The sequence below is a fragment of the Agelaius phoeniceus genome, chromosome 8 (assembly GCF_051311805.1).
Source record: "Agelaius phoeniceus isolate bAgePho1 chromosome 8, bAgePho1.hap1, whole genome shotgun sequence".
Classification (NCBI taxonomy): domain Eukaryota; kingdom Metazoa; phylum Chordata; class Aves; order Passeriformes; family Icteridae; genus Agelaius; species Agelaius phoeniceus.
Window position 1 is genome coordinate 16,340,421 of NC_135272.1, and position 141,401 is coordinate 16,481,821.

A 141,401-nucleotide genomic window follows, 5' to 3' on the forward strand; every position below is an offset into this window, starting at 1 on the left:
ACAGGGAGCAGGAGATGTGAGTACAGCTGTGTGCAGGCAGCAAGGAGGCTGCCAGTGAAACTGGAGCATGCTTGGACAGGTGCTGATTAGTATTTCTCCCCAAATGATGATGAAAGTGTGGCTGTGCTTTGTGTGGGGAATGAAGAGAGGGATGTGCCGGGGCTGCCATGTCTGCAGTCATCACAGGTGCTGCTGGTGAGTCCCTCCCCACAGGTGTACCTCATAGGGAAGGGGGATCATCACCCCAGTTGCAGCTCAGTACCAATTTTATCCTGCCCATTTGTCAGCTCTTTCTAGGTAGCTGCCAGGTGGGAGTGGAGAAGTGGGATTATTTCCACACTCCCCCTTAAAATGGTGTATTAAAAATTGCTGTTCTGTGCAAGTGGGGAGAGTCCTCCCAGCACTGCTCTGCTGCTGGCTCAAAGGAAGCATGGCTGGGAGCTGGGCTGTGCTCCTGTCAGCCTCTGTATCCAGGAGACAGCACGGATCCTGTGCCTCACCTCCAAACTCCTCGTAAGCAACTTGTAGCAGGCTTCTCTAGTTTACAGGAGCAAAGGATTAGTGAGCAGAAGGCCACCAGATTATGGCAGTAGAGTAAAAATTAGTAAGTAAAAATTTGCTGATGTTTGGGGCAGAGTTCCTCAATCTATTGCTGGTTTGCTTTGTACTGATTAATTTTTCATGTAGAAGAAAAGAGCTGAGAAGGAAGATATAATTTCCATATAGTGTTTTGCTCTATAAAGCAAAAGCATTGAAGAATGGTGAGAGCATCAATTGTGTTGGTAAATAACATGATTAGCATTGTAATTGCTGCCCTTCTGTGGACATAAAGAAATTGTGCAAAGAGATCATGATTTTACTGCAAAGATACAATAGTGCTGCTTCTTTTAAGAATTGTCACCATGTGGGCATTCCTTGTGATTTAGGACAGCTCCTCCGTCTCTCCTGGCCGGGGAGGAGAAGTGGGACCGTGCTGTCCCTCGGCCGGCGGGGGAGGGACTCCTGAGCGTCCGAGGGTGCTCCCAGCGCACTGCCTTTGTGCAGCCGCGCAGCACAGAGCAGGTTTTACATGGCTGAATGCATTGTAAACTCTGTCACTTCAGGGTATCGCCCACTTAAACAACATCCTCATCATTTTTCTTAGGAAATGATCTGAGACAAAATATTGAATTATTTAGAGTACCGCTGGGAGAGGGAATTGATTCCTTGCTGTATCAGAGAGAAATAGCTGCTCTTTTGAGGCTTGATCCAAAGCCTGGAGAAGTCAATGAGAATCTTTCCATTGATTTCAATAGGCTTTAGATCATGCTCTTATTCACTCATCAGCTATTTCTCTTTAGTTTGAACAAAACAATGCAGCCTTTCCTTGCAAGATACTTAGCTTGCTGTACCTAAAGGAAATACATTCTGTCCTGTTCTGCTGAATATAAAAATCACTTATGGCCTGCCAATAAGTAAGTAGCAAACAGCTTCTTAACACTGCTGAAACTTAAATTTATCCCCTATGCATTTAGAATTTTTCTAACATGTGCACAGCTACTTGCATATGTACATTTTAAACTCAATATGTGATCTTGTGATAACGTTTTCTTTCTTTGCAATTAATTCCTCTTGTTTGGAATCAGAAGAAGCAGCCTACTTTTTCTCTTTCCAGGCTTTCAGATGTGTTTCAGCCTCTTTGCTACCAAAGGAAAAACTGGAGTAGGCTTTCATTAGTTTCCACTTTCTATCCTGTTCCTGGGAAAGTCAAAATGCAGCATCTCTGTTGGACAGCGCTGAAATTTTCCATTTTGACACCAAGTCTGAAAGGAGCAGCCAAACTAGGCAGGGCTTCTGCAGCTGCCAGCAGCTTTTCCAGTAGCCTCTTTAAAACAGAGATGCAAAAGTTATTTTCTTGAATGTCTGGCTTACACCATCTCTTTTCTTGTGCCATGCATATTTAATCAAAATTTAGCCACATGCAAAAACCACCATTCCTAAGTGTGCTTTCAGAAGGGAGCCTGAGAACAGATCCACAGTCCAATCTCAGTTTACCATGTATATAAAATTACTCACAAATAGACCTAATACAAAATATAATAGGAAAATAAATAACAGTGAGGGCCACACTTAACTTTTGAGCTCTTAGGTTGTGCTGCAGCCAGGAGCAGGGTGGATTCCTTGTTCCACGGGCAGTGTGCCTGCTTCTGAGTGCAGGCAGCAGAACACACCTGAGAGCTCTTCTGAGGTTGAAGGAAATCCAGCATAGGGTGCAATTAGGAGAAGGTGACAGCCCTGAGTTGAGGCTCAGCCTGAAGGGATGGCTGAGGGCAGGGTGCAGCTTGGGCACCCCCAGGGCAAGCCTGAACCTGGGGAGGGAGCCAGAAACGCCAGCCAGCCTGGGCTCCACAGCAAGAAGCACAGCTTACAGAATTAACTTCTATTCTTCAGGAGAGCAATGTTTTCACTTTAATAATTTAATGTTTTCAGTAGGTTTTTCTTCTTATCTTGAAGGAAGTATTTTCAGCTATATAATTGTTCCCTCATCCAGAGGGACTCTAAACAGCAGAGTTTTAGAATGCCCAACAATGTTATTCAGAAAATGGGTTGTATCAAATTGTAAACATTTCAAAACATAAAGAAATCATGAAAGCGAGATGAGGTTATCACAGCAGGGACAGAGACAGTGTGTTAAAGCACCACCTGCGAAAACTCCTGCTTTTGGGAGCTATCTCCACAGTCAAAGGCTGGTGAAGAATTACGGACCTTTTAAGGATAAAAAATTGAAAATATTGTTGATATTGCCTTATGATGCCTACCTATATGTAGATTAATGGGAAGACTGGATTGGGTTGAGGTTATTTTTGTTTTTAAGATGTGTGAAGTGCAAGTTGAAAGAAGAGAAGCAGAGGGTAGTTTCAGAAAAATGCCAGCCAATTTTCATAACCAGAGGGCTTCTGTCAGGGAATAAGAAAAATAATAACTTATAAAAAATTATGTAGTTTTATAAATATTTAATAATACCAAAATATCAGTCAGAATTGATCACAGAATTGGTAACAGGAGCACATTTAAGTCTTGGTACAAGTTCTACTGAAGGTAATCTGATTGCTTGCACTGATTTTTCAGGGAGGGATGAGAGCAATGGAGATATTGCCAAAGATTTTGGGAAAGAAACCAAGATATTTCAGTTAGCAGTCCTTCCAGTTTGGCAGTCACAGGGCAAGGCATGGAGGCTGTAGTACTGAGAACTGTTGCTGAGAAATTCTAAGAGCCATTTTGGGGGAATTTATCAGCTCCTTTTGTCAGTGAACTTCATCTCTCTGCTGAGAGCTAGCAGAGAGCCTGTTTTGTATTTCAACGTTTCTGATGCTGCAGAGAGTGGACCATAGCCTGTTAGTATGATATAAGCATGTTGACAGCTTTATCAACAAGAAGGGAAAGAAATTAATCCTCTTTGGATAGGATAATCTTTGAAACCCTAAACTTGCCAGGATGTGATTATTTATCAAGAATCAAGAAAGATATAAACTGTTAAATGGCACCGTAATATTAAAAATATTTCATGTTCAATGATTTCAATGAAAAAATCTGAACCAAACACATTTATTTAAAAAAAAATTCTCCAGCATTTTGGATGATGGTTATTTCTGTTACGTCTTTAAATCTGGAACTTACTGTCAGGAAGCGTTGTCATTTTTGTAGCTGCTCAAATCTGCTTTCTCTTTAAGTAGGTGATAGTTTAGCAGATAAAAAAAAGAGTTTCTTTCCAAGAGCGGGAACAGGAGCAGCTGTGGCAAGAGAGAGTGCTGGGTTTATTTTCCTACTCCATTCCTGCATAAGCAGTCTCTTTCCCCTTGCTGCTTTCCTTGCACTGCAGTAGAGAAAGCAGAACAGCTTTCAAAACAAGCTAACAAACCTGGTCTCCAAAGCAGGCTGCCTTTATTCTGAGACTTATTTTCTACTAATTAATTAATTGTCTTCTATTAAGAATTTTCTGTCCATGCCGGTGACTAAAGTTTGCAGTATTTGAATGAACCGCTCTACACAGATACACAGGCAGACTGAATTTAGAGCAAAAATAGCTTTGTCATAAAACTGAATTTACTATTTCCTTGAAATATGAGAGTAAGAAGAAGATTACCAGACCAAAAATTTGGAGATGTGTGTCTGAGTGTGTGGATAACTAGTAAGAGTCCAACTGAATTTCCTGGGTGTCACCAGGGCTGGCTGGAGCTGAGCCAGCCTGGCGCTACGGCTGTGCTGAGATCTCTCTGGATGAGAGCTCGCAGGATGGGAAGCACTTGGGTATCTTAACAGCATAAAGCCAGAGCTCTGATTTGTTTGCTTGTAAAATTTCCCCTTCAAACAGAAAAAGTTCAGAGCATTCAGTGGAGCTAAAAATCTGTCAGTGACTGATATTTTTGTAAATATAGAAAGAAATGAAAGATAATATTATACTCAGAGATGTCTCATCACTTTTTTCTTTCTTTCTTTCTTTCTTCGACTGTATTATAAACTTCAGCAAAACTGTGATTAGCCCTGGTTGTTTGCATATCTTGACAGCTATAGATATGTACTTTGTTATCCATTTGTCAGCTTAAAACATTAAATAAATGAGCTGAAAATGGGCTATTTATTTTACTACTCCCTATTATATATTTATACTTAGTAAATTGGAAAGCTATCTGGGTTTTTTTTACTTGTGTTTTTAGGAAAGTGTTCCTCCCAGGACTTGTAGAAATTAACTTTTTGGTTAACATTTCAATTTTAGATGGAAATGTTAATCAAACTAGGGAAACCGACAGTAATTTTGACAGGGATGAAATTACTTTTAGTTCTTTCCTTCCTGTATAAGGTTAAATCTTATTCTCATTTAGATTAAAGATGTAAATCCCCCCATATGAAAACAAACCATATTGATTTTGGCATTTGGGGGGTTTTGGAATTTTTGCCTATAGGAAAGAAATTATATGGGGAAGGTTTAAAAATCCCTTGTTGAATAAATGCTTCACAATTAACAGCTGTAATTTTGCCTCTGAACAATGGCTAGAATTCTGCATTATGATGGTTGATTATAAGAAAAATTTTTGCTCAATCATCTGTTTCCTTTTATTGTCTTATATGCAGTTATTTTCATTAGACTCTACAATTAATGAATTTGCTGAGTTGAAATTCCTTGGTCTTGGGAAATATTTCATAATTACAAACATTCATGTATCCGTCCTCCTATTTTTGGCATGTTCAGCTTAAAAATGTTCCTTATTATTTGTTGATGAATAATATTCAGATTTGGTTGGGCCAACACTGCTGACTTAGACCCACTGCCATTTTCAAAAATATGACTCTGAATTTTTTGCTGCTGGAGTCCATTTCTGGAAGGAGACCTAGATCATTAGCTGACGGGAAATGGCATAGTTACATTGAAAACAATTTTCACTAATTGATTATCTGGCTGATTCAATTTACAGTCTTGGCTCCCACTTGGACCAGATGCAATATTATCTCTCAGTATAACTCATGGTTAAATTTTACTGAAACTATATCCCTATGAAATTTCTATCTGTGCAACAGACTTAGTATTTATCTATCTATCTTGTTAAAATCTAAAATAAATTGGGGCAATCCCATCCCACATTCAGGAAAATGTCCTATTTTCGGTCTCCATGCCAACTCTCTGGAGAAGTGTCTACTATTTTGTACCATCATTATGAGTACAATCTCTTGTTACAGATAATAAACCTGCTCTCCTTTATATCGCCCTAGTCTATTCATTTAAAAATTGTTTCATTTTTACTACACTAATGTTATTCTCACCAGCTTGGCAACCCTGGGATAATAGCATAAATCAGTGAATTATTATTTTTGTTTAAGGCATTTCTAATTTTTAATTAAAAAGAAAAGTCAGACTCTTGCTGATCACCTACAGGATTGTGACTCTCCATGGTTACCTGTCACTCAAAGAGATCTAGCTCTGAGGAATGCTAATTAGCACTGTTAAAGCACTGGTAATTGAACTGTGGAGACAGCCTGCAGAAGGAGGCTGTTTGCATTCAGCACTGCTTTGCCATTTAAATGGACGAGTACAGTCATGAAGGTACGGTGGATAAAAGCGAAAAAAGCACTCAGGCTGTAATTTTTCATTTTGACTTCAAAGTTGTTTACCAAAGTGTTTCCTAGAAACGAGTGCCCGCACCAAAAAAGTGTCAGGCGTAGCAACTTCGCTGACAACCTACGCCTAAAAAGTGCACAATGCCCTTCATCTCCAGCTTCCCTTGGTGCCTGCAGCAGCTGCTTGGAGCACTGGAGCTCGAGATGCTGCCTGGGATGACCCACGCTGCTCCCCACTCAGTGCTGCCATGCCAGGCCAAAGATTAAATATTAAGGAAGCAAAAAATTGAAAACAAGCCACAGAAAAACCCTGAAGGAAATCAGCATTCCCACTGAGGTTGATGACTTTTCCAGATATTTCTTTGACTTCCAGGCCTGTGATATCCACATGTCCTACAGTAAGACACCTTCATGGGGTTTTCAGAGGCTTGCTGAGGTGAGGCAGAATGTCTCTTGGCACAGTAGAAGTGAAACTCAAGGGCAGGCTGACTGTCTGGCACCTTCAGATGGGCTTGATTTTTCTCTAAAGGTAAATACTCAGCATCTCCTGAATATCTAATGCTTTTCTTAAAAGCACCCCAGAAGTGAAGTAGCCATGTCGTGCTGATCTTTGTCATCTCTTTGCTTGTGTGATCTCTGTTTCTTTTTCTGTTGTACAGCCTAATGCCTCAAACTTCTTCCCATGCCTTCAAAGAGTTTAGTTTAGCAAATATGAACAAACTCATTCAAAAGTATGAAGCTGTACAGTGCAACGCTTACATGAGTCATGCATTTAGATGCTTTGGGAATGCTGATTTTAAAATGTGTCATTCTGCTAATAGAATCACAGAGTGATTCAGTGTGCTGGAAGGGGTCTACAGGGATCATCAGAGTCCACCTCCTGGCCCTGCAGAAGGCAACCCCAAGAATCACATCATGTGCCTGGAAGTGTGGTCCACATGGATGAAATCCAATTTTTTCTGTTTGTCAGGTAAGGGTGTGCACATTATAATATCTGCAAGGTCATGAACTGGTCATTTGATAATGTGAAGTGAGTATTTGCAGCATATGACAGTTATGCTTTAATAAGCTATGAATATTTCAGAGACACAATAACTTAAGTATTTCAGGATACTTTTGAGTAAAAGAGCAAAGATATGATAAGGCAGGAAGTTTCCAGGTGTTATCAACCCTGATGACTTAAATTTGAAATCCCTTTGCTCTTGAGTGGAAGACCTCATCTATACTCAATCTCAGTGATTCAAATCTCAGTGACTTCAGGATTTCACAGAGACATTTCAGACATTTCAGTGAAACTGTCCAATGGAAAGCATGCAAATGCTACCTTTATGTATCCCCACCTTTGCTTTTATTTATCAAAAACTGTTCCTGTGTGAGGTGTTCCTAGTGTTTTTCATTTTAGTAGCTTTGTGGAAAGTAGTATGGATGCACATCTTCCATGTTATGAGGAAACAAAAAGGTTGATATTTTCATGTTCATGTGCTGGCACATTCACCATGTTTTTTTCTCACTGGTGTTTCACAGGACACGTCATCTCTTTTAGCTGCTAACTGAGGCCTGTGCCAGCTGGGTGGAGAAGGACATACATACCTTTTCACACGATTTACACTTTGCTATTCCAAGATACTAGGGAAAAATTCACATCCCAAGGTGTTCTCAGGAGTATAATGGCAAATCACTGGCTTTTAATCTGAATCATCTCGGGTTGTTGCCTTGGGAGAACTGTCTTTTTTCACTTATTTGCAGGTTGGGTCTGAAGGGGGTACTGTCTTCCTCTTGCTTATGTCAAGCTGTTATCTGCTTAGAAATTTCTCATGACTTTTTCAAACACTTCTTCCATGCCAGGACCCCAGTGAAATGTGGGCAGGGCGCAGTGTGTGTTGAATACAGGGCACTGTACAGGGTCCAGAGCCCAGTGAAGGGCACAGCTGAGCTTTTGACTGGTCATTTTGCAGCCTGGCATGGTTCCCCCAGTGGTGATGCCAGGCTGAGCATCCCCACTGTGGAACTCTCTACCAGGAATGCCTCAGGGGGCCATGGAGCTTTGCTGCTTCTCACCATGACTGGGCACCTGCTGGAGCCTCTGGCAGCTGTGGCCACATCCCTGTGTGCTGGCAGGCACCTGAAAATCAGAAGGAAGATTGCCCCTCGCTCCCACCTGTCAGCTAAGCCAGCAAAGAAAATCACTCTCAGAAAAGAATGTTCTGACTTAGCTGCCCCAAAGAAGGGCTTTTCCCTCATTTTGATGGTCCAGGCATCCAGCCCTCAAATAAATGACATTATCTATCCCCTAATTTTGAAAGCCTCCTAGTTAGGGCATAGGTTGGTGCCTATGAAGACCATATAGAGCCTTGACTGGGAACAGGTCTGACAAAGGAATGAGAGATGCTGTGTCAGGGTCTCCAGAGGCATATGGGCTCCCAAGGGCCAGTGCTTGGCTGGCAGGTGCTGCTGTCTCTGCAGCACTTCATGGTCTGGACCTGTGACACAGCACAGCTCTTGGGTTGTGGTGAGATGTGGTTTTTTAGACTAGACCAACACTGACCTATTAGCAAACAGACTTCAAGGTCATTGCCATCAGAGAGTGACCTACTGCATGTCCCAGTCATTTTAGCAGGGTGAGCTAATGTAGAAAGACTGATTTTTGGAGATCTGTGATGGCACATGCCTCACTGCAGGTCACCACATGCATCTCTGCAGCACTGAAGGTAAAATTCTATGTTGAAACAAAGAACTTCTTCCTCTGTGGCTTGAAGGTAAGAGTATTGTATCAAATGTGGTTTTGCACTTCCTCATCCATTTCCAGAGAATTACACCGGTTAGACTAACACAAAGGGCTTGAGTTTTGAGCTCAGATAGTTTCTAAGTTTGCAAACCATTTGCAACTGTCAGCATCAGGTGCATTGAGGAGAGGAGCCATAATTCTGTGGGGAATGTGGTAACGTGGAATGCTGCAGCAATAGCTATCCTGTTTATTTTAATCAGTGTTAAGAAGAAAAAATTTGAAATAGAAAAATTAGTGACTATTAAATTGGCATTTTGCCTCTACTGATTTGCCAGAAAAAATATTGGTTCTACTAACAAACCCAAAGGCAAAAAGAACAGGTGACTTACCTGTTGTCACTCAGCAGGTGAAAAACAGAGATGAGACACTTGTTTCCTAAACCTATGCCCAGTCCATTAGCTCAAGCTTCCTGAAATGTAGGCTGTTAACAGAGACAGATAATGGGAGCAAGAAAAAATCTGATGATTCATTATTTGTATCTGCCTAATCTTTTCCAGGGCAGAAAAGCCTTTTGCTCCTTAGGACTCGTCTGCAAAGGGATATTTGTTGTTATGATTTTGGCAGTGTAATAATTATATTGCATTCAAAGCAACTTAGTCTGAACTGCAGATAGTACTTCAGTACTAAGAGTTGCAGTAGTGTGACTGTAGCAGGTTAGTGCCCTGTTACAGGCAGGATAATTGCCTCAGTAAATCTCCCCCATGTTGACAGACCTTTAGACAAGCACAGTATTTCTCATAAGTGGCCACATCTCAGACCACCGACTTGCCCCCAGTGCCAGTGACACTGACAGTTGATTTTTGAGCAGTGGTTTATGCAGACACCCCTAAAGCAGCACGTGGCTGAATTTCACACCCACGGCGTGGTGTATGGTTGGGTGCCTTGCTTTGGGAACTGGGCAAAGCAAATGCATACAATGTGCTCCATAGGACAAACCAGTACAAAGGCACAGCTCTTTTGCACCAACAGTGATTTTCCAGTACTTTTTGCACCAGGTGAAAGGTTGCAGTGTGTCCGTTTTATTTGAATGCACAGAGGATGCTGGAGGCTGGATCCTCTGCTTCTGTAAGTAGACATTGCTCCGTTCTCTTTGGTGCCTTTGTGTTATGCTGTCACCTGATAACATTTGGTTGAATTCTCTGGCAAAAATCTATAAAAGCCTTCTACTTTTGCAAGTGAACACTAAGTAACTGTACCAGTTCAAAAATAGCTTAATATGAGCACTAAGAACCCTTTCTCCGCTAATCACAAACAAACCTGAGTTTAGTTACGTGTATATTTATATTCTCTTATCAGTGGAGTTTTTGGGAACAGCGGTGTTTGAGATGAGCTGGGCTGAATGTCTGTGCTGGCACCCTTAGCTGCCTGGCACCCAGTGCTGTCCAGGGCCCTGTGTCACATCCTGCCAGGCTCCAGAGAGCCGTGTGCCTCAGTGCTGGGATGGTTATTGCCCAATGTGCCGGCCTGATGGAACTTGTTATCCTCTTCAAATGGAGTCTACTCCAGCAGGGAGAAGGAAGGTGCAGTATTCAAAGCTGCTGTGTCCCTCAAACTATTGCTTTTTGGGGTGTTCATGTGATGGAACAAGTGGTCCCTTGCTGGAGGCACAAGTGGATGATTGCTGGAGGCTGCTGGGCAGCTGGAGTTCATGGTGATGTGCTGGAGGATGCAGCTGCAGCCAGAGTGCTGCTCACCATCGACTGCTGTGCTCTGCTGAGGCAGGGACACCAGCCCCAGCCCCCTGGGCTTCTGTCCCCCAGGAGCTCCCCTACAGCCTTGTTCCCTACCAAAGTCAGCAGGCAGAAATGTGTGACTTGAGCAGGTACTGGCCCATGCAAAGCCACTCAGTGCTAGAATATTTGCATTTTGTTGTTTGGTGCTGTTAGAGCAGATATTACCATCACCTTTATTACTGAAAAATTTAGCCATTTGATTTGAATATCACATTTCCTCTTCTGATTGTTAAGCCATTCCTAAAATAGACTTGGAAACCAATTTGCAGTTTTGTCCCTGGAGCTCTTACACCGCTTGTGGGACAAAGGGCTTTGTGTCAAAGAGATATCTACCTCCAGCACCAGGCTCAAAGAAAAAATGATAATAAAACACTTTAAGGAATGCATTTCACAGTTTATCCTTGGTGTGAATTGTTTCTTACACTGTGAACTTTTTGGACCGTAGGGCTGAGAATTTTCCTTCAAGTCTGTCATGGTTTACAACCAATAAAGATCTCAGAGCAGACATGGCAAAGCTTCTGCTCTGAACTCCAGAGAACGTGGAAATGGGACTCTAATGAGTCCGTCTGTCCTGTGACAGCTTTCCCAGCAAAACAACAAACTGGCCATGCTCTGGTTGAGGACTGGAAACCCTGAGGGGGTACTAATATGGCATGTACTCACTTCCTGATTAACCATACCTGCTGAAAAAGCTTTTTTGTTCTTGGGATCTTATGAATTGCTCCAGTCTGAAGGATTATATTACAGAGCAGTTCATCAGTATGGCATTTCCTGGAACATATTTAAAGAAATATGGTGCAAGTGCATATATTGGCCTAAAGTCTTCAACCTTCCTGTAAATGAAATATTACCAAACCCAGAAAACAACCCCTGCAAAGAAAAAAAGCCCCAAACCATTAAGGGTCTCTGAGGTGTCTAAAACTAGGTGTGGACTAGGTCATAAAGTGCATTTCGTTAGTATGATACTTTCAGCTTGCTTCTGAAATCAGTTCAAATTGCTGTTATACAGCTTTATGTTTCTGGGTTACTGCTGACATTAGCTCAGTGTTCCATTCGAGGACTTAGATGCTTCTTTGCAATGAAATGCAGAATTTTGGCAGGTTGTCCACAGCTCTGTGATTGCACATTTTTAAGGTGTCCATGCTTCTCAGGTTGAATTCAGTAGACTCTGGTATTAATCTGAGGGAGAACTCCTATGGTTTTGTGAATATATTTCAACCCTCTGGCTGTTCCACAGTCTGGATACGTTTGGAGGATTGTTGTATAACTAGCAGGTAGATATGAAGCCTTCTGAGGCTGGTGGGATTTGTTTTCATCACCTTCTGTGGATGTCTCTGCTGCCAGGTGACTTCTTTCCTCCTGTGCCTTGTGCAGCCCTGCAAGAGGAGGTGCAGTAAAGCAAGGGCAGCTGCAGAGGTGAAGGAGTGTGGGTTGGGAAGGGCTCTGGAGGGACTGTGTGTTTTGGAGTACAGAATGTACGCAGAGAACTTAAAAAGATTTTCAGACTTTATTTATAAATCAAAATATGTAAGTAAGCGCTTGAGAGAAGGTCCAGCAAGCAAAGAGCTGTTCACAAAGAAATATCTGTGATAATTTTAAACTAAGGGAATAGAAGAGGGTTGTGGGTTTGGTGTGGTTGCTTATCACCAGAGATAGTGGCTAAATTGCAATACAATCTGATTGATGCAGCCTAGTTTTCTTCATGTGAAATATTAATGAAAATTCATGCTTACCATGTTTATATTTGTCAGATAAAATTCTCCCAGAACTACTTAGCTGCACTTCTAAGGGCTGAGCAGCAGTGCTTACAGTGAAAATACTGCTTGGGGCTCCAGACAGGTCATTGCAGCTCTCTAATATTATAGAAGCTGTCTAAACAACAAGCAGCTGCAGGTACAGGAAAACTGGCAGTATCAGCAGTTCAGAAAGCCATGGAGTGGTGCTAAAGGCATGTTCCTCTCTGCTGAGGTGTGGTGGTGGCAGCAGGGGGGTGCCAGCCTCACGATTCTCCCACAGGGAGCAGAAGCTGTGTGGAGGGACACGTGCTCTGGAGGTCTTGAAAATGTGTTTCAGTCACTAGCCTAATTACAGCCTTTCTGGCTAAACAGAATCCCCAGTGATATCCTACTAGTGACACAAATGATGTTAATTTTCCAAAGCCATGCCAGAGAGTTTAGCTTTCTCCTTTTAAGCAGCTAGTTTTAAAAGAATTGTATCCAACTTGAAGCTGGGAGCAAATTGCATAGAAAACCTGTTTTGGTGAGGAGAAAAGTATAAGGGAAACAGTCCCTTATTGATAATGAATGAAGTAAATGTGAATGAATGAAATAAATTATTTAATACTGCTGCTGATCACTTTTTCCTTGCAACTGCATTGTGTAACATCAGCTCCCTGTTTGTTTGAGCAGAGCAGCAGCTGCAGCTGGTGTATTTCAGGCTGACTCCCAAGCAGGTGGTGGCTCCTGTTTTGTAACTTTCTCTTCTGTTTTAAGCAGGCACAGGATGCTGTTTTAGTGAAGATGTTGAGCATGGCGTGCAGACTCTTTGGCACCAATTGAAGACCATTTTTTGTACTGGTGGGGGTTAGAGGCCTCATGTTTCAACTAAGACCCCACAATCCTTGATATCATGCAAACATAAGTGTCTTCTACATGGGCACAGCCCTGTGACCATGGAAAGCATCAGAGGAACCTCCTTGCCTTCTACTCAGAGGTTTGGCAATGGGACATTGACAACAGGCTTGTGCCAGTTGTCTGTGGCCTTTCCTGTCCCAATGTTTTGAAAGTAAGTAAATAATGAGGAGGAGCAGGAGGATGGATTCATACCTGAATGAATTCATACCTGAAACTCTTTGGAAACTGGGGCACAGAGAGACTGCCTACAAATACAGTTAGTCTTCTAATATTAAATAATTACTATTGTCACTTCCATTTTACAGGCAGGAGATGGAGAAGCTTTGTAAAAATTCAAGCTTACCATTGCAGTGTTCCTCACAGAGCTGAGGCCAGATCACAAGTCCTCTGAGTGTTGTACCAAGCTGAGGGATGGTCTGAAGAGGCAGGGAGGTAGTGGCAGCACACCATCAGAAGAGGCATACAGAGCTGTACAGTGAGCAGTGCCCATCATCCCTATGCATTATTAAATCAAAAGGAGCCAGGAACTTCACAAACATACAGACAGCCAAAACCATTGCTCCACAGAAGTAAATGTTTTTTATTCAATATAAGGAAACAATAAGTTACTGTAATTGTATCTGGAACTTATTTACTAAGACTTTGAAATGTTGTTGTTCACTCTTGCACAGTCATTGTGCCGTTCTCAGCACAAATCTGCGCAAGGCAATATCAATCAAGGGTTAAGTTTTGACTCAGACCAGGAGGTTGTCTTCATGTCTGAAGCAAAGGTGTCTTCCCTCTGGCCTGGGAGGATATGGTAGCTATCAGGCTGCTACAGAGCAGACCTCTAGCTTTTCCTTTTTCCCCACAGTTCTTTCCCTGTCTGTGGAAAACTTAGCTTTACCCTGGCACTAAGCCTGGAACTGTGGTTGTGTCTCTCAGGTGACAATCCAAAATCTCTCATTACTCTCCTCCCAGCCAAAATATCTGCCATGGGTCCATGTAAGCACAGAAGAGCATGAAGAGCATCTGGAGGAAAAGATGCTCACGTGCAGAGGGCTCTGTCGTGGTGGTTTGGGTGCACTGTTGAAAGGGCAGTTGTGGGTTCAGGGTGCCTCCTGTCCTTTGGAAGAACAGAGTTATTACCAAGTGTGTAAGTGGCCTACACAATCTCCTTTGATTTATAGCAAGCAATTATTTTCCTTTCTTTTTACCACTTGGAAATGAGCTACACTAGTACAGCAGAAGGGCAGGCGAGAGTTACGCTGTTTACAGAAATAAAAAGTTAAAAAGAGTTGAATTCCAAGCAATTCTACTGTTCTTTTCCAGTCCAGTTTTTAGACTGGAAACTGGCTGAAAAGTGACTGTGCAGCTGGACACGAGGTTGTATGGCCCATGATTTTTAGAAGAGCCACAAGCGATTTTGCAGGTTTTCCATCAGAGAGTTGGTACAGACGGCAAGACTTCCACAGGGATTTGCTCCAGGTCTTCCCCTGTGCCTCTTGCAGGTGTCATGGGGAAGCCTGGAATAGCTGAGCCTCGGGGATGATTTAATTCCTTGCTTCTGCCCTGTCATTTAATCTCCATTGTTCTGCCTTTTCCCTGTGAATATGGCTTCTGACAGTATGTTTGCTGCCTTCTCCATCAAGATCACTTGTGCCTTGCTCTGGGGACAAGTGACATAAAGCCCTTCTTGCTCAACAAGCGAGGCCCCTTGTGCTGCCATTACAGAGCTCTGACTGAATGCAAAACCCAAGCTGGTATTGCTCATACTTAATCAATTGTGTCACTGCTGAGGTATTGGTAATTCCTGAGTTGTGCTTGCTAGGCAGGCTGGGAAAATAGTAAGGAATGGTCAGGAAGAAAAAATCACTTTGCAACAACCAGACGTTCAGAGTCTGAAGTGGCAAAAATTTATGGCATCTGCTCCTTGGGCCTGAGACAAGATGACTCCATGCAGTGCAAGGTAAGCTTTCTTTTTACTTTTGTGCTGCTTTCCTCTCTAAATTTCAACATCAGAGTTTTCACTTCAGTGCCATGGTTGAAACTGTTGATTGAATGCTCTCTTCTGTTGGGAAAATTTCTGGTTTTTGCATGGTAGGACTGTTGCTTCTCAGAGCAACACTTCTTTACTGAACATTTTAATTATTGCTTATTGAGAACAGGATAAATGGAGCTTGAAGTCCATAGCACTAAAGCTATCCACAGAGAGTCTAACTGTGCCTGTTAGTGTGCTTAGATGATGTCAGCAGCATACCATTTACCTAACCCATAAATGTCACTGATGTGATTTGTGCTGCTGAAGAAGATTTGGGGAGAAATTCTAACACACAGCGAAAGAAAGAAACCTTTAAGGAACAGATGGACAGGCAGGATTTTCACACTCACTGTTCATATGTAAGAGCACAGAGAAGCCCATATTTACAGCAGCAGATTTCTGCTGGGGGTGAGTACACCTTGCACATCCTTTGGCACCTGTGCCAAGGAACCACCTTCCCATGGCACGCCGTGCCCACAGCAAAGCCCTGTGCGAGCCTGGTGGGCCTGAAGAGGTGCCAGGTGGGTGCCAGCTCCATGCCTGCCAAAAGAGTTGTCCTGCCAGCAGGGGTAGGGATGGCATGGCTGGGCCAGGGGAAAGGCAGACACCCAGACACACCAAACTGCTCCTTGGAGCAGGGCTTGCTCCCTGCCTCTGCTGGAGCTGTGGGCTCATCCTGTGCTTCTTCAGGGATGTAGGGCACTGGTGAGGGACATGTGGAAGCTGCCTCTACCAGCCTTTGAATTCCAAGTAGAAATTTTGCTGTTTGAGTGGAAGAAAAAAGTCTTGCAAACTCTTGTGCCCTGCCTGTTCTCAGCCTGTGGTTCCCTGGGTGGGCTCTGGACCCCTGTGACTCTGAACCTGTGCTGCAGCAGCATCTGCAACTCTGCCTGCAGCTTCTCCTCTGAGCTCCCTGCTGTGCTGCTCCTGGGTGCCCCTTCCAGCCCAGGGGAGGCCTTCTACTCCAGAGGTGCTGTTCAGAGCAAGGGGAAGTCAGAAGGAAAGTTGGGATATTTTTGATTTTTTTATTTTTTACAGTCTCACAGTCAGCCATGAGACAATGTAGGTCAGTGACAGGGCAAGGCTGGGGACATGATAGGTGTAGCTGCTCTTTGTGCATCAGGGTGTCACACAGCATGTTCCACAGCCCGTTTTATTTTTGGAGGGGTGGCGTGAGGGGAAAGTTACACCCTCTGAATTTAATTCCTGATTTATGTGTGTCAAGTTGGGTATATGTTTTTTTCCTTCTGTTTTCCCCCCTCCTTTTAGGGAATAAATTTATATTTCTTTCTGGTCTCCATCCTGTTTGACGAATTCATGGTGCCATCTGCTGATTAGAGATGGAATTAGCACTGGTCGGGGATAGCATTCTGCACTGCAATTCAAAATATAATTTAATTGTGATTAAACAACAATTTTAAACATGGAAAGCACATGATACATGGACTTTCTTTTCCTCACCAGAAAAGCTCAGCACCTCTAAATTGGCTTGACTGCATTGGCATATATTCCTGTCTCTGGTGGAGCTGGAACAAGATCTGTAGCTCTGAAATGTCATTCCAAAAGAAAAGCACAGTGGAGGCTGAAGGATTTCTCCTTGCCCCTGTGATCAGAGCATTTGTATACTTCTGCCCCTGCTCTCCCCCTCAGATTGCTTTCAAAAACATTTGAGCTTTTTGGAAAAAGGGAAAATGATGTTTTTTTCCCTTTAAAAAACCCCTCAAAAAACCAGCAGTAACAAAACCCAGCAGATCAAAATGTATGCTTTGAATTTGTTTGTGAAGCAGACAAATTGTTTCCCCCTTTATCTGAAATCAGCAATATTACACACTATGATTACATGGGCAAATCTGCAACTTACAAATCCCCAACAAACAAACCACCAGTGAGCGAGGAAAAATTGATCTTGTCTTTACATAGGTTATTTCTAAATTTCAGATTTCCAAAAAACCCCAAACCTCTTGACTGGGAAACAAATAAATAATTTGCCGGTTCTACTGATGGTACATGAACAGGGATGAGCTTTGCTCCTGCAGATCTCTCCTCCAGCTGTCTCATGCTATTATTGTCTTTCCTGAGCTGACTGCTCCTTCTCTCCCAAGCTATCTATTTCTCCTGAAGCAGCTGGCTCTTCAGGAGTTTTTTCCTGTCCCTGGGCAGATGCACAGCATCACCAACCTAAGAGTCTGGCAGTCAACCTGGAAAACAGGGTATGGGGCTAGAGTTGGAGATCCAGGACACCTCCGTCCCCAGATGGCTGTTGTCTTTTGACAGGCTCTCTATGAAGAGTGAGCAATAGAAAATGTGTGGGAATCAAGGGGAAACATCTTTAAAAAATATAAGTACTTCACTGAAAGCAGAAGAGCTGAGAGGCTTAATTGGGATACTTTTGGTTTTGCTTTTGAAGTATCTGGTTATTTTTCCTTTAGAAGAAAACATAAAATGCATTCAAAATGGCAAACATTTTCCACATAGGCTTTTAAAGCACAGCCCCCTTTCTGTCCTTTTTCTGTAAGCACAGTGATTGCTCATAATAGCTTGCCTGTGTTCCTAAGGTTAATAGATAAAATAGATAAGAGATAATAGTGTTCCATGTAGCAGTGCTTTAGGGAATACTGTGAATATTGAGGTAATTGGGGAAGTCTGTAACGGGGAATGGAGGGTCACTGAAGAGAAGTCAAGGTAAGATTAGAAAAGCTGAGCTGCAGATCTCGGGAATACTTGATAAAGGTCAGAACTAGAGGCCACCAGATCACTTTCTCTTGAAATACAGAGTCAAATGAAAAAAGGAGAGGGTAGGACTAGAGCAGCACCCATTATTTCTGACATCTAATTATTGTATACATATTGTTATTTTAATAGGATTAGCCAGCAGTAAAGGTAAAGCAGAAGTCCCTTCCCTTTATATACCTGAGAGATTAGTCTGCCTACCAGCAGTGCAGTGGCATGCTTAGAGATGGGCATAAAAGATGATGGATTGGTTAAGAAATAACTTTGATGGTTTCCTTATCTCTTTGTACAATTAGGTTCAACTTTGAACAAGCTGTTAATGGCAGGTGGTAGTGAGCCAGCTACAAGTTAAGAACAGGCTTGAATTATGTTATAAATGGACAGCCAGTATTTACATGAAGAATGTTTGGAATTTGGAGGGTCATTATTTTTAATCCAAGTCAGACCTGTTAAATTAAAGTCTTTCAGTAAAAACAATGCAAATGGGATTTTTTTATAATGGGCCTTTTTAATCCCACCCTAGGGATAAACACATGGAATATTTTTTGCTTTCTAGTAAGTGTAAGTGGGACAAGTTAGAATTACCTATGGCTTCTCAGTTTAAAATGTTCCTCAGTCATTCTGGTGTATCAAACCCCATACAAACTTTGTTGTTTTAATGGGAATAATTTGTGTTTGATGACTCCTGAGTACCACAGCCGTGGAGCAGGACTGCAGTGAGGGTGGGACTTGGAGCTGAGGTCAGAAGGGTGGATGGTTTGTGTCTTCAGGAGTTGGTAGCACAACGTGGCAAAAGATGAATGGGGAAGTCGGAAAACAAAGAAACTGAGATGCTGTTGGGTAGTAGCTTCAAAACAGAATTTGTTTTAGGGTTGCCATGCTCTTTTTGTAGGATTACTAGGAGTGTAGAGAAGGAAAATGAATCAATGTGATGTGTGTCTATGATGAATTCCTGTTAGAGAAGGAGAAAGCATGAAGATAATTATTTGGAAAAATAATTAGAGGATATTGGAAACTGGATGCATAACTTAAGTGGAAATTAAGGAGATTATGGTGGGAATAAATTAGGGTACACATTAGACATAAAGAAAAGCAGATTGCACTTTGTGTGAGAAAAATATTGGCCTGATGAAAGTGATAAGCCAGGAAAGTTTTGGAGTGCCTTATGTTTTTGGGTTTTTTCACTCTTCGCAGTGGTACTAGTGGCTGTGCCAAAGAGACTAACCAAAAAATCATTACTACAGCATGCCTGCACTCCCTTGGTGAGATACATATGCTTAATTTGAGCAGAGATCCTGTGAAAGGCAGATGAAATCTGTGTACAGGATTATGAAGAGATGACTTCAAGTTTTTCAGTTATGTCAGCAGTGTGATCTTTGTAAATAAGCCTTCTCTGCCTCATTTTACTAGAACAAATACACAAAAAATATAGGGTACCCCATTGGTGTGTGACAGCCCCCACTGTGCACAGGAGCTGGATATTGCACATCTAGCAATTTCCTTAGGGCAGTAGCCTGAGGCTTTAAGTCAAGAACTGGACCTCCTACAAACCCATGCTGTTGGAGTGTGCCTCCTCTCGTTTATAGGTCTGTGTTTACATTGCTCTTCCAGTTCCCAGCTCTTCCATAGACACGCTGAAGTCTGAACACCAGGAGTAGCCTGTAAGGTCAGCAAATGCCTCTGTAGGTGCCACTGATGTTCTTTTCTCCTCAAACATTTGTAAGCACTGCAATGCCAGCTCCTGGGCTGACTCCTGCCCTCGGCTGCTGCTGGTGCTGTGCATGCTTCAGTCTTACACGAGCTGCTGAAAGGAAGCAGGGCACTGAAACACAAACTCAGACAGGCTTGTTAGGTTACATGCACCTTCACACTGATCTTCACCTTACATGGACCTGAATTTACAAGGCAAAGGAATAGTTAAAAGACTTGGAGCCAGTTGCAGAGGAGTGAGAAAACAAAGAGGCTCGTTAAACTTTATGTCTGCAAGTCAACTGTAAACTGCATAGTGCCATTTTTGTTAATGCTTTGAATTTTAATTGCATGCTGTCTTAACTAGTACACATTTAATCTTACCTTTTCCACATGGAAACAGAGAATGAATCTCAAATTTAATTTAAAAGCTGCACAAGATTTTGAGGAATTCTGGCATCCATATTAGTATGTAGGATACAAGTTTGCTCTCCATTTCAAGGAGAAGAAAGATATTTTCACTCTGAAGTACATCAGGGACTTGATTTTACTATCCACAAAGCAATTAATAGTATATTAGTATATATGACTACATTCAGTGTTTGCTGACAAGTCCACATGCTTCTGTGTACAACATATTTTCTTCTGAATACAACATCCCTCTTAACCACCAAAGAGTATAAATATTGGTCTTAGTGCTTGAACAAGTCACATGTCAAACAAGTGAATCATTCCTAAACACCATGCTTTACTGTGGAATTGCTGAATTTCTGTGCAGATCAAAGCTGTGACAAATTTTCATGTTTCACTGAACATGGCTGTTCCATTTGTTCTGTTCAAGCAAACTTGGTCCAGAGAGTATTGCAGTGTGTTTCAGAATGAGTCCTCTTCATTAAAGCTATTTACATTGAAACCCATAGAGCTGCACAATTTTAAGCTTGAGCTGATTGAAAAAGTTTTCATGGAAAGTTCTCTCAGAAAGTACCAGTTTTCCTGAGAGGCACTCCCACTTTGAAATTCTCTTTAGTTCTCTGGTGTACCCTGCAGCCTGTGTCATTGACAGTGGGCTATTTTGGGCAGCAGAGAGCCTGCACACAGACCTGGCACAAACTGTGACCATGCACTCATCCTTCTTGTGCCTTCTTAGGCTGGTGTCCCCCTCCATCACAAGGTGTTTTTCTTACTGAATCTAGTTTCAGACAGGAACAATAGCATCAGCAGAGCAGCAGACATGCTGGGACATTGTGCAACAGCACAGAAAGTGCCTGAGATGGATGCAGAGCTCCCAGATTTTCACAAAACTGTGTTGATTGCTACCCTGTTGGTATCACCTGACTTACAGAGATTCCCAGCAGCTGACAGTCAAGCCTTTGTTGGTTTTTTCACAATAGTTCTACATAAACAAAAGTTTGAAAGGGATATTTCCAGGTCTAAAATCCCTTATGGTGAATATTGGCTCTTTTAGGCAGTGATTAAGTGGAAACTGGTGAATCACTCGGGCTTGAATTTGCCACAAAAAAGTAGAAAAGTAGTTTTTGTTTATTTTTCCAAGGTAGGTAAATACTTACGTTCAGAAAGAGAAACTGAATAATGAAAATTGAACTTGAACTTCTTGAGTATGAAGGATACATATGGGACGTATATATTTGCTCATATAGATAAATATATCAGTGAAAATTGTAGAAGTTAGTAGGAATTGGAAATGGTGTACTTATGGAAGCGGGCGAGGATTCTCCAAACTCTTTACCTTGGAGTAAGTTATTATCTCAATGTCGCTTTTGTGGGTGACTCCAAAGGATGTGGAAGAAAAATAGTTTAAAAACAGGAGAAAAGTGCTGAATGCTAATTTGCTTACTCCAGAGCTGAATGGAAAAGGCATTAGGGAAAATACTCTGAATGGATTTGGCAGCCTGTGCCATAAGAAACATTACCCATAGCACATGCAGACACAGCAGTTAAATGTTAAGAGGAAGCAATACTTTGGTTTTTTCCTTGAAATTCATCTTAGTAGATATGTTGTTAAGAAGTGTAAATCTATTATAAGACACAATTATTTCATTTATTAAACAATCTTTGCTGCTGCTAACAGCTGGGAAACCATGTGTAAGAGGTAAAACATATCCTCCTGATGCTTGGGGAGCCAGGTGTTTGCAAAGTCAAGGCTGTGCGTTCATGGACTGGCAGAAACAGCAGTGTTGGTGTGAGGTGCAGGGCAGCCACCCTTGGAGAAGAGACATGGATCAGAATTCATGGCAGGAGCAATTCTGAGTACCCACATGCCCCGGCAGTCTGTCCTTGCTACTACATCTCACTTCTGCACTTGGAGCTGCTTCCACACTTCACCTTGATTCCATTTAAAACACAGGTATGAGTCATCTTGCTGCCAGCAATGGGATTGCTCATTTCCTGTGAGTAAGTCTGCAGGGAAACGACACTAACACAAAATGCTAGATTTACTTGCCAAAGACACACATGGGTAGATTACAGTTATGTTAGATATCTGTTTTTATCTACCCGTCTCTTTTGTACCTTAAATCAGTGCCACGGGATTGTTAAATAAATATTTACATGAAATACATAGAGAAGTTTATACAAATTAGGTTATATTGACATTGATGATCTGTTTTATATTAATATTTATGCTCTTTGGTTACAGGTGAATTATAAATACTGTGTTTCTTAAAGCAAGGTTTATTTAACAGCAAGTTTTGAGGTAATTTTCCTGGCATATTTTGTGGAAAGCTTGTTTTTAGAGCACAACTCTACTCAAAAATCCTGTATTTCCAAAAGCGATATGGAAATTTGGTAGCATATTGGAGTCTGATGTCCCTGGAAATAAATCAGATCTGGGGCCAGAGGAACTTCCAGGAATCACCCAGGGTCAGGTAGTTCAGTTGTGGCATATCTTTCATAAAAGCAATGAGAAATCTCAGTAAGTTAATAAGCTTGCAAGTCATCAGATTTTCCACATGCAGTCATGTAGTGCAAATGCAATAGAGTGTATTAATAGTACTCCAATGTCACATTTTCCAAGTGTTTTGTAGTAATACTGGTTGGGTCATGTACTTCTAACAAGCATTAATGTTCCTTGGGGAAGACTCAGAGTATAAGTGCCTTATAATACCATAAAATGTGGAATAATCAAATCTGTGAAGGACAGGCCACAGTGAAGCTGACAGGAATACATGATGCTTGTGTATTGTGGAACAGACATTCCCTCTATTTCAATGAGGATCTGGAGGAAATTATGTTGAAGAATATGTATTGTATACACGAAGCAGAATGTAATTTTACATAATGCTTAAGTTTCCTACTTAATCAACATGTGGTTGTGGGGGGCTTCCAGAATAGAAAAGACCTGCAATTGCTGCTGTTACCCCAAAATCTTTGACCAGTGTCCTTTGCTCCCCTTGTGTTTATTTTCAATAGCACCTGACTCTGCACTGAGATGTTGGACAGTCAGAGCCAGAGTTTGAAGAAGGTGATGATGAGATGCCACATGGGTACCATTCCCAAGAGTTAGTCTTTTGGTGAGGACATCCTAGAATACGAGCCTGACTTGTGGTTGAGACTGAAGAAGAATTGTGTCTTGACAACATTTGATTAGTCTGTTATTTTGAGAAAAAACCAAATCCATAGTTGAAAGATGCATCCAGTTAAGAGAAGTTCCAGGTGAACATAATGCATTTCCATTGATGGACCACAGGGGCAAGGTTGATTCTCCTTTTGTAAGAACTGTTACTGTTCACATGTCTTTAATTGATGGCACTATTACCTGCCTGTCAGTATAGCCAACAGCCAGGGCCACTGCAAATGATGGAAGGTATAGCTTAATAGCCTAACAATGTCTTCAAATTTCAGCCCCAGACTCAGTCTGATGTCTGACCCTGCCCAAATTTGTACCCAAAGTTTGATCCTGTCCCCTGCTGCAGGGATGCCCAATATATCCTTACACATAGACATCTTCCCTGCTTTGTCTGCAGTTAAGGATGCTTCTGGGCAAGGCTGTGTGTGAAAGTATGGATCTGCAGGTTCACATCTCCTGTGACTGTATGTCATGGCAGTCTGTTGTCACCTGCCCTGTGGTGGTTCCTGAGCTCTGCAACAGCAGAGCATCCTGTCCCAACTTAGAGGGAAACATTCCTCACAGCCCTGGAGCTACAAAATCTTTTAAGTCAGGGACTGAAATATTTTGTTCTGTTAAAACTTCATACACACACACACATATACCCTACATAGATTTACAAGAACAACTTATGTTTTACAGATTGCATGAACTTCCAAGTATATTTTAATATGGAAAAATTTCAGTTAATATCATAATCCATGTAATGGATTAACATCTGGTTCTGATTTCCCAAACCTCGGCTTCCAAACTCTTCAGAAATTAATGGGAAAGTCAGTAGACAACTTCAGCACAGAGTGTAGTATTAATTCTTCATGTCTGTTTCATTTTACTTTATTTAGACTTGAAAGATATTCTGTCTTACTGGCATGAGTTCAGAGATCTGCCCTCATCACCCATGAATGGGAACCACATCACTACATCCTCATATATTATAACTCAAAGGAGAATTTTGAGGGAGAACAGCCAGAGAAATTCAGCCCAATCCACATCATGAGCTGTATGAAACAGTTCTTGTACTTTCCACTGGTATGACTCTTTGTTGTTATTTATGACCTAGTTGTTAATTAAGATACTTGAGATACTTGAATCAGCAGATTTAGAATTTATTGATTAATACAGGTCTTCATTTCCAGACAGAAAGAGCCTTATTAACCCCTGTCTTGTGAGCCAGTGAAGAATTGGGCCAATCTAGGAAACTCAGGTTTGTTGTTTCAATCCTAATATGACACACTATGGGAGTTTTGCAGCTGATTTCAATGGTAATTATGAAACAAAAGAGGAAGGTTTACATATGTGTGGCTTTCTGTGTCTTAAAATCTGTTTGTGTTGTGACATGTGAGATACTGCCATTTTATTTGGCAACTGCACTGGTGCATACTAGGTAATACAGTGTCAAGGCACTATGAGGACTGGGGGCTCCAGTGGGTCTGGGAATATCCCCCGGAGATGAAAGGGCATTTGTAATCATCCCTGATAGGTGACTGCTAATTCAGAGTAACCATTTTTACCTTTCTGTTATGTATTAAAAAAAATTGAAATTAACCATCCTGTTTTTCCTTTTGCATGGAACAATTATTTTCCATTATCATGAGTATGTAATTGTCACATGCAAGGTATTTTGTGCCCTTATAAACTCAGCGTGTGCTTTCTTGGCACCCCAATATTCCATTGCTGCAGCTGGTAATTTACACTCTTCATTTAATATAATCTTGCCAAATTATATGAAGTCTAGTTTGACCCTTACCTCTGTGCATCTAAAAGTGATGGTATGACCAATTTTTTTTATGTCCAGAAGTAGGACTGAATGTTGAGGAGAGTAAATGCTCAGAGTGCTAAATGCTCTCCGATTTGTATCTCGAGACCAAAGACCTAATCTTATGAAATTAATCATAATCATGTTCAAAAAAGTTTCATAACCAAGACTCAGTACCTCAGGTATGCAGGTGATAACAAGGACACAGGCAGGTCATGGCTGTGAGTGCAGGGCAGAGGATATTTAAATAAGAGATGTGTCCCTGGCCATTAGGACCAGAAAACTACAAACAGCCTTGAAGGGTTTGCAAGAGAAGCACTTGGTGAGAGAGGACAGATTTTTGGCAAGAACAAGGGAGAGAGGGATTGTCATAAAAAGAAGCAGGGTAACCAGGAAGAGAAACCTTTATTTCATGTAACTTGGGTTGCTGCCTAACCAGGCTGTGGCAATTCTGCTCTCACCATAGTGGGGCGGGGGTGTTTTATCCCATGCAGCTGCCAATGGGAGCTCCATTGCTTCATACAGTTCTGCAGCTGAACCTGCAACATTTCTGTATGTTTAGAAGTGATAGCTGGAGGCAAGGGTGCTGAGGTAGCCCAGAGGGAACAGAATAGTCTGAGCACACTGCAGTGAGACCCTGTGAGGTGTTAGTGTCCACCTTGGTGACTCTTTAGAGCACTGCACTGGGGCTGCAGCCATGACCCAAGCTGGAGGTATGTGCCCCTGGGCTGTGAGACAGCCCTGACTGTCCCCAGCTGTGCAGGAAGGTGCCTGCATTGGGTCCTGCACATGGGCTGGCACTGCAGTGCCTTCATCCTCTCAGTAAATCAAAACCTATCACACATTGATTCAAAGCACTCCTAAATAAATGAGCCATTCAGCTGGTGTCAATAGGATTTCTAGTTTCTTTCCCATTCCTCAGCATCCTTGGGTCCCCAGAGAATATAATCAAGCACAGGAGACTGTAACAATCAGGGCTTGGAGATTATGTGGTATCCAGGCACAGCCTTGAGGAGCTGTGTTTGCTGACATTAGGTTGACTACAGCTTTACGGTCATTTTACACATGACAGCACGTCAACTGTGTAAACCTTGCTGGAACAGGAGATTGCCTATGACTAGCTGCTGTGAAATGGAAATGATTTCTCTGTCTCTACATGGACTGAAAATCATGGCTGCTGTTTGCTAGTCATTGCCATTTCTCAAGCTTCTAATTTGGTGTAATTTTGTAGTGGAGACAAGGCATTAAAGGAGCTCACAGTGCAGGTGTGTGTCAGATCCCCACTTCATCAGTGACTCCCATCAGTGCCTCCCATCAGACTGAATGGGCTTCACCTTGAGAGCACAGATCATATTGTATTTTCACAACTTCAGTAGAATTTATTCCAAGGGAAATCTGTGCTCCTGCACAGAAAAGTATTACCCAAGGTCGCTTAGGGTAACAGAAATGAGCTGTAGCTGATGTGATTTCTGGTGGACAACCTGTGGATTCAGGATTTGGCATAACTGGTGTAGAGTTTGAGCCCGTGGGTTCCTGTGCTTTCAGGGTAACTGTATGGAAATAATACATGTGCTAGCCTGCCCCTTGCACCATAGCAATTTTGTAAATAATGATTATGCCTGTTCTCATTTTTCAGATTTAACAAAGCTATATAAAGTTTGTGGTGTAGTTAAATTTTAGTATAATAATTTAAGTATGGATTTAAGCATAGTTTTGTACAAGTTAACTACATTTTGCTTTAAGCTAGCATAGAAAAATTGAAAATGCTTTGACCTATTATTTTTGACCAAAATCAAATGTTCCTGTATGGTCCATAGCCTGACCACTCCATGTGTCAGAAGAAAAACAGAAATGTTCCATTTTTGTTTTTTGGGATATTCTATTTCACATGACTTGAAGTGCAGTAAAGATTAGGATAAACAGACTTTATGCAACATAATATCCAAGTACAGAACATTTTATAAGACAAAAGGAACAAGACTCCCACTGAAAACCTGCTGGTGTCAAATAATCATTTATTTTGCTGTTGTTGACTTGTCCCTGCCTAAATGACAGGGGCTTAGCCACAGGAAACAATATTCCAACAAATGCTTGTGAAACCCTGTATAATTCTTGTCACATCAAAAGCCTGTGTGAAATTGTGTGCTTTTGGCTTCAGTGCTCTTTTTTTCTCACACATACAGAAACAATACATGAGAAAGTATTTATACTTATCAAGAAGGAAGGCTACTTTGCTTTGCAAACACAGCACATCAATGAATCTTAAACTGCAGGTCTGAAGTTTGGGTGAACTTCAGGGCTGATGTCAAATATTGTGCTCAAGAGTTTTTTCATCATGCTCTCCATGTTCCTGTGGTAGCTGCTTGTGAGGTTTCGGATGGCTTCTGTTGTTTGCTCTTCTATTTTGGCAGAGAGGTTACCTTGGGAGCCCATTACCTGAAAAGCAGAAGACCTCTAAGCAAAATGAGAGGCTCTATATAACCATGTTTATTGTACTTTTCTTCATCATGTAGCACAAGCATAACACAAACACATCTTAGTGCTTCTGAACAGTGACGGTTTGATCTGGGTTCAACTGGAGGCATAAAAACAGGATTAAAGGCAACTCTCATATGCTCATTAGCAATGGGAATCTCCCTATGTAATGAAAGTTTCCAAGCTCGCTGTGGGAAAAACATTGTGTATGTTTTGTCTTTTATATGGCTCATTTTAATTTGTTTTCTATTTTAATGACTAGGCAGCTAAGTTCTATCACTGTGTGCCTTCATCTGGCCTCACTGAGAGTGCCTGTGAGTGCAGCTAAGGACCAAACATGGAAAAGCCTTCCTGAAAATGCATAATTACAGTTTCAGAGTACTTGAAATGTCTTCAGCAGTTAGTGATGTATAACCCTCAACAGGCCTCAGACAAGGTCTTTTAATGTTACATTTTCTTATCTGGCGAAATACCAGACAGCTTCTGGCACACTTAATATCAGGACATTCGCTTAGAATTTAATTGACTCTGGACTCACTGAACATTTTAGCAAGGTTATGTTATAAACAGATGCACACGTTCCAAATCTGTGACTTTGCTCCCTCCTCCCCCACTGCCCCAACATCCCTTGAATTCTTCCCTTATGGAAAAGTCCTTCAGATACCAGCAGAGAAATTGATTTCCAGCTAAAGAATTCCATGTGGAGAGAAGAAGACATTTCTGCATGCTGGCAGAGTAAGAAAGGAGTAAGTAACATATTGTTCTTGTTCCTGCCATGGTTCTCCGGGGTGGACTAGCAGGTGGAGCTTAACTGTGGTATATTAGTGGGGTACCTAGAGCATGACCAGAAACAAGGGAGGGGTCATTGACTCTATTTTCCATGTGGTTTCAGCCGAAATTAGCCCTTAAAAGAAGGAAAAGCATCTTTAGCATAGGCCACCTTCCCTGTTCTGTTTATCAGTACCTAGCAACGTAGGAAGACATTTGTCCATAATCCACATGTAAACCATTTTTCAGTTTGGAAGAAATGTAGGTTGTAGACATAATAATAAGTATTGGGAAAGGATTATAGTTTTCTATAATATCTATTTTTAGCTGACATTTTATTATAACTTTTAGACAAGTTGCAAGGGTTGCGTGTGGGAAAGGTTGTACAGCTTAGACCAGATTTATGGAACTGAATTTTTCCACTGGGGAAGTAACTTTCTAGAGATCCCAGATGGTTGCATGTTATCCAGCGACTAAATACTTCTGAAAAGCCTCAAGAAAAGTATTATAATTTTAAGAAGAGCCTCTGCAGATCCGCTCTCTCGGCTCATGCTAATATTGTCATTTGAGATAGTAAACTCTTACACTTCTATGTGTTTTACCTCTCTTCTTCAGCTTCTGAATTTGAGGACTTTTTCTTGCAGAATGCAGGCAATGCTCTGCTTGGTTTATGATTTTTGCTGACCTTGAAGGTTTTCCCCTTATTTTTCCCATACAGGTTTTATGCTAGTGTAATTTCAAAGCTGCTAAAATATTACATTGGCAATTTCAAAGCTGCTAAAATATTACATTGGCTCAGAAGCCACAAGAAAATTCAGAACTAGGCTGCACATCTCCAGAGTTAGGTGATCTCAATGAATGAAAAAGCAAAATTGGTTTGAGATCCAGGCAAAAAATTTCACATGTTTTGAAAAAAGATTTTGCATATTGTCATTTTAACCTCGATCTTTATTTTGTTGTTGTTGTTGTTCTTAATTCTGGATAGATATGAAGCCTCTCATAGTATGAGAAAATTTCTGGCTGTTTGGATACAAGAGATGCAAAGTAGGAGGAAGGATGGCATTAGAGGAGACTGTGACAGAGAATTAAAAATCCTGGGGTCCAAATACCCTAGAAAGTAAACTGAACCAGGCATCAGAGCTCCCCCTTCACTGGAGCTCCTGGCTGCCTCCAGACACAGGTTAATAATGATGGCATTTGTCTGGGAAGGTGAATGTTCAACATAATGGGGTCAGGGAATGTGGAGGAGGACTGCAAGGATCTTGTACAACATGCTGTCATTTGAGGAGCAATATGTGCTCTGTCCTGCTCGTGTGAAACCTTCCGTCAACAAATAGTGGCCTTTCCCTGCAGCTTTAATTTGGTTGTGGTGAAAAAAATGGAGTTCACAAAAAAGCAACATCTTTACTCTTCTGCTATCAAGACCTAAAACGAGAGCTCTGGCTTTGCTGAAAAGGTGAACAAATGTTAGAGGTATTTATACTTTATTTTGGTGTCAATAAACAACAGAAACTGTACACTTTAGACATTTTTATCTGGCCTGCCTGTGTGACAGTGTGTCTGGGGGTTGGCAGGGTATGATACCAATACTTCGTGTATATAGATGTTCCTAAGGGTTGTGATCCCTGCCAGAAAATGTTTTATGTGAAGTGTGACTGAAATGACAGGTTGGTGAAACAGATTTTGTTTGACCTCTTTGGCTTTTTTTTTTTGCTTTTTGTGTCTGCTTTTGCACAAAACTTTCCTTGTCATTACATGATACAACCTGGGGGGAAAAAAACAAGACCAAGAATGTAGGAGGAAGGTTGCTTGGTGAAAAGAGAATGGTTTGTGAATTTCATGGAAATACTAGAGAAAAATGCAAGATGCCATAAATGTATAAAATGGCTTTATTCAGATAGGAAAATATTGAGTCAGACCACTTTTACTATAGAAACAGTGAAAACCTCTAAAGTTTTGGTGACTTCAATTGACAAGGGATGCAGTATTATATGTAATAAAAAGAGACAGCTGAAGTGGAACAGAAATGGAAAGAAACATTTTAAACTTTTGTTTTTACTGACACAGCTATGTTACTGAATCCTCCAGTTTCAGGACAGGAACTAGGTCTGTCTGTGGTTATAGAAAAAGGACCCAAAAGTATTTTTCCTTAAGGGACATATGTCTTCAAAGCATAAACATGAACCAAATATGGAATCTGGACCATTTTAGTGGTGAATGTCCACAATTTCTTCTACAAATGCATTCAAAGCCTGTGAAAAAGTCCAAATGAAGCATATAGACACTGCAGATGACACCCCTGTGTTTAATCAGTATGGCCACACTGGTTTGCAGGAGTCTCCAGGTAATACTCTTGGAAGCAATTTAGTTTACCATTGAGCAGTTTGGTAAGACAAAAGAACACACACAGGTTTCTCACTTACATTTGTTTCCTTGTTTCTAAATTCCTTCTCCCTCTGTAGTCTGTAGTGGTCTATCTCAGCTGTGGCTTCTTCCTTGGCCTGCTTCAGCCTTTTACCCTTTCCTAGAGGGGCAAGAAAGGGGCATTAATTTCATACCTTCCCTGTATCCCCAAAGATGAATCTCTCCAAATCAGAGATCTTTTAGCTGCCATAGTAGAACACTGACTTTGCAGAAAGTCTTGTCCATTGGATTTATTTGCACAAGAATGGTCAGAAGAGACAGTGATTTATTTAGAATACTTTGTGACTGCTAGCCAGTCATGTAAGTGCCCCTCTTCTGAGACCAAATTCCTGTGCAGAAGCACACATCAAGTAAAGAACTTGGTTTGCTGACAACAGAAGTCTTTCTGCAAGTAGACATCTTCCTGCAACACAAATGCATTTTTTTCTAATCACAGCTTGGTGTTTAAATAAATATCTATCTTTTCTTCATCAACAATAGTAGCAGCCAGATAACAGATTTTAGTTGTCACGGATGGGAAAAGACGTTATTCTGTAAGATTTCCTGTATTGATTGGTTGCCAGAATCCCTTCATCCCACACCAACTGGATTCTGCTTAGAGCTGGCAGATATCCAAAACAATGCAAGATGTCTTAACCACTACCAAACTGAGTTGCAACTTTCAAGCTTTGTCCTTTCTTACCCAAGCCTTTTCTACTAACCTTTGTTAAATGCAGAGGTGGGTGACAAGGAGAAGAAGGTCAATTCTTTGCCAGTGCACAGAAACCATGAAAGGGATTAAATTTTTTTTTTCTTTTTATTTTAAACAAGAAGGAGATCTGTAAGGTGACATTTCAGGGTGTAGTGGAAACTAGAGCCTTCTTCCTCACCAGGCTTGCTTACATACCTAAGTTTGTTTGCTGTGAATAGTTTGTTTTAGGTAAAACACTATGGGCTTGTCAAATCAAGAGCATGTAAGTCACTGCAGGACTGGGCATAAGATCCTTCCTGGATCTAGTAGGGTTGTCATGTAAAGAACAAGAGTAAATGGTTTGATGGAAATGTGATGTTTAAGGTTCTACATGAAGGAGCTGGCAAGCTTGTCATAAAAGCTCTGTGGGCTTCTCTGTCATTTATAAAGTCAGTAAAGTTGCATGGAGCTAGGGAGCTCCTCAGGATGCTGCACTACTTTGTGAGGAAACAGTAATTTTCTAACTGTACACCTCTTGCATGAAACGTTGGTATGCTATACTTGATACCTGGGCTGGTGCTGATTTTGGGGGTCTCTTTCTGCTGTACAGCTAGAATTTTAGGAGCGGGGGGAAAAGGTGGCTCCCTTTTCTTAATAGGAGAAATATCTTCAGTGGCTGAAAAACTGCTTAGTTGGTTAAATTAGGATATCACAAGAATGTGAGAGTGGCGGCCTAGGCAGCTGAAAGAGCCATCTTGATCTCTTGTGGCACACTGATTTATTTACTTATGGTAACAACCTATTTAACACCACTGAGCAATAAGAACCTTTTTTTTTTTGGCTCTTAATTCAAGTACAGAAGACAAAAGATACCTTTCCTCCTTTCCTGAAATCCTAGGAAATATTCTCTGTCTAGGCTAGGAAGATGATCATAAATATTTCTCATTTTCTTTCTCCAGGCTGTTACACTGGTTTGGTTGGTTACATCTGAGCTGGGCTTCTCTAGCCTTATCAGGTGTGTCATATAGCAACTTGCTCCCACTGAGCATGGCATAATGAGGAAGCTGAAGCTTGGGAGGAAGACTGTTTTAATACATCTGAGAATCAGCAAAAGCCTGGGTAAAATACCTGATTTAGCAGGAAATTACTTCTCCAGCTGATTGCTCCTTCCAAAATAATTATCTGCAGATGGGTGAGTAGAAGCAGAGAGATGCACAACATGGGAATTACCTTTTAAGTCTTGATTCCTGGACTGTTGGCTTACTGTGGAACTTGGGGGTGGCATGTACACAGGCTTTCTACAGGAAGGAGCAGCCTACTGAGGAACTAGATAGCTTTATAGACTCCCAGTCCATCCGTGCAGGGCTCTCATGGGGGGGAAATTATATTTCTCAGAGTCCTTCTCCCATTGAGCCACTGTGCTTATGTATGAAGAGGCTGTTTTAAACCTAGTGGGTACTTTTCCAGAGTTTGTATTTGTTTGAAAAAGGCTGATTTCCCTCAGCTTCTGCTACTCACTGAATGAAGTGTTGGGACCAGGATGAGTGAACTGACAGATCTGTGTAAGAGCCTGACATAAGTCTGGACAACAAAATTTGGAACCAGGTTCAAGTCTGTATTTTGAAGTTTCCCTTATTCTCCTCTCCAAATTTGGAGCTGATCAGCCTTTTGTAGAGTTTCCACTCTGTAGGAGTGGAGCTGGGGGGTGATTCTGTGGAGCTGGCAGTCAGGGGGAGTGACTACGATGAAGCTTTGCCAATTTCACCAGCTGAGGAACTGGATCTCTATAGCAAATTAAATTATTTCAAAATCAGTGGGATTTTAATTTCAAATTCCATCTGGGGGGCCATCTGTAGTAAATATGTTGCATATTTGGCCACCAGATAGATAAATATATCCATTTAAAATGCAGAAAATGGAAAGATATTAACTATAAAACAACAGTTCAGTTGCCTCTGACAATGTAGATAGTGAACCAACGACTATACATACATGTCAGCTCTTGACAGTGCTCTGGAGTAAGCACAATACATGGGGTGTCACTGGAGAGTGGCAGCCATTTCATTTTTCCATGATGCCTTTAGGATTGGCACAGCAGGAACCTGCTGCTTCCTATTTAATTAAGTGGAAAAGCTGTGAGTAAATTACTGCTAGTCCAACAACGTTGTGGACAGAATCGGCAACTGCCAACATATGCGATGGTGCATATGCTGCACCTGATTAAGTTAAGCAGAAACTAGAGCTTAACCTGCTGTTCCACTAGGGACAAACCAAAATTAATTAATCAGTCTGTTGTTAACCACTTGTCTGCTACTGTAGCTGTGCAATACAGGACTGCCTTTTCAAAGCCTTACTGATCTGCTGGGCTGGTTCTCTTCAGAGCACAGCCAAGCTGAAATCAACCCTTGCACACTGAAGGGTGGCGGAGCACTGAAATTCAGCCAAAATCATGCAAACAGAGGGCAAGAAGTGCTGGAGGATGGGCAAACCAGCCTGGCCCTATGACATTTCCTCAGGATCATAGAGGTGAGGTACAGAAAGCCCCAAATTTGAAGAATTTTTTTGCCACAAAGATCATCCTGTGGTGGCCAGGATTGCTGCTGGCCCTCTGTCCCTCCTTCCTTCCTTGAAGATGGGAGCAGCAAAGCAGCTGTGCTATGCCTGATTTCCTTCTCCACAGCCTATAAATTTTTAGGCATTGTGTTAAATTGACCAAATTTTAAAAAACTTGCTGTGACCAGTCAGCACTGTACAGGATTTTCCTGCCTAACATGGCAAGGTGTTATTAGCATAGAGAAAGGCTGTATTCTTTTTTCTAGGCATTTCTGTGATATTCATGAAACACTTTGCTCTGGTTAAATCTACAAGAACTGGTGTCTTTTAGGTTGCTGGAGTTTTTTAGATCTTATAAGAAAGACAGTGGGAGGCAAAAATGTTGCATTCTAATTTGTTCAAACACTAAGTTATCTTAATTTCCAAAAACTGCAATGCTACAATTGGAGTTTTGTTTTCAAACATATCATGTAGGCTCCTAGCTGACTTTCTGCATAGAAATCAAGTCATTTGAAGAAGCTGCCAAAAATTAATCATATTTTCTTAAAATAGAACCATTTCAGTTGTCTTTGCTAAATTGTCTGGAAAATGGGATTTGGGGATGTGCATTGTGAGAAAACTATTTTGTACTTTTAATAAAATAGAATAGAGGCAGCTGAGCATTATATACAGCTTTCTCAGTCGATAAAATATGTCTTGGATATTGTCCAAGAGAGCGCCATGGATATAATTGTGTTTACAATATCTTATTTTGATTAACATTTGGTTTTAATTTGATTTTCTATAATCTTTCATCTGAGTTTTCTTTTTATTAGGCATGAGAAATTCAAGGGAATATGTAAAAATCTATAGGAGAACGAGTTTTGCTAAGCACAGTGTTCATGACACATTTGTTTCCTTTGTTTTACCCAAAAGGATTTTCAGGAACTGATGTCTTGGCACTGACAATGCTCAGTTATTTCTGGGATCCAAATTGTGCTTAAAGTAAAAATGATAGCTAAAGCAGCACCATGTTCAAATGGTCAAAGGACTGCAGACTGGTTTGGCTTGTGTTTAATCAGTCTAATAATTTCAGCCTTGCATGTGTTCATTAAATTAATTATTGAAAATATTAATACATTTTCAGGTATAAATGATATCAGCTAATGATATCATGCCAGGAAAAAGGGTATTGAGCAAGGAGTAAGAAAAAGCATGTATAGAAGAATTTTAGCATTATATTTTTGTTTTGTTTTGTGTGTATCAATATAATTTTATTAGCTAATTTTTTCAGTTAATTCAAGTGGCTTTTGCATTACTAACAACTGCACATATGTCAGCAAAACCTAGGCCCATTAACTGTTTATATACAATATTATGTGTGTTCACACTACATTTTGATTGGTTATGTGAGTATCAACTGTAAACATGGAAGGCTTTGCATCAGGGTAGTGTTGCTAGTCCCATTTCCTTGCAAGTGCCTGTTCCTGGTGTGTCCCAGGAACAAGCTGCCAGCTGCTGTCCCAGTGCCAGCACAGCAGCCAGACCCGTGGTGCAGTGGTGTTGTGCAATGCCTGCTTGGGGTGACAGAGCAGGTCACAGGGCTGGGAGGGCTCAGTGCTTTCCCTGGCAGCCCAGAGCTGCAGAGCAGGCCCTGAGCAGCACCTGCTGATCCCAGCTGGTGCCAGGTGGATCTGAGCTGCCCAATCTGAGGTGAAGCAGCACCTCCCTCCTTGTTCCACCCAGCTGAGTGTGCACAGGTCAGCCAACTGCACTGCACAGATCTGTTGCACTTCATGTATTGCCTTTCAGCTTAGCTTTTATGCTCAGAGACAAACTCTGCAATCCTTTCTTTTGATCTAACTGCAGAATCAATGTGGGGAAGACACTGCTGAAGTAACCCCAACTCAGAACAGCCAGACTTGTCTCTAGAAGAATCCCTTTTGCCCTTGTCCCACAGTATTTAACTTATGCTGGCATAGTTATCTAAGGTGGTGTAGTGACAGCTATGAAAAATACTTAAATCAAGGACAACACAGGCAGTTTGTTTTGTAGCTTCAGTGCAAACTTCTTGCAACGTTGAATATAATGGTTGTCTAGGTATATTTATGCTGATTATCTATAGATTACCTATAATGCTTGGTTTAGAACAAAATCCAGGGTGGATTTATTTAAACTTTGCCCCTGATGTGCTAATTTTGGAAATTCTTGAGGTTCTTCATGGAATCACACTGAAGTGCTGAGGCTGGAAGGAGTCCATAGAATACATTCCCTGATGGAAGCAAGGGCAGCTTGACTGGGGCCATATCCAGTGGGTTTTGAATGTCTCTGAGAATGGAGATTCCCCAGCCTCTGGGCAGTCTGTTGCTCCCTCACAGTCACTGGGTTGTTTTCTTATGTTTACATTTGTGTATTGAAATTTTAATTTTGCTTAATAATTTTTATAAATGCAAAAAAATAATTGTGATCTTAAAAGTAATAGAAAAGAAAGCTAGTGATGATATATTTTTACTCTGAATAATTTTACTGATAGCAAAATTCTTAATTGCTGTTTTTCTGTAACTGGTTAATAACTCCTACTGGTGGGTTAGTGTTGAGGTGAACACTGGCAGTGGTTTAATTCAAGTTTCTGACTCAAAGGGTCTGAAGATACTTTATCTGTAAGAAATCATGTTCTTATCACAAGCACTCCAAATGAGGCTGAGATGGTGACAAGGGAGTGTGTCTTTTGCAGAGTAGAGTAAATGCATCCATAACTGTGTCTGGATTCTGCAAGACATGATTCTCATTCATCTTTGGTTATCACTTTTATGTTATAATTACTCCTTTTATTTTTGGAGTTTCTTAATTTAAGAAGCTTCCTTTTTAACTGACCATTATAGAAAAAGTTAAAGTGACTTTACAACACAAACAAAATTAAAGCAACAAAAAAAGCCTCAAACCCAAAAGTAATCCACTTCAAGCTAAGGCCTGATTCTGCAGTCTGTGTTCAGGCCAAACTCCTCCTCCTTCCACTGAGGCTGTGCCTTTCCAGGTAATGTGCTCTCTTGATTTGAGGAGCAGTGTGTTTCCTTTGCCCTGCATGAGAAGGGAAAAACCATCCCTCCCAGAGCTCCTAGTTTGGCTGTGTAAGAGGTCAAAACACTACTTAACTATCCTTTGCCTTCAGGTTTCTGCCTGAGAGTTCTGTTTTATGAAGGTGGGAGGATTTGCTTTAATCTCTGTTGTGTCTGCAAGGCACAGGCAGTGCCTGGGTGCTTAGGGAGGGGACTTGCCTTTCTATTTATTTTTGTGTGCTGCTGTACAAATTGATACATCACACTAAAGATTAATGAGCATGCAACAATGCTGATTCATGTGTAGAAGGGATATGGAAACTACACAAATTATTCTGTTGAGCTTCCATTCCTCCCTGGAAAACAATATTCCTTTATTGTGCTCTTGCTCCACATGACATCATTGTCATCCATTTTCTTTGCATTCTGCTGCTGGTTTCTGAAGCAAGATCACTCCAGAAAACAGTATTAATGTTTCAGTGCTAGTGCAGGTCAATGACTCATGTGGTTGTACCTGCACTCAGGAGAATAATTGCTTGTACCATGTAATAAAACTTCTGTGAATGATCTATTACAGTACTGAGAGTGCTCATGGTTTTACTGTGACTTTGATTACTATCAGGGTGTTGAAGTCTCCCCTTAGTTTTCATATAATTTTTTGAAGCCCAGCTTCAATTAGGAGACAAGTTACTGGATTTTGCAAGTAAAGAGGAAGACTAAAAAAATCATAGCAAAACCTATTAAGAAAAGTAAAGAGTTTGGAGTCTAGTCCTCCAGAGCTGGCAGTCAAAGGCATGTAAGATTTTAATTTAAATAGCAAGGCAGTAATGGCATTAACAACACTGAGATAAAGGAAGAACAAATGCAGCTGACAGGATGAATATAACAAAGAAAACATTTTTTTTTTAATGTAATAAGGCACATGTACACGTAGACACAAGCACAGGGGATTTTAAGCAAACTCTGAATATTCAGGTCTGAGTAAGCGCCTGGCTGCAGCCAAGGCACAGCACTAGTGCATGTATACAGATGAAATAATCTTTTTCTGTGAGCTACTGTAATTCTGAAGGGCTTGCACTTGAGAAGTACAGTAAAACCAGGCCAACTACTTACTTTTTTTGGCTTCCTCCAGTTTGTCCTTGGCACGTTTTTCTGCCTGCAAAAGCTGCTGGATTCCCTGAGACTGGCTGGTCATGCTGCTTGCTGGGGCTGGTGAACTTCTGTGGAGACTGGAGCTCAGAGGGAGTTTTATACAGCTGCCAGGCTCTTCCTTGTGTTTTTTGTTCTGTGTGTTATTGCAACAAGCTTCCAGATTGTACCAACCCAGCTGGCTGTGCCTGGATTGCTGCTGGGCACACAAGCCTGGGAGTGCAGTCAGAAAAACACAGCAGTGAGGCTGAAGGGAATGTCCTCCTCTCCTCAGGGTCACAGAAAACTTGAAGTCTCTGATTAACAGATTTGGGCAAAAAAAAGCACTTCAAATGGCTTGCACTTTAATGGGGATTTTTTTTCTTTTTTAGACTCCTATTTCTGAAGCAGAATACAGTTAATCTTGTCTAGGAACTGAGGGGAAAAATATTTTCTTGGCATTTCCTTTAAATAAAACTTCACCTCAAAGTGAAGAATCAAGTTCAGTCAACAATTAATTTTGGTTGAACACCAAGAACTGCTTGCAGGCTTCTGTTTAATGTTACTTCTTAACACTACTTATTAGGGTTTTCACTCTAAAAAATATTTAATAGGAATTAATTTACTGGGGACTAAAGTTTAAAAAAGCATTTAAGGATTGAGGTATGCTCTGCCTTGTAATCTGCCATGATGGAGGTGAGTGGAGACGAGATGGACTGAGAAACTCTGGGATTAGCTCTAAGATCCAGACTCTTGCAAGGTATGAATGGTGGGCTAGGTTTTACTTTCAAGTCATAATGCACACAACAGTCAAATGAATGCCCGTGCATGGCTGTAAATGCACATCCCATTCCCTACAAAAGGAAAGAATGGTTGGTGAGCTACTGCATGAGAAAGCAGCATGTTCATCTTCTGAATCCTCATTAAAAAAATCCCTCCTGTTACAGGTACTTCAGCCATTGCATAAGAGAGAGACATGCCATGTTGCATAATTAAGATAAATTTATTTTTTGTGAAAAAATACAGCACGAATAAAATATATTTATTACAGGTTCTTGATAAAGCTCTGCCAGGACTGGAGATCACCTCCTGATATAAAAGTTTTTTCATGTTGCAATTTTATAGACATAGTTATAGATTTATACATGTGATATGATTTCTGCATATATTATACATAAAATACATTTATATAAAATTATTTGGTGCTCTCTGTTAATGGCTCTTATTTTAGGGCCCTTTCTTTTCTGGGGCTTCCCAGGGCAGCAGTGTCATGCTGCTACTTTGCTGTGCTGACCCTGATGAGGAAATGTGTACTACATGAAGTAGGCTATGAAGTAGGCTATGAGGTCGTTTTTTTGCCCTGCCAAATAGCTTTAGGTTTGAGAGAAAATGGAAGGAGAACCCTCTGGTCCTATTATTGTCTTTGGCAGTGCCCTGAACGACAGCAGCACTGAGACCTGGAAAAGGAATTTGTTTTGTTTTCTGTTCTATTGTTTCTGCGCTATTGCAAGGTCAAATTTCACTCAAGCTCCGCCTTTCTTACAGTGTATCAAACGCTGAGTTTATTTCTTTATCCAGAAGCTGTGTGAGATGCCAGCTCATCTCCAGCACTGAAATCAGAGGTTCACTCTAACTGCAGGACAGCAGACATGGCACTGTTTTTAGAAGATTTTAATGCATAGCCTTGAAGTTTATTTTATTCAGACACAGAAGAAATGATGATCAATTCTACAGAAAATGTGGAAACTGTAGGGTTAGGAAGCCATTTGCCACTGCGATTCAGCTACCAGCGATATTACTGACAGAGAAAAGCAGAAGTGGAAAATGAAAGTAAAAAATGAAGAGATCTGGTTTACTTGGGGCAGCAAACTTGAGCTCAGAACTTTAAAGCAGAAGTTACTTAAAAATTAAATAGGAAGTGGAAATGTCAGGCTTGTCTCAGACATCAAAAGTAAATCCCTTTCCAGGCAAGGGGTCTCGTCAAGCAAATCTCACTGCTGCAAGAAATGTTACAAAACTACTGGCAAATTAAACTGCTTCAGTTTCTGGACTTGGCTGAAAGCATTATGGGTGAGACCTTTTGAATTTTCAGAGCAGTTCTCAATAATTATAGTATTTGGGCATCACTAATGATCTGAATTTTGACATTTACAATCTATTAATTAATATTTCACAGAAAATGATTTTACATGATGAATTTTTAAGGAAAAAAGATACAATCTTCAAGAGACTATAAGGTTCTTCCATTATGAAAAAATTAATATATTCCTTAGGCAGGTCATTTGAGCTGCACATGTCACAGTTCACACTTTAAATATTTTTCTGAATTTAAAAAAAGTCTCAGTTTATAATTTTCCTTGTGGCTTGTTTCAATGCAGTGGGGTGGCATGCCATGCTGGCCCTAATGGCATCAGGCAGGTACTGGCACACATCTGCAGGGGAGAAGATGATAATTTATTTTGGCTGGTGCTCATACACATTTTGTTAGACTGCACACGAAGTACTGCCACTTAGAGCTAATTTCAAAGCTTGTCTGATGATGTTGGCGATGACCTCAGACTATGCTGACATGGCACCTCTATGTATCCCACCTCATGGATAATTCATTAAAATAAAGTAGGTTAAGCCATGAACTGGCCAAACAGGCTCCTACTTCATCACACAAACCAGTAAGAAACTTCTCTGTGTTGTAGTTGCTGGCTTTCTTTCCAAGTCAGACTCATTCAATTAGAAAAGAGAAGCTGATGTGGTGACTGGTGATGGGGGCAGGAGAGGTGTTACCAAAGTGAGAGAGGGCAGAGAAAGGAGTTTTGGTTTTTTTTAAGTCTCTTTTTTCTTCTCAGCATTTTGTCTATCTATCTTGGCCTCCAGAATTTCCTGAGCCTTTTCTGATTATCCCAACAGACAGAAAGGGAAAAATGGGCTCAGTTCTGGCATTCTTACTCCTTCAAAGCAAAGCTGTAGAACAAGAGCTCTTGAAGAGTGTTACAAGGGATAAGAGACCCTGCTGAGCTCTCCCTGCTGACCCACAGCTTGAACAGCAGAAACACTCTAAATCAGGCATTTAGAGTTTAGATGTAGGCTGTGCAGCTGCTATTTTATCTCTGCAGTGGGAAGGCCAGGGCCAGTGGCTGAATTCACCCCAGGTAATTCAGATTATTTGGAAAAAATCTGTTTGCTGTAACTCAGATTGAGCCTTATCTAGCATGAGTTTACCACCTTCTCAATCCACCTACTATTGAGCAGCAAAGGTAGTGCTGTGGCATCCTTTTATTGTGGTTTAAGTGTGTACAGACTCTCCTGTATGTAGGAGGGCAGCAGGCAGAGTTTCCACTGAAACGTGTTGAACTTGAAGGTCTCCCAAGCACTGTCTCTGTGGCTGTACTTCCCAAGGCAAACACTTTTGAAATCTCTTTTTTTATAATTAGGAACCAAATTCTTTCCAAATGAGCTGCTATGACAGCTAAGTAGCACACTCTGCTCAGGCTGCAGACATTGATTCACTGATAAAGCCTTAAGATCAGCAGCGTGTCAGGCAGGGCAGCTGCCTCGGGTGCTTTTATGGGTCTGAGTGCCTTTTGTTTCGTTGCTCTAGAAAGGCCTAGGTGAGGAAAAGCAGGGTGCACACCTGCATGGCTTCTGCAGCACAGTGGGGACTGTTCCTCCTGAAAATAGAGCACCTTCTGATGCAGTAGGATCTGTCAGGCTGAGGAAGAGAGAGGGGCTTCTGTTAGCATCAATAGCAAAAGGTCTTTGTACACAAATTGGTAAGTTTACAGTGAAAACCATCACACATATCTGAAAATTCTGGCCTTTTCTCTCTGAATTCAAAACCCCTGTTTGCTTACATTAGATGAAAAAGTTGTGAACTTTGTACTGACGTTGTAATTATGTCTGCAAGCTAAGATTCTTGCTGCAGCCATTTTCTCACACTGACAGTTTCACTCTGATGACATCACCACAGCTGACTTCAGCAGCCTGAATTTCACGCATCAGCCTGAAAAATATGGGAACAAAAAGGTACGTAAAGATGAATAAATATTAAAATATTGCTAGAGGCAGCTTGCTGCCACACTGCGTGGGTGAGCTTATTGACTGCTAGCCAAGTCTGCAACACAGCTCCAGCTTCAACTGGTGTGGTACTCTGATGACCCCATATTGAACACATACTTTAAACCAGCTCATATTTTTCCTAAATTTGGCCTGTGTCTTAATGGAAGTAATTTTTTTTTGCAACTATAGGAGGTTTCACATTCAGAGACAGCCAGTCTGAGCTGGATATTGAATTAATTTTCCTTAAAATCTCTTCAACATCCAGGAGAAAAGAATAAAGAAAGTGTCCTTTTAATAACTCTCACTACCCATGTGAAAATTTAGGTAGAGCAAATATTAATTTTCAAAAGTGCAAAAGAAACTGCAGCAGAAAAAAAGCCATAGTTTCTGTGTCTGTAACTTCCAGGTTAATTTATAATTTCACTGTCATTATGGTTGTGATTATTTCCTATTCTCAGTTTATGGTGTGATCACCTCAGCCAGTAAATCCCCAGCCAGCAGATCACATACTCCCCCACAGTGGCATGGAGGAGAGAATCACAAGAGCAACAGTGAGAAAATGTGTGCGTCATGGTATAAAAGCAGTTTTAAAATGAGGGGAAAGGGTAGGAGGACACAAACTGACCAAAAAGAAGTCACTTCTGACCTCCTACAAGCAAAGCAGTGCCTAGTCAGCCTCCAAAGAGGGAGTACTGAGAAAGGGCCAAACCCCAGTTCTGTGGCTGAGCTGGCACTATGTGACATCCAGCACCCCTTTGGTCAGCCCGTGGTGCTGTCCTGGCTGTGCCTGCTCCCAGCCTCCTGCCAGCCCCATGGGGCACAGAGCTGAGGAGCAGAGAAAGCCTTGACACCCTGCAAGCCCTGTTCAGCAACACCTCCAACACTGGTGTGCTATCAGCACAATTTGAGGTGCAGGTTGCAATGAAGCAATTAACTCCATCGCAGCCAGCCCCAGCACACAGCTTCATTTCAAGGAGTTTTCTTTTTCCTTTCCCCAGTGCAGCTATTTGCTGTCTTCTTTCCCATTCTTCTGCACCATGACAGTGCCTCCTCCCTTACTACATCCTCTCTATGATTCTTCACATTGCTACGTTTCCCAAAAGAAGTTGGTAACGTCATCAGTGTGTTTGTGCACCCAGGCAGGCAGGGAGGGGAAGTGGGGAGCCATGAAAGTATATTTTAAACTGTGTAGGCTAACCAACAACTCATATCCGTGTCACAGCTCAAAACTCACTTGAAGAAAACTGAGTGTACTATATCAGAAAAGTTCAGCTGTCTCAATTTAGACTTGACAAGATCAACAAAGATACCACAAAGAAAATAGTTCAACTTTTCAGCCTAGAGGAGCTGAACCTGTGGTCCTCTGCGTTGTACTTAAATGCTGTTGCTTTGTGTATAGCTTAAGGTTTTTTAATCAATTTTCTAACTTGTAACAATATCTTAATTTTCTACTCAGTCTTTTCATTGTATTTCATTCCAGCTCTGAGCAACACCAGCTTAAACTAAAAGTGAGAAAAAGGAGTAAGAATTTCCTTTCTTGTAGTGAAAGTATTAACACCTCAATAGGAAGAAGGAAAGCTTTATTTGGAAAGGTAAGAGAGAAAAGATGGGATGGAAAAAATGAGAAATACTGGCAACCTTTCCCTTAAGACTAGAGTAGAAGCTGCTTTAGCTAAGGTAGTCTGTAAATTTTCCTGATGTTATTCTGATAGAATTCTGAAGGTGAATGGGGTCTTTTTCTCCTTACTTTGTACAATCAATTTTTAATTAGTGCTCCTAAACATTAACATGTACATGTATTTGTGTTAGTACATGTGAGTACTGAGATTTAAAAATCTCTACTCCACCACTTTCCAGTCACCTCTACGATTTTTGGTGTAATTAAAAAAATAAAAATAGAACTTATCCTCCCTTTTTAAAAGAAACCAGAATATTAACTAATTTTAGCCTATCCACCACTTTACATCACGTCTCTGGTATTTCTGTTTCTCTTGCTTGTCATGTGGCTGTAAGAGTAGTGAGTCTTGTCTCAGGCAGTTCCTCATTTTAGAGGGGGAAGGATTTTTATTGTCAAGCCTTCATGCAAACACTTTTTTTTTTCCTTCCTTTTTTTGCCATTCTCTTGGTATCTCGTAGGGACTTGGGTTTTCCACTGCAGAAGGTAGTTCTGCGGAGGAGATCTCTGTATGATTTAACGTAGAGCCTCTTACAGGCTTGAAAAGAAGGTCAGAATTCACGATTAGTTCTGCTTTTCTTTCAGACACTTCACTCGCCAGTACCGGCAGAGCTTATGAGGCCAAGCACCACTACAGCGTGTTAAACATGTCCGGAAGCCTGGCTGCCCACACGGCTGCGTGCGGGGCCATGGCTGCGCCTCCCGCCTCGCCTTCCCCTGCCCCGGGCGCCCTTCCCGCTTGGCCACCGCCTGGGGCCGGCCTGCTGGGGAGGAGCGGGCAGGGAGGGCAGCACCCTGGGGAGGAGCGGGCATGGAAGGCAGCCTGGGGCCGGCCTGCTGGGGAGGAGCGGGCAGAGAGGGCGGGCAGAGCCGCGGCCGGACCGGGCTGCAGGCGCTGGGAGCGGGGTGGGAGCGGAGCCGCCGGGGAAGCGGGACCCTCACAGCACCTCCCTGCGGGAAGGGGCAGCCTGGGCTCCGAACTGCGCTTCAGCCCGGGCTTGTTTGAAATTCTCCTTGGCGTGGGATGGGAAGTAACAGGAGTGGTGATCCAAAGATAGGTCAGAGGTGGTGGGTGTCATTGTCCTGGAAGTGGAATAGACTGAAAAGGTGCATTTCTGACAATAATTGTGATTACAAAGGTGAACCATGGAGCCTGGGCCACCATGGGAGAGCTCCCTGTGGGCCTCCCTCACAGCTCCTGTGCGGGGAGTTTGGCTCTGTATTTCTGTGGTTATGGCACAAAAGTTCTAGGGTCAAACTTTGTCTGGGAGAACAAAGAGGAACAAAAGATTTTATAGAAGAACATTTTGGAAGGTCCTTCTCTATCCCAGGGAATATTTTCAGGCTCTGCAGAGAGCCACAGGGTTTTTGCTATCACACAGCATTTAAAGGAGAGCCTCACTGCTGTCTGTGCTATTTTGAAGTCATATCAACAACGAGCTGAATGACTTAAAAAATAAATATTTTTAGTATTAAATGGAACTTCATTTACATATAGTTAATGTTAATATGAAAAGTTTGCTCTAGTAAATATGTGGTCTGGTAGGAGCTGCTGGAAAAAAAATAAAGGCAAATTATTATCAATTTGGCAATTCTGAGCAGCTGCCTATTTTATCTTTGAAATAAATGCCTGGATTTTTTTTTTTTTTGAGAAAAAAAATGAATTCGGCTACTATGAAAGCACAGAAGTATTCTCTCTATTTCTGTCTGAGGATATTGTGAATATTTGCACTGCTCTTTTTTGATGCTATGGGTAATGGCAGAAGCAGCATGGATTAAACCTTTCTCACAGAGCATGGCATAGGCTGTAATAGAAGTCTCTCAAAATAAAAAATCATTGCTTTGAAAAACCTCAAAAGATACATTAAAAAAAGAGGCTTCATGCTTATGGGTATGGTAACCCTTGATAAAAGGCTACACAGTCTTGGCTCTCAAAACACTCTTGAAATTAAATTAAAACCATTGAAATTCTTTAGTAAAGGCCTAAGAAGTGATAGCTTTTATTCTGTCAGTGTGCCCTACTGGATCTTTCCCTTCCAAGCCACCTGAGATCCTCTTAATAGCAGAGATGATTGTAGATATGTGTCCCAGAATCCACAACATTACAGCAGTTCATCTGTCCATTTCCCTTCTCCCCTTTTTTGAGGTAGGGGTGAGCGCTGTATGCAAAGTACTGAGAGTCTCAGAAATTACTCTTTTTCTGCCTCTTTCTGGCCACTTGACTCCTCTTCGCCTTCAGAACAAAACCAGCTCTGCTTTCCTGAAATAAGCTGTGTCAGTACACAGCCATTGCTGCGTTTTGCCCATGCCAGCAGCTCCCTCTCAGTGCTGCTGCCCAGGGCCTCATGCTGAGTGGGACCTTCAGGCAGGTTTCTGCCCCAGCTGCAGGTGCAGCACTGCAGCCCTTTTGCTGGCTCATACAGCCGTGTTTTTAATGAATCCCACATGGGAAGAAGAGGAACAGACGTGGTGATGAAAAGACAAGGCTTTCACCTTGCGAGCTTCAGTGGGGTGCAGGGGCTCACCTACATATGTCAAATAAATGTTGTGGTACAGTGTCAAGTGGGGATGTTGTGCAAACTGACTGTAATAGCAACAGGTTGATACTTTTTTCATAATGTGCATATTATGTCCCAAATACTCCAGGAAAAAACCCCAAAAGGAATGTGTGCTGTTTACCCTGGGGACTGCTCTGAAGCATTACTGGTAAAGCATATCATTTCCTTGAAATTTCCAAGTATAAATTACCCCCTCTTATTGTAATATCTTTGATATCAATGTTTTCTTCTGAGTCACATTTCTGTTTTTGCACCTCTGCAGTATGTGAAATACCTGTTGTTATAAGTATTGATGATGCTGAAGAAAAAACAAGGCTCTGCAGCATAGAAACCTGTGTCAATAGGTATGTGAATTAAAGGTTCAGAAGGGAGCTGACGGTAAGAAGTTCAGAAACCTGACTCTTTACAGTAACCTTGACTTCCTCTATATAAAATATTGCTGTTTTGAAGTTTGCAGGTTAAATATATAAAGAGATGACTTGGCTGTGGGAACTTTCCCCTTCCTCAGACAGTATCTGATAAGGTTGCTACTGACAAATCAAAGGTTTGTGTGAAAATATGCTTATGCCTGTGGTTAGGTGTGTGTTATCCTGTTATTTGGCTTACAAATCTTCATAGCAGCTTTGCAGCCTACCTTGCCAAAGAACCTGTTTGTTTTAGAAAACTGAACTAAATAATAATTTTGCAAGGAAAACCCCCAGAGTTCTCTGCAGGAACATGTTTTGAACACATTGACTCCTACTTGAGAATGAAAGTGGTTTAGTTCCACACCTACCAGCAGTTTGCTTGACCCCTGAGGCAGCAGCAAAGAGGCATCCTCAGCCCCCAGGGTCCAGAGCAGTGAGTGCCATGGCATGACAGGGCCTTTACTGCAGTCTGTGCACAGGCTTGTCTGTGCCCTGGCCTAGAGAGGATACAGAGGTGACCCTGTGACCCAGTCCTTTCCTGCACCCATGATGTCTCTCAGGTTGTCTAAGAGCTGCAGGTAGCAGTGGGGAAAAAGTGGTGAAGTTTCATTTCTAAGGTTTGTTCAAGGCATATAAAGAGGAAAAACTCCTGCATACATCTAGGCTGTAACTGCTAGAGTTACTCTAGCTTGCACTAATATCCATGTGGGGAAATGGAGAGGCCTTAGAGGCTCTATTTCTTCCTCTGTAATCACCCAGAGCTCAGTTAAATGTTTTCAGGCTCATGGTTTTCAGTCATGTTACTGAATCACAGGCTCTGCACAGTAACCACATAGCAGAAGGCTTTAAAAGTCCAGCAGAGGAAAGTCTAAATACTGGGGAATGGCTTGAAGATTTCATTGCATTTCCTGCAGTGATTGCACAGACTCTGAAAGTTTGGTTCTAGTAGTAGGTGAGGTGGCAGTAGGCTCTGTGTTTGGAAGAAACCCTCATATTAAAAAGAATGTTTCACAGCAGAAGTGTTTCAGACTCCCATATAAATAAGAAATAGGATCCAGAGGAGCATAAATAGAAGCCTTTGCTTCACTTTTAAAATTTCAGAATTCACCATCTAAGTGTCTACAAGAAGCAATGTCACTTCAGAGTCCTAGAATTTCAGAGCTGTCTTGTTCATTATGCTGAGAATAATTAGGAGATGCTTGTGTCTGTAATCATCCTGGTCAGATATGTAGTTTTTGCATCTACAGAACCTTAATTCTTTCATAGCTTTGAATGCTGAGCATACAAAAATTAAGGCTTTTCCTTCAGGCAAAGATACACTGAGCAATCTGAACCTCATTTTAGTCTGATATCCCAGCTTAATTTTCAATTTACTGAGGTTCAGAAAGTTGCTGAATGGAGATACATTCTGGTGAATGTGTAGAGAAAAAGATTTTTGTATTTTTTCCCCTTCAAATATACAACATGATTTTAAACAGTCTCAAGCATTCAGCCAGAGTGACTGATTTATTGGGAACTGATTGATGGTCAGTATTTGAATTATTTAAGATAGTTTCAAAAATGAATACAATTTTTATTTAAATATAGATTCCCTGTTACTAAAACAGGTGAATGGAAATGAATTTAGATATTGTGTAGTCTTATCTAACTTCTTGGGTGTTCTTACCACATGGGCAAGCATTGCCAGATTACAATATATTATTGTGTGTAGGCTGAATGATTCTGCAGTGTTTAGTGGGAAGAAGTGTCTTTGATGAAGTCTAGAGAGCTCCCATATAAAAACACCAGACACTCATTCTGCCATGTTTTGCAGTGTGGAATCTTTTTTCAGTTGATACTGGGCAGTTAGGGACCAGGGAAGAATCTTCATTGGACATGTGGTGGTTGGGGTGTGCATGTGTTCGTGCACCATGTCCACAGCAATGTTGATGAAATGCTCTACCAGTCCTACTCTGTTGCAAAAATCATTTTCAGTCTCTAGCCCTCTCTCTGAAACATCTTCAGGATGATTCCAGAGATAAGGAGAAACATAAAGGTAGGGTTCAGAAGGCAAAAGTTGTTCATAATCTAGAAGGGGAGAAATCCTTTTAAAATCAATAAAAAAACCCCAACAAAATAAATTGATCACTTTGAACTACCCAGCTAGACCTTCTGCTTCTGTCTGTCCTCTGGCTGTTCTCTCTTCCTGAAATATCATTTTAGCAGGTTCACAAAGCTGATTTAAAACATAAGACACCATGGAGTCCCATCTCCAGGAAGCCTTAGCTGATGATAGCAAAGAGTGTCTTGGTTTCAATGTATTCTAACTAAAACTAAGGAGGATGGGACAGGCTTTTCATCTGGATAGCTCTGTGTGAAATGGTGCATGAATATACAAGCATATATATGTGTCTAAATAGACATAGGTATAGTCATATAAATGTCAGAAAAACCTGCTCAAATACATGGTAATTGGTCTTTAGTGTTTATTTGGTGCATTGCTAATACAATTTTTCTTTCATATGGACTGTATTTTCAAGTTCCTTTTCTTTCTGTCCTTCACCTCACTGGAGTATTTCCACCTAAGACCAGCAGGAAGTCTGGTAAATTTGCTCTTTTTTTTTAGTAAGAACTATAGGATTTGTTCTATAGTTTTAGTGTAGATGAAAGAAATAATGGATTTCTTTGAAAAAAAACCCAAGGAAAATCAGGACCATTTTGTTCAATACTACACCACTGTTTTCAGTAATTGCCTTGTACAGTTTGCAAGTCTTTCCACTTTATGTAAATATATTAACTTCTGAAAATCCCTTATAGCTGTGAGGTGGGGCCTTTTGAAGGAGGTGTTCTTTTGAAGGTTCGACGGTCTCTTAAACACACATTTTCTTTCTTCAAAGTAAATCTTGTAGACTCCCTGTCACAAATCCTTCTTGTTGGGAATTCTGCTTGAAGAACTGTTTGAATTTCAATATCAAGTATTTCAAACAAATACATCTAATGCCTCAATACATTTTTCTTAGGGTCAGTAAGTGGCCCTAAATAAGAAAGGGAACCTCTGATAATTTGAATTCTATTCCCAGAAACTCTTTGAAGAAAATAATAAAATAAAATCTGAGCTTTTTTTTTATAGTTAATCCTGAAAGCAGGAAAGGGGAAGTAACTGTAAACTTCCAATTTTTGAAGCTGCTTTCTTTGCTTCTTTATTTTGTGCTCCCATTCCCTATATTTTTGTAAGATGAGTGAGAGGTGAAAAACTGTAACAGAAAAGAAAGCAATAACTTAAAAGTAGGCAATAACTTAAAGGTAGGTTTTGGTCTTGACTCCTAAACAGAAGGAATAATTAAGTATAAGGATGTGTGTTATTATCAGTTTAAGCTGTCAAGTGAATGACAGTTATATTTGAGTTTTCTGTAGTGGAATCCTGTTCTAGAAAATTTTAATGATAGCAGGACAAGTGGTCTGTTTACACATCACTGAAATAGTGAGTCCATAAGACTGTAAGCATTTGCCTCTTAATTTTTATTGAAGCTAAGAATGGATATTTTTCTTGATATAAATTTGAAAATTTACAAATGGTATGATGCAAAGATTGTGTAGGCTACAAATCAAGAAAGAGAAAAGGTACTTGTAAAATTTGCATATGGAGAAAAAGAATATAATACTCTCAAGAAATGTGCATAATAAAAGCTAGAATTGTGCTCAGTGTCTCTGCATCTGTGGATGTGAGGAAGTACATAGCTCATCTTGGTTTTTAAGCCTTTAGCTATGAGACAATTAAAGAAGAACATAGATTTCTTAAAAGATTGTCTGGTTTTTGTTACAAGATATACAGCTCAAGGACACCTTGTTAAGAAAACCAGAAGTGTACTTTCTTCTTTAAGTCCAGCCTCATTTTTACAGTCAGGGTCTCCAGGAAATAAAATCATAAATCTGGAATGTTATAAAATGCTTTCCCATAACTCAAGGTCAGGTTATAAATCTAAGTTGCTGTGTCTCTTGCTAGATATGTATTTGCTCTGATTCTTAGAGCTAAAAGCTTCCAAGAAGAGACCCTTTAAATGCTATTGACATTAATTTTAGCAGCAAATTTGAACATGACCCTTGCTGAGCTGGGCAATATGAGCTGCTTAAAACAAGTATATGCTCAAAGGTTTTTGTGCAGCATGGAACACAAAACATTTAAAGGATTGTCTTTACCTGATAACCCTTCCATAGAAAAATGGCAACTAATCTGCAACTTCATCCATCCTTAAATACCCATATACATGTTCCTGTATGTACCTACAGATACACTGAGAATCCTGTGGATCATTGCCCTTTTGAACACTTCTTGGGACTTCACAAATGCCTGTAGAGCTGAGGGTAGGGCCCAGCAGCCTGACATCTAGGTGGAGCTGGGTGTAGTAAAAGCACATTGCATTGTACTGGTGTCTGTGCTTTCTCTGCTGAGATTTTTACAGCATCCTGCTTGCATATGCAGAGCTCTCAGTGACCACCACTTCTTGCTCCATGATCTGCTTTTCTCCTCAGCTCTCCTCTTCCCTCTCCTCTCCTTCCCTCCCAGTCACAATTGCATTGCTTGACCAGAACATGAGAGTGTGCTGCACAGAGCTGGCTGCCAAAGGGTGCCTTTCTCTGAGCACTGCTATGTCCAGGGACAGCAGGGGAGAAAAGAAAGCCTCTGTCACTGCTTGTCCCCAGCTTAGGAGAAGGACTGCACAAATCTCTGCACAAGCAGTGTATGTCATCCAATGATGAAAGTGTTCAAATTATTCCACATAATCTTGCAGAAATGGCCATAAAGTGACAGCTATATTTTTTTAAACAGAGAAAACTCAATCTCACACTTCAGCAGGTAAGGGGAGGAAGAGATACTGGTAACTGTGTATACCACAGGTAGATTAAAATATGTGATTGAAGTACAAGCCAAGATATGCATCCCATCAAAGGTGCTGCCCAAAAGTGTTTTTGGGAGAGCTGTATAATGGATCATTTTGCTCCATACAAAAGTTGTGTCATGTCAAAAGGGAGGTATTGACAAGCTGAAAGAGCAGCCAGGGGCCAGGAAGAGCGAGAGATGTGCTCTCAGCACTTGGATTGAACAGAACTTCAAATGTCTGCACACTTCTGCAACATCTCCCCTGCCCCAGAGCAGAGTTTGTAGGTCCTGCAGCACCTGGGATTCAGTGTCAGGTGTGCATTAGTTCAGTGCAAGCTTCAAATCACTCAGTGTATCATGACAAGAGCTAAGAAAGCAGCTTATCAGTTGAGGAAAACCTGAGGCCTCTGACTCTAAAAGTTTTGCCAAATCTGTAATCCAGTCTTTAGATGAGAATATGCATGGTATTTATCTGTCTCTGTACTTTTCTGCTTTCAGTAAGAAAGTGCTGGCACCTGTGGCAGGCAGATTGGTGAAAAGGAGCTTGGTACCTCTGATGTACAGAATGAAAGCTGAGATATCAGGTAGGTTGTCCCTAAAGGATCAATCCTTTCATCCAAACAATCCAAAGTTAAGAAGGCATGCACTCACCTCAGGTGTTTCAGTGTGTCAAATTGAGGTTGGGGGTTGAGGGCCAGGATATCAACACTGCTGTTTTCAGCTCCCAGAGTATTCCTTACTTCAGGGACCCACAGTGGGCTGCATCAAAACGCCTTAGCTGATCTCCAGAAAGTCCATCTGCAAAGAGATCTACCAGAGACAACATAAATGAAATTGTGGCTTCAGTGATGTAGTTGGAATTTCACTTGGCTGGAAAAGAAGGTTATATTCAGTTTCTCAGTTATGACTTTTGCAGCTCTGTGCCATTTCTGAGCCTTGGTAATTATCATACAGGAACTACAAAGTGAAACCAGCTTGGAAAGCTGAGAGCAGCAGCGATTTATGGGCCAAGCTGAGGCAAGAGCAAGAAGCAGCCGTCAGAAATTTTTATTGTTTCTCAGTTATAGCTTTATTTGGTCTAACAGTCTTAATCTGGCAATCTTGAAAAACACTGCTGGTGATCTTTCACAACAGTAAAGGTATTAAAATATATCTGATGTTGCAGTTAAACAAAACTTTTAACTACATACATTTTTTACAAATACAGCATAAAAAGTACTGTGAGTAGTTTAAGTGGGTATCTGCTGGGATTCAAGATAAATCATCTATTTGACAGGACTTTGGGGTTTTGTTTTGTCTTTTGAGCACTTATTTGTTCAATAAATGGTTGTAGGTGGTTTGGATGATTGGTAGATAATTTATAAAACTGGTTTCACATAATTTAACTATTGTAGATCATGAAAACCAAATTATTTTGCCCCTTAATTAGTTCTGAATATTAATGAAAGCATAGAACTATTTAAAATAGGTAAATAAGAATAGATGCATGATCTTCAGAGAGACCCCATGGTTATAAAAAGAATATGTACATTTTCAGCTGCTCAACTTTCTAACATGAGCTAGGACATGTATACAACCCAGGCTTTCTCAAAATTACTTTTTCTACTTCCTGTTACCTCTTGGAGTCGAGCAGAGGCCATTGTGGAAGCAGCAGAGAAAAGCTCTTCCCACCTTGTTTTTGAACTTCTCTTTTCTCACCCTGCTCATGTTCCTCATGCAGAAATATGCATGGAGCTTGCTTTCCTCTGGACTGGTGTTTTGGTGCCCAAAAATTGTAGCAGTATGTGAAAGGTATTTCCAGCTAGAATAGCGTGTATGTAAGTCTGACCTTACAGATTCATGATTCAAGAAGGTGAACTGAAGAGTAGTGAGACAGTTCAGGATTTTTTTCAGACTGATGTGGGAAATTTGGAGAAAGGAAGGTTCTGAGAGCAAGGAATAGCACCAAGGATTCTTTGATCAGGGACAGTGGGTGGCAGGCAGGTCATGTTTTGTTTGCTATCATCTGTCTTTAATTTGTTCCTGTTTACAGTAGAAGAAGGAAAGGAAAATGAACAGGTTATTTGCTTTTCCTAGACAAATTTATTTGTGAATCTGTATTTTTCCATGGTCTCCTCCACCTAAAATGACAATGTGCTTGATGGAGTGGGTAAAGTCTGTCAGAAAATTCACCCCTCCAGAATGTGTCTCTATTGATCAGAGTGGAGCAACTTTCTGAACCTCAGTAAACTGAAAATTAGGCTGGGCTATGAAACTAAAATGAGGTTCAGATTGCTCAGCATAGCTTTGTCTCAAGGAGAAGCCTTACATTTTGTTTACCTGGTTGTAGGTTTGATAGACTGACTTTGTTCTAGGAACTGGCACTTTATTTTTGGTTTGCATCAAACCAATTTTAAATAATGCCTCTGTATTTTTAACAGAGAATCTCATGAACTCTAAAGAGGATCTTCTTATGAGAAGAAGACAAAAAGAGACAGAGGCTCTTGCTAAATAATTGTTGCATGAAGTTTCATCTTCTGTGATATTTCCTAACGTACTAAGTGTAGGAAGTAACACTTGCTGTAAGGCAGAAAGAGGATGTGCAAATATTTTATGCTGATCTGGGGGGTGAGAGCACATTACCAAATTAGTATATCAGCCTGAGCTTGGTATGGGAAAAATGAGCTATTCTTGCTAATAATTTATATTGCCAGCATTTATCACTTTTTAGAATAAAACTTAAGAAACAATAGTGATACAATGTTTTTTGCCTTTTTTTATTGATAGAGACTAGATTTTTGGCAGTGTACACATGAGCACATGTTATAAAACAGTTGTGAAATTGTGGTGTTTCTTAGGGTCCTGTTTTATAAGAAACACGGAAAGGTTTTTTTCTTTTCTTAAAACAAATGACTCTGATACTGTTTTGCTTCTCTTGTGATTCAGTGGTTTACACACTCTGAGAATTCCAGGTGTTTGGGGAATACCACAGCATGGGATTACCAACTTCCCCTCCTCCCCTTCCACCATCCTTTTTTGGTTATTTTTGGCTCTTCCTTTGCACTGTATGCACAGATTGTATGTATTTATAAGGCCTCAGCAATATGTTTCTTGAGCTTTGTGCCCCAGTTAAAATAGCCAATTTGTGCTAAATGTCTTTGAGTGCTTATTGTGAAATGTCCTTTAGTGAAATAGAAATTAGCTGTAAAACCCAAATACCAAAACAAATCTATTTATTTCAGTGCTTGTCTTCCCAATGCAGTCTTTTCTTTTACCTGTTGTAAATCACTCAAACATTTGCTTGACTCTGCCAAAATTTGTCGTGCACAAGTCTACTGTTTACATGATTGTTATTTTAAAAGTAAATATCCAATATTTTTGCACCTCTGTAAGCTGACTCTAATTATGCCCATTAACAGGAAGTGATAAAGAAATATTTTCAATTACATGACTTTTGCATTACTATTTTACTTTAAAGTTTAGAATTTATTGTCTTTACTAAATATTCTGGGGTTTTTTTAGTGTGAATATAAACCAAGACATCCAGTGCATCTTTATACAGACTTCTGTTTTTTCCAGAGTATCAGCACTATGAACTTGTGACATTTTAAGATGGCTTGTAGTATGAAACAAATAAACTGAAGGGCTTAGAGACATGGAAACTGAGGGAGGGAGATACAGACCCTGATGTACAAGGTAAATAAATCAGTGGGATCAGTTTGGGTTCCTAACAGTTTCAAATTCAAAGATGACTATTGTGAGTTTAGATTATAGAAATCTTCCAGACTCTTGTAGATTTATAGCAGTAGTTTCTTGACAAGCCAGTGAGGAAGAAGTAATGTCTGCCACATGCTTCTTGGAGACATCTCTCTAACCCTTTTGGACAGCCCCAGAGAGAAAAATCATGTCCCAATGTGAAGAAGGGCAGGAGATGGGCTATCAGAAGATGACCGACAGCATCACTGTAAGCAGACCTGCCTTCTAGGTAAAGATTTGTGGTTTATGCTTATAAATACCTTGCTCAAAGGCATTTTGTGCTTCTATGCAGTAATGACTACAATCAGCTGTGGGACTGCATGTCCATCCAAAACATAATCTTAGCTGGGATGTTAGAAAAACATTTGCTATGCAGTAATTCTGTGTTTTATTGGAAAAATGCACACAAATACTCTTGGCTATGAGCACTGTCATCTGACAGATCGTGAAAGACCAGGACTGCTTGTAGAGCACAGCTAATAGGGTAAGACAATCAATCTGGCACCCTAGGTGAGGAGCAGTCTGGGTGGAAGCAGGATACAGTGGTAGAAGCAAAGAAAACAGAACTTAAAATCACAGAAGATTCCTGCTTGGGAAGAACAGAAAAGGGTACTGAGAACTCACAGAAAGCAAGCTGGTCTGCTCATTTACAGCAAAGACTAGAGAGCAGTTAGCTCTGAAGTAGCATATTTTAGGAAGATAGCCTGAAACATCGGCTCAGTAGCCTACCCTGGCCCTGATCCTGGCCTGCTTCAGCTGAAGTTGAGCATTAAAAAAAAGATGAAAAAAAAGCCCACGCTGTGTATTACCTTCAGAATAAACAGACTGATCTTTATATTTGGTGCAGGGCACACAGGAAGTAATGTTCAAGAGAAAAGGGAATACCCAGTGATCTGCAATGAAACCAGAATGTAAAGACTTTGGGAAAGACTGTAAGCATTTTCTTCCCTTTCTGTGTGGGTCTTTTGTGTTGGCAGGTGCTACTATTGCTTTACTTGTGTTCTGTCAGGCCTTCTGCAAACATGGCCCAACTGTGACTTTATGGTGCAGGTAAGATAGCATTTACTGCAGAGTGTTATGTAATTAAGTATACTTCTGCATATAGTTTGGGAAAATTAACCAGCAGGTATAGATTAGCTAGTACCAAGCCATCAGCTGAAGGCAGGGTGGATTTTGTGAATGTGATAGGGTGCAGGTCAAGCTCCCTGCACAGAGGGAGCTTGTTTAGTTCCTCCAGCTGGGGGGGTATTCCTGAATTTTAGCCTGATTGTTCAGAGGACAATGCTCTGCCTAGAATTCAGCTCACTGCCCTTTCAAATTGTGGTTCTTCATTTGTTGAGACAGTCATATGAGTGCCTATAGAACCCAGAAGTTGGTACTAGGAAATGAAACTGGGGGGGAAAAGCAGAATCGGACTAAGAGGAGGAAAAAATCTGCCACTGTTGAAGAGCTCTTCAGAATGAGAGTTCAAGAAGTGGTCCAGGGGAAGCAAATATTCAATTAATTTTCATCCCTTCTTTTCATTTTCCCTTTCAAAGTGAATCATGGAAGGATACAGAGAAAAGATGCTATGGGTAAAAATGTTTATTTGATGTTTTATAATATAACATTATCTCATTCACTGGGCAAGAGTTGAACACCTTATACAAAGCTAAATCCTGAGCTGTTCTCAGCATCCAGCACCCATTCAGAACCAGGAAGCAGAGTAGATGTTCAGCACAAATCTAACAAATTCCAGGACTTATGGATATGCTGACACTGTTTAAGGGTAGCAAATTCTAAGTGAGCATGTTAAAAGGAGCTGTTCAAGAACGTTCATTTCACAATAACTGAGCCCACTGTTATCCTGCATTGATTTTATGTGTAAGCAAGAAGTAGGTGCCTGGCACTTCCAAGAGCTTCTTGTAGGCTTATTGCTCATTTTGGGCCAGATTGTGCAGTGCCTCAGGGATACCAGAATACGTTCTCTGTCCTGAGCAGGTACAGCACAGATCATGCAGGCAGCATATGAAGTGAAGATGTCAAATCATCCTTGCCTGAGGGTTGATAGCAGCAGAGCAGTATGCTTGCACAAAGAGCTCTATTGTTTACTCTTGACCTTAAAATAATTTGATCCAATGTGACACATTAAGTAGAAATGTTTTCTTTCTTCAGGAAATAGTTCTTGGCAATTGAAAACAAGCCTGGAAAAGTATGTAAAAAATAGATTCCTTAGCAAATGTTCAGTGAAACATTAAGACTGTTATATGTTCTCTAGCATGAACAATGTTTTCACAGTAAGACTGTCAAAATAATTTTACTGGATAAAATGCATAATGCAGGTAGCCCCCTTGATTTAAACAGAGTTGCCCTTGGGGTAAATTTATCCTCTGTCCCTTAGTGTTTGCAAAAGCATGTGACTTTAGTTTCTGTGAACTGCTAAATTCTGATATGCAGTGTGCTGAGCATCACTGTAACTGAGCTGAGTCATATGAGATGACTTCAGTGCAAGGGAAATTATGCAAAAGAAGTCTGCATTACTTTAAATACAAATGATGTATGGAGTATGTAGAGAATTTATTTTTTATTTAGTTACATGCTTTGTAATTTATTCTTTCAAGGCCTCTGAACAAAAGGAAAACACAGGTGAGTTCTTGAGAATGCATTGATTGTAAAAATTAATTCATACTACTTTTTGTAAACACATTAATACAAAACAGCATTAGGTTTAGGTACCAGTGAAGAACACCATTGCCTGAATTAATCCTCCCACTCCATGCCATTATACCCTCCAAAAACCCAATAAATCCCAGTTAAAATTCTTGGTGATGGATACTAAACTGAAACCATAATGACTTTGATAATCTGGACTCAGAAGTTGTGTTGTATGAGGAATGTGAATGCTGCAGTGTTATCTGGCTAAACTCTTAGGAAAATGAACACAGGGTGAAACTGAGCCACATGAAAACATATGAAGAGAGAACAGAGTGAGGTTTCACTGGCATCTTTCAGTGTTTAATGTGTGGCATTAAACACAGTGAGCACCAATGGTCATTTGTGGGTGGCACAGGCCCTGTAGGTGTCAGAGCGCAGGGGAAGTGTGGCTGTTGGTATCTGGTGGCAGATGCAGGATGGGCCAGTCTTTGGGGACAGACAACCTGTGACAATCCAACCTGAGGCACAGATTTATTTGGCTTGTGGCTGTATCAAGATGCTGTTTATACCCTGGTTACTGCTACTGTTGCCTTGCTGTAATCTTTCAATTCCATTTCCTCCTGGCACAGTAGTACCAGGCAGAGATAGGGAATGGTTTGGGGAACACTCTTGGAGTAAAAAAAAGGAATCTCAAAATAATATCTCGTGGTTGAAGAGTTCATGCTCTCCCTTCTTTTAGGGTAAATAGTGGTGAGCTTTATGGATGTTCTCTACTTTGCTCTGCCCTTCACTGGAATAGGAAGCAGCTCCTTGGCTTCTCCCCAAAGAATAGTAAGGTATTTTTTAGCTGCATTAGCATATGGTGGAGTTGTTCTGGGGCAGAAGTGTCATGCATGTGTGCTTGCTTGCTCCCTCCCTCTCTCTGTCACACCCTGCAGTCTGATGCCTCTGGGCCACACCACTTACTAAACAGAGCTACAGAAACACCTCCTGGTAGAAAGCAAGTTAGCAGGGACTGTGGAGGCTGTGAGAGACCTTGGTATCTCTCAGCTAGCTCAAGACTGTTTGGGATTTGGGCAGAGCTTTTGCACTGTCTAGCATCAGTCACTGAGCACCTAAAGCAGTTTTGTCTGCTGTCTTATGAGAGGCTGTGCACGTGTGGAGTGTTTTGAGGATGACAGCTCCTGGCTTCAGTGCTGTAGTCTTATTAGCAGTGAGAGAACCAGACTCTCCCTCCCAGGTTACCCAGGGGGATGAGTACAAAAGAGAAAGACTTCCAAAGAAATGGGTAACTTAAGCAGCTGCACATTTTTAAGGTCATTTTAGAAATTCTTATTAATACAAATTGATAGCTCTGGCTTTGATTCTTTCCAGGACAGGGGAAGTATACTGCTCTAGTTACATACTGACATAATCATGTTGGCCAATTAAAAATTCAGCCTCTGTCCTGAGAAAGGATTTATTTTAACAGTCCATTGTTTAATGTTCAAGTAGAGTAAATTAATTCTCCCCTTCCTTCAAAAGGGAAGTTTTGGGTTTAACCTTGGGAAAGAAGACTGCAGTTTATGTCTGGAAAAAGACTTCACAAGTTCCAACAGGATCATAGAATGTTATAGGTTGGAAGGGCCCTTGACGATGATCCAGTCTCAACCCTCCTTTAGTGGGCAGAGAGATCTCCCACTAGACCTGGCTGCCCAAGGTCTTATCCAACCTGGCCTTGAACACTGCCAGTGTTTGGACATCCACAACCTCCCTGGACAACACCCTCACACTAAAGAGTTTCTTCCTAATATCTAACCTAAATTTCCCTTCTTTCAACTTGTACCTGTAATGCCTCGTCCTGTCACTACAGTTCTTGGTGAAGTGTCCTTTGGCTTCCCTCTAGGCCCCTTCAGAGAAGGTCTTCACACAACTTTCTCCAGGCTGAACAGCCACAACTTTCCCAGCCTGTTTTCATAGGGAAGGTGCTCCAATCCTCTTATCAACTTTGTGACCCTCCTCTGGACTTGCTCCAACAGTTCTGTGTCCTTCTTATGTAAATTTGTAACTTTGGTCAATAATTTTAACAGCTGATGGTTTATGGTTAGCAGTATACCTAGAACAGTGGGATCACTGGAGAGTGTGATGTTCTCACTGAATAATAGATAGGGCATGGTGCAATATTTCAGTGCTGTGGAAGCTCTGTAAATATCTCACAGCCAGAAAAGATCCATTCTGCAGGAATTTGTCTTGGGGTCGCCACTAGAGGAGTTGAGTGGAGATTGTATAAAACTACTGGGGAATGTCAGGTGGGAATGGAGCCTGGTTCTCTTTGAGAACCTTTACGAGAAATACTTCACAGGCTGTCATGCACTCTGCTCATCAGATGGCACATGTCAGCCATGCTGGTGTCCTGCTTTTGTCTAGCATAAAAGGGACTAAGATGTCAGGGCTGCAGGCAGTGTATGGCTGTAGTCCAAATTTAATTTGTGGCTGTAGTCCAAATTTAACTCCAGGACGATGAGGTTATTTTATATCAAAATTAGAGTCTCTGGAGTGTCAGAGCAATATCATTGGATCAGTTTTGTTCTGAACACATTTAAAATATAATTGTTATTACAGCCACTTTCTATGGAGACATACTGCTTAATGAAAGCTAAGATTTTGGTCTGTGTTGTGAGACTTGACTCAAAATTGTAGAAGATATATTTAATCTTCTGAGGAGTTGATTCAGTCATGTCATTTGTGAATTAAGTGAATTTTTGCAACCTTTTCCTGTGTGTTGTTAGGAAATCTCTGAAGGACTTAGGAATAGGCAGCACAAAGGTATTCTCTTCTTTATCTGTCTTATGACAAGGTTCTGCTGGTTCTTTTAGAACCTTGGAGATCTTCAATAAGAGAAGCAATCAAAAATTTCTTCCCCCTACTAGATAAGGGACATTTCTTACCAATTTGTTGAGAACTGCCTCAGTGCATGCAGTGAGGGAAAATGCCTTTGCTGTACCTTGTATTAAGTCCATGAAAGCAACAACAATTCTCCTGCACTACCATGGTAAAGAATTGTATTGAGTTCTCCAATTCTAAACATTACAGAAAACAGAACTGGACTGCCTCTATCCATTTGTTGTGTACGACTGTCATACCCAGAAGAACGTCCTTGTAGAAAGATTCAGAAATAAATCCCACCAAATCACAAAATAGTTAGGGTTGGACTGGGCCTCCAGAGATCATCTAGCTCAACCCCATGTTTAAATGATTTTCATTAAATCATCAGTTCCTTCACCTGAGGATGCATTTTAATGAGGGCCTTGTTGTCAGAACAAGTGTTTTGGTGACTCGTGGTTAGGGTTTCTCTTTCTCTCAAGAGAAATCTCAAGAAACATACATAACATATATGGGAGTCCGTGAATGTGTGCAGAAAAGTGCACATGAAGGGAAAAAAGTGACTTTGCTAAATCCAGTCCTATGAAAAGTGAAGTCTTGTGTAGCTCCTAAGTACAAGGGGAGAAATAGCTGAAAATAATCTACTTTAGTTGAATTAAGGAAGCTAAGTATTACTGCAGGAGCCTAAGAAAAACCTCTTTGACTTCCTGGAAACTGAAAGAAGTTTTTTTGAAGAAGTAATTGTCTCTGACATCACTACAGTGCATTGCGAGTTTGCGAGTGGTTAGTTAGGGTAACAGAGGAAGCAACTCCTTCACAGATAAGCAGGCAGTGCAATGTATGTGCCTAGTTAGTCTCCTTCTGGGTTCAAGTTTTGTGAAGAAATTCTTTTGCAGACAGATAACATTCATTTTGCTTTCCAGAGAGAGACACATGCTGTTTCATAAGGATACGCCTGATTTCCAGAAATAACCATGTTTTTGTGGCTTAAACTCTTAGCATTTGGTGTTGCATTTCTGGGACAGGATGCTTTTCTCAAAGGTAGGTCGCAAACTGATCTTTCTTTCTCTCATTTTGATCCCTCAATATCCTCTGTAGATGTAAAACCAGTGAAAAGCTTTGCAAAGTGCAGAAATACCATCTTGGTTCAGAAATTAGAATACAATTGTGTGCAGTGGTGTAAGAACCTAGGTCAGGAAGATTGATGCATCATGTACTAGGCTAAAATGTCTCCCGTGTGGTCCCATGTGAGAGTTAGACAGACCATTTAAAACAACAACCACATTTGTAGCTGAATTGGAAAAAGAATACATTTAGGTCTCTTCTATAAACCTGTTCCATGTAGTTTTCATGTTCGGCTTCATCTCATGATGTAGTACTGGTTTTCTGTGTTTAAATCCTTCAGGAAAAAAGTCTTCCCATCAATGTTAGCCACTCCCTGATTACAGAATCTGCTTACAGTTCCTCAAGTTTTGATTTTTTTACTGCAGGAGAATTAGTAACAAGTTCTAAAAGTTGTAAATTAATCTCTACTATTGGTAAATTACTTATTTTGTAAAACATTATTTATTTACTTTGTAAAAGCTGCTCCTTAAATACTCTTTGGAATATTTAATTACCTTAGTGCTGGTGAATTTGTTGCTTGACTTTTTAAGAGAAAGATCGAGCTCAAGAGGATGATCTTGCAAAACATGTTAGATGTTACAGATAAAGAGTAGCAAGAAAAGCAATTAGGCTCGAGGTAATACTTAATGTAAAGAAAATACTTGTTCAAGAAAATATTTTCTTCAGAAGAAAATGCAACATTTTATGTATATGTATCTTCCATCGGTTTAGCTAGTAATGTAATTTGGGATAGTTGATGGCAGACGCAAAATGGCTTGAAATATTTTTTCTGAAATGGCAGCCAGTTATATGCAGGGCTGAAATCTCTTTTCATTTACATTGAATTTATTCATGCTTCTACCCTCATGTCACTATAGTAACTCCAGGTTTATACTGATGTAAGCAACAAAATGATCTGCCTTTAGTTGATAACCAGCTAAGAAGAGCATTTGAAGCCTGAGCATTAGCTCTCTTGTCCCTCAAAGTCTCTGAACAGAGACAGCACTGCATAAATCTGGTTGATAGCTGCTGGAGATTATAAGAAAACAAGTGAATGCTGTACTGTAGAGGAAGAGAAAAGAATCTCTTGCTTTTGCTATAGTTTTTTTTTATCTGCTGTCCTACTTTCCATTTTATAAGTCCTTCTGAGACTTCCCACTGCTACCTTTTCTCCAGAAAAGGCAGGTTACTGTCTGCTCTCTCAGCCACCTCCACAGTCAGTCAACATGTTAGCTGACAGAGGGGGCTGGAAGACAGATAAATGGGTAGTAGCTTTTTATTTCAAGTAATAGTTATTTTTCTATGTTCACACACAGTAGTCTGACTTGAGCCAGTTCATCTCTACATTTTCTAAACTGAAGAGCCTCAAGGAAATATTTTAACTCCTCTCTCCTACACTTAATTAAATCTCATGCTGTAGTATCAAGTCCACGACACCACAGACCTTGTTTTTATGATGTAGTTTGGCGCAGAGGTTGCATCTCCTCTCAGGGTGACAGAGCCATTATACTTCATATTTGCTGTGCAGATTGCTCTGCCTTGTGGCCAAGGGATGCTGGGCAGTCTCCTAGGGAAGGGTTTGTTAATGGAGGAGCAGCATTTTGAAAGGGTGGTGTAGGCTTTGGTTTTATGGCAATCACTTTTCAGGCGCTTGATTGTAAGTGTTTGATGGGCATTTGGACTTTTGTTATTACTAAAATTATTTTCCAGCAGCCTATTGTAGCTAGTGATTTTGAAAACTTAGCAGGAGAAATTTTAAGGTTGTCTTACTTCCTCCACAAGCTCAGACATCCTATAGAACATCACTTATTTCCTGTAATCGCCAAGCTACATTTAAGAGCATCAAACTACATTAAACTAAACAAAATAGAAGTTAGAGTCTGCACAAAGGCTTTTTCACTGTGTAAATCCCTCAAATGAAGAGCATGTAGCCAACTAATTTTTCTGATAAGAAAGGGATATGTAGTGGTAATCAAACACCCTAAAAAACCAACCAATACCCCAAAGCTGTCCCCCAAAAACCCCTAACCCAAGCCAAAAAATCAGAAAAACACCTTTGCTTCCCTTTAGAAAAAAGAAATGCTTGCAGAACAAGCACTGTTTCCATTAGATCATTATTTCAAGTTTCAAGTTTCCCCCCCTCCTCCACAAAAGTTTTAGCAATTTGACAGCTTTCAAAAGCTTTCACCCAGTTTTGAGACACTTCCTTTATTTCAGGAAACTAAATAATTGCTTGATAGTTTTGGGTGTGACTTTTTTTTTTTTTCCCAAGTCAAAAGTATCAAGCTTCAGCAGCACTCTGTGCTGGTTTTGTCTTGGATGTGTTAATTTTGGACACAGTAGCTAGTATGGGCTTGTGCTTAAAACCGTGTTGATAATAGAGGTAGATAACCACCACCTGACTTCCCATCCTTTGGTGTAATACACAGATACCACTGCAAAGTGTTCATAAGATGTCCAGCACATGTTCATTGAGTCCACTTATTCCATGACTTTGGGCTCTGTGTTGTGGTGATGCTCAGGACAGGAGACGTGGTTTGTTTTGTGGTTATTGGGCACCAAAGCCAGCTTAATTTGGGTTCCTGATGCATTTGCTCTGTTTCTTGTAAGGCTTTTTCTCCATAGGTTTGGGTGGTCCTAGTTATAGTAATTCCTATAACATGCAATTCAAATCATGGGTTACAACAATTTAATGGTATTTCTACTACAATCTCTTATCCACTCCCTATTGGGTTTAACAATGCAATGAACTCTTCCTCTTGCTGTTATTCCAGCTTGGATTTACCCATAGACTGCAGTCCCTTAGGGTTGTATGTACTCCAGTTGGAGCCTTGTCTATGAGGCAGTCTCTTCAGGGACACACCTCCTGGTGTATGGGCTTATCCTCAGCCACAGGGGCTCTGAGGGGCAGCTGTTCCAGCAGGCCCTGTCCATGGGCCACAGTGCCTTTGGAGATAGACCTGCTCCAGCATGGCCTCACCCACAGCCATTGTCCCCTCAGAAAGCAAACCTGCCCAGCCTGGCCTTGCTCCTGGCTGCAGTCCCTGCAGGCTGTTCCTGCTCTGCTGTGGGTTTGTCCATGGCCACACCCTTCAAGGTGCTCCAGCAGGGCCCCACCAACAGCCACTGGTGCTTCAAGGTGTCCCTGCTGCAGCATGGAGCTGGCCCTGGGCCCTGACGCCTTCAGGGGTGCCCCTGCTGGGGCACTGACACAGCCATTGCCACAGGCACTTCCAGATGTACCTTCTCTGCTGTGGACTTATTCATGGCCAGAGAAGCTTCAGGATATCCTGCTCCCACGTGGGCTCACCCACAGGTCACAGTCCCTTTGACTCAAGCTCACACTGGAGTTCCAGCATGTCCAGCCCAGCAGCACAGAAGCAGCAGGGTTGCCCGGGCCATGTGCCAGTCCCTGTGCAGCACCATGGCTGTCCTCAAAATGTCCCCAAGCACAACAGAGCGAGGGGATCAGCAGCACGACAGAGGGAAAGCAAAAAGCAGCCACAGATGAGCGCTGCACTAATGTACTGTAAGGCATCAAGCCCAGGAGCAGCCAAAGATTCCATCTAGCACATTCCAATCAAAGCTGTTATCTTGAACCTTCTGAGCCCCATGTTGGGCATCAAAAGGAACTGTTGTGGTTTAATCCCATCTGGTAACTCAGCCCTACACAGCTGCATGCTCACTGCCTCCCAGTGGGATCGAGTGGAAAAGTGAGAAAAATCATGGGTTGAGATAAAGACAGTTTAATAAGTAAAGAAGAACCAAAGGTAAGGAATTAATTCACTCCTTCTTCTGGGCAGACATGTTCAGCCATCCCCAGGAAAGCAGGGCACCATCACATGTAATTGTTACTTGGGAACAAAAATGCCATCACTCTGAATGTCCCCACTTCCTCCTTCCTTCAGCTCCCAGTACTGAGCGTGATGCCATATGTAATATCTCTTTGGGCAGTTGGGTCACTTGTCCCAGCTGTGTCCTCTCCCAGCTTGTTGGGACCACAATCTCCTCCCGTAGTGGGGTGGTATGAGAAGCAGGAAAAGCATTGACTGTGTAAGCACTGCTCAGCAGTAACAAAAACATCTCTGGATTATTAACCCCATTTCTCATCACAAATCCAAACATTGCTCCAAGATAGATAGTGTGAAGAAAATGAACTCTACCACAGTCAAAACCAGCATACACCTGAAATTCTGGTCATGTCGTCTCCATGCTCAAGAGCTGTGCACGTTTCCAGCTGGAAGTGTTGCATTTTCTTTTCAGATAGCTTATCCTATGGCTCTGATTTTCCATGAAAATCTTTTTCACAGGTCAGTCTATACCCTAGGAAGGAGTCTGGCCAACCAAATTTTTTAAGCAGTGGGACTTAGTAATATTGGTTCATTTTATGTGTAGTATAAAGTATAAGGGGAATTGCTCTGGCAGGAGAATGTATATTAAGGTAGACGAAAGTGAAGAGCATCACTGCTGATGCTGTCCTCTTACAGATGCCCCACTGCAGGTTCTGTTTGAGACAGTTCTTTTTTGTTATACTGGTGCACTCAAGGGTTTCAGAAATGCGTACTGCGGAGTCCTGCACTCAGGGACCTCTTAACTATTTACAACAAATTGCCTGCTTTACATGTTGTGCACCACCCCAGTGCTTTATTCCCAGTGAATGGAGGCAGGGAGTGGTGTGCACGCAGGTGCCTGGCAGCTCTGCTCGCTCCCTGCGCTGGCCAGACACAACTGCTGAACTGGAAGCAGTTCAGTTTCATTATGGTGTCATACCTAAGCTATAGGCAGGACACAAAGTTGGTTGGAGCTCAGCAGAACTCTGGCTGAACAACTTGGTTTCTGGACTGAAATTAGATACAGATTTGGACTAAATATGTGATTTTTTACTCATTAACCTAGACCTGTTCAAACATAACAAGCAGATGGCTGGGTTGTGGATGTGCTGTAGGTATATCTGTTGATGCAGACAGCGCAAGAGACATTGGTTCTGGACTAGTGAGTCTTTCTTATATAGTAGAGAAAAGACATGTTCTAGTCATTTTTATTCACTCACATGAGTATATTGATATACTAAGAATATTTACCAGTGTAGACCTAAAGCAAAAGAAAACTGGCATGCAGAGACCAGTTCTAGAGAGGGTCCAGCTCTTGGTGGCTTGGTATTTGGAACCACTTCCTTTAGTTTCAATTTGGTGAACTTATATTTATATATTAAGGTTCTGAAAAACAAATCATAAGAAAGCATATTAGAAATACTGCATAGATAATGAAATAAGGCAGAAAAAATGGGGGAGGAAACAGGATGAAGTGACTTTCCAAATGTGCTATCAGTAATCAAGCTGTCTTTCTGACTCCTATGACCTATTTTCAGAACTGCCTGCTAGTCCAGTAGCACGTGTATGCATTAAACAAGCAGCAGTCTCTACGCTGAAGATGGGAATACATTGTATATATTGTTTTCCCTTGCTGTGCAGCTGCATTGTGGTATTTACTGTATCCCGCTGGGAGCTAGGAGAGAACAGCAAGCCATGGAAATGTTTGTTCTCTATTTACATTCTCTATCTACTTTAAGAGTTAATATTCATAAGCATAAATCTGGTCCACCAGGAAGGCAGAAGAAATTCACCCACGTTGAAGTCTGCTGACATGGCTTGACTTTCTGTACTCAGTCAGCTACCTGGTGTAGTTAGCTCAAGTATCTCTGAAGTGCCTGCACGTCAGAGAAGGGCAGACTAGTCAGCCTGCCTTCTTTGGGAGGCTGTTCCTCCTCTGCTGCCAGTCCCAGGGTGAGAACCAAAGCTGGGAGAGCACAGTGCGGGGGTGGCTGCAGAGATGGAACCCAAAACAGCAGAGGAGTGAGAAGTGCTGCAGGAAGGTGTGAAGTGCTGGACAAGGCTTGCTAGCAAGAGTTCAGCTCTCTGGCTGTGAGTTCCTCTGAGCCCCAGCAGAGGCTGAGTGTTACAGGAGTGCATGGCTTAGGCAGGGCTGGCCCGGGTTGTTTGTGCCTGCTCAGAGCAGATGGGCTCCCCGAGCTGGCTGCTGGCACTGTGACTGCCTGCTCTGCCTGTGAGACAGCGATTGTCCCCGAGCCCTGCTGCTTCCTGCATCCTCCTGAGATACCCATCGCTCACACTGATTTATCTTAAGTCCTATACAACAGAAATCAAGCAGGCTTTTTCTTTCAGACAAACGTATGAAGTGCATCCAGTATATTTTGGAGGAAGTAGTTGCCTCACAAAGCTCAGTTTAGGCCCCGAAGCACTTCTATGCAAGAAAAAAAAAAAAAGGGTGAGAAGTTTTAAGGAGTGGCAAAACTCTGACTTCCTCCTGTAAATATCAAGATTAAAATAACAGATACAGTTACAAAAGTTGTTTATTTCCCTGCAACTTGACTGTTCTTTTAGCCTGCATGTCCTGATGTATTTCCAGGCTATCCATGCACTTGCAAACAGGTCTTTTTCACTGGTGTTTCAGTAACTGTTACAGCATTTTATCTATTTCTAGGCTTTTTTCCCTTTCAAGTAAAGCAGTTTGGGGCCTTCAATGCCAGGATTTTAGAAACTAGCTGTGAGCACTTCAGTGCTAGCTTATATTATCCATAGTGTTGTATAGCTAACAGGATCCACTTCTTTTCTTTTATAGCACTACTTTGCAGTACTGTTCTTGCAGTTATTCCCTCTGTGTCAGTGCCTTCTCGGCTGGCCTGCTTGCTTAGGTTTCTATTCTTTAGTTTCAAAGACTTCTCTTGCAATCTGTCTGTTCTTCATTCATAATCCCACTGCCTTGCAAAGAGCTCTAGAGGTACCTTTTTTTAGGGCATGAATGACTTTTTTGTTGTTTCAAAAATGTGGACTCCACGGAGGAATATTTTTAATTGCCTTTTGAAATAGATTCTTTTCCTGACAGTAAGAGAAATAATCAAAATAGCTGTCTAATAGAAAAATGAAGCCACACAATGAAGCTCTTTGTAAAATATGTAAGGAAATAGTAGTTCGTTAACTGGAGCATATGTCCTATATGAGTTCAAAGATTTTTACACTCAGAGAAGTATATAATACAGACCCTCAGCTGAGATATTACAAAATATAGGGCCAGCATTGCCTTTCCAGGTAATCATACACACTGCAAAACTGAATTGAATATTTAAGATAGTATTAAGCTCTGAACTGTTTCTGGAGGCTTGTAAGTTAAGATTTATGTAGGGAAAAAATAGGATAAGATAAACAACAAAGCAGAGTCAGGCTTCTAGAATAAGATCTAAGAGACAGAAGTCAGCTGCAGTCTAGGCTGTCTCAGAAACTCCTGGTGTGAAGTGTTGCTTTCATTTCTCCAGACTTCAGTTTCATCATCTGTCAGATTGAAGGTAGTAACACTTACCTTGCCAAAAATGTAGAGTCCTAATTCCTTAAATATTTACAGGTATGCTTGTGTCTTGCAACATGTAAACTACCACCAATTAATGTGATGAAACTGGCTGTGCATTAGAGTATTTTGGGTAGAGTATCTGAGCAAAGAAAGCAAAAGTATGGGGCAAATGACTTGTACATAAATTGGTACCTTTTTGTCAGTCTTAAGGCACGTTGTCAATGCATAACCCTAGCAAATCTGAAATTCTGTAAAACATGATCACATCAACTGAGTCTCTATTTTACCCATTACTGGGTGAAATATCTGAAGCTGGTCAATGAGTTCTTGAGACACCAGAACAGGACCACCAGCCTTTTACTTCCTGTGTCTGTGGATGAGCTGAGGTGTGCTAAACAGACCACAGCTGCAAAAGGATTCATGTTGTAAAGAATCCTCCACACCTAAGGGTAAATACAATAGGAAGCCTGTCTAATAAATGAGGTGTTTTAGGAGTCACAGTGGTAGCAGATATAAACCTGCACAACTGTTCTAGAGAAGTGCAGGCCAAGTTGACTTTGTCAGCATATAATGTAAAATTGTACACTCACATAACCAAAGGAAAGATGACCAGGGCTGCTACTACAGCAGTTTGATTAACCTCTTAACATAGACTTTTGATGTCCAAAAGAATGAAAAATGACCTGTGTATGAATCTTAGAGAAATCTTCCAGTTTTAATGAGTTTTGGATAGAGTGTCTGGAGGATTTCTTTATTCATATGATACTTTCTTGGAAGACTTTAAATGATGAAACGTATATTTTTTTAATTATGTGGAATTTTTTTTTACTTGGTCCTTGATGGCAGTAAGAGATTATTGCCCTAGATCTCTTGTGTGCAGTACACAAGGTCCCTCCTCCCAAAATGCAGTCTGTGAATATGCATGTGCAATGTGTGCGAGTGGAAGTGTGATATTTGGGATATCTCAGACTGTTTAACAAGTATAGAAAAAAGCTTGACTTGGTTTGCAGCTTCATTAATGCTGCTGTGCTCAACTGTGCTGCCTCAACAGAAGTGAAAGATCTTTCTACATCCTGCACACACCTGCAGTCTGGTGTCTTAGTCTGAGGTTAGAAATGTGGTTAAAGTTTGAGGGAAAGATGTGAAAGAGCAGAAAGAAATATGTGTTAGTAGGCATTAGTAGCATTTCTGATTTTGCTGTCTGTCTGCTAATGAAATGACAGAAAGAAATGTTTCTGAGAGACATCCAGTATTCCTGCTCTTAGAAAAAATGTATGAAGAATAACAGTTTAACCCAGTGTCAGCTTCCTCTCTACAGGTTAGAAGGTTTACAGTGGAATGGTGCTGAATACAAGGGAGGTGGCTCAAGGAAATGAATGTGAATTCTGTAAAGAGTTATATAACATTGACAGTAACGGATCAAGGCTTTGTAATACTCAGACATGAAACTTTCATAAAGTCCTGTGTTTTTTGGCTTGCCAAATTTAGCATTTTTTACTTTTCTGCAGACTGGTCAGTTTGGCCATGAGGATTTTGAAGTGATAAAATAGTTAAGTTTTATTATGTAGTAAGATATTATTTATAGAAGCATACAGTTCTGGAACTCACCTACAGATGCCTTTTGAATCCACAAATGATGCATTAAATTAATTATAAATCACAGAACAGTTCAGGAGAAAAATGCCAAGATATGTGCATCAATTATTCCGAAAGTTAATAAAAAAGCAACAGCTGCATTTGTCTTCCTCCTGTAATTAATGCTGGGTTCAATAGCCTGCTAAGATGCAGTTTTGCACTGCCCTGAATAAATAGGCAAGTGTTTGATGCAGTAGCTGGTTGAAGTTTTTGTGTTAATATTGGAAAGAAAACCATTTACAATGTGGATGTCATCAAGTGTGTTGTCATTGTGGGAGGGTACCTTAAATGGCAAGGGAAAGACTGCTTGCAAACCATGGCTTGAAAAACCACACTTTTCACCAAGCAAGGAAGACATTTTCATAACAATATGCATGTCAGAAATGCCATTTTCAGTTGCTCTCACTGCAGCTGATGCTCTCTGTTTCTCTTCACAATAGAATTGCTGCTCACCTGAGTCTCACCTCAGTGGTGACGTCAGTGGAAAGTCTGAAAAGGCTTTTCAGTGTCTTACAGAATTTATTTTATCTTTCTGGTTTTGCTGGTTTGGGTTTTGGGTTTTTTTTTTTTTTCCTTTTTTTTTTTCCTTTAAACCTACTGGGAGTCTTTGAACTTCAAGTCCCTGCGAAAACTGTTTGGAAGAGATATCCCTGGCTTTGACTGTAAGCTCCAAAACACTTGGGAACTGTTTTTACATAGAATAAAATGATCAGATTTTCAGAGGACCTCCATGTGTTGGTCACTGAGACAGTGTGAAAAATTGTGATGTTCAGCTGCAAGTTAATATTTTCTAAAAGTTTTTCTGAATACTTGGAAAGGAAAGAAAGAGCTACTTGGGAAGTCAGGAAGGAGCTGCTCCTCTGTGTGGTTGTGACTGTCTTACTTCTGTGTTTCTAGGAGGGCTATTTTCCATAGCTGTGGTCTTGCTGGGCCAGGTGCTGGACAAATGTAGGATGAAGTATGGTCTTGTCCTCGAAGGATTTCTGATCTGATTCTGGATAGCATGGATATTTCTTAAAAGGGAATGCTATAGAGGTGAAAGGAAAGACTGATAATGGAAAAAGTGATAGCAGCATATGTGGCCAGCCAGAGAACTTGCATAATCCCCTGTGCTATTTATTTCTTTTTCTGAGAAAGGGGCATACAACATCTCATTCAAAGCAGCATGCAATCAATTATTCCCAGGATTCAAGATGAACTATCCTACACAGGCCCATGTATTGCACATATCATCACATTGCCCTCTTAAAACCTTCATACATGGCAACAACTGGTGTTAGTATTCCTGGGATAACACTTAATGATAAAACTACTGTAGGTAAAAAAGTAGCTCTTGCTGTGTGGAAACAATAAAAAAATCAGGTCACATACAAAGGCACTATATTTATTTACAATGATGATTTTCTCCAGCTGTTGGATCCTTTCATTAACATATTGCATTCTCCCACCAGTGAGTGAAATACAGTAAACAAACAACAGAGTGTGTGGATGATGTGTTACAAACACACACACACATTCACTGTCTGGTATGGGAGAGCATGTAATCCCACCCTCCTGATTCTCAGTTCTTGTAGCTGTTGCTCTACCTGCACGAGATGAGCTAACATGAACAGCATCTGCATGTGGAAGAGAGGTTCCACATTCTGTTCTATTCAGTTCAAAAAAATTTCAGGTTGCATTCAGCACTTTCATATCTAAGTGCTCATAAATAGTAACAACAATAATAAATTATTTTGACTTGTAATTGATCTAACTGATTTATTTAGACTGTAAAGAAAAAAAATCCTATTTCCTGATTATCAGAGGGTGAATTCTATAGATGCAGGATCTGTAGATGCAAGATCTGCAATTAATTCAAGTGTGACCTGGATCTGTAATACAGTAGAGAATATCTTTTTACAGATATTTACTGAACACTACAAAGGGTTGGGGGGTTTTGGTTCAATTTTTGTTTGGTTGGTTTTTGTGGAATTAGTTGTTTTTAATTGCAGTGTAAGATTTCAGGGTCATAAGGACTTTTGGGTCCTGGATGGCTGCAAGTTTGAGTGAAAAGGTTTTGTTATAAAATGTTAAGCATTTGGAATGGCTCTGTTTGCAAATGCAGTAGTTGATCATAAGATACAGCTCTAAGCAGAGCCTTGAATGGAGTTGTATTGTGTAAGATGTGTGTAATAACTGTTTATTAATATAATCTTTCTGTAAAATCTGATCTCTGTCTGTTATGACAGCCTTTCCTCGAGATAATGAGTAACCATAGGGGGAAGGAAACAGGTACAGTAACCCTACACACTTTTTAAAAATTGCTTTAGATCTCTAAGGTAGTGTTTGAAGAGCACTGCAATGATAGAGTGATAAAGCTGACATATGGCTGATACCAGATCTTTGCAGTGGTGGTGGATGCAATCAGTATCTTCACTGAAAGAAGTTCTTCAGAACTTCAGAAAGAGGTTTTTCCTCTACTGGATTCTCTTTTCTGTGAAGAGAATGAAAACCTGTTCAGTGTTTTATATCTGTGTTGCTCAATGTACAGTTCAGGCCATATTTACAGAATTGCTACTGAAAACTTTCTACAACTAGAAATACTTGTTTCTTTTTATGTTTTTTGAAGCTGCTGCTGATCTTCTCTAGCTAAGTGCAACACACATATAGATTTTCATACCCGTGATGATAAAATGGCCCAAAGAGAAGATCAGTCTAATAATCAGAAGAATAAACTGAAGTTAGGGGTGCTTTAAGGAGAGGGGTGCTTGTCTCAGATTAATTTTCAATTTTGAAAGGTCACCACTTCTGTCAGTCAGACTGGTATAATTAAGAAACTGTTAAATACAGACCAATTATTAATGATTGCTGCATGTAAAATTTAGTGTGAGTACATTATGTAACATCATAGAAGAATTCTGTGATGAGAGCTGGAATATTCATCCTGTTACCTAAGCCACCATTTCCCTACTAAGCTGTGAGATCTCTGTGATCTCAGGGCCCTTTGCCTCCCTTACTCCATGGTTCAAGCACAGAATCAGCTCTGCAGGTGAAAGGCATCTTTACCACAAGCTCTGGAGATATGTTCTAAGCTGGACCAAAAGAGCAGTCTGTGATCATGGAATGAAACCTCTCTGTGGATGTTCAGCAGTGTTAGGAAAGGAAAAGGAATGAGGCTTTGCACTGGCAGTATAAATGGATATTTGCTATCTCTTGAGTAATTGCCTTTGCTCCCTGGGCAATGACTTTGGAACAGCCTATGTGTGTATGATTTTGTCATAAAAAGCAGCCCTGATGCTGGTAAACATTATTTGTTAAAGGAAATGCAAAAGAAAAGAGCCTTGGGACACCTGTTTGTGACATAGCAAATTGTCACCTCATAGAGATGATATAAAATATTTCATCTTCACGAATGGAATTCAGTGCACCTTTCCAAATGTCTTACTGTTCCACAGAGCTCAGAACACTTTAGCAAGCAAAAGCATTTTACTTTATAAAAAGTCATTGTTTTCTTTCCCTGTAAATCAGGGAGTTTCTCATGAAAGAAGTAAATTAGTACTGCAGGCACAGTCACCTTTTGGCATTAGCCTAAAGAGGATGAAAACTTACTGGCTTATCTCCAGCATTTCTTCAGTGATAGCATTTTTTTTGCCTTTTCTGTTTTTTCTCTTTTTTCTTTTTTAAAACTAGTGCTCAGTGTCCCATACTCATAGCTGTCAGAACTAGTAGAAGTCTACTTAGCCCTTCCTGATTGATTTCCTGCTCAGCCCTTTGTCCCCTGCCCCCAGCTCCAAAGCCAGGAAAGAGCTGATTGGAGTGCCACAGTGGAAGAAGCTGTGGAATCTGCTACCATTGTAATTCTGAGCATGCTTGGAAACAGTCATGGAAATAATGCCCTTCATTTTCTTAGTGATTGTATCTGATCTATTTTGAGGGAAAAGCACTAACACTCTTGAACTGATTCATCAGGATAGGTAGCATCTTTTCTCTAGATGAGTATGGAAAGTTACCTGACCTTTGATGGATATTTTGATAAAAGCAGACACACAGGCCTAGGCACAGTTTCCAGGAAGTGTAGGCAGAACATTCTCAGTCTTCCAGTCTAAGGGTATAGGCAATTCTTACAGGTGTGGGGGAAGGAATTCTGCTTAGAGAAAGGATTATAGTGCCTCTTCAGAAGATTCTTACCTGGAGAAGCTCTCATGTTTGTGAGAGTTTTGCCTAAAACAACATAGCTTGTCTTTAAAATCAGTGTTAATAATGTTTCAGTGTCTTACTTATTTAAATCTGTGCCATTAAGAAAGCAGAGTTATTCACTAGTTTAAATTTGCTCAAATTCCTTGGGTTCCTTATACAGAATTTAAACTACATCATTTATCAGACCAGACACACAATTGATCTCTTGGCCCCCCCACAGACACCATTCAGGATTCACAAGCCATGAAAAGTATGTATTTGCAGAAATCAGATCACGTATTTATTTCAGGAGGTGCTGGTAAACATTATTTATTAAAGGAAATGCAAAAGAAAAGAGCCTTGGGACACCTGTTCATCATAGCAAATTGTCACCTCATAGAGCCGATATAAAATATTTCTACTGCATAAATGGAATTCACTGCACCTTTCTAAAAGTCCTACTGTTCCACGGAGCTCAGAACAATTTAGTTAGTAAAAGTTATTATTTCTGTGGTAAATGGAAACATTCAGATAGCTGACTTCCAAAAGGTCACTTGAAAAGCTGCTGAAAAAAAAGAAAAGCTCTTACTTTTGCTGAGTAAGAAGCCAAAAAAAAGAGAATCAGAAATGAAGACAAAAAAAGGAGCACTTTTTAATCCAAACATTGAAGTTGATTGTTTCCGACTGTAATTTCATAAAGGAAGTCACATACTTTGCAGCAAACTGAAGCAAAAAGCCGTATTGAACAGCCCAAACTGAGACTATAACACTGATTAATGCATGAAATGAACCATTAATTTAGTGAACCCTGTTGGTCAATCAGCAGCATGGTAGGAGGCCTGTACATCACCTCAGCCAGTTGCAGAAATCCTGGGTCAACCTTCTGCATAAAGTACTTGTCATCCAAGTAAGGGTGGACAAAAGAACGTAATGTGAAATTCAGCAAAGACTACTGCAGGAGGACTTGAAGGCATTAATCCTTCTTCCAGAAAATTTCTGCCTAATTCCAGTCAGAGGTATCAAATTGAACACAAATAAAAGGGTTGCTTGGACAGTTGGGTCAGATCAGAGGGTGGCATTTTTTTATGAACATGAGCAAGAGTAAATCAAGACCAGAGAAGTAACAGTGATGTCTCAGTAGTTTTATAGCAGGGCTCAGTATGTTTAGCAGCTCCATTTATTTTCTGATCTGGAATTATTGTGGCATTGCAGGAGGCAAATGCAAATGAGAATTAACATGATCAGGATGATGGTAGGTCTTAGTGAGGCAGATTGTTAAAGAAGTTACTATGTAACTTTCTTGTGAAATAAGTCCAACCCCCAAATCAAAACAGCTGTGCTGGTGATGCAGAGTCCTGATCCAGGACTTAAGTCAGAGTGACACATTTCTTTGAGTCCTTTTTCAATCTAAGGGACTGTAAGAGCCTTTTCAGTGGAGGTGGAAGGTGTTACAGAGTGTGTGTTGTTGCAGTGTTGGTGCAGTCATAGAGGAAGATGAAAAGCCTCACTACAGGAAATGTGATCATTAGGAAAATGATCTGTCACAAAATTCATTGTGATGCCACATTTCAGAACAAAAAGTGCTTCAAAGCTTTTGGCTCAAAAACAAGCTCAAACCCAAATCCCTATGACTTCTTGTCATATAGAGACAGGAGATTTCACTCATAATAATCCTGGAAATGGCTGACAGTGTGCGATGCTGAGTTTTTGAAATGTTAGATGTTTCTTGACCACAGATTCCATCTAGATGCTTCACAATGCAGTTGCTAGAGGAGAAACTAGTTTGATTGCAAATACATCCTAGCTTGGTCTCTCTACTCATTATCTTTATGGTACACTTGCTTTTCATATTCCTTCTGTTGTTTTAATATCAAAAATTCTTTCTGAATTTCAGCTCTTTGATGATTTTTTACTAAAAAGAATTAGATTTAATATTGTTTTATTGTCCAGTGCTTGCAGTCTTACTGGTGAGTCTTTCTAATATTGTTTTTGGTGGATATATTAATATAATTATCAAGTTGGCAAGCACCAGCCCAGCTTGTGCCTTCTTCATAAGTGAAGCCTTGTTATGGGGAAAACAGAGGAAGTAAAAAAGATTGCTTAGTTTCTCAATTTGGATAGGAATTGTCTGCATGCTACAGAAACAAAAATGAAGTCTAAACACCACAGTGGGTAGATTTTCTGCATCTGGGAGGTTCAAAGGATTCTGTGGAGATGCAGGGGTTGTTCATCTTCTGCAAAACAAATTCTGACCACTTTACTGCTTACAAAGGTTAGAGGCATTTCAAGGACACACCCAGGTCCATTGCACTACTTTGTGCTGTCAGCAGATTAATAATTAAACAGAATGAATTTTCTGTATTTCTTTCCACTGGCATTTATGATCTGTCTGTCAGGGCAACTTTATTAAAATCAACTGATTTTTGCTGTTTTCTAATATTTGTAATTTTGTTATGCAGATATATTTTTTCTTTAATAATAAGGGGGTTTTAAATGTAAATTAGAGAAACTGTATTAATAGGGATCTTTTCAAAAAGCTTAATAATGCAAACTATGAAATAAAAAGAAATCCATAAAAATGATAAGGTAGGAGAGGAGTATGGTGTGACATCCTTGCCTGGCTGTCAGACCTCTGGCTGTCCAGGAAGTCACCCTGACACACATGGTTGCTTCCATCTCTTCTGCAGGTTTAGGCTTCCTTCATGTAGTGCGGCAGATGGAGGTGCTTCCCCTTTGGTGTCAGGTGCTTGATCTGGATCTGCAATCTTGGAAACATTGTCAGGATTGTTGATATAGTGATATTCATCCATTTCTACTGATGCATGAAGGATGGAACTTGGGGCCATTTGGATGCCTTTCATCATACTCTTGGGCAGTGTGCAATTTTTCCAGTGATTGATTTGCTCTTGCTGTAGTAAGTCATCACTTTTTACCTAAAAGAACCTCATGGTTTGGTTTAATGTCATGTTTTAATTGATACCTTTTTACAGAGGATATATTCTAGTTTAAAACAGCACAGGTGACAATGTGCAGATGCAGTGATTTGTTTTAATGGTCTGAAAAATCCTCCATTCCCTGTGCTTGGGAGTGCACACTAATTGAGTTTGCATTCTTCTTTATGAGGACAAGGCACACATTTGTAGAATCTCATTGCAAACACCATTAAGTTAGACTGGAAATTGGACATACAAAGAAACAGAGTTAATTCACTCAGTTGTACCAGGCTCCCAGCATACCTTACCAAAGGACTGTTGGCACAGTTTAAGGCAGTGGCAGAGATACATTATGAAGAGCTTCTGTATTATAAGTAGTATTTGGAGTTAGTATTGTAAAAATATATGCACACTTATAAAGTGAGAAATGTGAGTATATTACATAGATGCAATGTATTGGAAGTCTATATGCTATCTTCTGGGTGTAATATAAGCAGTAAAAGTTACATCTCCTTTGAAATCCCCAGTGCTATTTCTGCAGAATATGAGCCCTAGTCTTCTTTGGGACAAGAGTTTAAAAGTTAGCTCTAGGAGAAAGCATTTTAGAATGTATGGAAAGAAAGTATACAAATATAAACTGAAATCCTAGAACCTGTCAGGAAATTATGACAACACACTGTGCAAGTGTGTGCCTCAGGCTAAATGGAGAGGGAGCAGTGAAGCCAGAGAAAAAAATAAAGGCTGGGCTGTAAGTGTTTGTGTAGGTAGTAGTGGTTTTCTGAAGATGAAAATCCATCTAAAGGGACACTAACTAAAGATAATATCTACTACTCTAGATAAATTCAAAGTAATTATTACCAAATGAAGAAATGAATTCAGGAAATCATATAAACCATGATTAATTAACAAATTATTCCAATGTATGAGAAAAGCTGTGAATAACTCAATGGTTTGCTAGATTGTTAAAAAGTACTAGAAGCAATAAAACTGAAGACTAAAGTGCCTTTTTTACCAAGTTTTCATGCAGTCAGCCCCAGAGAGATTCCTGTTCAGTGCTGGAAAGTATAAGGCAACAGTAGAAGGCAGGGTTGGCTACAATCTGTTAGTGGTGTTAGGAGGGGGCCCAGCAGTTTAACAGCACAAGGTGTTTGCTTCTGGGAGCACTGGGAAAGAGCAGAAATGGGAACCTTTTGCCTTCTTTTTTTATTTTTTTTTAAATAATGCTAGATTTTCTTTTAGGAAAGAAAAGCTTATGAATAAGCTTATAAAAAATATATAAAAAAACTTGTGCATGTTGTCTTTAGGAAGTAAGTTTCAGAGCTGAATGGTGTGGAATTCACCCAACATTTCTTGAAGGACTTAAGAATATGAAATTCCAATTTAAAAAAAAACCAAACGGCTGCCTGAGCATCAGCTGCTGTGGTAGAGGTAGCCAGGCAATCATGATTTTAATAATGGTGGCTCTTTCGACTTTGGATAGACCAATGAAGTTTCAATAGTTAAAAAATACTTGAAATAGTAATAGCAGAAGGATAAAAGAAAAAAGAACTTTGAATGTTTGTACTAGGCAGCTTGGCTCATCCTGGCCCAGGACAGTCTCTGGATATTTTGTGCAGTGCTCACAGAAGGGAAATGACACTTTGTTCTTAGATATTGGCCATCCCATAGTGTACCATGAAATTTGTGTCATTGGGGTGGTTGCCTGTGTTGTGCTTTGTAGCTAAAAAAAACACTCTAAAAATGAAGAAAAAAATGAATCATTAGGGCAATTACACTTTCTGGTTCTTTAGTTTTGCAAAATTCTGTCTTCAAACAATGTAGGCTGAAGTGTTAATGCTTCTGTACATTGCCACCATTCCCCTTACCTCAGTGAGGAAGTTTACTCATTTGTGGGTTGACAGGCAGCCTTGCCTGGGAATGGGAAGGTGCTTGCTGGCAGTGCAAGCTGAGAGCTGCTTTGCTAAGTGCAGACCAGTGCTCTGCTAAATTGAGATAAAATTCAGGCACCCACATCCTGTCACACCATTTAGTTCTTGCTGACTGCCATATACCAGGAAATTGAAATTGAAATAAGTCCATTAGTTCCAAACACTGTTAAAAACCAGCAAAGACTAAAAAGTTATACTTGATTTGCATTATACTGTGCACAGTTGAAAGGGTGCCTTGGGAGCTTAACCCTCTGCTCATGCAACTCTTCCTGGTGGTGGCAGAGGAAGAGCAAAACCAGCTCTGGCTGCTTCTCTGACATATTAGGTTTGCAGGTGAACAGGAGTGAATTCACAAAACTGGTAGCTAATGCAACTCTTCTTGTAGATCTGTAATCATTATTTGCTGCTAGTTCCTGTATCTGTTACCCTTGTACCAAAGATGTTGAATATGCAGCTTAAAATTATTGAAAAATTCAGCTGTGTTTGATTGTTTAAATACATATATGTTTCAGATTAAGTTATTAACCAGGGAAGTAGGTGTTCTCCTTTTATTACTCTATAATGTTAGCAACTTTAATTGAACCTTAGCAATAAATTATTGAATAGGGCTGAATGGGTCTATTTTGGAAATTTGTCTGAAATCAGTATGTCATTTGAAAAGAAATACAAATTTTAATTGAGCTTCTTAGTTTATTGAAGTCAAACCTTATTATCCAGTGAAAACTGGTCAAGACCAGGAAGATAAACATAGTAATATGGTTATGCATCACAGGCCTGCTGGGCAAGCCAATCTGAACTACTATCTCTGTAGAAGACTGAACTAATCCTTGTGATCTTATCACCTCTGAATTTCAGAACTTCTGATCAAGTTGGCAGAGAGATAGCAAACTGTCAAGGCTTCCTAAAAGGCAGTCTAGGTGGCAAGTCTGAAGCTGCTGTAAGTTCTTAGTGAAACTCTGGTGCAAGAGCATGTCAGTTTTTGACTACTGAGTTAGACTGAACACATCTTTCAGGTTGTGCTGTGGAGGCATCATCAGGGGTATCTTTCCTGGAGTGTTTTGTAATCAGATGCACAATGATAAGATAATGAGGAGCCAGGCAGGTAGGGACCAGCCCCCTGAACGTGGGGCCATTGCAGTTTAGAGGTCGGCTGCTGAAGGAGCATCGAGTCAGGAGCTCCTACATTGGCTGGCAGGGAGGGCAGGAGGCAAAAAAGAGGACAAAAAGCAGCCAATCACATATGGCTTTTGCAATTTTAAGCTGCACAATGGAGTGTAGCATTGTTGGGTGGATGTGCAGAAGGCACTAGAGCCCTGCAGCACCTACCCAAGCCCCCCCTCTGAGTCCATTCACATGTCAGCCGTGCTCCATAAGCTCTTGTCAGTGTCAGCGTTAACACAGAACCTGGGAAGGAACAGAGGCAGACATTTTGTCAAACTTATACTACAGACCAAACACATGTAGCAAGGGTTTTATCTGCTTTTAAGTGTTAAAATAATTCCCCTGCCCCTTCCTGCTGAGGTGGTGGATTGCAGTGAGTTTTATCTGCTTTATGTGATGTCTCTATATCTCTGCCAAAGCAAAACTTAGAGCTGACTAATGGATAAATACCAGCAGTGGCTCTCAGCTTTGTCCCCTAAGGTCTGAAGGCAGAAACAAGACAATGGGAACCCTCCCATAGTTAAGCCACTCAAATCTAACCTGAAGGTGATTTAAACTGAAAAGGGAGTTAGATCGTGTGGCTGACTGACTGTGATGAGTCATAGCCAAAAAGGACAGGATTCCACAGTACAGCAATGCCAGCAGAGAGGCCCCTGAACAAGCAGTAACAACTACAGGCGGAAGCAGGACTTTTACAGCCGCATTCAGGAGTGCAGTGCCAAAGCTCATTAACTTTGATGAGGTAAAAGATGACTTTCATTAGCAGCTGCCAGTAACTTAAAACTGAAAGACAAAACAAGCTTGGCAGTTAAGCCTGTTTTAGCACTGTGCACCTTTGCACAAGTAAAAGCACTTGCACTCCTGGCTGGAGGGCCAATGCTCTGGCAAGAGGCCGGTATTTCTCATGTAATGTGGACCAAAGCCATGGTCAAGTACATTGCAATGGTTCTAATGTGAGAAGTTCCTCATGATACCAAGTGCTGTGGGATCCCACTGAACCATCAGCCACTCACTCATCATCTCAGCTCCTCTATCTGCCAGTTTCCAGTCACTCATGATGGGTGATTGAGCAGGGGGATCTCAGCTCAGTGTAGGAGATGTTGTGGACCTTAGTGCCATTTCTTGCATTCATTGGACAGTTCTGTTAATAAGTTCCGTTTCCATTCATCAAAAAATCCTGTTCCTTTGGGGTAGCTGTTGGCCCCATACATGTGCCAAAAATGAATTGACAGTCTTTAGTTCAATTTTATTTGACACCATCTGCTGTGGTCCTGGAGGACTGGCTATTCGTACCCAAACATAAGCACATTATATCCTTGGTACAGGGTTCCATTCTCTGATCATTGTGTTCCTTATTTTCTTGAAAGTTCTAAAGTCTTTGTAAAGCTTTCTTTTGACCATATCAGCCTTAAAAACAGTCAGACATAACTTTCATTGCACTATTTCAGACTGCTTTATGCTGTTGTCACTGCAGATAATGTTTGTCTGTCCTTAATTTCTTTGGCTCTTGCTTATGTAAATGTATATAAAAAACATATTTTATGTCCAAAAGGAAAGAAAGAACACCTTGTGTTAACATGGCAGAATTTATTATTCATCAGCAGATGAGCAGAGCATCTTGACCATGGAATTTCTTGACCATCCTTGGCATGGAATATCCTACAAAAGGATCTTATGTGGCAAAATGGAAATCCAGAAAACAGAGTTTTACTTTTTTGTAGATTTTTCAAAGCTTATGCTCATGAGGCTATTCTTGATAATCCTGACTAAAATGCTGCAGTCTCTTTTTTTCTCAGTTGCCTTGCTAATGTTGGGCATTATTAAAAATATTCTTTCATATTTTTAATATTAATTATTAATATTAATATTAATTAAACTACCTTGAAAGTTTCAGTTTCAGCATCAAGTATAATGAAAACTGAAAAATTTGATAAAGAATTTGGGTGAGGGTGCTGCAGGTTGTGCAGGGCTTTGATCATAGTTCAGTTTATCCAAGTACTCCTAACAGTTTACATGCTGGTGCAGAGCAGCCCATGGAAATCCAGGTGATCCCACACTTGAGTTGGTCTCTGTGCACCAAATGGGAGTGCAGAGAAGGCTCATGTGCCTTCCTGAATTCAGCACTTCCTTCCAGCACTGTCAGTGCCCACTTCCTGCTTCTGTGTGCTGCTGGGGCGTTATTAAGAGATCTATTACATGCCAGACCCTATAGAAGTCTTGATTCACATTATCTTTCTTCAGACTATGATTTTTTTTCAAGCTATACTTAATTCCTACTGAAGTAAATGACAAGTAACAAATTTCTGTGCTTCCTTGAACACCTACCAGAAGTTTTTGTCTTTTGCAGTTTGTTTGCATTATCAATTTGTGGGGCATACATATGAAATGCAAAATAATAGGTGCTGAATAATATCTTCAAGTGCCTTCGTGTACACAACTGAAAAAAACCAAAAACTTATATATTTCCATATTAAAAATGAAAGAGCAGTACATTTTACCAGTTCATGTGGGCATACATTCACCAGTATTTCAGCCAAATACTGTAAAAATATAGACTTAGAAAAGCCTTACCCACATTTGCACATACTTGTGTCTTTCTGCTTCAGCTTTTCCATCTGTCATCACAGCAGACAGTATGCACACTACTTCCAAACTGCTCCATCTATGGGGATGTGTGTGTACAAACTGATATTTGTGCTACAAATCCAATTGGGTTTCTGACCTCCCACCTCCAAGTGGGATTGTTATTGTCAGATATGTAATGCTGCTATATTATTATTATTTCTTATTATTAGACATAAGAAATGTTTACAGGTCTGTGGTATTTCCCAGCTTGTGAATAGCTGTGCCTATATGAAGAGTGTAAAATTATTTGGAGCATGAAATTGGATGTTCTCTTAACTTTGGCCTGAGGGCTTTCCATGGGCCCCTATACATTGAAAGGTCCATACAATTCTTTTCCTAAGTAAATTCCTGTCTACCATCCTTATCCTTCAATTTTTCTTTTCTTTCCCAGACCATTCATTTAATTCTTTTAAAATAAAAAAATTATAATAAAAAAACTTGAAATGCTAATGAAAATTGCCTTCCACAGGCAAAAGATGGAAGAACAGACTATTTATGTTCTTTTTGCCTTGAATTATTTAAAGTTACTGAAATCAGTCTTGTTCATATCTTGAGGAACACGAGCTTTAGATTTCTGCTGGAATATGGGACACCACAATCACTGTGAGCAGAGTGGAGTCCTTCCGTTCTGCGCCTGTATTTCTATTTCCTGAAATACTCAGCATACAGTCTTTTAGAAAAGGATGATCAGCATAGGATTTAAAGAAAAATTAGATGAACTATTTTCACCTCTCTTTGCTTGTGATTATCAGGTGGTTCGTTAAACTTGGATCTCACATCTCCTGTTTGTTATAATGAAAATAGCAAATGGAGAAAGAGGAAAAAAAAGAACACATTTAAAATGCAGTGAAAGGCCCAGTGCTGGGTACCAAAATTACTGATCTGATTCCAAAAGAAAAATAAAGAAGGAGAGGGGATCAAGAAATCACTTTCACTTAATGTTTTTATTGAATTCCAGAGGAGTTGTGTGCACTGTGCTCTCTTCTGAAATCTGTTCACCATTGCTTTTGATGTGACATGAAGTAAGGGCCCCTTCTTGACCTGCTCAAGCTGCTCAGCTTCCCTGAAGGGACTGAGCCCAGGTTTTGCAATCCAGATTTTGAGATAGTGAGAGGCTTTTGTAAGTGTGTGCAGGGCATTCTGGGGAGCTCAAGTTCAAGGAGTTTCTCTCTTTGCAGCCTGTTCCTGTTTATGCAATCAGACGGATGTGGGCATATTTTTTTATGTCACTTTCAGATCCCTTGTCTATGAACTTCATAATTTTAAATTAATTTCTAATTGCAATATGCCATTATCTCCACTTTGCATGGGATGTTAGAGAGACACAGACGTAGAGGGTACATACAGCCACTCATGCAGTTAAGAGAGTAAAAAGTGGAATTCCTGGGTAGGACTTGGTGTCACAGTTCCAATTTTTTTCACTAGCTGAGGACAAGATGGATTTCAGGTCACACATCAAATATAGGACATTTTGATTAATTTAAATAGTGTAACTTCTGCTTTTCACAGAATCCCAAAATTAACTAGGTTGGACAAGACCTTTGAGATCGAGTCTAACCTATGACGTAGCATCACCTTGTCAGCTGGACCATGGAATTAAGTACCATATCCAGCCTTTTCTTAAACACCTCCAGGGAAATAATTAAAAAATGAACGATAAATTTTAACAGGCAGTGTTCTGGAAGATAATGATATGAATCACTGAATGATTTACTTTTCAAATTATTTTTGCATGAATAATGCTGGTAGAATCTGACCCTTACATGGTGGTTCCTATCAACATTTTGTGTGTATAGATTACTGTGTTTTAAATTGCACCCTAACAAGAATGCAGTTGATTTAGCTGTTGGTCAGTGAATCCTGGCTGTCAGAGTATTTTATGAACAATAAAAATGTTATTCAGTAGCATGTTTGATGAAGGATATTCAATTCTGATAAATTTTGGCCTGAATGTCTGGAGGAAAAAGAAAAAGTGAAGATAGTAGCCAAGTAAAATCAGTGTCCCTTGAAACAAAGAGAGTTTGCTGGCTGCAGCTGGCAGCCCCGGGAGGGCGAGGAAGCTGCCCAGCAGGCAGAGTTGGTATGGGGACGGTTCTCCACTGAGCTGCATGATTTTTTTTCCCTCTGTACTCTCTATCCTTTCAAGAAACAGAAACTAGTTGTCTATCAGCCAGTGCTGGTTAGGATCTTCTCTTCATGCTGGAAGAAATCTGGGTCATAGGATATGACTGAGACTAGCAGGATAGTTTAGAGCATTGCTGCTTGGAGATGTGAGGCTGGGACTTCACCTCATGGAGCACAGAGACTGCTGAGGGTCCTGTTAAGCTTGGAGCAAGAAGTCACAGAAATACAAATGACAGATCACTGGAAAAGGAAATTTTTGTGCCACATCTTTATTCTGATTTGTGAATCTTTCAAAGGCTGAGGCTGTGCAGGCAGAGTAACTAAGCACAATAAAACCCTCCAGTGACTGGAGGTACTGAGCAATGGCTCATGCATTCTCTGCTCTGGAACAGAGCAACTAGTTTTCTTTAGGCCTGAACTGCACAATCATCAGATAATTCAATTAGAATGTAATGTTTAATTCTGTGAGTAGATAAAGGCAGATTCTCAGATCTTCACTCTGACTCCAATATGCCCATTTGAACCACAGGACCCGTTCTCATCCAAGACACCAGCTGAATCCCCTAGCCTCAGAATTTGACTCTGTAATAGGGTTGTTTCAGAAGCACCAAACATCACTGTATCACTCACTGCAGCACTCCTTTGAGCCAGTTGTCATCTCCAAGAAGTATCAGAAATGTTGTTTTCACAGGACTGACTGAAAAGTGTGATTTTTGCAGCAGTACTGAATTATCTTGTTGAAGGGAAAAGCTCTGGGAACGGTGCAGCTGCAGCTGTACATTCACCTGTGTCACTAGGCCAGTGGAGCTCTGTGACTGCAGCCTTGGGGGCTCTGGATTATTTCTGTCCCCAGCTGCTGCAGCTGAGGAGCATGACACTCAGGTGCTGTCAGTGCTGCTACACTTTTGCAGCAGTTATTCAGTGTTGCTCTCTGGTGGGCTGTTGCTCTGTCATTTGTCACGCTCTGGTTCTGCTGTCTTGAGTCTGTGTGCCACCCCTGCTTACCCTGCCCTCAGCCCTTGGCCAAGGTGAAACCATGGAGCTCCTGTGGTACATTTATATATGTTTTATCAGTAAAAGTCTGCAGTGCATAACAATCAAACAAGTGGTTTGGTAGGGTGTTTAACACAGCAGTGGATCAGAGACAAATATTATTATGAAAAGGAATAACTCACAGGCAGATGTTAGTTCTTGAAAAAAATGTTCTTTTTAAAAAGCTGAATCTTTTTGAAAATCGCTGATTAGAGTCCTCACTGGCATAATGCTCCCAGTAAGTACAGAGCTGTTGATCCAAGGATTTCATGCTAATAGAACTCTGAGAAACAGAAGGTATTTCTGATTTCAACAGGCTTTATGTTATCAGTGGCTAAAATGCTGATCTTAAAATCCCAGACTCACAGAAAGACTTAGGTTAAACTAGACCTTCAACATCAATTACTTGCAGCCTCCCCTACTCTTCAAATGGTACTAAACTGTTTATGGTTTGAATTTGAGCTAATTAAAGACAGTTTAGAGAAGTATTTCCAAGTTGATTTTGGTTTTTAGAGCAAAAGACCCATTTTCTATTGCTGGCAAAATTACATAAAAGTTATAATCGATCAGGAAGATGTACAAAACCAGATAATGCTTTAATCTTGAAGGAACTCAAAGATATCTGTCTCTGAGAAGCAGAGAAGTGAGTCAGATATTTAAATAAGCCATGGTCCAATGAAGGCACTGAAATTAAGTTTGCCCCTGCCTCACACTCTTCATCAAGTCAGTCAGTCAGGCTGCTCAGCTGTAGCCTCTTTTTCTGATCAAAACTCTTGAGAACTGAGCTGTCTTCTGCTGTTCTCCACAACTTCCTGTGACCAATAGAGTCAGCAATTGCAAAAACCGTGGGAGTACAAATTGAGAGGATGATAAAATAGGTGTAAGTTCTTTCCTCCTTCTGCTTGCCATAAACAATATACATTCAGCAAATCCAGAGCCATTCTGTCAGTGCCATTAAGCAGAGCAATATGGAGCGAGTGTTTCTGTTCAAGGTAGATGGAGGAAAGGAAGATCAAGGAAGGATCCAGCAGGACTGGAAAAGTCATGACTGAAGTTAGAGGGACTGGCCCTGGGGAGCAGAGAAGTTTAGCATGGGAACAACATGGATCTGGCTCAAGACTTTCTGTGCACAAATACTGAAAATATATAAAGGGCAAAGCAAATATAAACACAGATTTTTTTGCATGTTGCACAAAATTGCCAAACAAATATCACAGCCAGTCTTTCATTCCTCATGTAAAGGGGTTTCTTAATCACTGTGGGGAGTACCCAGCATTTCACAGCTGAAGGAACTGTTACATCAGGGTTTGATATTCTCCTCTCTTGCAGACAATTCACAATGGTGACAAGGGCTCCCTGCAAAGCAGTTTGGAAGATTCATCCCAAAGATTGCCACCCCTCACTGTATCATATTAATGAACCTGTACAACTGAAAATAATTACAAATGCAAATATGATGAAAAGGAGTTTAATAGGGACGTGTCATGACTGCACTAGAGAAGTGGTTTAGCACTAAGATAAGTCTGATTGCTTGGGCATGTGGGTGCTATGGTAACTCCGTTTGCATTTGGAAGCACTTAAGCTCAAAACCACTGTATGCTGCACCCTCTTCCTTTTGAGCAGGGTTCTGTAGAAGAAAGGCAGAAGTAAACAGCATGAGAGAAACCACAGGGCAGCAAAGGCGTCGTTAGCTGTAGCTTATGAGTGGGTTACTGCAAAGCCGTCCTGTGAAGGCTGCAAATGTCATTTAAAGTATGGTGCAAGTGATAGAAAACCCCTCCTTCTGACTGCTAAACACACAATAGTCCTGGGTATTTATTTCAGGTTTGCAGGAACTGTGTTGGCAAAAAGCATTTGATTTGCTGCTTTTGATTTTTGTTCTACTTCAGGTTTAAAGTTTTGAGAAATTCTACATATCATTGGTAATAATTTTTAAATCCATTAAATTTATGTTTCTTCAGGGAAATTTCTCTTTTGCTCTGTGTTTTTGTTTTCCTTTGGAAAAATTATACTCCTATATTTATTTTGCATAATTAGAACTAGAAAAATACTTTTTTAAAAATGGTCAGAAATATTCAACATGTATTGTAACATTCTGTTCCTTCTTGTATCAGTCAGTTGTGCATTCTTAATTCTCTCCCTTTATTCTGGTTGTTCCCCTTGTAATTGATTGCTGGCTAATTTGAATTTTTCGCCTTCTCCATACCTGTAAATGCTGATTACTGCTCACAGTTGACTCTGAACTTGAGGAGGATAGGAATAACTCCAGTTTTGGGAGGTGGACAGCAAGGAGAGGGATCTAGAACAAGCATTAATTTCAGAGGTCAATTTTCACTGAAAGCCTAGCACCACATCCTATCACTGGCTGTAGTTAGAGCAGCACTCGCTCCTGAGCTGGGCTCTGCAGGCAGACCACGCCTTCCCACTGCAGGTCAGCCCTCAGCACTGGCAGGTGCTTGGGAACAAAAAGGCTTTTGACTCTCAGATAATGCCTTAACCAAAGGTTAAAGGGGAAGGAAAGAGTGCCAGGATCAGGCTCTTGGGCAGTGATGCACTGTGTGAAGGAGTTGCTATGGGAGGCAATTATTAATGAACTTGTGCAAAAAGAAATATTTTGAGAAATTAGATGGAAACTATTTTAATTATCGTTTTGAAAAGTCAGAATGGACATAAAATCCAGATATCAAAAGCAAACAATTGGAATTTCTTAATCGGAACATTTTAGAATTTCTGTTAAATTAAAATTTACAGTTTCAACATTTTATCCCTAATTTCTGGTGAAAATAAATATTATAAATATTGCCTGTGGAAAAGAAATTATAATGTTTATTTAGTTCTAACTTCTATGATTGCTATAGGGCTATGAAGACTTTTATCAATTAGACAATGAATAACTTAGAAGTGATTTGATGGCTTCATCTTCAATGATCACAAGAATATATTTTTATTTTAGTACCCTCAGAAATGTCTCTGTCATCTGAGAAAATTCTATACTGTAAACTCAAATGAGTAGTTTATTTTTTTACTCAGAGCATGAAAAAATTCTCATATTTTTAATATGAAGTCTATATAGCATTCTTTTACTCGATTTTCAAAAAGCAGCAGTTCATCCAGAAACTGGGAATATTATTAGTTTTTTCTTCCCCAGAATTAGAGATAAAGAATAAAGTGTAATTCTGTAGTCTCTGGTTATGAAAACAATTCAGCACATGTGATTCCACCTATAAAATTTGAGGGGTCCTCTGTGGTATAGAATTACTCAGAAGTTTAAGTGTTTTTAGTTTATTCTGAGGTCTGCCCAGATTTGTTTATAAAGTAGCAATGGATCCCTCTGTTTTGTGTTTTCAGCAAAAATAACAGTAACATCTCTGGCCTGATGCTCATTTACTTTAAGGTCTCGTTAGCTGGTTCTGGCAGCACAAGGGAGCTTTAAAGCAGGTGTGAATTACATCCTATCCCACTTGAAGTTTAAAAATAAATCAAAGGGCGGCTGGCAGCATTTTGTGAGGCTCCTTGCCTTACTCACCCTTCACCTCCCACCAGGAACTGTTCTTTTTTTTGCAATTTAGTGTTGGCTGGCAGGGGAGCTGCAATGTCTGTGCTGTTTGCTAGGAGACCCCCTCAAAGAGCTTTACTCCATCTGAACAAGTAGACCACATCCTGTTGCTTTCTGTGCAGATGTGAAGAGCCCTGACCCTGCTGAAGCAGTGCCGTTCAGCTGTGAAAAGAGGGAAGGCAGAATCTGGACTTACATCGGTTGCTTGGTATAAAATGCTGCCTGGTGGGGGTTGCTGGGGTCTGTTCAATATACTAAAGGCTGGAGAGATCCTGGGAAAAGGGCAGCAGCTCTGCAGAATCAGTAAGCATTTTTTCCTGGCTGCAAAACACGGCTGCCAACTGCTTTACAGACACGAGGCTGAGAGGAAGGATTACTTCCTCTGCCCCCTCCCAGCTCTGGCAAAGACATGAGGAGTACAGCTGGATGTGAAGAGCCAGCTGGTATGGCACCAGGCTAGATAAAACACCAAATGCACTATTAGCAGAAGAGCATCGTCCTTCCCACATTACTCTGTGCTGTGTGTGTGGAGGAATGCAGTCCTGCAGCAATCCTGTGCTCAGAGCAGACAGCCTGAGCTGCTGCCGTGCAGGTGTAGCCTCCTGGCCAGTCCAGCAGGAAATACAAAACCAGGTCCATTTTACTCACTGTGCAAATTAAGCAGCAGAATGGAATTAAATGACATGTTCTATGTCATCAGCTAATGGATTTCTGCCCCTCTAAACATGATAGCATTTTTGGGTTCTTAATGCTGATTCAACAGGATCTCCATCTTATCAGCTGGCGTTTGTGTTATTAATAGCCCATGCACACAGGAAATGTGTGCTGGCTCTTCCTGCTGCTCAAGAAGATCGCACCCTGGACTTCCTTGAAACACATTTTTATTATTAACATATTGTAGATCCCAGTTGTCCTCTGTTGAGTTGCTGGGTTCTGCCAAGTGAAAACATTTTCCTAATGTTATACAACTGGACTTATACAGGTGTAACCACAGCACTGCAGTGAGTGCAGAGTCAGTACTGCAGAGGTGATGCAGCAGCTCCTGTACCTCCAGATGTGACCCAGAGAGCCTACTGTCCTAGGGGTTTGAGAGGTTGGCTTGTTTTTTTTTAGTGGCCTGGATTCTTTCAGGATTTTTCCATTTACTCTTCTTGTTGAACATCAAAAGTACTTCATAACACAGTACTCCCATATTTCACTCACAGGGCCAGTACATCTTTGGGCTTTCAGGAGAAAGAGCGATGAACTCATTTGTTTTAGGTGTATTTTGTTGCCATCTCAAACCTTTCTTTGAAGCCCCGCTGCATTCTCTCCACCGACTGGTAGGAAGGATAATGAAAGCGATTAGCCAGGCTCCCATCTGCCTGTGGGATGAGCTGCTGGTTATACCTTTTTCCAGGACATGTGATTAAGGCCAGATCTGCTCAAACCTTACTGATGAATCATTTGAAATCTTTTAGGTATGTCAGCAGGAACCAACTGATGGCCAAATCAAGAGAAGGGAGAGGGAAGCTTAAAAAACTTACTATAGTTGTAGGAACTTTTTCTATGCTCTAATTCTTCCATATGGGTTATCTGATGTTATCCTTGTTATCATACACATATCATCTTGAGAATGTCTTATGGTTGGATGCAGTTTAGCTCTGAGAAAAGTTTTGGGGTAGTTCCCATTTAAACTCAGACCAACTTGCTTAGCTTGGCAATCATCAAGCTTTCATACTGCACAGCATGTGTTTGGGGGATTGGACATCCTCATTGCATTTTAAATATATTTTTGGATTTCAGCTTTCAAGTTTCTAGAATTATGTTTTAGAATATAAACAAGAGCAGACAGTTTTGTCTTTGAGATTAACTTGGTTAGCCTGAGGTTAGCTCAGGCATTTGTTAGTGCTGGGACATTTTTTTGAAAATTAATAGTAGCAATATACCTATTAATCTCAGAGTAACAGAGTCTGGAGTGTTGAGATTCTTCTTGCTTTTCCTTCATTTTACCCAGTAGCTCTCAGAAAGGCTTCATGGGGAAATGCATTTGCTTTTCTTTTTGAGAGGATTTTTTAGTGTTCTGGTGCCACCTATTGAATTTTTTTCAACTGCAACTTCTTCCATTGCTATAATAAAGCATATCAGGGAATAGAATCATAGGAGAGCAGGAGACCCTTGAAATACTTAGAAGGGCATAAAACTGCCATGAAGTTCTGTTAAAGTGATAGCGCTTAGTTATAGGCAGGAAAAAAGGGCAGTTTCAGAGTATTATTTCCCATTCTGTTTTAAGACACTGCTCTGAGCAAGGCAATGGTACCAGGTGATCTCTTGAGGTCTCTTGTAACCTGGAGTTCTATGATTATGTGTAATGTTTAGCTTCTCTCACTGGGATTGAGCAATAAACCTCACACTCTATTTAAGCTATTAGCATTATTCTAACTTTACAAGGGGGAGGATGGGGAAAATGATTTTCACAGGAAGCTTGAGGAGGTGAATGAGGCAACACAACACTGACAAGCTTATGATCCCCCTGATCTTTTATTATCTCACTTAGCTTGGAAGAGACAATCTTGATGTGTATAATTTTGCCTCTATTATGTTTGCATCAGAGATCAGTAAGTAGCTTGAAAACTATTTCTGAATGTTTCACTAATCTGGGCAGAGTTTAATTTAGAGTTTGATTTTTCTGCAACTTCTTTTATTCTGTTCTAGGAAAAGTTTCTAAGTAAAAGTTAATCTGTGACAATGCTCATGGAAAGTTAATATTTGGCTTAAGGTATATTTGATGTACTCAACCAAAGTAAGATTTGGAAAAGGAGGGGGAATAATTGATTCCTCAGCTAATAAGCCTTTTGAAAAAGAAAATCACATTATGGAATTTAGAATGACTAACTGCCAGCTTTCAAACACTGAATTGAAAACCATGAAAATACATTGAAAATTTATTGCTTATGGCAAATACAAATGGATATGAATGTTAGCTTTTACAGGGTTCCTTGGCAGTTTAACACATATAGTTATAGATCATGCAGTTGTTGTAAAGAAATGTTGCAGACAGGAGGTTTCAGATGCTGAAGGTACATTGCAAGTTCGAAAAATGAGTTATATTTTTGTTTCTTATCTGTAACCTCTCTCAGGTTAGGAAGCTTCACTTGCTAAGATTGTGTAGCTTTGGAAAGAATGCATGGTCTGTGTTTCAATGAAGGTAAATAGACATAAATGAATTAATATACTAGACCTGTTAATATAGTGGCTTCTACACCCATGTTATTCAATCTGTTTTCAGTTTGCTACATTTTAGAGCTTACATTCTTCCAATTAAGAGCAATGTTATTTTGACAGTTTCGTATGATTTCAGGCAAACCTCATGGACCAATATCCTCATCTCATGGACCAGATTTTAGGCAACACCCTTCCCCACTTCTGTAAAGAAATAAATATTGCATTACTGTTTTTTGCCTGACTTCATTTGACTTCTGTTGATACTTTTTCTGTAATGTATCAGGCTACTGGCTTTTCCCAAATTGTCGGTTGTAGTACGAGATTTTGCATAATGTACAGTTGCACAACAAATTCAGTTGCTGACTAGAAAAGTATTTGCAAGACTTTAGCTTTTGTGTACATTCATATCCATACCATGGCTTGGACACACTTCATGACAGTTCTAAACACCAAGTAATTCTCACTCCCTGCAGGTGACACTGCCATCACTGGTTGTGTGTTTTTAATGTCTGTTGTCAGCGTTCTAAACTGTCCATATGAGGTGGAGAATCCATGGTGGCCACTGAGCAGCCAACACTGCTGCTGTTTGTCAGGTCAATAAGGAGAAAATCTCTGGAGTCCCAGGGCATCTGCTTATGTTGATCTTCTGTGTCAGAGATGAGGGACATGGCTCTGATGCTGATACATGAACAGGATACTTATGTATCCCTCACAAGTATGGCAGTTTCTCACGTAAACCTGGCTTTTTGCTTTAAAGGTTGAAGGAGTTTATTTGCAAAAGAGTAAAGATACAGCAGTTGTGAAGTGTCGTGAAGTGAAGCTGAAGTAACAGAGAAATGATAAACAGAGAAGTTCTATCTGAAAAACATGTGCCACAAGAAAGAGATAAATAAATTCCAAGAAACAAACATAGTAGGAAAGATCTGGTAGAAAAAGAGCAAAATAAGGAGGAAGGAAGAGCCAAACGGGTGGCTGGAAGTTTGTCAGATGGGGCCCTGAGCAGGCTGATCTGCTGGATGGCATCTTAGCCCATGGCAGGGGTGTTTGAACTAGGTGATCTTTAAGATTCTCTCTAACCCAGACCATTCTGTGATTCTGTGACTGTATACTTGATTTTTTGGGCATCTGGTTGTTGCTATATCCACTAAATATAACTTAAGAATGTGTAATTTCCTGGGGAAAGCTTAGCTGATATTTGGGAGGAAAGAATGTGTCTTTATTTTTTTGGCAAATTCCTTGAAAGTTTAAGTTACGCTTTTTCTCTCTCTTTTTCAGGGGAGGAGACAGCAATGACCACACCTGGTACTGGTAAGAAACAATTTACATGGCAGAATTGCATTGATTTTTTGTTTTTTTCTTCCTTGACAAATTCTTCTTTCATTTTCTCACACACTATTACCTCACAGAGTGTATAATGCCTTTTCATTCACCCAACAAAATGAAATATGCTGTCTTAATAGGCAGGAATATCTGACATGTCTGGTTTTGAGTAATGTATTTAGGTATATTTTAAAACACAGCATTTAGCATGAAAGACGCAATTATAACCAAAAAAGAAACCACTCACTGGTTGTTCATCTGACACCTGTTGAATCCCCTGGACTTCGAATGTTTGATGTGCGTTTGTTCTGTTAAAAATTCCCAGTGTCTCAGTAAGGGAGTGTTGCAGCACTGCACCCTGGCGGTGTGGGCAGCTCTGTCCCTCGGGCGGGCACACGGGATGGAGCATGACCGACCCTGCTGTCCCTCTCACCGCAGGTGCCAGCCTCGCACACAGCACGCACTCCTCCCCGCACGGCACGGCCCCGAGCAGCCCGGCACGCAGCAGCGGCTCCGCTGCCCCCACCGCACGCACTCCCTCTGCCTTCGGGGATGCTCCTGCAGGTTTGCTCTCTCCCCTTAGCAGCCACGCTCTGCTCTCAAAACTCTAGGGGAAAACGAAGTCATTCACCACCAGGGTAGCCTTTTCCAGCTCATTTTCATCCAATGGAAAAGGTGTCTGTGCTTTGGCATGGCGGCAATGCCAGGACTACGTGCGGGATCTGGTATCGGAGGGCCCGGTCTTGCAGTCACCACAGTAGAACCAAAGTGCCAGCTGCTGCCAACAAGGCTGCCCCCAAAGCAAGAGCAGTAGGAATGAGCCTAAAAGAGATTATAGAGACTGGTCAGTGGTTTATAAACAGGGAGATAAATAATGAAGTATAGTAAGAATTACAGTGAGTGAGCAAGGTACATGCCCCAGCAAACGAGCACTACCCTAGAGTTGCTGTTTGTGAAACAGCACAAGCACTCTTCATAATTGTGTTTTATTGTAAGAATATAGCAAAATGTTCTAGTTTTTCCCAGTTCATAGATTGAAATATTATTTTTATTTTGACTTCATCTGGAATTATGACTAACTGTTGACCAAAAAAAAAGTCATTGTACATAGCAAAATTAATTTGTAAGTGGTATACTCCTAAAAATTTGCTTTCTATTTAAATACTCTTTTTTTAATTTAAAATATTAACATCACTTTTCTTTCAGCAGTCTTCTCTAAATTACAAAAATCCCCTAAGAAACAAAACAAAAACAGAGAAGTGCTGTAGTGTAAGACATTTCTGATGACAAAGCCATATGGAAGAATGAATTTCACTTTTTAATGCTGATATGTTGTTTATTTTCTTACAGATGATTACAATTCAACATCCTTGCACAGCACCACCTCATCAGTCAACTTGCCAGCAGGCACTGGGATCAGCCCCACTCCCAGCTCCACTTACACAATAGGTGACAAACTTGCACACAGTTACCACAGTTCCAATACATCAGGCACAGAAAATGGATTTAGATGAGGCAATTCATTTGGAATGTTTTTAACCTAAGCATACAAATTAGACATACAACTGCATTAAACTTAAGGATGTTTTTAGGAACCTTACTGTTTATGAGTAATATTAAAGATACCAGATTTGTTACTTGTCAAGCAAATGCAAAATAGAAATTATTTCCCCACAGTGACATATAGCAGGAGGGTAAATCTGTCAATTATTGTGTCAGTACTTTTCTTGTTATTCACAGAAATTTGCCCAAGCCACAAAAAAGTGTGAATACATCTGAGATCTCTGTGCCTCTCTGTCTTCCAGTGTCTTCCCTTTGGTTTCACACAGCAGTAATATTTTTTGGCATCTGGTAGTTCAAGCATTTACAGTGATTTTAGTTGCCATTGGGCTGTAAGGAATTTGTCAGGTCAGCAAAATATATGTATGTGCTTGTGCAAAATACACCCAGGAGCTGGACACTTTCCATCTTGAACTATCCTTGGAGTAGCTGTAGGCTGCTGTCTGCTCTTTGACAAACTGAACTTAGCTTTTACTTGTGGCTGTTCTGCCCCTTACAGTCTTGGTGCCTCTCCAGTGGTCCCTCTGTTTGCCACCATCCAGCTGGTGACTCCCAGCCTGGAGGCAGGAAATCTAGGGCCTGCCTTCTGTGAAAAAATTAGATATTGGTGTGTTTTAGTGACACCTTTACCTTGGGATATATTAAGTAAGTGTTTTCAGGATGAAGTCCTTTGCTCACGCTTCTCTACAGAAAATACCAGTAAAAATTTCTTTTGGGTATCCCAGTGTAAATGTAGTCACTAAACAACCTGTACTGTTGTATAAATCTCTTTCCAAAGGTAAGATGGCAGTGCAAAAAGCAGGTAAATTTTGTTTCTTTGGTGACATTTTATACAACTCAGTTACCCATTTCACAGCCTAGATGGGTAAATCTATGGGCATCCTGGAAAACTGCTGTAGTTTATCATACTGCTATGAGAGTGTGTGATTTTGGAATATTCTTGTGTAATTTTGTACTCAGAAATGTTACTCGTGTAATTTTGTACTCAGAAATGTTACTAATAACCAGTTCGATTTCTAGTTCATTGATGTCATTGGCAAATTGTGAAAGACACATGATGGCTAAAATAACTAGTTAAGGAATGGTGTTATGTATAGCTGATGTTTTCTGCCCTATTTCTAATGTGAGAGGAGTGCTAAATACATTTACTTGTGTTGAATATATTGAAAAAAGAGTTTGGGGCAGTACCGGTCACCCTTCTCCAATGCTTTGTGGAAAAAATACCCAATCTGTTAAGACAGACCTTCATATTGTTTTCTTTTTTTATAGAACCTACCACAGTGATACCTGAAGCAACTTGTGGTAAGAATCATACCCCTTATTCTCCTTCAGTCTTGAAATGTGACCAAATAGTAAACTCAAATACAGAAAAAGCTGATAAAGCAGCAAAAAAAACCCCAACCAAACAACTGATCAATTAGCATATAAAACTGGTAATTAGTTATTTTATAAAATGTCTTTGAGTTCTGGAAGAAGTAAGATTAAAGTTATTTAACAGTTCTGGTCTTTTCACCTCCATTTACAGTAGCTTTTCTTTTAGCTATTATTGAAGACATAAAAGACTCTAAGAACAACTCTAACATGACTGAAGTTTTCCTGAAAATTGACACAAATGACACAGAATACATTATTGTGGGGCGTGACAGAAACAGAACTGTGAGTTCCAGCAACCGTTCAGTAGAGCTCCCAAATTGCTGGAATTACACTGTCCAAGTTAAAAACGGCACGTGTTCAGATGGTACTTCTTCTTTTCTTGTTCCAAAAGGTAGGAGTACAAGGCTTTTAGTAGTTTCTTTTCTTCTTTTTTTAAAAATTTATTTTTACATGCAGTAATTCAGCTTCCCTAGGTTTCTTTGTTTGTTCTTGTTGCTTTTCAGAGAATCAGACAGAAATTTTTCATATTTTGTCCATGGTTCGCAAGCTATTCTGAAGTTGTATATTAAAACTTTGCAGTATTTTCTTAAGGAACAATGAAAACAAACAGTAGTTTTTTCATTCTAAAGAAAAAAGGAAACTTTAACTGCAGTGGCCATATGCATTGTGGTAAACAATAGCAAGACCAGCCACCACTTCAAAGCTGGTGTTTATGCTGAATGTCTGTACTAAAACATTAATTTATTATTTGAATACCTGTGTGTCTTTATCTCATGAAGGCTTTTTAAATTTTTGCTTTCCATTTCTTATTAAATTCTTTGTATATTATTCTCTGCTGATTGTATTCTTCATATTGCAGAACAAGTCAAAAAACATAAATGAACTGTTATTAAAAGACTCAGTATAGCCAATGTCACAATGATGTATAATATTCTTCCATTCCAGTCACCAGGGAATTTCTTAAAGTCAAGGACGCAACCAACACATCTGCCTTGTTATGTTGGAGTAGCTCACTTGCCTGTGCTAACATGACTGTCACCTGCAATGGAACACCAACTTCCTTTGAAAGTGGGTTATTTATTTATTTATCTTTTAAAGCATTGTTGATGTTGTCTTTTGGTGAAAGACTGGCAGATTTAAATTAATTGTGCCAGTCTGAGGAAAAGGTAGCTCAGAATTCCCGGGATTGCCAGTTGGAGGACTTCCATCCCCACAAGTGTAGATCTGGGAAAGTTCAAACCCAGAGATCTCTTTTGCTGAGTTTACCAGTTTCAAAAGTTGCACAAATTCTGGAGGTTGTGAGGTCCTGTTTGATTTTCTGAAAGGGTGCTGAGCAGTTTGGAAATACTGCAGTCTGTGCTCGTGCTGTGAGCTGACCCCTTGCAGGCTGCCTTGGCCTCTGTCTTTGCAGGCTCCTGGATGCTGTGAGGCCAGGCTTTCTGCTCTTGGAGTCAGCCAGCCTGAGGACATGCTGGCTCAGAGGCACCTCGTGTGACAGGCCAGATATGGATGCTGAATGGCCTCATGTGTCCCAGAAAAATGGGTGATGAATGTCTGGGGCTGGAGATTTCCTGCTTCAGGGAGCTGAAGAGCTAGGAAGACATTCCAGGGTTCTGCCAGACTCCCCTTGACATGTTTTGATTTCTGTAGGAAAGCTGTTTCCTTAGAAAGTCAAATTTTGACCTTTACTGATGAAAAGTGAAGTCTATGCAAACTAATTTAGTATGTAAGAACTAAAATCTAGTAATTGGATCAGGTTGTACATTTTTCTGTTTGTAGTATCATGATAGTTTATTACAAATTATATCAAATAAATACGGTAGGGAAAATCTTAGTTAGAATGGTGCCACATACTTTAGGAGCTGTGAAAAATATTGATAAAGCTCTTCTTGTGTCTCTAGATTCAAAGTCTAGAGATAAAAATCAAACTTGTGAAGTGCTGAAAAATTTATCGCCAAACCGTCTGTATGACTGCATTGGATCCATAAATTTCTATGAAAAAAATGTTGCCAACCAAAACTTTAACATATGTACAGACTATGGTGGTAAGTGTAATGCTTACTTTTGGTTTACATTCCACATATTTCTGGGAACTCCTACTATGAAACCTATTATCTGGATTTCCTGGGGTTAAAGATACACTTTGAGCAGCATTCTCAGCCACACTCAGTTTCTCCTTCAGCTCCTCCTTCCTGGTCTCTTGCCCTAGTGGTTGTTCTTTCATTGCAGTCACCCCCTCAGTCTTCCAGCCTGAGCCTTTCTTTCCTTCTGTCAGAGACTGTGATTATTTTTTGTTGTTGTTTGGAGACTGAAAACATGGTCAACTATATGGAATTTTGAATGAAGATGCACATACAAAAAAAGTGCAGACCTAGTCTGAGACAAGTCTTAAATTCTTGATTTGAAGACATTGGACAATTTTAGTAAAATGTGATGTTGCTGTATTCACCTTGTCCTAAATTAATTAAATGTATGAAATTACTGTAATATGATGCTTTTACATATACTCAGTTTATACTTATGTATACTTTCTTGAAATAGAGTACAAAAAAAATTACATGTTGTTGGTATCTTGCTTTAGTGTCAGATGAAATTTAATCTAATTAATCAAAATAGGTCAAAAGAGGAATACTTTTATTTTCATTCTTTGCAAATTATTGTTATTTTCCTTTCACAACAGTTCCAGAAGCACCACAAAACCTTCAAGTAGTACACAAAAATATGACAGGTGTAACAATTAATTGGACAGCACCTAGGAACACTTCCAATGGTCCCATAGATGGCTACACGTTGAATTTCTCGGTGGAAGGCGAAGGTAAGTAATTAAATAATTCATTGCATGTACATAATTACAGAGCACCAGGCATAATGCACTGGTCAAGTCCTATTGGACTCTCTTTACACTGCAATTTATTCTAGACAAATGTTAAAATTTCCTTCATTTAAGGTTGTTCCAGTTGAATTTTCAGTTGAGATTATTCAGTTTACCATGTCAGGACATGGCCCTGTTACCCTTCAGTTGGCACAAATGCATGGCAGTTAGGCATAAACGAGTTTAGATAGTTATAGCCAGGGGATTGTCTTCTGCTAAATGGCCACTCCTTCCAGATATGCTGGTCTAGGCCATCTTACATTTCAATGAATCTTTATATGTAAATACTCTCTATGTATTTATGTATTTCCTCTTCTTCCTGAGCCTTCACTTAGCATTGGTAAGCAAAGCAAAGCAACCAGAATAAGGTAATTAAAATAGAAGTACACATGACAGTGGTTTCAGGTAGCTCTGATAAAGTATAAGAATTCCTGTGCTCCTAACACAGATTTAATTAATTTCATTAATTTCATTTTTCAGACGTTCATAACATAACAATCAACACAACTCACTATTCTGTCGATGGATTTAAACATTATACCACAGTTTCTGTATCAGTGACTCCATTTACAATGAACAAACACAAAGAGCGTCTTGAAGGTAGAAGTGAAAGGCTTAACTTCACAACAGATGAAGGAGGTAAATCTGCTTGCTAACTGATATGACCTAGGCTGATACTAACATAAAGAATTTGTACTTCCCTTGTGTAGTTCATTGTATTTTATACATAGTATTACTATTAGCCAAGAAATGGATTAAAATTAAAATAATTGTACTGACATTCATATAATTAGTGTCCCTTTTAAAATTACTTAGTTGATCTATTTTTAATTATGTACTTCATATGATTATTTTTCTTATATATATATAATTTTAAAAAGAAGATTTCATTATTTGAAATTCTTGTGAAGTCTTTAGGAAGCATTATATCCCAATATAAAGAAAAAAAAATTGAATTAAACAAAAAGATAATAAAAAAAGCTGATAAATTAATTTACTGATAAATATAAACAGGTTGATCTGAGACTTCACTGTAATACAAATTTAAATATGGCTTTAATTTTTAGGCAGCCCTAATATGAGCATGACTGTGGTTCTTTTCTCTACAAAAATCTAGCTTGAGCATATTATCTTTTGAAGCCCCCACTTTGTGCATTCCACTAATTTTAATAACTCAGGTGAAGATTGAAGTCTTCAATATAAGTTTATGGATGTGCAAACAACCTCATTTCCCTTATTTTTTGTGAAAATAATGAGTTGCATCATGAATTAATGGTATTGATTAGACCTTCTCAACTGTCACAACAGTTAATAACAAGTCAGGCAGGATGTGGAAGAATTTTATGGCTTCTTGAGCTGAAGAATGTAACAGTGTAACACCAGTCCTTGGAAACAGGAAAACCCCTACATTTTATAAAAGATTTTTTCATCTTCAACAAAGACATTGCCTCCAGAAATGTTCACTTTCTCCTTGTCACAGCTCTCTCAGCAGCATGTGGAATAGGAATCTTAACAGATCTGCCCTGTGGATAAAAATGATCAGCTATGATGTAACCTCACACTCAGACAAGTCAAATATCCTGCCACTCCTCACCTGGGATATTTGATCTGCTTTTAGAGCCTTACAAGTCTTAGCTCTTCACATGAAGAAAAAATCAGCTGCAGTTTTTTGGTTTTATTTTTTCTCAATATGCTGTTTTGCAAATTGACATGATTTTGTAGAAAATTTCCATGGTGGTGTTCTACTGAAATGTGGCTACTGAAATGAGGCTGCCTTACAAAGGCTGCCTCATTTACTTTCTAAAAGGTTTTACCAGCTCATAGTGAAAGGTCTCTTGGCTGTGCCCCTCAGTCTGAAACCTGCAACATTTGTTGCAACAGATGAAACTAGAGTTTGAAACCACAGATTAGATTTAACAGATTCTGTATCATTAAAAAATTCTTGTGGCTTTAAACCAGACTTAAGTGTAAGGACACTGTTCTAAATATTAGAATACACTAGTGCTTCTGGGAGAAATTTAATTTAAAATAGTTTTGAAACAAATATTCACATGGAGAGCTCTTTTTTTCTCCTGTCTTGTCTGTTGCCCCATGTTCCTCAAATGAGAAAGTGATGTCAGATGTAAGAGAGAGTTGCCATCATACTATTTTTGCAGTCTGTCAGTAGAGCATTTCAGTCCACTTCACATCTTTTTCAGCTTAGATAAGCTCATGATTAAGTCAAAGTCGATTATTTATCTTGTTATTAAATTGGGACTGAAATTTTTAAGGAAGAAAATATATGAAGTTATTGAGAGAAGACAGGAAACAGACATGAGCACATACAGCTTGAAATGTTGAGTTTGAAATGATGAGAATAGAGCAAGTAACCCTTTTTTTTGTCTACAGTACCAGACAAAGTGAATCACATTAAAACAACATTGACAGCTGATAATGCTGTCCATATTACATGCAAAAACGAAAGTGTGTTTGGACCATATGCAGAATTTATATTCATTTGGGAGAATGATGAGAAACCTGAAAGGAAAAGAAAATGTGAATTTAAAAGAGAAAATCTCTTTTACCTGACAAAGTATACATTTAAGGTAAGTTAGCTTATTGTATTAAAATATATAAAATATTGCTGCATTTTCACTGTTTAAGTATATTATGCTTGATTTTAGGAGAAAAAGGTAAATTTGGTGACAGAGAAGTCAATTTTTAATCTATAGGCCTCAGGTGTAAAAAAGTAATTATTATCTGGGAACTAAAGTGCATATGTGCCTAACCTATCAAGCAATCCCTGGTGTGCTATTCCACATAGATTCTAACAGCAAGAAAAATTCAAGCAGAATAGACTGTTTGTACTTGGCTCAGGTGAAGTTTGGGGTTTCCATAAGATTAAAACAGTTTCTTGAGTATGACTGACATTTTAGTTTTTAAAACATATTCCATTTAATGGATGAAGATTTTTGGTTCTTCAGGGCCTAATTAGTATAAAGCAGTTCAGATCCTTTTGCATGCCATTACATCAGCCTCTTACAAGCCAGTCCTTGTGTCCATACAAAATATAGCCTCCTCTGTTTACGCCTTCACTTTCCTGAGATTTTCTCTTCTGTCTTGCATTTCACCCTTTTGAGGTTGCCTTGTGTGATTGCCTTAATAAGGCCAGTAGGAATATTGCTTATATCCTGATAGCTCCTCTCAGTAAAGTTTAGGCAAGAAAGTAACCAGTTTATTCCTTGTAGGAAGCAGTTTCACTTATTCCCCACAGTCTTTTCCTCCTCCTGTGACTTAACCTGCACAAATGCAGTATCAGGGAACTTGAGTAATCTCAGTTTCGTGTCAATATTTTGTCAGGATTTTCCCAACAGATTCTGCTCAGAGAGCTTTATATTTGAAAAATAAAGATGTGGTCCTGTAGGAGCAAAAGATCCTTGCATTGTCCCAGTGGCACAGGACCACTGTGCTGTTTAAGGGTTTTTGTCCACCACTTTCAGTGAGCAGTTTTCCTTACAGAAGGAATTTGCTTCTGCACTTCTAAATCCTGGCTTTTGCTTTGCAGGTATTTTGCTTAATTCTTTCCCAAAAACTGGACAAAGCCTTATGGGCTTAGCTGGTAATGAAAGGACTTTGGTCAAGTTATAGAAAACTCACAAGGAAAAAAAAAAGTGTGAAATATTTGACTGCAAGCTGTCTTTTAGATTTACAGGAATTTCCATTAAGGAAATATAAAAGATCAAATAAATATTAAATATATGACAAAACAAACACAGTTGAACGTTGTGTTTTAATACCATTTAGAGTACCCAAAAGTTAAAGATGCAAGAAAGCACCCTATTTAATTAAATTTCTATTAATTACCTGCCCATACTTAAATTTGTACTAAAACCATCAAATTCAGTGGACTATTTGTATATTTACTATTGCAGCAAATGAGGTTTTTATATATTGCACAGTTATTTTTCAGATTTAAGAGGCTTAATAAAAGATAAAATTGATTTTACTTTGAGATGCATCTGATTTTTATTTTGTTAAGTGTGTTTCCTATTTTTCTAAATTCTTTTTCCTGTCATCTCCATATTTTTGAATCCAGATCTTGCTGTAACTTGGGTAGAAACCTGAGCTGCACCATAAATGTCCATACAGAGATTGATAGCAGACACTGCTGTCAATGATGTTGTCAATAGATGGATGAATTTGAAAAATCTATTGTAATTTGTTTTTTAAGAATTGTATGCAGAAATTTTTACTTGTCATATCTGAACATCTCTATTATTGTCACCCACTGCATGCAGATCTCCGTCTTTAATGGAAGAAACAATGGGCCAGAAGTAGTGGGGAGTATAAAAACCAGATGTAAGTAAATATGTACAGCATTTTTCCCTTTTGATTTTAGCATAATGTAAATAATGTAAATTGTCAATTCAGTTAAATTGCTCCTAATTAAAAATCCAAACTTCCTGTTTTATAGTTAATATTTGATCTGCATTTGAAAAATATCCCCATTCAGTATTAATGTAGCCGATCCTGTTCACAAGTCATTAATCATAACTCAGAATTATTACACAGCTGTGGTTTCTTCAGGAAATATTCAAATGCAACTAGAAAACAATTTCTCTGACTGACATGATTCACTTTTGGATTATTTTCCTGTGTTCGGATCCTGCATTTCAGGAGCTGAACATCTGTGACTTGGCAGAGGTTCCCAGTTCCCAGATCAGGAACAGCTGAGAGCTGCACTGTACAGGTCACACAGAGCAGGAGACAAGTACAGTAATGCTGAACCAGTGAGTTGTAGCATTTTGACAGGTGGACATGGAGAATTTAAGGAAAAGTTTTCTTAATGAAAACTTAAAATTCCTTCCTCTACTTTGGCATAGCAAACTCAAACCTGTTTAGTTTTTTTCTCAAAAAGGATGCCAAATCAAAAATTGATGAGCACTGGTTCTAGGGAGTATACAGGTTTCTTTTTTTTAAAGTAATTTTAAAATAATAAATGTATTTTTTTTCTGTTGGTAGATAATTCTAGAGCCTTGATTATATTCTTGGTGTTCTTGATCATTGTGACTGTAATTGCTTTACTGCTGGTTCTGTACAAAATCTATGATCTTCACCAAAAAAAGCTTAGGTAAGTTTCATGTTTGTCTCCCTCTCATACATAAACGGAAGGGGCATGGGTGTGGCTTTTGGTTTTTCCACAAGATTTCACATTGGGTAGTGACAAAATGTTACAAATTTGATGCTTCATTAATCGTGGGAAAAGATACCCTTTTACCTTTAAATAATTTTAAAAGAAACTAATTTTTTGGTGTTTGTCAAACAAAACAAATAGAGTGAAATAGATATAAATCTCACTGCTCTACCCTTGTTTGAGTCACAGAACAAAATGACTTGTCCCTAGCTTTGTGAAAAAAATTCAGAAATATCTGGAAAACATTTCCCTCATGATTTAAATCAAAAATAATAAAAATAATCCACGCTTTCTTGGAACTCTTTTAAGAACTTGTTCACCCTAAACAATATCTCAGGGAGTTGTTGTTATTGCAGTGCCCTCTCGATGGCTCAGCAGCTCTGTAGTACAGAGCATGGCAATAAAAGGATGGCCATTGCATTCCCTGATACCTGTGGCTACTTAGCATTTCAACTTGCTGTATTTTATGTATGAGTTAGTTTTCTGTCACTAGCAAGAGAAGAGAAGATGGTGTGAGCAGTCACTTCAGTGAAGAGATTAAACACATGATTGTTGTAGATGAGATAGGCAAAATCATGCAGGCACTACAGGTTTTTGATGTGGCTACCTTGTTTCCCTGCCTTGGGGCAGGAGGAGAAGGATCCCAAGCACCTCTGCATAATCCCAAGTGTAGAACTCTTGTTTCACAGACAGCACTCTTGTTTTGCTGATTTTATTAACTTATTATTATATATATCTTACTAGTCAAAGCATTTACAGGTGCTTTTGCTTCTTACAGCAATTCTTCGGAAGGCGTGAACCTTGTTGCAGGTGAGTATCTTTAGAAATTTAGCAATTCATATTTATTTCCATTTAGCAAATGGAAATAAAACTAGTCTCAGATCTTGCTACTGACTTTGGGTTATTTGCATTCTAGGTTGCATACACAGATTACAGATATCAAAATGATAACACCTTATATGGAGGACAAAAGTACTTTAGTAAATACATAAAAGAAGTATTTATACTCGAGTGAACTGAAAGTTCATCGGTGTTTGAAAAATTCTTATTTATTAGTTAGTTAAAAACCCAGCTAGTTATCCCAGACAATGTTTGTGATATGTTTAACAGTGAGAATAAGTCCAGAATAAAATCTAGTTTAAACATAATTTCCCTTTTCTGTGCACCTTTTTCCAAAACAAGAGACTGAACACTAGCTAGTTATTTTTTACTGAAAAATTTTGAAGACTTTCAAATCCCAAAGACTGAAAATTTTGTGCACTTTTTTGCACAAGATTTCAAAGCCTGTGAAGGACAGGATCAGTCAATACCAGAAAGCTTCACAAAAAAAAATAATTTAGAACACTAAAATTTGCAGAAACTAACTACATTAAATGGGAAGTAGGACTTTGTTGAAATTCAAATCCATTTGCTTAGACACAACTTTTCAATGTAAATTAAAAATTAATATATGTCTAGTAAGAGGTGTTAAAATTTGTTCAATTGTTATTTTTTCATTCAAGATGATATTGCAGATTATTGCAACTCAGAACACAAATTGGAGAAAATGTGGAAAGTTAGGCGATACATGTTGTTCTATTTTAATCACAGACAGTGACTGAGCAGAACTGAGGCAGAAGGCAAGGCTGTGGAACTGTTGTGGCTGTTGAGGCAGTTGCTGTGCCCTGAATATGGCAGTCACCACTTTGTGCAAAAGTATTGATGTGCTGTCCCTGCATGTGGCCGCCGGAGGTGTCTCCAGTCAGGCAGCAGAGCTGGGAAAGTTCTCTTACTCTACAGCCTGTTTGCTCACAGCTGGCTCAGGCAACACCAGTTTTATAAAAATAAATACACCAAGTTAAAAGAAAGAGTTTAGTTCTTTTGTTAATTTATCTGGCAGTTTTAAAATTACGTTTACTGAAGTGTGATGTACATTTTCAACATCAGTAACAATAAACATTTGACTTATTTACACAGTTAAAGATGATGACAAGCAACTTCTCAACATAGAGCCAATACCCTCAGAGCTATTGCTGGACACATACAAGAGGAAGATTGCAGATGAAGGAAGGCTCTTCTTGGAAGAATTTCAGGTTTGTCCTTCACTCAAAGTATACCACAGGTTTTTATCCAGACAGTTGGAAGCATTCCTTCCAGGAGCATGTTTGAAGTCCATGTATTTGTACTAGTTAGAAAGAAAGAAAGAAATAATCTAGAAAGGTCAAATAGTCTACGTGAAGGTCAAATGGTCCTCAGTTAATTTTTCTACCAATTTCTCCTCATTGTAATATGAAAATACTCTTTTTTTCCTGAAGGTGTTCTTCGGCAAAAGTATAAAGTATGCAGAATAAGTACCTCTCATCCTAAAGTATTTTTTAATACATATTTTAAAAATTGTCTTACTGCATAACCATGGGGATAGAAATAATATGTAATTGTGGAGATATATACCAACTATATTAAGGAGAAGAATTTTTTAAACTTTAGATATAAGAAATATATGAAGTAATATCTTATGAAGTATAATGTTGCCTTCCAGATTCAGTAATTCCAAATTATTTCCATATTCATTTGACAATTTTTTATCTAGACTTAACTAATAAAATAAATTTTGTATTTTACAGAGTATTCCTAGAGTCTTCAGTAAATTTTCTATAAAGGAGGCCAAAAAGACCCATAATCAGAACAAAAACCGTTACATTGATATTCTTCCATGTGAGTATTTGTAATAATTTTAACATGGATTATATATGTTTGATTTGTCACTGCCTTAAGATAATGCAATTGTTTTGGTTTAAATTATTTAAACAGATGACCATAACCGTGTTGAGCTCTCAGAGATGCCAGGAGATCCAGGATCAGACTATATCAATGCAAGTTATATTGATGTGAGTGACTTTTACTTTAAAAAAGTCTTAGACAATATGGAAGAAATCCTGTAGGCTGTGCATTTGAAGTATCAGTACCTTGGAGGATTTCCATTGGAGTTGTTTTCACCTTTGTAATGTATTTGATATTATTGAATTGTTGCATATTGAATTTATTTTTAAAGTTGCAAACCTTTTAGATTGTTCATGCTTTCTTTCTAAAAGTTAATAACAATGTACTTTTCACAGGGCTTCAAAGAACCAAGAAAATATATTGCTGCGCAAGGTAATCTATAATTTATTCACCCATTTTTTTAGAGTAGGAAAATCCTACTAGTAATCTAAAAGGAAAAATGAAGATCTGACATTTTGAAATGTAATATGACAAACTAGTCAATGAGTTTCTGCTTAGGGAATTTTGTGACAATTAATAAATTGTAGTTCAAAGACAGATTTCTCATGTTATATAATTTTACACCAGAAGTTTTCAGATTCATGGCTATGCACTAAAGATACCGATGAAAGTTTTTAAATGCTGTAGCCTAATGGCAGAAGCCATAATGAAATCAAGTGTGTGACTATTATTTGTATGATCTCTGGTTAGCTCTTCAGATTGCCTGGCCAAACATGCAGATGTTTTTCTGGGACTGCACTCTGAAAAAGTCCCTTAAATTATCTCCTTCTAGGCCCCAAGGATGAAACCACAGATGATTTCTGGAGAATGATCTGGGAACAGAAGGCAACCGTTATTGTCATGGTGACTCGCTGTGAGGAAGGAAAGAGGGTGAGAAATACCTGTCCTTCCCTCCTTTTGTCTTGCCCTCCTTCTTTTTCCTGAAAACAGAGTGGATTGCTGTGCTGTGCTGAATTACATACTCTTCTTAAGTACTTTTTTTTTCATTCTGTGCTGTTCTCTCATTGTGGCAGAACCTGTCTTGGAAAGCATGCCAAAACAGTGTTGCCTTATGAATTACCAGTCTTACCAGAAAATATCACTTTAGTCACAGCAGTATGTAGCAGAGGGTGAGCTTCCAAATTGCAGCTAATTAATCCAGAAAAGGGCTCAAGGTAGAACTGTAGCTCCTCTGTCTGAGGTCTGTCAGAAAAGGTATGTTTTCTATTTTTCTCCTGCCTATTCTGATAACCTGGCAATGCCCTCAGAAGATCCTAGAAAGAATATTTTCCCTCTCTTGCCTTTTTTTAAGTGGAAGACTGGGTGCTTCTGGCCTGCTTTTTTCCTTATTCCAGGTACAGCAGGGAAAAGGGGAACTGCTGTTTTAGCTGCAGTTAAAGATGTTGACAGCCTGCAGATCTGCAGCACACCCAAGCTGATGTTATAGGCAGGCAGGAGCAGCAGCCCTCATTGAAAACTGAAAAAAAGGCATGGAAGTAGCTGCAAACATTTCTCCAGCCACAGGGCGACAGTAGCAGTCACTCTTCATTGTTTCAACTAATGTACAGGATTTTTATTTTCTCCACTATACATCTGAAGTTAAATTCTATGGCTGTAAATTTTAGGTCAGAGACCTGAGTTGTTGGATATTTGGAATTGAAAAGTTGGAAAAGCTATACTGAATTGCCATGTATTTTAAATTAGGCCTTTTTCTAGCTCTCAGTTATCTGCCACATCACCACATCACTTACTTAACTTCATCTCTTCACAGAACAAATGTGCCCAGTACTGGCCATCAATGGAGAACGGGACTGCAACGTATGGGGACATCATTGTGAAGATCTATGAAAGTAAAACATGTCCAGACTATGTCATTCAGAAACTGCACATCACAAATGTAAGTTGAGTCAAAAGTGTGAGACTGACTGGAGCTGGAGTTGATTTGGAGTCTGTATTTTAAGAGAGAAGAGTCAGCTCTCAATGGAAGATGCTCTGCTGTCTTTCCTAAGCATCATATAGCTTAAAGGAAAACTTAGATGTAGGTGTAATTTTTTGCAAGAAATATGAGTTAGATATATTCAACTACCAACTTCAAAAGGTATTTTTCCTTAATCCTCTGGAACCTACATTTAGGATTGTACTATTAATATGCTGCTAAGTGGTAAAAAATTAATATATACACTGCAGTGTATTTATATATTTAGTTTGTTCTCGAACACAAAAAATTTGCTGTTTTGTGTGTATCTCAGCATAACCCTCTGCAACTAAAATCAGTGCAACTCATTGGTAACCATTATTTACCCTTCTGATAATTGTACAGTGGGACAATCACAAATTCTGGTAATCTCAAGTGTGTTTATAAATATAAGTGTTTTAAAATCACCATTTAGAAATGTGTAAAGTCATTAAGGCTGGTTAATTGCTCTCTTTCACACATCTGAAGTCACATTAGTTGCCCTATGTGTAATTGAGAACAAAATTTGCCATCAAAGGCTAAATGCTCAGCTCAGGCCCTTTGCAAAAAAATTTCAATGATAATAAATGGAGCCTAAATCATAGCTAAAAGCATTCAGCCTCAAAGAGTAAATCTGCTGGCAGATCTTCAGCAAAGCAACAGAATGCACCCATCTTGATTCATGATTACAGCTGGAAATTCCTATTCTGCTGTCTCATATTGCATTAAAATTTACTTGGAAGTGGTAAGATTAAAAGAAAGCTGTAACTTTGTGTGGTCAGTGAGCAGATCAGGTTAAAAATTAGCTATTTATAAAGACATTGCTCTGTCCCTTAAGGAATGTGACATTAGAAATGAGCGCAGCAAGTTGAGGGCTGATATTTTTAGAACTATCTGCTCTTTGTTCAGCTGACATCATATCAATAAAGTAAAGGTAAAATGGATATTGGTTGTGGAATTGAAGAGTGGTCCATGGCAAGAAAGTGGAGACTTCTGCAGTTGGTAGAAGACTGATGTATAATTACTGAAACAATGGCAAACAACTGTATGAATAGCCACAACTGGATAACTCAACTATGAGTAAGAATTTTGAGGTTAATTAATGGAAAAATGCCTGTACAGGCAGATAAAATCTTGGCAAGTAAAGGAATGTCATTGAGGGGTTTTTCTAATTTAGTTTTATAATCATGGTTATCAAAATGTATGTCCTCTCTTTTAGTCTAGAAGCAACATACCAAAGTCCACTCAAGACTCACATGCTTTGGGCTTTAATCTAGTCACTTAGATTTATGTATACTTCTGTATACATATACTAATGTATATATAGATTGATATATGTAAAAAACCATACTTCACTTTTTCTAGGGAAGAGAAAGGACAGCTGGAAGAGATGTCACTCATATCCAATTCACAAGCTGGCCAGACCATGGGGTTCCTGAGGATCCACATCTCCTTCTCAAACTCCGACGCAGAGTTAATGCCCTCAGCAACTTTTTTAGTGGTCCGATCGTGGTTCATTGCAGGTAAATATACATTATTCTTTCAAAAATTTGGTAATGTTAGATGACTGAAATGAAGCTATTCAGAACAGAGATCTGGCAAAAGTCTTTGTCTGATCCCAGATTTTGTGACTTAAACACTTGAAAATGAGGCAACAAAAGATGCACAAGGCCTGTTTTTAAAGGATATGAAAGAAATTCAGGTTGGTAAAACCTGAATTGAAAAACAGCCAGATCAGTGTTGGGCTGCTCTGGCTATAAGCACCATATTTGTCCATGTTGGCCTTGCTTTCACTAAAAGATACTAAAAATGCAACCTCATGATTGTTTATTTTGCCAATCAATGGCATTGCCTGTGGGTAACCAAGTCCCTCTGTGCACGGCAGTGCCGGCGTTGGGCGCACGGGGACGTACATCGGGATCGATGCCATGCTGGAGGGGCTGGACACAGAGGGCAGAGTGGATGTTTATGGATACATCGTCAAACTGCGTCGGCAGCGATGCCTCATGGTCCAAGTAGAGGTATCCCCCTGAAACTCCTGTCATCACTCTCCTGGTCTGGGGCTTCAGCAGTATTTCTCACAAGTGCATTGCTCAGTTCAGTTGAAGCTGTCCATAGAAAATACAGCTCTGAAAAATATTAAGAGGGAAAAAAACTTCATAATTTTTCAATTTTAGGAACTTCAACTTTTTAAGTTCAGACTTTAGATGAGGAAACCAAGGAGAATAGCTTTTTGGCATACAATTCATAAATGCAAAACTGAGCTTACAGAGTCAAACTGGATTTTAAAAATTCTAAAATACATCTGCCCAAGTGCAATTTTCATATGAGTTGAGTACAACAAAGGTTATGGACTGATGCATTGCATGTTTTAACTTATTTCAGCCTTTTAAAGTTTTAACACTTGAATTTGATATCTGTTTAATGTTAATGCTTAATTTAATAACACTTACAATATTATCACAGGAGTAATAGCTTTTAATAATGATTTTAAAAAGTGATATGATTTTTTTTTTTTTACTCTTTAATAACTTCATATGTAAACTCTTCAAATGGGAAACACCAGTCACAGTACATCCTTATTCATCAAGCACTGGTGGAATACAATCAGTATGGAGAAACAGAGATTAGTCTCTCAGAACTGCATTCCTCCCTTAACAATCTGAAAAGAAAAGACCAGCCGAGTGACCCTTCTCTGCTGGAGGCAGAGTTCCAGGTAAATAAGCTTTGCATTCCAGTTGCCCCTCCTTCCCACTTATGTTAAAAATGATCTTGCACAATAGTCATGAGCTAGAGAGATACCACAGGTAATAGATCATTTAGGTGCTATTTTATTTCTCCAGCACAGAAAGTTTCTTTACTTCAATGAAAAAAAAGCTGTATGCTAATGAAGTTTTATTTCTGCTTTGGTGTTAATATTTTTAAGAAGGATGCAGCTCACAGAATGATTACTTGTGTCTGTGTTCATGATTTCCTGTGCCATTGTACATTATGAAGCAGGCATTTTTAAATGGTAGTTCAGATGTTACCAGAGTTACATCTGAACTACCATTTAAAGTAATGGTAGTTCAGATGTAACTGAAAGTAAGGAGAGAGGCACTGAGAGATGAAGACTGGGTGTGAGAGTCCTGAGGGGAGACAATGATCTCAAGAACCATTTTAATCAAGCATAATATCAAATATCCTCTTTCTTCAGCGATTGCCTTCCTATAAGGGATGGCGGACACAGAACATTGGGAATCGGGATGAAAATAAAAGCAAAAATAGGAATGCCAACATAATTCCTTGTAAGTATTTTCCATTGCCTTATTTTATCGATTTTCTCCTATTAGAAAAATTTTGAAAAAATGAGCAAATCACCATATAGAGTAGTATTTGATTAGTTTTCTGAACACTGTGAAATTCTAAACTTCTTATAGTGATTAAAAAAGAAGAGATGAGTTTTTAGCAATGTGAATTATTGTGAGTGTTTATTTCAAACAAGGTGGCCTTGGTTCTGCAGTTTATTGTGAAAGGACTGGCCTTCCCTATTCCCTGGCCCCCAGAAATGCCATACCCAGGTGCTGTGCTGTGACGGTGACACTTTGTCTCACACAGATGACTTTAACCGAGTGCCCATCAGGCACGAAGAAGATTGCAATAAGGAGGCTGAGCATGATTCAGATGAGTCCTCGGATGAGGACAGCGACTGTGAGGAATCCAGCAAATACATCAATGCTTCCTTCATAACTGTATGTATTGAGAGCATCCACTATAGGCATTTCACAAGCTTTCAGCACAAACTCTTATTCTCTTGTTGGCATCACAATAGAAAAGAATTTAGTTGAATAAGGGAGATGGAACTGATGGCTGATTGGCAAATCCATCTATGTTTAAAACCATTAGCCTTCAGCTGGCCTCATGATAACATATATTTCCATTAGTAGACATCTGTCTGCAGGTGGAACCAGATTAATATTGTCCCTTTTAATGAAATGTGACTATAGTTATTCACATAGACCAAATCCTAGCAGTGAAAATTGGAGCCAACAATTTTTTGGTATCATTATATATCCAAAGAAGAACAATTATTGGTCGTAAATGAAGTAACTGATTTTAATGGAATTACTAGCTAAGTTCCATTTATCTGAATCCTTTGAAATGCTGCACAGTTAAGATACCTATTCAGGGTAAATGTATCTTTATTTTTAGGAAGCTCTGTGTGAATTGACTGGTGTACCAACTTTGTATGGTGTAAACACAATTTCTTAGTGGTAAAATCAAAAGGCTGTGTAAAACAGAATGTTTTACCCCTTAAAAATATGCTTTTCAAAAAATGACAGGGTGAGATCTCAGCCACTGCAGCATCAATGTATCTTGTTGTCAGTCTGACGTGATATTCTTAGGAGGACTGAGGTAAGTGTCATTTGGGTAGTAGGATTCCTATAAGACCGATTCCTACTGTGAAAGGCATGTTTTCCTTATAAACAGACAGCATTAATTTATTTCACAGTGTATTCCTTAAATGACAAGTTGTATTGTTTGACAATCATATTTCAAATGAATTGAAGAAAAAAATTATTTCTTTTATAGGGTTACTGGGGTCCAAAAGCCATGATTGCAACACAGGGACCACTGCAGGAAACTATCTCTGACTTCTGGCAAATGGTGTTCCATAGAAAAGTCAAAGTCATTGTTATGCTGACAGAGCTGAAGGAGGGAGATCAGGTGGGGGCATTGTCTGCACACTGACACACTGAATATCCTCTCCGTGCAAACAAAACACTGCACTGTATTCTCTTGTTCCCTTGCTCAAATGTTTTCCATAGAGTGAGGAATTTGCATTTCCAATATATTTTGCCCTATCATTTACCTACTTAATTTACTTTCTAATGAATTTTTCAGGGAAAAGTGTACGATGCTACAGTTTAAAATACCATAGAACTCCTTTAAAGTCAGTGCAGTCTCTAAGTGCATGTGGAAGGCAAAGTAAAAAAGGATTTAAGTGCTAATCACTGACTTGTACTTTTATCCATTTTAGGAACTCTGTGCACAGTACTGGGGAGAAGGAAAGAAAACTTATGGTGGCTTAGAAGTTCAAATGGCAGATGTCAACTCTGGTCCTAGCTATACCATACGTGCATTTGATGTTGCACATCTGAAGGTGAAAGTTTCTTTGCAAATTCCAAAACACTGTTTTCAAGGAGTTTTTAAATTTAAAACTAAATTTATAAACTTAGCCTCAAGAAAGAGAAGAAACAGTTCCCTCTGCAGTTCTAGGAGCTCCTGCTCTAAGAAATGGAAATATTTTTCTTTTCCAGACCAACAGTCAATCATGAGAAATGCTATAAATTATCTCAAGTTTTCTATTCAGCGAGTTGCTGAGATGGTGGTAGGGGAGTCTCAGGAGATCAGCTGTCTTTTGTACTTTGAACAAAGCTTGGATGTCTACCTACCTCATATTCATGTGGCAGAACTATCACCCTGCAGTTCCTCAGGAATATACTTCTTCCTTTGTTAATCCACAGCAATAGAGGTACTGTGTGAATCTGTTTTTTATCCTGAACATTAACCACATCTCCACTGCTGTTTTGCAGACAAAAGAAACTCAGAAGGTGTATCAGTATCAGTACCATCAATGGAGTGGCTGTGATGTTCCAGAAACCCCCAAAGATTTAGTCAGCATGATTCTCAACATTAAACAAAAACTTCCAGCCAGACCAGTCACTGAGGACAACAGGAGAGCCCGCAGTGTCCCACTGCTTGTCCACTGCTGGTGGGTCTGAATTCAGCACACACATTCACCTAGCTCTAAGTTCTGGGTATACAGAGCAACTATCATTTTGGGATGCCTACCTTTTCTCACAAGCCTTTCTGTGTGTCTGGAGACTCAACTCTCCCAAGAAGATTCCTTGAATTTCTCAACCTTGGCCTTTTGGATTGTAGTGATGAAAAGAAAGCACACTTTTCTTGGGCAAGTGTGGGCACACAGCAGGTGCTATGAGCAGCTCCTCTTGGCTGGTGCACCTATTTTGTGGGGAAATGCTAAGTCAGAGTGCACTTGCAGGACATACTAGTGAATATCCAGTAGAGTTTTTAGGATCATCTCTCACTCCAGGATATAAGTGCACTTTTCTAGGACCATTTCCAGGAATAGCCTTGCATCCCATCTAAACCAGAAGATAATCCTGCTAACAATAGTTGGGACTGTAAGTCTCAAATTTTGAATTTCCCTCTTCCCTTAAGTGGTACTTCAGGGATAAACTATGTTTTGTGTGAATCCTACACGTATACTTAATTGTGGCAATTTCAGTCCAGTAAAAAATACTTTGGAAATATAATTCAGTAGAAAGTTTTAAAAATATATCTAACATTTAGTCAGAAGACTTCTGATTTTACTTTGTAGATTTTCATGTGTATTTTGCATCATCTTCTAGTGATGGATCACAGCAGACTGGTGTATTCTGTGCTTTAATGACCCTTTTGGAAAGTGCAGAAACAGAAGAAGTAGTAGATGTTTTCCAAGTGGTAAAATCACTTCGTCGCACCAGGCTGGGAATGGTCTCCACCTTTGTAAGTAAATCTTATGAATTAATAGAAAAAAAAAGGACATTACTTACCATGATCACTAATATCCCCATAACCTTGGGCATAATTTCTGTATAGGGAGCACTGATTCTAATCAGAACATTCACACTCCCCCATTTGGGCAGCGGTGCTTGCTGATAGGAATGAAGGAATCTGAGAGATGCAGAGCTGCAGTTCTGTACTGCCTTTGCAAAGGGTGTACAGTATCAAATTACAAATGGCATAAATTGCTGTTCCTGCAGGTGGTTCATGATGTACATGCAGTGTCCTTTCTGCAGCTGGGAGATGAACTCCATGTGCAGGCTGGCAGCCACTGACTGTTTTGTTTAGTCACTCCAGAGGAACCGTGGCACACACTGTGCAGTTACCACAAACCAGACCTGGGTGTCATCAATATGGGCAGGTTATTACATGGCCTTCCTAAGTCAGTATAATGCATGTTGTTTGCAACTTAGGTACTCTAAAAAACGTATTTTTGGTACTTTATGAACCAAAAGGGCACTGAGTGACAGCTTGGAATATCTGATGCAGACAGTTTCAGAGATGTTATGTACACATGAAGTCAGAATAAACCATAGGAGCAACACTCTCTATGCGGAAAACTGAGGAAGTGCTTCATATGCAGTCTTGCTTGTCCAACTGCATGCTACATTTCTAAAATGTAAGAGAAAAAAGAAAGAAAGGATTAATTATTGGACTCAAAGCATTCCATTAACACTAACTTCTTCTCTTTATTTTTAAGGAACAATACCAATTTCTGTATGACACCATTGCCAGTACCTACCCTGCACAGAATGGACAAATAAAGAAGAACAGCCAGCAGGAAGATAAAGTTGAATTTTGCAGTGAAGTAGGAAAATCAGATCAGGAAACTGATTTGATCACAGCTGATCTTGCCCCACCACGGCCAGAGGAAATTGAGCCACCAGAGGAAATATGTGACGGTTCTAAGTCTGCAGATAGCACTAAGGGAACAGAAAGCTCTACAAATGGCCCCACAACTGCAGTTCTAACTTAGAGCTAGACTAAAAAAAAAAGTGCTTTTTTGCCTGCAAAAAAATCTTAAGCAAAATGGGAGATATAAGATTTCTTCTTCTTCCCATTTTTTAAAAAATTTTAGTTATTTTTGGTTTTTAAAAGGTACAAATGTAAAGGAATACTTGAAACTTGTAGAGAGTGACAAAGAACTGTGGAATTTTAATTTTTGTGTAGATTTGCATTTAATACTTCTTCAGAAAACTTCACTGTTTTTTACTTTTCCTTTTAAAAACATGTACAGTGTAATACTATGCTGAGGAGTGCAAAGCAAAATTTTTTATTTCTGTAACAAGGAGAAAAGCAACTCAGAACAAGATTATTAAGTTGCAAGAACAGGTCTATCCTCAAAACTACTAGTGAAGTAAGTAAGTGAACCTATAGGTAAGCATATATTCTAGTATTTCAGGACTAATGAGAGCATTAATAATACTCTTGGGACTTGTGGGAGTTTGCCAAACAGTTTTAAGAGTTTATAATTTACATCATGTGGCAATTCCAAGGAATTCCGACTTACAAAGGATGTGTAAGTCCTCCCGTATCAATGCAGAATTGAAATTTTTGCATTTTTCTAAGTGTCCTCAAGGTGTCCTTATTGCTCCACATATGTTAATCTGATACTCCTATAGGAGTTTGGAGATTGGCATTTGATCATTGAAATGGTCCTGGTGGAAAACACATTCTGTTTACTCTTAGAGCTTAAAATACCGAGTGCTTTCATATCTATTTCTTATGCTTACATTTATTTAAAGGACTATTCCATGAATGCCTCCAACCTCTTTTCAGAATTGGAAAATACTTTGATAATTTTACTTGTGGATTTTAATTGGTACAGGATTTTTTTTTCATAATGATGTTTTGTATGTTACAATTTTGATATTTTTACTATTTCTTGCTGGATTTTAGCTAACTGTTTTTAGAACAAATAAAAAAGATAATTAATAGTTGACAAGATGAAAATTATTTTGCTTTTTAGTACTATGCGAACTGATAATTTACTTCTAAATGTATAAAATCTTGTGCTGTCCCATACATGGATAAAATTTACAAATGTCAGTAGGAAAATACATAATTTAATTCTTCTAAAACTGTGTGTGTACCCAGGTAAGTGCCATGACTTTCTCAGAACAGAAGAAAGAGGCTTCATTTTATTTTGCTTGAAGCCATGAAAGAGACAGTCACGCAACAGATTCATTGCTCCAAGTTTATCAATGCTCATTCCTAATTTCTCATTACAAAACATAATTGAAATCACTTAGAGAGCTGTCTAAACAACATGTACAGTCACACTTGGTTAAAGCCCTGATTTAATTGTGCTGTTAGCCTAGATCAAATATATCATTCACAATTATCAGCTCAGCCAAGTGCTTGCTGGCAGTCTTGCTTCAGAAAGTGGCAGCAAGCAGACACAGAGCAGGGGGATTCCCCTTGGCTGTCAGCTGAACTCCCTTTTCAGCAAGGAGTTGTGTTAGGTGATAAACTAACAAAGCTGAAAGGGTCATGTGTGGAGGGAAAGCTCTAGGGACTACATGGGAAGATGATCTAAAAGATATTGTAGGCCCAAAATCTGTTGGCTAGTTTTAGAGGAACTAAAATAAAACTGTTAATTTAGCATACCTTGAAGATCAACAGTATAAAGACCCTTGGGTGCAGATTAGTTTATTGGTGTTCATTGCATGTCAGAGAGCAATAATTTATTTCCCTTTGTTTAAAATTTGGGAACTGTAAAACCACTCTTTCACACAGAAAAACTAAGTGAGTGCTGCTGTCTAATGTAAAGCTGTGGAGACAGAGACTAGTCACACTTTTAAAAATAACTGAAAGTGTTTCCCAAATCAAAAATTGCACTAAATGTTTCTTGTTTTAAATCTGAGGGCCATCATATACTTCAATTCCTTGAAAAAAGATTCCTATGTTTTTAGCTCCTGCAGCACCTAGGCTGTAAAAACCTTGTGTGATTATGGTTTGTTTAACTATTTTCTAGAATTATATCAATGTCCTTTTGCTGGTATTTTTTAAAAGAGAAGAATGCCAAGTTATCTCTTGATTTGTATATGTACTTGGAAAGATAAATCCTTAAATTTTCCTTCATGCATGTCTTCATTATTAGAGAAATGGAGCTTTACACTGAAACTGCCCTAATGTGCCTAGTGTGAACCACTTTTGCAGTAAAGTTCCTTACAGTCACAAGGAGGTAAACTGAGCTCTTGGCTTTTAATTAATTTCAAATTAAAGAACATATTGTAGAATTAAACCTCATTAAATCCCAGTTCAATGATTGAAGGAGCCTGTCTTAACACAGTTTAGAAGTTCTGATTGCTTGCAGGAACTCTCCATGTGTGTGCCAGGGATGCTTTTTTGCCTTCTGTATTGTCCTTTGTTTCCTGAATATCCATGAGGGGGTGACACAGAGCTTGCAGAAGGTGGTCCTTATGCTGGATGCTGCACAGTCACTTGGCTGATTCACTTGTAGGATAAATCTCACATTCCCCAGGAACATGGTAAAAGATTTTACAGGTGAGACACAAACCCTGAGCTAGAGAGCTTTGCTAGGAACTGCTTTGGCTCTGTCAGGGCAAGAAAAATAGTGTAGCACACTGGCTTTGCATAGCCTGAATGTTGAGAAACAGTCTCAAAGTAAGATGAAAAATGTTTATCTCATGAATACAGCTAAACCACAGAAAACTTTCTAACCACTGCCTCAAGCTGAGCAAAGCCCTCTTGGAGAATGGTTTAAAATTGAAGTCCAGGATAAAAACAACTAAGCAACAGATGAGCTGAGAGAGGACTTTGAGCAACAAATAAAAGTAATCAAGTGCTTATGTGACCAGAGGGACTAAATTTCTCCCACGATTTTCTGGGTAAATGCTGACATAAAGGTGGGTATGTAAAAATTGCAGTGCTGTGTTAGTGGAATCCAGTGTGGGAAGATGGGGGAGAAGAAGGACCTCAGAGTCTACACAAGATTCTGCTCTCAGGTAGCTGCAATGAAGAGTGGAGTGTGAGTGTGTGCTTTTGTTTAGTTTTTTCCTGTTTCTCGTGCTCTGTAATGAACAAGACAGTTACATTAAGACCTTTTCAGAGGCTGTACATTATGATGCAACACAAAACAGGGCCAGCACACAGAGCCCTGCCCGTCGGGGTTCTGGGAGATGGCAGAAACCCTGCTGCTCTCCCACAGCCCACCTGCCAGTGCTGGATTTGTGCTCCTGAGGGAATGTTTGTGCCTGCTCCTTTCCCCCACACTCGTGCACACAGTGTCTACAAACCTGCTCTCTCCACTTCGAGCTGGCTGGTGCTGCCGCAGCACACGCTCTGGTGGGACTGAGCTCGCTCCCACTGGTAAAGGGAGGGCGTTCTGCCCCTTGCAGCCCTCTGCAGGGCTGGGCTGAGCTGGTGGCCACAGCAGGAGCCGAGGGTCAGGGCAGGCCTGGAGGGTCCCCACCTGTCCCAGTCCTGTGCTCTGGGTTACCCCGAGGACACCCCCTGTGCAGGAGGGCTGCTGGGGGAGTGAGGCAGGCAGTGCATCTGGGCTTTGCTGCAGGCCAGGAGAGCTGGGTGGAATAATCTGGTGTGAGAGGCACAAACTGTGCTGGGCAGTGGGTCTGAGCCACAGAAAGTGCTGAAGCTAAGAGTTACAAAGGGAAGAAAAATCCTGCCATCGTGAGCTGTTTGCTTGTGTGAGATAGCAAAGAAAGTAAAGTGAGTGGTGCCTCCAGACAGGTATTTCATTAAGCAGGAAGTTGTATGTTTAACATTCCTCAGAAAAACTCTCCAGCACCAATGCTTATCTCTTTGACAAGGAATCTTACTTTTGTAAAGGCCCAGGGTTTTTTCTGACATGGTACATTCTACAGATTGCCTCTAAAAGAAAATCAGAAATTCCCTGAGGGCTCTACACAGCTGTACTGCAGCTATTTTTCCATATGTGAAGCAACTGTTTGCCAAGGACCATCGTGCTGATTTTGGACTAGGGAGAACTACAACAGAAGAAAAGGGAGTTTCAGTTACAGAATACAGAACATTTCTATGTACATCAGCTCTGCTTCAGAAAAACCTCAAGTCTTTGGATAAATATAATCCAATTATTTGGAATATATGGCAACAGAGAATATTTTATACAAAAGTCTAAGTCAATCTGTTTTTTCAATGTAAAAGGAAGGAACATGATTCCAAAAGTAATGTGCAAGTTGATGCTCAAAGATCTTCTTTATAGTGATAAAAAATTATTTAGAAAGGATACTTACTACAAATTATAGTAAAATATAACTTTGAATATTTTTAGCTTTGAATAGTTATGTCCTCAGACTCAGAATTGCCAGCATCAGCAATGCATAATGTTGCTAAACTTTCTAAAATTAAGATATTAAATCTTTTTCAGAGGAATAGGCATAGATCTATTTACAGCTGGGTGTCTCTTCAATCCCACATCTGTGTAGTGCCCTGGCAGGCAGTACTAACATAGCCATAAGTGTGACTGTCTGACACACAGAGGGAAAAATAAAAGGAAGTTTATTTTGGATCAGTTTCAGCACTCAGATTCAAATTTTTGCTTTTGGAGATGAACCCCCCGATAGCCTGACCTTGTCTGGCAGTCAGCTGGGAGTCAGAGCTTGCACATGTCAGTGCTCCACAGAGTCCTTGGGGCGACCCTTGTGTATTTTCAGAGCTTCCCGGCAGGCTGTGCTGAAACTCTTCAAACGCCTTCTGCTCACTTCTGAGCCTCCTGCAGTGCATCCAGCTTGCTCCATTTCAGTAACATGGAGCCATTTGAGGTAATGAAGATGGCATTTGTTTATGCAGCACTGCAGAGCTTGTCTCCCCAGGACCAAGCTCCAGTTCAGACACAGAGGGTGTGCATGTGTGAGTGTGTGTGCGTGCATCGCTCGTTGCCTCAAGCGTGAGATTCCATCCCCAGCCAGAAATCCATGAGCTGCTGATTTGGCAGCTGCTTGGCTTGAAGGAAGTAAAATTGGAGAAACAGGGATGATATGGTGATCCTGTACTAACTTTTTTTTGTGGGGCAGTGCAGCTGGTGCTCTTTATACGCTGGTTTTCAGAGATGAATTTGCAAAGTAAATTAAAGGTGAGGTGCAGGAGACTGCATGGCTACAGAGCACTCTTGTTGTCACAGACTAAATCAGCACTGGCATCAGAGGCTACCAAATACATATTTGTTAGCTCTCCTGATATTGCAATAGAAGTCAGTGTGCATGTTCTTCAACTGCAGTGAAAAATGGTAAAAAAATGACAACAGAAAGTTACCACTGGAGGACAGTGTTCTTGCCAAATGCGGACATTTGGTAAGGAATGTCAATTTTGAATATTTTTTCTTGAAGAATAATGAATAATTTTAATCCTATTTTTGTAATGTTAATATGCCATTTTGAGAATAACAATATCTTGTTCTATGTTTAGCACTATAGTTCCTTTTACTCCTGCTATTTTCTGAAACACTTAAATATATTATTTTTAATACATCATTATGTCACTGATACCCCTTCAAAACTAAAGCAGTTCAGTATCATTGTTTCCTTTTTCTAGGCTGCTTTCTTAATATAATTTCTATTCAGCAATAAAATGAAATTCTGACTTCATATATTGATTTAGCATAAATAAAATTCTCACAGAACAGGAATTCAATTTCTTAAATGGCATTAGTAAATTATTCCATAAAGATTTATGTCTTGTTTCAAAGAGAGCAAGGCATTTCCACTATCAAATGGAACTTGCTGGTCTCCACTTGCAGTGGAAAGACTCTTTCTGTGACAGTGCAGGGGAGACAAGGCTCACAGCCCCCTCGCAGACACCTCTGCTCTCATCTTCACAGTCCAATTTGTTGAAGACTCTGACTCTTCCTTCTGTAGCTTTTTCTCAGTTACTGAATTGTGATCTCTTCCCACCTGAATAATTTTGTCATCTTTCTAGGTTTTCTTCTGATTTGGAAGCTCCAGCATTTCACTGACTTGAAGAGCTATCTGTTTTCCACAGCAGCCTTCTGTTTCCATCTCCCAGCCCAGCCCTGTCCCCATGCTCCCTGTACCTTTCCCCCCATCCTGGGTGCCAGGGAGCAGCAAGAGCTGTCTGCCCTGCCAGGGAAGCAGAGCCCAGCTCGAGGCCAAGCAGGAGAGGGCCAGCCCCACATGGACACAGTCTCACTGTGCTTGAGCAGGGTGAGCAGAGCAGGGCTGGGACAGTGACCAGCCTCAGTTGTGGCACAGTGCACGATTCCATGGGCCCTGCTTTACTGCTTCTGAAGAGTGCAGATATTTTAGGTCTTGATATTTTAGGTGAAGATGACAGAAAAACTACTGATTCCTGTAAAATCAATGCCACAGGTACCAGCTTAATATTTGGACTTAAACTCCAAATTTTATTGAGAAAAAATATTAGTTTGGGATTACCTGTGCAGGTAGAGGTGAGAAAGAAGTAAGTCAGCTGAATTTATTGCCTTACAGATATGATGCTTGTCATATTTTCATTCAAGGCCCATTTCCACACAGAGCTACATCTGCATCTTCTGCCTCTCTATTATCTGGTCAGCTGAGGTTTTATTCTGAAAGTTTGTTTCATACAAGATAGGAAAGAAATAGCCAAAAAGTAGATATCTTGTTCTCTGCATTTCCATCATGCAGGAACAGCTTTCTGATGGGGTTTTGGCTTCAGGCTTGCTAATTTTGAATTCCTAATTCAAAATTCTAAAGTCATGAATGGTGCACTGTTGCACAGAAATGCATTAAAAAGCACCTCATCTCATTTTCTGGTCTTTTGTTGAAGCACAAAGCTATATAAAGTGCTTTATAAATGCTGCTGTTTTCCAAGACAGCTGTTTCCCCCTTTTTGGTTTTGACAAATGGGAGAGTGGGGATATGAGTTATTTGTCCTTTTTTCCTCATTATACCCAGACAGGGAGAAAAAGGTTCCTTGTCCCAACAGATGTATGTAGCCAGACAACATCACAACTCAGGACAGGCTACACTACAAGTAGGTGGTTAAGTCTGGGCTACAGGAAATTTTGTTCTTAATCTGGTTTGAGTTTTAAAGGCCTTGAAGCCTAGGCTGCTGTTCTAGTCTAATGCAGAGTTGAGAGGCACAGCTATGAACTGATAACATGTGTGAAATCGTGGTCTCAGCCCTGTTCATACAGGAAAAGTCTGTTCTGCTGTCATGGCAATTGCTCTGAAAATCAAACTGCTTGTCAGCGGCTGAGCACCATGAATGTAGATTGGTTTCGAGGACATCAGGACTCATTTACAAGGTTGTTTGTACTTGTAAATGTCATTTTTGGTGCATACATTCCACGGCCTTCCTGTAGGCACCTCCTCCTAGTGAGCAGCTCCCTCAAATGGAAGCAGAGCCGTCCTGAGGCCAGCAGTGGTGCCAGCTGCATGGCAGGATGCTCCTGGCAGGAGGCACTGTGGGAGAAGGAGAAAGGCAGCTTGAACTGAGGTGGCCCCACGCTCACAAAGAAATGCTCTGGAGGCATCAGATGAATGCCATTAGCAGCCAGTTCAATCTCTTCCTTTTCTCCTCCAGAGTGTTTGATGGAGCAGGTCGGTATGGTCTTCTGTCTGTTTGTAGGTTTTTTGTTTTGCTTTAGCTCTTTTCTGCATTGCATTTTTTAAAAAATTGCATCTAGCACTCTATTTAAGCTTTTGCTAGTAGCTAAAAATATAAATAAATCAGGAGTTTGTTTGGTTTAATTCCTGCTGCAAGTTTTTGCATCCAAGTGTCATTATGAATCAGTTATTTCTTTGCTCAAAACCATCAAGTATAACAGCATCCAAGGTAAATACTTAAATAAATCAAGTTTGATAAATTAAGTAGCTAAAACTTCAGAAATCTAAGATAAATAGGAAGGAGAGAATATTTTTATAAGGTTTATTCAGGTTTCCTTGGCAAGACCTTGATCTACAGTAGACATCCCAGCCAGTACTTTCCCCTGCAACCTGACACTCTTGGCTGAGAGACATCACAAACACAACCGAGTGACCATGTGATGGTAACTGCTCTGAACAGCTACAACTGTGTGCTGATGGCTCCTCTGAAGTGGTTCACAAGCTGAGATCACATGTAAAGGCCAGTTAGAAGGTAGCCTGGATAACCCAGCCCAGGAATGAGAACAGGATATGTCTCCGTGGCAGGGTAGCAGGCTGTATGCAAGAAATAAATGCAGGTGTCCAGCTATTCTGCTGGACTTCTAGATTGGAAAAAGACACAACAGATTTAGAGAGGAAGAGTCTCTTTTTTTAGCCAATTACATAATTTTATAGCAGCATTTAAGGGAAAAATGCAGTGTGCACTAATTATTTTTATAGCAAATTAATAAAATCGTCTGATAGGAAGAGAAACACATTCTCTCCCTTTGCTCCCTCAAACTGGCTCCCTACTTGCTGTCCTGTAAAACTCCAGCATAAATATTCTGTAAGGCTGCCCCTGATCCTCAAAAGATCAAAGCAGCCTCTTCATAGAGGGCTGAACTGTGCAGGGCCAGCAGTGCATGCTACAATAAATATCTGAGCATCCATTGTTTATCAAGGACTAAGGAGAGCAGAAGGTTATATTAAAGAAGAAAAGAGCAAATTTTCCTGCTGTGAATACTTTGAGGTAAAGGACAAACCCAGTATGTCAGAGTTCAGCACTGGAAAGGAGAGCTCTGGAAAGAGAAGATGTTTCTTTCTGTCCGAAGAGGGGATGCTGTGACAGTAAGTGTGTCATCCTAGTCCTCTGTTAAAGAGCATTTTAGATGACGTTAACCAGACTTTGGAGGGCAGCTGTTATGAAGCACAGCTCAAGAAACTGTGCTGCCTCAAGGCCTTGGAGCAGCCTTTTTACTTTTATATCTTGGCTAATGAATAGGCTGCCCTTTGGCAACTGTTATATAAGTGAGAGCTTTTTAAACCCAATGCATTTCACATTCTCTTGAAAAACAAAATTTTTGACCCAACAGGATAATGCGTAAGCAATTCCCTGAGTTATAGCCTTCTCTGCGTTTTCCCAGTGTGGGTTTTTGCTCCATAAAGCACATCATGAGCATGGGGAAGGCAGTTCCATGGGCAAACTGCTTTTGCAATATTGCTTAGAGGTGTCCAGTGATGTCAATATGATCACAGCATTCTTCTGAGCCAGGACTCTGTCCTATATCAACTGAAATTAGTGGGATCATTTCCAACGATTTTGCTGTGCAGTAAGTTGGGATTTGAATAAGAGAAGCAAGTATGAATAGATTATATTCAACATATTTTTCTCAGTACCAGAGAAAATGATACTCACAAATACTGCCTCTATGCTGAAAGTTTCCCTTCTTTAATAAGCTCTTTCTTCTCCCCAAAACTAAGGGGAAAACAGGTCATCCACATAAAAATGTGCATTTGGCACACTACTTGTTTTGAAACAATTCAGTTCTTGGATTCTGCTGCCCTGTAAGTGGAGAACAGCTCTGGGTACACTTGTAGTGGACTCTGTTAACATTCATGTTCTGCTTCTTTAAGGGAGAAAAAAGTAAAAATAATAATCTGTTTCAAGTTTTACCTGGAGCCCACTGTTAAATTGGTCCTTGGCCAATGGCAATCTAAGAATATGCTTTCCTGCTAATTTGGTTCAGTGATAAGATTGCTTGCCAGCAGTACACAGTGGGGGAAACTCAATGTGGTTAGCCCTGGTTACCTGGCAAACAGGCATGCAATTTGAACAGGCAGTGGGAAATTCCTATTGACCTGCTTATGCTGCTTTTTGGAGTAATATACTTGTCTCTTTTTTCAGCACTCTCTTCCTCTGCATTAGTTGTTCCTAGGGATTATTTTTTGTGCCTGTGGAAGATCAAAGCAAGAAGCAACTTGAATTTGCTCTTAGAAGTGGCTTCTGTTACATCAGGATTGAGACCAGTAGACTAAAAATTAACACGCAATTAAAAAAAATCCCAAACTCCACCATCAGAGATACAACTTCTGGTGCCTCATGGTTTATTTTTGGAGAGTGACAATTACATGAGCATAGTTGGAGGACACACAAGTACCTGTTACAGTGTCAAAACCAGGCAAGTGTAATTAAATGTGCTGTTCTGGTGGGCTTGAAACCTATTTGCAATCAAGCGAACCAGTGAGCTTTTCAGCAGATTTGGCTTTCTCCCCTCGGGAGAGGTTGAGCACTGGGACAGTAGCCACGTTTCGCTGCTGCTCCTGGCTGAGGCACGTTGACAGAGACGTGTGGGAGTTTACACAGGGTCCACTTGCACCAAGCCTTGTTCTGGCCAGGATTAATCTCCCATTTTTATAAGCACAAAACTTCAGTAACATTTACCCCCAAATTTAAAAAATATCAAGAATTTACTACTAAAGCAAATATTTTACATAAATAAATATTTATTTAATCTTTGTTGGCATGGATGAGGAGAACACAGTGTTGGAGCCAAACCCTTCGTGGCCTCCTGGATGTACCTGGTGTTAACTCTTTCAGAGGAAAGGGGAAGTGATGAGTCACCCACAGATCTGCAGTTTCTTTTTACTTCCCATCTAGCTAGAGCAAAAATGCCAAAATCTTGAATGCTGTTAAGACTCTGAGTACATTGTATGTGAAATGTGAGATGCAGCCTCTGACAGTCCTGCAGTGGAGCACAGCACAGGCGCTCCCCAGCCAATGCCGAGCCGGTGCACTTGGAGCTCAGCAATCAGATGCAGTGCACCAATGCTATTCCAGCAGTCTCATCAGAATTAATTAGCCTGGCTGAGAGGCAGGACAGATTTTGCCTGAGCAGACTGCACAGACAGAGCAGCTATAGAGCCTGGTACCTGAGCCAGTTTATTTGGAGCAATACGGAAGTGCTGTCAGTGCTGAGAAAATTGTACAGACTTAAATGGTGCCAGATCACACTGTTTATTAGATCAGTTGTCTCAATGACATATGCAGAAGGCTGTATCTAAAACAGGTTTGCTCCTATGCTTTTCCTTTTCGGTGAAGATTCAAGAGAGGGAAGAGTCTGACTATCCTGCTTGAAAAACCATTCCCTGTGAATTCAACAAAAAAGGTTAAGTTGTAATAAAGCAGTTCCTTTTCCCATCTCATATGCAAGCACATCTATTAAGAATGGAAGCAGAAGTAGGAACATATAGATATGCATTAAAGTATCAGAGATCTCCAAGATTAATCCATACACTCACTAATCTATAATAATTCAATTTTACTTAGTAGAACCCTTTAAATGAATATTTGGCAAAAAGTATGCCTATATTTTATTCCTGAAATCTACACTGTGAAGTAATAGTTAAGGATATAGAGACACATTCATTAGCTTCCAGGAGAAAGGAATTTGGGAACCTAATCTGATGTTAAGACCTTTCCAGGTAACGTGAGCCTTTCATCTAATGGGGTTCTTGTATATATGAGCTGTTATTGCCAGGCACAGTAACCCCAGCTATGAGCAAGGGCTGACCTGGAGAGTTATCTGCTCCCCAGGGAACACTGGTGGAGGACTCAGCTCCTTCCTCTGCCCTTGTCTTTGCTGTGATTCTGGGCAAGTCACTGGGAAAAGGGCTATTTGGAAAGTGAGGAATATAATACTTTGAACTAGGGGTGAGTGTTAAGATAAAGAACGTTGAAAGACTGTGTAGTTATCTTCAGTAACTGGGGAACAAGCAAGCACTTCAGAAAAAAAACCCACACTGTTATGTGGGCTTGTTTTTGTGACAATCAAAGAGGAAGCAGGACAAAAATGTGAGTACGAGAAAGTATTTTATATACACATAAATACCTATAACTGATGGGATCAGGAGAGAGGCACTGCTCTGGCAGGCTAATCCCTGACTGCATCCTTCACACTGTACAGTTACTGCTTGATCCTACAACAAAGTCTGTGTTCACAGGTGAGATTTCTGTATAGCTATATACCACACACAGCTGCTGCTGCTGCATTACAAAGTGCTCAGGGCCAGATGCTGCTGTAGTTTGGCAGAGTGGGTACAGAATAGGAATTAGGGCTTTCAGAGCTATCCATTAAATTTACATGTCTGTTTCAATTCAGTTAATGGAATAAAAATCCAAGACTGAGGATCTCAACTATGAATCCCTGGAGAAATACAAGGTAAGATTTAGGTAGCTCAGAAAGGAGCAGATACTCTCTGCAGTTTTCTGTGCAAAAATGTGCTGTAAAAATTCAGTGTTACCTAAAGGGGGAAAAAAAAAAAAAAAAGAACAACCCAGAAAAAGAACAACCCAAACATTTTTGTGAGAAGCAGCACTAATGGGGGGACATGTTAACAGGAGTGCTGATTCATATCATTAATGTGGGCAGGCAGTAACCGTGGAGAGGGAAAGATCTGTTGGAACATGCTTCTCTTGAGAACACGCCTAAATTAAGAGGCTGTCAGAGACATGTGTTTCACAGTGTTGGCAACCCAGGTGTAACAAATTTCCAAGATGACTATTAGTATAGAGTACTAACAGCTATAAAAGCACTTCTAATTTCTTGCTGAATATGGAGGCTTAGCTGGAAGTGGTAACTGCAGGTAGAAGTGAAGAACATTCAGGATACACATGCAGAGTAATGGCCATTGGCAGGGAACACATAAATGGCATGATGGGGTCCAAATCAAGTGATTTGATTTAAGAAAAAGAACCAGGAATTATGAGAGTGGAAAGACCACCTCACACTATCCTACTGCAGAACTTTTAGCTCTCTGTGTCAAGCATTTGTCTTTGACACCAGATCTTGGATCTGGTTTGTTATGGCAATTCCTATTGTCCTTTCTTTGCTTTTCTTTTGATATGTTTTAGAATAATTATAATTTCCCTGGGAAAAAATACACATGCTGTCTTACCATTTTTATTTTCTGAGTGCTACATTTCTTTTAATTTATGGACCTGTTTTTGTACTGCAAAGGAACCAAAGACTTGACAGGATTTTATTTCCTGAATGTGACTGTTGCCTGAGAAAACTACTTTTCTATTTCAGAAGGGCTGCTTTGAGGAGCAGAAATGGGAATTAAGCATGACTTTAAAGAATTTAAAGGTCTTCAACTTTACTAATCTCTTCTTATAGTTAGTGCCCAATGATCTGCAGTGGTAGAATATTTAAGCACATGACATGAAGGAAAACAGCTATTTGTGTACTTTTAATAACTTTTAGGTATCTTGCTAGTAAAGGACATTCAGTCCTTTCACCTTGCTGAACTTTTAGTAAGGGTGGAAGAGAAAAGGTAAAATGTTCGATGTTAAACATGGAGACAGGGTTCAAGGATGTTTATTTTACCAATTGGCTTATAATTGGCAATATTTATCATGAAAAGCTTGAAGTGACACTTAGTTTGGCTACTTTCTTTTCAACAAACAACCCCACTCCTAGCTGTACTTATGGAATCCAAAGATCTGAGACTGCTTCATGGTACTGAATAGTGAAAAACATTTTCTGGTACCTTAAAGAAGTGTTTTCATGGTAATTATAAAGACCTGACCTGTTCACAAAGCAGGGCATCAGGGCAGGTGAAAATGGTGCAACACAGACTTTGAAAATGGAAGTCTCCAGGCCACATCTGAAATGCACAAAGTGTTTTTTCTAGAAAGCACTCTGTCAATCAATGGTGCTGGTAGCAGAACTCTGTCAGCCAAGGACATCAGGTAATGTCAGCTCCATGGTAATCAGGCTTGAACAAATGCTGGTGGGCTTTTTTGTTATTGCTTTTTTTAAACAATCATTCTGAACTCCACACTTATGTAATTATACAGGTTTTATTAATTTATGATTTCATTGACTTTATGTATCTGATTTATAGTGTTAATTAACATTGTGTCAGGAAACTGTTTGGAAATGCACCTTATTTAGGAAAAATCTCTGAAGGACACAGGAACATAAATTCCCATGAGTTTTCCATCTCTCTTTCACATGATTGCTGGCATTATGAAGGAATCTATAGCACCTATATCTATGTTTTTTTCTGGGGAAACACAGCATCAGAAATTCAATTACAATCTACTGTGTTGCATTGGTTGGTAGGGGGAGCATGGGACAGTGTTTTGGGGGTATATTGCATGAGAAGGTGCTGGAAGCTTCTCTGGAGCCAATGCCAGCCACCTCCAAGATGGATCTGCTGCTGGCTGAGGCCAAGACCATCAGCAACAGTGGTAGTGCCTCTGGGATAATATGTTTGGAAATGGGAGGGAAACACTGCAGTTGCATATGGAGAGAGGAAAAAGGAGTGAGAATATGTGAGAGAAGCAGCTCTGCAGACACCGAGGTCAGTGAGGAAGGAGGGGCAGGAGGTGCCCAGGCACAGGAGCAGAGATTCCCCTGCAGCCCCTGGTGTAGCCCATAGTGAGGCAGGTGTGCCCTGCAGCCCAGGGAGGTCCTCAGGGAGCAGAGATCCACCTGCAGCCCATGGAGGAGCCCACACCAGAGCGGGTGGATGCCCAAAAGAGGCTGTGCTCTCATAGAAAGCCCACACTGGAGCAGGCTCCTGGCAGGACCAGTGGCCCCATGGGGAGAGGAGGCTGCACTGAAGCAGGTCTGCTGACAGGAATTTTGCCCATGCTGGAGCAGCCTGTTCCCAAGGGACTGCACCCCATGGAAAGGACCCATGCTGGCACAGGGGAGGAGTGTGAGGAGTCCTCCTCTGAGGAGCATGTAGTAGCCAAGACAACGTGTGATGAACTGAAAGCAGCCTCTGTTCCCCATCACCCTGCACTGCTGGCAGGGAGGAGGTAGAGAAATCAGGAGTCAAGGGAATAAGGAAGGGCTGAGGGAAAGCCATTTTAAGATTTCTCCTTAGCCTACTCCAGTTTGATTACCAAGAATTTAATTTCTTCAGTTCAAGTCTGTTCTGCCTGTCACAGTGCTCACTGCTGTGTGATCTCTGTCCTATTTCAACCCAGGACACTTCCATTACATTTTCTCTGCCCTGCCCAGCTGTGAAGAGTGATTGAGTGGCACTGGTGGGCACCTGGTGCTCAGACAGAGTCAACCCACTGCACATATGTCTCTGACCACTTAAAAAGAATTTGCTAATGTTGTCTCAGGAAGATAGACAGGAGAGGACTTCTGGGTCCCACTCTTTCCTCTCGTATACTTTCTAGATAATATTTGTCATGGGTGACTGTTTCTGGTTTCAATGTCAGGCTTGCAGAACCTCATGATCTCATAGCTATTCTTTAGATGGATCCACAAATCATGGTGTGACAGAATAAACTTTTTTTTTTTGCTGCAGGATACAATTTTATGATGGGTCTGCACTGCCCATCTCACAGAAGCTCCTGTCAAAAAAAAATGCTGTTCGGGGTGTTTTGACCCTGAACTGCTTTGGGCACAGCAAGAATGAGCAGCTGGAGAAGGAGGCAAAAGGCAGGCAAAGAAATGTCTGCTGTGAGCTCCCTCAAGCAGCCTGGGCTGCCCAAAATGAAGGAAAGCCCTCACCTGCCTATGATGAAGGAAGGCAAAAATCCAGGTCTTTGACAGAAGTTGAAGCTCTTGACTATTGCCAGGAATTTTGCATCACTTGCTGATTGACATGATGTCTGCTGAGTGCTTGCCCATGGACCTTAGCTCCAGGACTTCTCCCTCACTCAGAGACAACAGCTCCCAAGCAGCTGCACCAGCCTTTGCAACATTCACCTCTGTGCAGGCACAGGCAGTCCAGGAGAGGGATGCCAGGACACCCAGACACCCAGCCCCTGCTTTGGGGCAAAAAAAGGGACCAGCAGGCAACATCTAAGTCAGGCAAGGGTCGGGAGGTGAGGCAGGATCAAGTCAAAGACTAGGAAAGCTTATGCAGGATGCCTGTGGAGCAAACACCATGCCTGATGTTCCCAGTGTGGATGTGTTTAGAATGCCTTACGGCTCTGAACTTAAAAGTATTTTAAAGGGATTACATTATATATTCTTTCTAGTTCTTTATGAAGCTATTTATAGTAGTTGAATGCCAGGAGTTTGGGATTAAAAAAACAAAACACCCAAACAAAAACCCCAAAGCAATTCTAGATGTAGCCTTTATTTTCGTCAGTCTTGTGGTTCTGTGTCAGATGGATAACACAGAGTTAGCCATATTACTATTTCATACTGGCATATTCTATTGAAAATGAGTCAGGAGCTACGCCATAATACTTCCTGAATCCAGCAGAGCTAATGCAGATTTACACTAACATTACTGAGAGGAGAATTTGGCCATTTTTGGACATCAATGATTTCTAAACAAAGAGATACAACATGCCTCCAACAGGGCTTCAGAACCCCTCATTAATGAGATTTATGAAACTCGAAGAGAAAACAGACTGCTGAGCAACAACTTTATTCTTTGCAATTTGTGCAAGCTGGTGATACATACCTTTTACATTTAATAACAAAAATACCTGCCTGGAGCACCTTTTACACTTTAGCTTGTACATGCATTGTGTCATAGTATTTTATTCCAATTTCTATCAGAGAACTCTACTGTCTGTATACAGGAAGAGCTTTTACAATACTTACTAAAGCTCTGAGTCCCTGAGACTGGATTTTCAGTTCCCAAGTAGGGCATTCTCTGCAATGACTTTCCATCACTGCATCCAACATTCTCTGTCTCCTTTGAAAATCATGGCTGATTAAAAGTCTAATGCAACAGCTGTTTGTGATCATATGATTGATATTGTTTCCTAGACAGATGCTGAGTATTAGATGCAGAAACATTTTTACAGTGCTCAAGAAATTTGGAATTGATATTTGTTAAAGCCACAGTAGGAGAGAGCTGCTAGACAATGCAGATTCTTTAGACATAATTAAGAATTGCTGTAACTCAAAAGATTGATCACACCACTCAAAAAACCCACCCCCATAGGTGGTTTTTCAGGAGGCAAAATTATAAAATTATTTTCACTAATCAGAAAGTACTCTGAAAACTTCTAAGATTGCACTATGCCCATAGATTACTGCACAATGTAATTTCTTTTTGCTGTTTAATATCAGAGGTGAACTCCCATTTTGAAAAAGCTTACTGGTTAGCTCCCATTAGCTGGCCACTATGAGACCAGCTGCTCCTGGCAAGACCAGGTAGAGCACAAGTAGGGATATGGTAGCTAAACAGTTTGCAGTATAGGAGACATTAGGTTTTGTAATTGTCTTTAAGATATTAAAAAAAGTCTTTGTGGTCAATCAAGGCCCTGCTGCGCGATGGCTTCAGCCAGGGGAGGCATCTCAGGGCACAGATCCTCATCCACAGCCCTGCCACGAGCCTGGCACCGAGGGTGATGCCTGGGAGAGCCTCACCAGCATCCACTGGGAACACCTCTGTTACTCAGGGAGTAACCCTGAGGCCCCGTGCCCATGCAGAGAGCCTGGAGGGGCCGCAGCAGGAGTGTGCAAAGGGCCTGGAGGGGCCGCAGCAGGGGTGTGCAAAGGGCCTGGAGGGGCCGCAGCAGGAGTGTGCAAAGGGCCTGGAGGGGCTGCAGCAGGAGTGTGCAACGTGGCATGGCCTGGGGTGAGGCTGTCCGGGCTGAGGGCTGGCATGAGGAGCTGAGGGGATGCACCTGGGAACTGAGGGATGGCACTGGCAATTGAGGGGTGGCACGGGGAACTGAGGGAATGCACCTGGGACCTGAGGGGTGGCACTGGGATCTGAGGGAATATCTGGGACCTCAGGGGTGGCACCTAGGACCTGAGGGGATGCACCGGGGCCTGAGGGGCGGCACCGGGACTGATGGGATGCACTTGGGGACTGATGGGATGCACCTGGGGACTGATGGGATGCACTTGGGGACTGATGGGATGCACCTGGGACCTGAGGGGCGGCACCGGGACCTGAGGGGATGCACCTGGGACCTGAGGGGCGGCACCGGGACTGATGGGATGCACCTGGGGACTGATGGGATGCACCTGGGGACTGATGGGATGCACCTGGGGACTGAGGGGCGGCTCTGAGCAGTTGAGGGTCTGCACCGGCGCTCACCACCCTCAGGCTCCAGCAGGAGCTGTTCCGGACCAGTTTCCAGCTAGCAGCAAACTCTTTGTGGAGGGTGTCCAGGCAGTGTCCGGTAAGAGCTGGAGCACTCAGGTAAGCCGTTCCTCTTAGTTTCCCTCAAAGCTTTGCCCTGTTGCAGGATTTTCTGCGTGGGTGGTGGGAGCAAGGGAGGGAAAGGTTCCTTTTCTTCTTGGAGAGAGTTGGAGTTTGAGGTTTTAAAGGTTCTGGCTTCACACTCGGATAAGGCTGTGTGTGTGTTTGGGAGAACATCCCTGGGTAAGCCCAGGCTCTGCTGTCTTGCCCCAGGCTCTTCACTTAACTGTGCTTGCATTTTGGGGAGTTGACACAGAGAGGAGGCTTGGACTTTTAAAGGATGTGGACAGGGAAACTAGGGAAAGGTTTTTCAAAGGAAATTGCAGGCTGAAGTGACTCCTAACAAGCGTTCATGAGGGAAGTTTGAATGTGCCCTCACCTCCTGTACGTGCTCTTGATATCCCTGGTTGTCTCACAAGGATTTATTTTTCTGGTGCTGTCACAGATCCTGAGCTCAGGTAAGCTATTTTTATGCCAAACTGGGCTCATAAAAGTAGGTGAAAGTGTTTAAAGCTTTTTAAGGAGGAGAACTCTCCAGTGGCATATTTTTCTTTCTGGAAGGTGTGTACTTTTGACAATCCAATTATACATGCAATTTTTCTTAGTACTAGTAAGACTTTTTGGTTTTGGTTTTTGTTATTTTTTCCTTACCAGTTCTACTTGAAATCAAAATTTTTTATCACTTCCCTCTGCATCATGGACAAAGAAAGAGAATATAAATGTGCAATTACTTTGCATCAGAGCTGCACCTGACACTAGTTAGTGGCAGTTCCTTGGATTGAGGGTGGTGGGGGGGAGGGGGAAGCAAGTTTATTCCAATTTGTGAAGTTAAAGTCTGTCTATGGAATTTTTATACACTGAGACTAAGGTCAAAATAAAGTTAAGTTTAAGAACGCGGTCTTGAAATAATCAAAAGCTTGAATAGGTGGTGTTTATCCACATATTACTCTTTTCCCAGGAAGATCACTTTCTCTTGATAGAGGAATTTGGTTACAGAATGAATTAGTGAAGCAAAAGTAATATGGTAGTTACTGGCCTAGGGAGGGAATTCTGAGTCTGAGAAAACTGCAATAATTTATGCTCTTGGCCATCAGTGTGTGCTTACCATGGGAACAAATAAAAACCAGCATATGAAATTAACATTCAAAGAAGGCCTTGTTTTGTGTAACATGCAAGACAAACAACCTCTGTGTGTTAAATCTGTGGGTCTTTAATGTAAAACTGAAAGAAAATATATGTTCTTCATAACTAACTCTTATTTAGTGTTCAGCTCACTTTAAAAGTTTTTTAAAGGCATCACTGCCAAAAACCCAAATGCAGAACCAAATAAATTCTTTTCCCAATTAGCAGAATCCAGCTTCTGAAAAATGACAGAAAAGGGTTCTGAAAATATAGGGGACATGGATAAAAACACCCAAATAGGCAAATGGAATATTTCTGTATTTGTGAAACCATGTTTTTGGGAAAGAAAAGGCTCTGTTTCCTCCATAATTGTTGTTAGTTTCCCTCTAACTAGAAACTGATTACAAACGTACAAAATAAGTGCAGAGGAAATGATATGCATTCAGTGATATGAATTGATAATGAAATGATATGAATTCAAGTGATATGAATTCAGTTTGTGTCAGCATGCAAGCCCCTTCTAGTAAATGAAGGTCAAAAAGCTTTAGCCAGGAAGTTGAACCAATCTATCAACACATACAGAAATAACCCAAGCCAAATACCAATTGAACATCACATATTGTTGTTTGCTATGAAGGAAAGCAATATATTTAGTTCATTTCAGATTCTCTGTTATGAGCTAGAAAATGGGTATGAACTACAAGTATCCATATTTTAATTAGCTCTTGTTATATCTGTTTTTAAGTTGCCTATTTTGTTATATAAGTTGGAAATATTTGTATGGAATCTAAACTACAAAATATTCTCAAACTTCAGCCTAAGTGGTACTTTAATTGAGCTATGTGTAGTAAGCCTAAGATTTGTTTAGCTGATCTATGGTGTATTTTCTTTAGGCATTTCTGCCTATGTTACTAATGTAAGGCAAGGTTATTACTCCATTAGATCACACTTATTTTGCTTATAATACCAGGAACTAAGAAAATGGGCAGCTATGTAACCTGAAAAATGTCACAGAATTTGGGCTGTGTGACTGCAATTGTGTCATTGTGGTCCCTGAAAAGCCAACAGATCAGTGCTTGTCTTGGGGTTGAGAAACCCCTTTGAAAAAAAGGTGGTCAAGCTGTAAAATAACTTACAGGGAACATAATTTCCCTGAAAAATTTCAACAACTTCATTTTAGATTCTTCTGTGCTTCATTAGGATTATTTCCTTTAAGCATGGATGCAACTGTAATTTTTACAGCTTGATGAGATTACTGTGGCTAGATGAAATACAATAAGTTTGGGTGTTGTTTTCTATGTGGAGTATCCACTAATTGTGAAATTCTCATAACACAATCAGGGTTGATTGGCTGGTTGATGATTTTTCTGTGAAAGGAGCAAGTAAGCATCTGGGCAAACAGGTGGTGCTGCTCCTACATGTGTCTGCAAGGAGTGGAAAGCTGCAATGCCTGTCTGCCCTGCTGAATCCAGATATTTTGGCTGCCCATTAGCATCTTCCTGTAGCTGGTCCCAGCTTCTGGCTCAGGACTGTGTCCATATTGTAACTCTTTAAAATGCCACCAATGAGAGCTCCAGCAGTCAAAGCTTGACAGGGTCTTCCTAAGAGCTTTCCTAACCTCTGGTAGACTCCATACAGCATGATTTAAAGCAGGTGTTGGATGTAGAGCATGGATGGAAAAACTCTAGAGAAACAAGAGATCCACAGCTATGTCCCTCTGGGGTAGATGGCTAAACTGAAATGAGGCATTGTCTCACCAGGCCTGTGAATGTGCATTTACAGTCTCCAATTTATAGATGTATATTTTGGTATGGGTGCAGATGTACTCTGCCACACAGCTTTCTTTATTAAGCAAATGTGGTTTTTGAGGGAGACCTAACATTGTGTTCATAAGGACAGCTTTGCTATAAAGCTGACTCTGGGAATTTAGGGCATTTGTTTGTTTATTAATAGTGTACTTTGTTCTATGTATATAAAGAGAGGTCATCAAAAAGTGCATTTCTGATTTGTAGCTTGAAATGCAGATCTCTGCTAAAGCTTGTTTCTGTTCCAAATATCTGCTCATAAAGATATATGGGTATGTGTGCAGTTTAGATATTGTGAGATTAAACTCTCAGAGGCAAGCTTTGCTGCTCTGTTTATTAAGGGGCAAAAGCACTGTCTGAAAATTTTACAATAGAGGAGTAGTTCTAGACAGACAGAGAGGCACCACTGTGGGGGCTGATTGCTCATTATATTTATAGATAAGTAAGGAAGCAATGTGTGAAAGATTGCTTTAAGGGCTAAAGTTTTCTAGTATAGGATACAAAGTACCAGTGGCTGTTTCTGAGAGCTGAGAACACAGATTTAGAAATGGGACCCTGTTTTTAACAGCTGCCTAAAGATACTAAGTGAGAATTCTCTCTTCTTAAAGACCTTTTTTTAAAATTGTAACACTTCTTGTTTTGTTAGTGAGGACTTACTTGATTAGCACCTAACTTAGAATGCCTGATGAGGAACCAGTGAGCCCTTAAATAAAGATTTCTCAGTATGTTGCATAACCTAATATCTGGGGTTGCTAATAATCAGCAGCCCTTTGACTTAACCTAATTATTTTTTGATTTACTTTAAGTAATGCTCATTAGAATCCTGGTGGGCAATGTGATAAAGAGCTGGCTTCCCACTTGACCAGTGCAACTCACCGTGTATTAGAGAATACTTGAAAGCTGGGTGATCAGTATTATATCTGTGTTTTAACAGGGTCATTTTCTTGCTTGGAAAGTTCTTAGACTTATCAAAAAGCAGTAATTTATTTTTTAAGATGAAGCCTTATGTATCATTAAGTATGATTTGAGACTTCAGACTTTATTTCCATACCCTATTGAACCCAATATGACTGATTCAACTTGGAAATTGAACTTTTTTCCTTAAACCTTGCATAGCATTAAAATTGCTGTGGCTGATACTTAAAAAAAGCCCCAACTTAATTTTTTCTTCTCAACTTTCCTTACCATGTGGATTTTTCATCCCCCTGTGTAGAGAAAGACTGTTTGGGACCATCTTTCTCTTTCAACAACATGTCAAAATATAGGCTTAAACACAGTGAATGCCACAGGTACTCTGTTTCCAGAAGTAGCATTCCGAATTTGCTATTTGCTCTGATTTCAATAGTCTGTGACTCATTTGAGGTTCACAATAACATCATCTGTGTTACACAATTGTGTGACTTCTGCTTCAAGAGCTTTGCAGAGTCTCCAGTCTGGAGTGCAAGCTGGCAGCTTTCTCGCCCTCACCTCTCGTGGTTTGGGAGCTGGCTGGAAGGTCAGCAACCCCCAAGGTGTTAAAGCACCCCTGACGGGCTGAAGCAGTGGCTCTGCACAAGCCTTTCCTGTTTCGTGTGGCAGCTGTGACAGAGGTAAATGTGCCTGTTTGTGACAGCCTGCATCAGGTTCTTTCAAGCCCTCTTTCATAATAAGGTCACTGCTTGCCGTGATCCCAGAGTGATGCGTTTTTCTTTTCCTTTGCAAATTCATTAAGCTGGCCTAAACTGCAAATTTACACCCTTAATTTCCCTGGATGCCCAGGGTATTTGGGTGCTTGCTTAGGCAGGGTGTCAAATGATGCAGCTGCCTCAGGTAAAATCAGTGCAGGCACTCTCACTCACTCCTGGGGCTGCTCTTAGTCTCAGCCATCAATAAAATCAATGTCTTAAAGATGTTATCCTGGGTCGGTTTGGAGAACCTCACAGCTAATTTAAGGACATATTGTGCATGATAAAATCTTTATTGTCACCCGGGTTCATGTCTCACTTCTGCCAGGTTATGCACATCTTAGGTGTAAGGATATGTTTAGAAACTAAGATTTCTTATTCTCTTCTGAACCATTGTGTGTTTACATTTGCCAAAGAATCTCTACCTACAGTCTCATGTTCATTCATTCCTTAATCTTAAAACCCTCAAACCCCTAAAAACACACCAACTTCTTCC

At 40.1% G+C, this 141,401-nt stretch overlaps 2 protein-coding genes and 1 long non-coding RNA gene across 9 annotated transcripts; 2 read left to right on the forward strand and 1 right to left on the reverse strand.

The window, feature by feature from the left end:
* Positions 1 to 516: 516 nt before the first annotated feature.
* On the forward strand, positions 517 to 44,695 carry LOC143694636 (uncharacterized). Of its 2 annotated transcripts, none has more exons than XR_013183227.1 (5): positions 517 to 604; positions 6,912 to 7,060; positions 42,054 to 42,134; positions 43,648 to 43,759; positions 44,428 to 44,695. It is a non-coding gene; the product is annotated as an uncharacterized LOC143694636 (long non-coding RNA). The 2 variants fall into 2 exon arrangements; XR_013183226.1 differs by lacking the exon at positions 517 to 604 and adding an exon at positions 6,255 to 6,619.
* On the reverse strand, positions 27,060 to 38,243 carry ATP6V1G3 (ATPase H+ transporting V1 subunit G3). Its single transcript, XM_054638533.2, has 3 exons — positions 38,100 to 38,243; positions 30,728 to 30,828; positions 27,060 to 27,497 (listed from the first exon to the last, which is right to left on the reverse strand). The coding sequence occupies exons 1-3, from the start codon at positions 38,179 to 38,181 to the stop codon at positions 27,324 to 27,326; spliced, it is 357 nt and encodes a 118-aa protein (XP_054494508.1). The 5' UTR covers positions 38,182 to 38,243; the 3' UTR covers positions 27,060 to 27,323.
* Positions 44,696 to 44,760: 65 nt separating the features above from the next.
* On the forward strand, positions 44,761 to 120,578 carry PTPRC (protein tyrosine phosphatase receptor type C). Of its 6 annotated transcripts, none has more exons than XM_077182095.1 (31): positions 44,761 to 46,548; positions 46,663 to 46,744; positions 46,851 to 46,944; positions 52,164 to 52,249; positions 94,991 to 95,023; positions 97,865 to 97,897; positions 98,136 to 98,360; positions 98,915 to 99,037; positions 99,871 to 100,014; positions 100,650 to 100,784; positions 101,322 to 101,480; positions 103,230 to 103,426; positions 105,119 to 105,179; positions 105,843 to 105,951; positions 106,793 to 106,824; positions 107,971 to 108,086; positions 108,618 to 108,708; positions 108,805 to 108,881; positions 109,110 to 109,146; positions 109,547 to 109,644; positions 110,525 to 110,650; positions 112,073 to 112,230; positions 112,593 to 112,728; positions 113,274 to 113,423; positions 113,904 to 113,994; positions 114,305 to 114,438; positions 115,280 to 115,414; positions 115,728 to 115,850; positions 116,284 to 116,462; positions 117,124 to 117,259; positions 118,017 to 120,578. In XM_077182095.1, exons 4-31 carry the CDS (start codon positions 52,222 to 52,224, stop codon positions 118,290 to 118,292), a joined length of 3,342 nt encoding a protein of 1,113 aa, XP_077038210.1. In that variant the 5' UTR covers positions 44,761 to 46,548; positions 46,663 to 46,744; positions 46,851 to 46,944; positions 52,164 to 52,221; the 3' UTR covers positions 118,293 to 120,578. The 6 variants fall into 6 exon arrangements, with proteins under 6 accessions (XP_077038210.1, XP_077038211.1, XP_077038212.1 ...); XM_077182097.1 differs by lacking the exons at positions 44,761 to 46,548; positions 46,663 to 46,744 and adding exons at positions 95,474 to 95,599; positions 96,386 to 96,484 and having other exon boundaries at positions 46,873 to 46,944; XM_054638271.2 differs by lacking the exons at positions 44,761 to 46,548; positions 46,663 to 46,744; positions 46,851 to 46,944; positions 52,164 to 52,249 and adding exons at positions 61,669 to 61,734; positions 61,820 to 61,937; positions 95,474 to 95,599; positions 96,386 to 96,484.
* Positions 120,579 to 141,401: the final 20,823 nt, after the last annotated feature.

Excerpts from the sequence above, each read along its gene's own strand:
- ATP6V1G3 (XM_054638533.2), bottom strand. The coding sequence starts at position 38,181 with ATGACCAGCCAGTCTCAGGGAATCCAGCAGCTTTTGCAGGCAGAAAAA. Across the intron at positions 30,829-38,099 it reads ACTGGAGGAAGCCAAAAAAA|GAAAGGGTAAAAGGCTGAAG; the intron begins GTAAGTAGTTGG and ends TTGCCCCTCTAG. Across the intron at positions 27,498-30,727 it reads TTAGAAACAAGGAAACAAAT|GTAATGGGCTCCCAAGGTAA; the intron begins GTAAGTGAGAAA and ends TCTGCTTTTCAG.
- PTPRC (XM_054638271.2), top strand. The coding sequence starts at position 61,871 with ATGTTTTTGTGGCTTAAACTCTTAGCATTTGGTGTTGCATTTCTGGGA. Across the intron at positions 108,882-109,109 it reads TCAATGCAAGTTATATTGAT|GGCTTCAAAGAACCAAGAAA; the intron begins GTGAGTGACTTT and ends TACTTTTCACAG. Across the intron at positions 113,995-114,304 it reads GAATGCCAACATAATTCCTT|ATGACTTTAACCGAGTGCCC; the intron begins GTAAGTATTTTC and ends TGTCTCACACAG.